Source organism: Balaenoptera acutorostrata, chromosome 4, assembly GCF_949987535.1.
Source record: "Balaenoptera acutorostrata chromosome 4, mBalAcu1.1, whole genome shotgun sequence".
NCBI lineage: Eukaryota > Metazoa > Chordata > Mammalia > Artiodactyla > Balaenopteridae > Balaenoptera > Balaenoptera acutorostrata.
This window is the reverse complement of record NC_080067.1, coordinates 83,212,267-83,334,162: the sequence shown is the minus strand read 5'-3', so window position 1 is coordinate 83,334,162 and position 121,896 is coordinate 83,212,267. Positions and strand designations below refer to the sequence as shown.

At 41.5% G+C, this 121,896-nt stretch overlaps 2 protein-coding genes across 4 annotated transcripts; both read left to right on the top strand.

The window, feature by feature from the left end:
* Positions 1 to 411: 411 nt before the first annotated feature.
* CASR (calcium sensing receptor) lies at positions 412 to 86,232 on the top strand. 3 transcript variants are annotated; one of them, XM_007175611.2, is made up of 7 exons: positions 412 to 515; positions 48,886 to 49,309; positions 51,633 to 51,939; positions 55,954 to 56,838; positions 75,842 to 76,072; positions 80,307 to 80,430; positions 83,277 to 86,232. In XM_007175611.2, the coding sequence occupies exons 2-7, from the start codon at positions 49,125 to 49,127 to the stop codon at positions 84,788 to 84,790; spliced, it is 3,246 nt and encodes a 1,081-aa protein (XP_007175673.1). In that variant the 5' UTR covers positions 412 to 515; positions 48,886 to 49,124; the 3' UTR covers positions 84,791 to 86,232. The 3 variants fall into 3 exon arrangements, with proteins under 3 accessions (XP_007175673.1, XP_007175671.1, XP_007175672.1); XM_007175609.2 differs by lacking the exon at positions 412 to 515 and adding an exon at positions 526 to 844; XM_007175610.2 differs by lacking the exon at positions 412 to 515 and adding an exon at positions 1,040 to 1,162.
* Positions 6,156 to 6,617, top strand: LOC102999616 (60S ribosomal protein L17-like). The gene has a single exon (XM_057544832.1). It carries the CDS (start codon positions 6,156 to 6,158, stop codon positions 6,615 to 6,617), a length of 462 nt encoding a protein of 153 aa, XP_057400815.1.
* Positions 86,233 to 121,896: the final 35,664 nt, after the last annotated feature.

The following is a 121,896-nucleotide window of genomic DNA, read 5'->3' as shown; positions in this document are numbered from 1 at the left end:
TTTTTGTGGTTTTTTAAATTATTGTTTTCTGTAATAAAAGATCCTGCTACGAACATCTGCACATAAGTATTATTTTGTTCCGGAAATTTCCCCAAGAATGGAATTAATGCATCAAAGAGGATAACAACTTTTGTGGCTCTTTATAGAGACTAGCAAATTGCTCACCCAAAGGAGTATGTGTTATTTGAGGATAAAAAGAAATAACTGGCTGTTTACAAAAGAAATCAATCTCCCACTTATTCATAAAGTATTCGATCCCCTGATAGGTGGCAGGTGCCGTGCCAGGGACTGGGTACAGGGATGAGCAGGGCAGGCCGAGTCGCGGTCTTCAAGGAGCGCACGGTCAGGTCGGGCAGAGGAAACGACAGGCAACAGGTGTCTGCCTCTGACCAGGGAGGACCGAAGCGCCCTTTCGCGCAAGAGAGTGGAAGGAGGGAGCTGTTTGCAAGCACCGAGGAGATCTCGCAACGTAGGCAGCACCTGACCTGAGTCTTGCAGAATGAGTAAGAATCTTGGTACGCGATTTGTATTTATTTTACCGTGACTTTCTGGCCTTTTATCGGAAAAAAAAAGTTTCCCACTCTTAGCACAGAGCACAGAGAACGCTGGAGGAGTCGTAGGCCCCCAACCTCTTAAGCCTCTTTCCATCTCCAAGGAGGAGGAGGAAAGTGGGGGTCTCTCCAACCTCGGGAGCAGGATCTGGGGTCCGGGACCTCCCAGCGCGGCGCCGGAAAGAACAGGAGAGGACGCGAGCGCGGGGCCCGCCGCCCCGAGAACCAGACCCGACGCGTGGCCCTCGGCGCCTGGCTCCAGCGGAGTCAGCTCAGCACGACCTGGGAAGCCGGTGAGGGAACCGGAGCTGCCCGGGGTGGAGGGTTGAAGAGCAGCCCGCGAGCGGCTCCGAGGGGAACTGGACTCGGCAGTCGGGGACCCCGAGGGGGCGGGAGCGGGAGAGGGGCGGAGCTCCGAGGCCGGGCAGCGGCTGCCGCCCAGAGGGTCTGCGGGGGCTGCTTTGGACATACCCGAGGACGAGCGCCTCTCCGAGACCGTAACCTTGGCTTCGGGAACCGACCCCGCGCGCCGTCTTGAGCGCGCCTTGTGGAAACCCACGGCCGACGGGCTGGCGCTGCTCGCGGTGAGGCAGCCCGGGCCGGGGCGCCAGGTAACCTGGACCAAGAGCCGCGAGGGCGGTCAGAAAGGGCCCCAGTGGGGGAGGGGCAGTGACGGGGCTGGGGGCCGCGGGCTGGGGGCTAAGCGAAGGGCGCACGCTGGCGCAGCTCAGGCCTCGGAACACTGGGCGTGGGGCGTGGGGGGAAGTCAGGGTCCACCTTACCGGACCAAGGGCTCACCGGTCCTCAGAAGGGGCAGTGGGTCGCCCTCGCGGATGAACGGGAATGCGCACCAAGACGCGGCTTCTGCGTAGCGTCTTGTGCCTCCGCCTTGTTTCTGCCTGTGACACAATCAGAAAGTATTCCCTTTCCGTGTGTTAACAAGGGAACGGGCAGTTTTCTAGCGTGTGTGCATAAGGAAAGCTACAGCGTCAGCACCCATCCTTCTGGGCCATGAGTCCCCTAGCAGGATCCTTGGCCCAAGCCTCCAGCTGCCTTGGGGACCTTGTCTCAGTGACACCAAACTAAGGTGTCAGTCCCGGGGCTTTATCACCAGCCGCTATATTCCTTGGGGAGAAAAAAGAAGTACCAGTTTGATGGAATCTTATATTATTTTTTAATCAATAAATTATAGTTTAAATAGATGATTTTTTAAAAAATCAAATAATGCAAGTTTAACTTCTAGAGATATTCCTATACTTGCATTTATGTCTATTTATACCTTCCTTGTTTTTTACCCATATCTTTTTCAACTCTACTTCTTCCGTCCCCTCCCTTTGATTCGTTATCTCACCTCCTGCCTAATGAAAGTACCAAAAGAAAATGACGTCACCGCCACTGGCCGCATCCCTTAATCTCCAGCGTTCCTCGCTGGTCCCACCCCTGCTCTCTTCAAAAGTCTTTCACCCGGGTGGCCCTTGGGGTAGGGAGCCCACTCCCGAGCGGACATTTCTTTTACTTGTCTTTACTGTCCCAGAGATTCAAAGAAAGGAGCTTTGGGGAAGAGCCCCTGACGAATTCTGTACTACCTGTTCTTTCCCTTAAACTGGACTTTGCAAATACAGTTTAAGTAGAGTCTGGTACTGAGGAAAATTAATGAAGGAAATTTCCTAAAGTGTTCTAGATTTCCAGAAATTAACACTTCACCAGTTCCTATTCCTGAAAGCAGAACTTTGCCAATCATACCTCCCATTATCTCTGCTGCCTTCACCTAGGACCAGCAAAGTAACAGGCATAGGATTTTTCATCAGTAGCAATCTCATAGGGTGGATGTTTTATACTTGTGAAGGGGCTCAGGGACATACCTTTGTGGTAGACAAGGGGGGAGAGGAAGATATAGAAGAAGGAGTTAGAGGGGATTAGAAAGAGAGGAGCAGGCCAAGACCCTTAAGAGGAGAAGAATCCTGGAAGCGGGGCCCTGTCATTTAGGAACAACCTCCAGATAATTTGGCCAGCAGACCACACATGCAGCTTACTTCTCGCCATCAACCAACACAATCAACTACTTTCCAAGACTTTTTCTATGCAAGGCCAAAACATACTGAGAAAAAAATCAGCAAATCAACCCACTTTTGTCTATGTGATAAAATAGAAGTGGTTTAAATTATTTTTCCTGAATTAATAGAGTTTTTTAGGAGTTGTGTAGACTGCTTAAAATAACCTAATAGCTACTCCAGTCACTACAGTTTCCTTTGCTGTGTTCAGTTTTTCATGTTGTATGACCTTGACCTGGATCCCACACAGTTCAGGAAGTTCAGGTTGGTTAGAAGCTGCCACTTCTAAGAACCCTTTTAAATGAAGGATTGGGAGAGGAGAGGATTGGAAAATAAGAACTGAGTCTTGTGGTAGGGTAGGGGAATAATGAAGAGGGATGGACTGAGTACCAGCTTGAGACTGGTAATGAATCGGGTGTAATTCTCAGAACAAGGCAATAATGAGTAAGTAAGACGTGAATGAATCATTCATCATTCATTCGTTCATTCAAAATGTTTGCAGAATGCCTGGCTATGTACCAATCACTGGGAGAAAAATGATGAATAAAACCTGGCAAGGTCTCTGATCTCCTGGAGTTTACAGATGCTTTGGGGAGGCCACCATTAGTAAAATAACTAAGTATTGAATATGTAATTACAAACTAAGATAAGCTTTCCTTTTTTTTAAGCTTTCCTTCTTTTTTTCATTGTTATTTTATTTATTTATTTTGATTGTGCCAGGTCTTAGTTGCGGCTCACAGCCTGCTTAGTGGCATGCAAACTCTTAGTTGCTGCATGCATGTGGGATCTAGTTCCCTAACCAGGTATCAGACCCTCGTCCCCTGAGTTGGAAGGCAGATTCTTAACCACTGCGCCACCAGGAAAGTCCCTAAGATAAGCTTTCTAAAGGAAAGAAATAAAGGTCTTTGAGGGTGTATACAGACTGTCCTCTGAGATCAGGGAAGGCTTTCTCAAGGAGGTTTCCCTTGAGCTGAGATTCAAGGGTAGGTGGGAATGTTGGGGATATATATGGCTTTGAGGTAGGACCAGAATGTATCAGTTAGGAATTCCATTTGGCTACCAGTAATCAAGAAGCCAGGTGTAGTGTTTGCAATACTGCATATGCACACACGTAGAGTTGGAATTTCTGGAATTTGGGGGAAGGATGCTTTGCTATCACAGCATTGTTTGTACTGCCCTGAGTTGGTCATGGTTTTCCATTACTGTTGTTCTTGCTTCTAAATTAAATGTTTAGATTAATTTTACTCTTGTCAGTTTAGTTTATTGTGCACAATAAAATTTGTGCATTGTGGTTCAAATGTGAATCATCCATATTTCCACTGCTAAGGTAGATAGGTACGTAACTCCCATACCAAATTTGGCTTGTATGGTGATAGCTCATTGTTGTCACTGAATACTTTCCCAGGTGAAAACAGGTGTGGCAGGTCAGCTACAGTGTCTTCTCTCCACCCCTATCCACTGCTCTAGTTTTAGTTACCCTAAAGCTGCATGTACCTCTTCAAAGTTTCATATACAGTCCTTAGGTAAAGAAAAAAATTACTAATTGCATTGACGCTGTAAGTAAAATTAACATAAATCTCACAGTATAGTGGCATGGTGAGTTTTGACCAAGCATCATATTTCATGTGCAAATATTTTTACTCATTCAACAATATTTACAGTGAACCTTTAATATGCCTAGCACTCTGTTAGATACTGTGGGTAAAATGGATTAGTAAGAGTCAGTCCCAGCATTTAAGGAATTCACAGAAGTGTAAGAGGAGAGAGTCATACTTATCTATGTAAGGGTAGGAAAGCATTGTGGTTGCTATAATGGAAGCATAACTAAGGTACAGTGATGCATAAGGAAGGGGAGTGGTCAATTCTACTAGAAAAGGAGAGGAGGGGTCCAGAAAAGGTTCATGGAGGAGTTAACACTTGAGCTGAATCTTGAAAGATGAGACATACCACAAGATAGACAGAGGGGAGAAGGCATTATAGAAGAGGGATCCATGTGCCAAAACAAACAAAGACACGCATGAAACAGTGTCAAGGTCCAGGACCTGCAAGTGTCTCAAAGAGCTGAAGCATAAAGAGCAAAGAGGGTCTCATGAAGAGATGAGGCTGGAGTGGCGGGCAGGCCAGGTCACAGAACCTGCATGCCATCACACCGATAGCACTGTGATTAAAGTATGTGCTCTAAGGTCAGACAGTCCCAGGTATGAGTCATGGTTCTGCCATTTTCTAGCTGTGGGGTCTTGGTCAAGTCACTTAGCCTCAATAAGTAATGGTAACGAAGGTTGTATCTCTCTCATAAAGTTGCTGCAAGAACTGAATTAAGTCATGGAGTACCTGGCACATTATGCACCCACTTGTTGTTGGCTGTTATTTTCATTTTTTATCCTGGGGCAAAGGGAGCCACTGGAGGGTTTTACGTAGAGAAGTGACTTAGTGAGCATTTTTGTTTAGAACGCTGTCATTCTGGCTGCATGTGGATACTGGGTTAAAGGGGGATAAGTTTGGAGGAGAGCAACCATTTAAAGAGATTATAACCATTCAGATGATGGTGATGATGGCCTGAACCATGGTGGCCATAGGCATGGAGAAAAGGAGACAAGTGCTTGAGATGTCTGCAAGGTAAATACCAAGAACTCAATTACTCATTAGCTGTGACAAGTGGGATTCTGGTCTGTCATCCTTTGGTACTGTCATCCAAGTGTTCTTAGGATAAACAAAAGGAAGCCAGGTGTCAAGCAGAACTGGGGATCAGATATTTAGGAAGTGCTTATATACTGAGGACTCAATGATTGGTACCAGAAAAAAGCTGTCTTTCTAATTTAGGAGACCCCTTGACAACTTCCATCTCATAACATTAAACAGGATCAGGAAGGTCTAGTTCATCCATAACAAATTTCATTCATTCATTCATCCTGTCTCTCTCTCTTTCTCTCTCTCTATCTCTCTCTCTCTCATTTCTGGGAAGCTTTTAGTTCAAGGTGGACGAACGTTAGACTTCATCCATTTGCCATTGTCATAATGTGGCACATATAACCCTCACTCATGCCTGGTACTTTTGGTTCAATTCTTGCCTGACACTAGCATGACTGAATTTTTCCTTCTTTTTTCTCAAGTGTCCTCCCACAATCCAATAACCTCTGGCCAAGGTGCCTTTATTAAAGTCAGTGAGAATTAGAGGATTTAGGTGGTCCCTACTTTATAATACAGTGTAGTCTTGGTAACCACATTTGTCCATTCATAAGACAGAAAATAATCCAGACATATGTGATAGTGTCTGCTGAAAAGTTGCTGGGAGCTTTATGCCTGTACCCCCCAAATGTGGATCCTGGGAAATGTTGATTGAATGTGGTTCTCTTGGATTCAGTTGCTTGAACAACTGTCTAATTACTTGAAGCCACAGAAATGAACAGACCTTAAATTAGGCAGGGCCAATGAGTGAGGTGGCAAAATGTGAAACGAGGGGAAAAAAAGGTCTGCTTCTGCCATGGACAGTCTAGAATTTGATTAAAAGTGGACTTTCCCTTTTCCGATAAGCAGCCTGAGGTGACCTCTAAAAATGGTTCGCTATTCACCTGACCCAGAAAACCCCACAAAACCATGCAAGTCAAGATGTTCAAATCTTCATGTTCACTTTAAGAACACTCGTGAAACTGCCCAGGCCATTAAGGGTATGCAGATCCGAAAAGCCACCAAGTATGTGAAGGATGTCACTTCAAAGAAGCAATGTGTGCCGTTCCGTCGTTACAATGGTGGAGTTGGTAGGTGTGCCCAGGCCAAACAGTGGGGCTGGACGCAGGGTCAGTGGCCCAAAAAGAGTGCTGTATTTTTACTGCACATGCTCAAAAATGCAGAGAGTAATGCTGAACTTAAGGGCTTAGATGTAGATTCTCTGGTCATTGAGCACATCCAGGTGAACAAAGCCCCCGAGATGCGGCACAGGACTTACAGAGATCATGGTTGGATCAACCCATACATGAACTCTCTCTGCCACATTGAGATGATCCTTACTGAAAAATAACAGTTTGTTCCTAAACCAGAAGAGGACGTTGCACAGACGAAAAAGATATGCCAGAAGAAACTGAAGAAACAAAAACTTTTGGCCCGGGAATAAATGCCACAAAAAATAAATGCAAATAAAAGTAAAAAAAAAAAAGTGGACATTCCATCTCTGTGACCTTGGGCAATATATCTAAGCTCTGTGAGCCTCAGTTTTTACTGGTGGATATCCCTTTGATATCTATAAATCTGAGGTAATGTTTCCTCCAAAGGGTAGTTGTGAGGTTTAAATGGACTATATATGGAAAGTGCTTAACACAGTGCTTGGCATATGGTAGCTGCTTTCCTGGCCCGTATCCTTTGCCCCTGCTCGTCTCTGAGGCTTATCCTTACATGGAAAAAGCAGGAAGGATGAAGGTTTCTTAGGTTAAGTAACCTGAATTAATTGGCTTTTATGTATTTCTCATCTATGATTGATCACCCCCCTCCCATCCCCCCACCCCCCGGGGAACCAGGTTGGAAACCTGTTTTCCTCCACCCTCAGGGAATGCTTATCAGTGATGAGGGCAAAGGTAATATGATACCTGCAGAGAGGAAGCTAATTTTAGATATTCTTCTTTCAACAAATCTTTCAATACACACAAGCAAAATTACTATCAAAGAAAAATGGAATTATTTGACTTCTTTCACCCATGTTTCCTTGTTGGTGGAGTTCCTAACATGCATGTTTCTTGTTTAAATTGTTGTTTTTCATGTAGAAAGAAAGAAGCAGGCTCAAAGAGATTGTAATTGTTCCCCCTAATGACTGTGAACTGTTTGCCCTTAGGGGAGAAAAAGTTTTGTTTTTCTCCTCATAATAGAGGTTGATGGTTGAAAGAATGATCATATCCTCAGAGTCTCTCTAAATGTTCTATAATTTGACATAGTTTAGTTCAACAAGCATCAGTTGAGTTCCAACTGCGTGTCAGGCATTATGTTGGCACCGTTCACTCAGAGATGCCAGCTGTGGTACCCAGATCTCCAGTCTGGTAGCCCTTGCGGAAGAGGGTGGCCAGGGAGAGGAGGGGGTGCCAGTTGATCTGAAAGAGCTGGCGAGAGGGGAACCCTCAGGCCGAGGTTCTCCACCACAGCTTCAGACCACAAGTCCATCAGATCATGAGCACCTTCAGGTCAGGATCCAGGTCTGCTCATCCTTACGTCCACAGGGCACCTTTTGTGCTAAGTGATCAGGAGAGGAAGATAGTGAGGAGGCCAAGTGACCTTTTCTTTCTGCACTCTTAAAAATGAAAATATTCCAAATAAAGTTTGGCTCTGTGCCACTGTCAGCCAATTTTCAGCCTTATCTTAGGAGAGGCAGTGCAGTACATTGGTTAAAAGTCTGGGCTCTGTAGTTAGATTACCTGGGCTTATGTCCCATCTCTACAGCTTACCAATTGTGTGACCTTGGGCAAGTTGTTCAATCACTCTATGCCCTACTTTCCTTATCTATAAACTGGGGTTATTCATATTATCTACCTCATTGATTGTTAAAGGACTCATTGAGCTAATACACATTGTTCGAGGTCATCAGGCACAGACAGCATGTCTTATTTAACACTGGAACCCCAGAATCCAGCATAGTGCCTGGTACATTGGAGGAGCATACTGAATGAACAAGTCTAATACACAGGCTGGTATGGCAGTAAGTGACTGACAAAGCACTCATAAGGGATATGGGCAGGCTAGGTGTCATCTTTTACAAATGAGGAAACCAGCCCACTGAAAGGTAGAGTGACTTGCCAGAGAAAGCACAGCTATAAATAATATAAATGACAGACCTGGTTAATGCTCCTGACTCTATCTCTAGCCCTCTGCTCTTCCCACTATCTGACTCTCGATCCTATACAGGTTTTGTGGAACTCAAGGAATATCCACCTGAAAAAAATGAACACACATAACTTGTTTAGCTCTCTGAAAAAATGAATCTTACTGTAAATATCCTCAAATAGTAACTTCGAGTTAAAACTTGAAGTTTGGAAAGTTTCTATTTTGGGGTGTGGGGAGGAAAGCAGAGGATATTTTTTGTGAGAATGAAGAAGTTCTTTCAAAGTGAGAAAGTAACAGAATCATAAAGGAAAATTTTGATAGATTGTATTACATAAGCATTTAAAACATTTAAAATACTTACATATAAAAAGTCATAATTAAATTAAAAGGAAAATAAACTAAAAAATATTGCAGCAAGTATGCCAGATGGTTAAAAGTTTCAGTATCTAAAGAGCTCATAGAATTTAAAACCATGGCTTCAGAAGAATGGGCAAAGGCTATAACACTTTTCAAATGAGGAAAAGCACATGGTTGGTGAACATATACAAATATTTTGACTCGACGAAAGAAGTAAGAATTTTTAGAACGATATACCAGTTTGTTGATCAAGAATACGAAGACTTTAGGGGCTTCCCTGGTGGCGCAGTGGTTGAGAATCTGCCTGCCAATGCAGGGGACACGGGTTCGAGCCCTGGTCTGGGAAGATCCCACATGCCGCGGAGCAACTGGGCCCGTGAGCCACAACTACTGAGCCTGCGCATCTGGAGCCTGTGCTCCGCAAGGATAGAGGCCGCGATAGTGAGAGGCCAGCGCACCGCGATGAAGAGTGGACCCCGCTCGCCACAACTAGAGAAAGCCCTCGCACAGAAATGAAGACCTAACACAGCCAAAAATAAAAATAAATAAATAATAATTAAGAATACGAAGACTTTAAAGATAATGAAGGTGGAGTAAGGAAATGGCTACCCTCTTAACATATTGTGTGGAAAACAATTGCCTTAAAATTGTTGATCACCCTTGACCAAGGATTTCAATTTCTGGAACTCTATCCTAAAGAAATCATCAGAAATATGGTTAAAAACTTATACCCAAATATGTTCTTCACAGTGTTTATTAATGAACCTGAAACACTAGAAACAACCACTGTGCCCAATAGTCAGGGAATGGGTAAGTCATTTATGGTGGGGGTGAAGCAGCACAGACTAGCAGCTAGAAGCATGGACCTGGAGTCTCGCCGCCTCGCTTCAAATCCTGGCTCTGCCACTTATTAGCCTTTAAGCTTAGACACCTCTCCACCTCTCACTTTCCTCATCTATACACTGGGGATGACCAGAGTACCTATCCCAACAGGGTAGTTTTGTGACTTAAATGAATTGATATAGGTTTACAATTCTAAAATCCTCAAAGCTCTAAAAACGTAAAGGTTTTTTAGAACTTTATGATCAGGAGAACATGATAGAATAACGTAAACTAACATAACTTTATCCCACTTACTGTGACTATTTTCTACTATTATAATTAAGATTGAATCTTAACTCTTTTTCATAGTTTCACTTTCCTTGTAGAATCTCTAAGGTTCTCTTTATAAATTAATAACCCTCTTGCACATGTGAAAAGATTAATTTTGAGGGCAAAGCTAACTGGAATCAGGTATATCTACTTTGAGCTAATCTCTTGGCCAAGAAACTTTTCCACATCCTCCAGTCCAGGGTTTTCATACTTTAAGATGGGGATATTATTAACCTGCAGATTTCTGAGCTCCACCCCCAGAAATTCTGGTTAAGTAGGTGTGGAGAGAAGTCCGCCGTTTTGCAGCTCCCAAGGTGATGCTGACCCATGGATCACACATTAGGTAGCCCTGCTGTAATCCACGCCTTAATTTTTTTTATATACTAAAAGAATAAAGATTTTTATTAAGCATTGTAAGTTGCATTCAGTAGCCTTCAGATACACCACACCACAACCCATCTACAATCAGTCAAACCCAACAGCAGTTCGTTCTTGCACAATCCATGAGTTAGGGCAAAACTCCCTTCAACTTACAGTAAGATCCTATTCAGGTCTTGTCACGCCTTAATCTTTTTTTTTATTAATTAATTAAATTTTTTTAGCATCTTGATTGAAGTATGATTGCTTTACAATGGTGTGTTAGTTTCTGCTTTATAACAAAGTGAATCAGCTATACGTATACATATATCCCCATATCTCCTCCCTCTTGCATCTCCCTTCCACCCTCCCTATCCCACCTCTCTAGGTGGTCACAAAGCACAGAGCTGATCTCCCTGTGCTATGTGGCTGCTTCCCACTAGCTATCTTACATTTATGCCTTAATTTTTAACACCCCTTACGTTGTCCCTTTTTAATGTGAACATTTTCATTTCTGGAAATCTTCAACTTGTTTTTTATATTCTCATTCTCCTGTCCTCTTATTTCTATGCTGTGCTTTTATGTCCAGGAGTAGTAACATAATAAACTTATCTATCACTTTCCAAAGCACTTGTCGTGTACCAGTAACTGTGTTAGTGCTCTGTTCATATCATTTTTTCACCCTTTCAACAACCCTGAAAAGAGGGCATTATTATCCTAGTTTTAGAGGTGAGAAAACTGAAGTACTAGGACTCCCAGTAAGTGGGAAGAACAATTTACTTTCCATTTTACTGTCCTACCTCTCACACAGTGGTACATGTCACCAAGTCTCCAGTGACATGCCTTCTCAGCCCTGTCCCAGCTGCTTAGCTCCCCAATATGGAACACCCCTCACCTCAGAATCTGTCCAGATCCCATCCAGGCTTTCTATGCCAGGAAGCTTTCCTAGCTATACCCTACCCATAGCCCACACCCCTCTGCATCTTTTGTTCTTATCTGGCCATTTATCATATGTGTTTGCATTTTCATACCAAGGGATTTTGTCTTCCTAACTGGACTTGGAACTCCTTGAAGGAAGGGCCCATCCCTTGCATCTCTCGGTCGCCCTTGGAATAGCCATGGTGGGGACTGATTGCCTCCCTTATTCCCCTTCCTGCTCTTCTCCTTTCCTACCCCCCCCCAGTCTCTACTTTGTCCTTTCCTAATTTGGTAAAATCAAGCCACATCAATGAGAAGGTGAAAAATAGGCCAGGATGAACCCTTCTTCATCCCCTTCCCTGCAGTGTAGTTGTGGGTGGTTTGCTGGTGTTTGCCCTGTTGTTCCACAGTATCATGAGAAGGAAGGTTTCCATGCGGCCGTGCACTGGGCAGCAAAGTACCTGCAGTGCCCTTTAACCCTTGGTTCTTCTTGAGGGTTTCCAGACACCCCTCCCCTCCTTTCATATTTCCTCAAATCCCATTTCCTTTGTTTTACTTCCCAGTACAACAAGAATTTCACTCTTCATCCTTGTCTTCATTCAAGTATATGTCAAGAAGTTCTCACTTGCCCACTCCTAACTTGTACATCTTTGGAGTTACTTCCCCCCTAATGAAACCTCCTAGGGCCAGTACAGTGGGACACATTCACCTGGTCTGTACACTTTGGTTCTTTTCTCCTTTCTCCTCCCCTCCCCTTTCCCCTCCTCTTCCTCCTCTTCTCCCTCCCTTCATTTCTCCCTTCCTCCTTCTGAGGTCATCATTCCTGATATTGCTTGGTTGGTATTATCAACCCACTCTGATAGCTTACACATCTCAGGCCTTGTAAGCTTCCTTTTGTAATTTTCCCAAAACTTGTAAGGGGTCTTCAGAGCAACTGGGCCTCGTAGCGAAAGGGTGAGATTTCCGTGTTGCTTTCATTTCCTCCCTGTCCATTAGATGAAAGTATTTGTTGTGTCCGCCTTGTGGAGCTACACTGCTAAACTGACACCTGCACTAGTACATGATTTTAGATTCAATTAGTTTTCCCATTCAGGTGGCTTTTTGTGACCCATGGTTATGAGCCAGCTCGATGGTGATCCTGATACTCTCCTTCAGTGTCTCCTGGGGCCTCAATTCCTTCCCCTTGGGGCCTCATTCCATTTTCTTGGACGCTTTCAGAGTGAAACCCTAGGAAAAAAAGTCTTTCTGAGGACTGCCCTTTACTGTTTCTTTAGTGTTTCCAATGTATTAGGCATGGTGCTAAGCATTTTTATACCTTGTTTTGTTTAATCCTGTCAAAAACTTTAGTTAGGTATTATCCCAATATGATGGGGAAACTGAGGTTTAGGAGGTTAACTGACTTGCCTGAGGTCTTATGGCCAGTAAGTGGAACAGGCTAGATACAAACCTATGTCACATAATTCCAAAGCTCATAGTCAAAATTTAGTTTCTGGGAGCTTTCTTCCATCCTTCAAAAAATACAATGATTTTGCCAAAAGCTCTCACATACATCACTGTGACAGTATAAATGGGTACACCCTTTCTGGAGGGCAATTTGGCAATACATATTAAAAGCTTTAAAAATGTTCTTATCCTTTAATCTAACAATTTCCATGCCTGAACTTATGCTAAGGAAATAATCATTAGTATGTGTAAAGACTTAACCCTAAGGAAGTTCAGGGCAGCAATATTCATAAAATGAAAAATTTGAAACAGGCTCCATGTCCAACAGAAAGGAATTGGCTAAATTAACTATGATACATAGAAACAGTGAAATACCAAGCAGTCATTATAAATTATTTGGAAAAAAGAATATTTGGTGGCATAGGAATGTGTTCATGATGTAATAAATAACATACTATAAGATTTCAGATATGTAGCATATATAAAAACTGTGAAGGGTCGTGAGATAAAGGAGATAGAATTAAGACTGATTTTTATTTTCTTCTTGTATCTTTTTTCATATGTAATAATTACTTTTTAAATTGACATTGAGGGTTTTTTTTAATTTTGTATTTATTTATTTACTTTTTAATTGGAAAAATGGCTGCATGTTGTTTGAACATGCAGTCTTTGTTCACATTTACTAGTGCTCCCATTTTATATTTATAATTTCCCCCACAAACAAGCATTTCTCCAGACACTGAGTTTATCTTTGCAGTTTCTTTTTTTGTGTGTGTGTAGGTTTTCATTCATTTTTTTCTCATTAGCCCAGTGTGCTTTGGTGTCCTGACCAGGTCGCCTCCCAATTGCCTGTGCCATTGACTCACACTGATCTCCTGCACTCATCACACTGCCTCTCCTTTCAGGCCTCAAGGCATCTTTCCAAAGCGCCCTCATTCTTGCCTCAGCTTTTCTTTCTGCTCTCACCACTCTCATCATCTCTCTGCTGCTTGTTTCATCAACCCCTTTGTATTCCCCTTTTCTGTTTCTATCGGGCCCACCTGTCTGTCTCTTATCTATTTACAGTAAGTCCCCTACATACAAACCTTCAAGTTGCGAACTTTCAAAGATGTGAACGTGCGTTCCATCAACGTCAGGAGTGAGTGAAATTGCATCTTGCCCTCGGTCCCCTATTGCTGATGATCCTTCAGCTCTACCATCTCCCACCTCCTCTCCCTCCTCCAGTCAGTAACTCTTCTTGCTTGTTCACTCCATGCCAGCTCCTGTATGCCAGCTGTTGTACTGTACTACTGTACTTTTCAAGATACTGTACTGTAAGATTAAAAATGTTTTCTTTGTGTTTTGTGTTTGCTTTTTATGTATTATTTGTGTGAAAAGTATTATAAACCTAGTACAGTACAGTATTATATAGGTGATTGTGTTAGTTGGGTACCTAGGCTAACTTTGTTGGACTTAACGAATACGCTCTCGGAACGGAACTCGTTCATGGATAGGGGACTTATTGTATATTCTCCATTTAGCTGGTAATCCTTGGTCTGATCATTTCAGCCTTTGATCTGGGCCTTCCCTGAAGCGTTGTTTCAGGTATTTTAAAACCAAGTTCCAAAAAAAAAAAAAAAAGAATAAATTCAATTCTTTAATGGAAAAAAAAAAAGTTCCACCACACACTGTCCTGAGAGGGGTGTGGAGTTTTCTGACTTGTGCCTTTTTCTTTAGGACCTAATCAGTTGTAGAAGGAACAGTTTAACCTCAGAAAATAAAATACTAAAACAAAACATTAATTAGCATTCCCTCTATAAGATATATAGATATATATATATATATTATCCCTGACTAACCAAAAAAAGAGTTCGTGACAGAGCATTAATTTCCACCTCCGGGAATGAATCCTAAGAAGATCTCTGGCAAGTGTTAAAGAAGTATTTGAAACTAGCTTAATTGAAATGTTGTTTGTAATAGTAAAAAAATAAGAAATATCTTAAATGCCCAGCAGTAGATGATTGGCTATGTACATTTTGACTCATATATACTACTATAAAGTCATTGAATATGATTATTCTGTATTTATAGCAATAAATAAACTAGGTTGCAGACCGGAATGTATAAGAGGATCCCATTTCTGTAAAATTATACATGTACGTCTGTATAGAGTCAGCAAAAGGAAGTCTCTTGATGATGAACTTTTTGGATGATTTTTCACTTTCTGTTTCTTTTGATTTCTTCTTTATACTTTTCTACATTGCTTGCATATTTTACAGTTAGCAAATTTTGTTTTTAAACAAAGAAAAATCTTAGTTTTTTTCTTAGTAAATTACATAAATAACTTCAATTTTTGATTGTTTATTTTATATTTTCCTACTGTTTACAATGAAAACATCAAACATCCTTTGCCTGGCTTCTTATTATGAAATCTGTCATTCATATCAGAGATCAGTTATATTACAGTTTAAAGAATAATAATAAAATGGATACCTGTGTACTTATAATTCAGCTTAAGAAAATTAATTCTTTGGAGCCCGTATGTGCCTCTAGTCAAGTCCTACTCCTTTTTCCAAAGAGGTAACCACTCCCAAATTTGTATTTCACATTCCCTTGCCTTATAGTTTTATGAGATACATATGTTCAGTTCATTATGCTACAACTTGGTGTTACTGTAATGCACATTGGTTCATATGCAATCAGTAAATAAGGGAATTGTGTCAATATACACAGGAGTCACATTGCTTATACAGTATTTTTACCCACATGTAAATGTGCATCACCAAGGAGCAGCAGCTGACACAGAATGCACTGACACAGCTGAATGCAGCAAGCTGTGAATCTCTGTTCCAAAGCTCATCCACTCCAAGTTGTTCTCTTGGCTCACTTTGGCCTCATACCCTGTGTGGGAAGTGCCTGTTACACATGCCTTGATCGTCAGACGTTTTGTCCTAAGGCAGCTTCCTCAACCTTTCTTAAACCTTCTCCTAAGAAGGTATCTTCCTCTTTTCTCGTATTTGCAGTATTATTTATTTATTAAGAGTGCAATGTATGTTGTGATTATACTAATGTGTTTATTAGGGGTTTTATTGGTTTTATTAATATTCTGTTTATTAGGGTTTTTATTGGTGTTATTAATATTCAGTTTACAAAGTGATATAGCATTTTTTTTCATTTTTTCCATAGGAAAACAGTCCATAATCTGTTACTTTTTTTTTTAACATCTTTATTGGAGTATAATTGCTTTACAATGGTGAGTTAGTTTCTGCTTTATAACAAAATGAATCAGCTATACATATACATATATCCCCATATCTCTTCCCTCTTGCATCTCCCTCCCTCCCACCCTCCCTATCCCAACCCTCTAGGTGGTCACAAAGCACCGAGCTGATCTCCCTGTGCTATGCGGCTGCTTCCCACTAGCTATCTATTTTACATTTGGGAGTGTCTATAAGTCCATGCCACTCTCTCACTTTGTCCCAGCTTACCCTTCCCCCTCTCCGTGTCCTCAAGTCCATTCTCTAGTAGGTCTGCATCTTTATTCCTGTCCTGCCCCTAGGTTCTTCATGACCTTTTTTTTTTTTAGATTCCATATATATGTGTTAGCATATGGTATTTGTTTTTCTCTTTCTGACTTACTTCACTCTGTATGACAGACTCTAGGTCCATCCACCTCACTACAAATAACTCAATTTCATTTCTTTTTATGGCTGAGTAATATTCCATTGTATGTGTGTGCCACATCTTCTTTATCCACTCATCTGTCGATGGACACTTAGGTTGCTTCCATGTCCTGGCTATTGTAAATAGAGCTGCAATGAACATTGTGGTATATGACTCTTTTTGAATTATGGTCTTCTCAGGGTATATGCCCAGTAGTGGGATTGCTGGGTCGTATGGTAGTTCTATTTTTAGTTTTTTAAGGAACCTCCATACTGTTCTCCATAGTGGCTGTATCAATTTACATTCCCATCAACAGTGCAAGAGGGTTCCCTTTTCTCCACACCCTCTCCAGCATTTATTTTTGTAGATTTTTTGATGATGGCCATTCTGACTGGTGTGAGGTGATATCTCACTGTAGTTTTGATTTACATTTCTCTAATGATTAATGATGTTGAGCATTCTTTCATGTATTTGTTGGCAATCTGTATATCTTCTTTGGAGAAATATTTATTTAGGTCTTCTACCCATTTTTGGATTGGTTTGGGTTTTTTTTTTTTGATATTGAACTGCATGAGCTGCTTGTAAATTTTGGAGAATAATCCTTTGTCAGTTGCTTCATTTGCAAATATTTTCTCCCATTCCGAGGGTTGTCTTTTTGTCTTGCTTATGGTTTCCTTTGCTGTGCAAAAGCTTTTAAGTCTGTTACTTTTAATGCATGGTTTTGTAGGATGAGAGAGGTTTTTTTTTTTAAATACATATATTACCTTATATGAGAAACACCTATGTATCCCTAAACAATGCATTGTTTAATTTGCATTGTTTTGAATTTTGTACAAATGGAGTCATGTTCTTTGCATTCTTCTTCAATGTACATTTTTAAAAATATTTTATTTGTGAGAGTAATCCATGTTAATGACTATAGCTGTGGCTCATTCATTTTCACTGCTGTATAGAATTTCATTGTACAAGCGTTCTAAAATTTATATATTCTCCTGTCGACCAGCAACTAGTATTTGCAGTTTCCTGCTGTTGTAAAAAAAAAAATGTTGTTATAAATATTTTTGTACATGACTCCTTGGCATATATGCAAAAATCTCTAGTGCATTCTACCTAGGGGAAGAAGGGCTGGGCTTAGAGTATGGATATCTTCATGTTTACTAGATAATGTGAAATGGATTTGCAAAGTGATTTTACGAATTCAAACTTCCATCATTAGCGTATTCAACTTCTCATTTATTCACATCATTTCCAAGAGTTGAGTTGTTGCCAAATTGTTGTGGTTTTAATTTGTTTACAAATGTGTATATGTTTCTTTCCTTGTCTACTCAGTTTTTTCCTCTGTGAAATGTCTGTTGATGTCTTTTGCCCATTGTTTTTCCATTGGGAAGTTTCTATTTTTCTTACATTAGGAATGCTATATATTCTGGATGCCAGTCCTTTTTCAGTTATATTGTTACAACTATCCTCTTCCTTTTTGCAACTTATCTTTTCACTTAATAGGGTCTTTTTATGAATGGTAGTTCTTAGTTTAATATAGTTGAATTTATCATTTGTTCTTTTGTTGTTTGTGCTTTTTTTACTTGTTTAAGAAATCTTTCCATATTCGGGGTTATAAAGACGTTCTATATTTTCTCCTAAATTTAAAAAAATTTTGTCTATCACATTTAAACCTTCAAGCCATTTGCAGTTGATTTTTGTGTATGATCTGAGTACAGGTCCAATTCATTTCTTTCCCACATGGCTAACCAGTTGTCCCAATACTGTTATTGCATAGTCTGCCCTTTCTCCTACCAGTACAGATGCCATCTGTCAACTATCACAGTTCCATGTATGCATGAATCTGCTTCTGGGCTCTCTGTTCTGTAATATCTGTCTTCTCTGCCATTATCAACTATTTTGATTATTCCAGCGTAGTATTGTTTTGGCAGCTGGTAAGGTGAGCCTTCCTTCCATGTTCTTCTTCAGGATTATTGACTATTCTCAGCCTGTTGCTCATCCATATAATTTTAGAAGAAGTTTGTCAAGTTGTGCACATGCAACACACACACCTGCTGTCAAGTACACACATGCACACACACACACACACCTGTTGAGATTTTTATTAGGATTGCAGTGAATTTATAAATCAGTTTGGGGAGAATGACATCATAACAATATTGAGTCTTACTATCCATGAACACAGTAGAGATCTCCATTTATTTCAGTTTTTTCAAAAAGTTTTTCAATAATGTTTGAAATTTTTCCATACAGTTCTTACACATCTTTAGTTCATTCTATTTTTGAGAAACTTACTTTTTTTCTATTATAAATAGTATCTGTTTACAAAGTATATATTTCTGTTATTGATGATTAATAGAAATGCAGTTGACTTATATAGTATATGTCTGGTAACTTTGCTAATTTCTCTTATTTATTCTAATTATTTGAATGTAGATTCTAAGGTTATCATGTTGTCTATAATTAATGATAATTTTATTTTTTTTCTAAACCTTACACTTATGATATCTTTTCATTATGCTCCCAAACTGGCTAAAACCTCTGGGAAAATGTTAAAGAGAAGTGGTGATGGGCATCCTTGTCTTCTTCCTGATTTTGAAGGGAAGACTTTTAACATTTTATCATTACATGTTGTTTTCAGCACCTGTAGCACCAAGTTTCTGTGTATTTTGGAGTACACTTTTCTCATACTTAATTGGAAAGAGTTCAATTCAAGATTAGCCTTGGAGAAAGGGGCACGATTGCTTGCCTTAGCCTAGATTATTTAGGCTAACATAGTGGAGAAAGAGGATCCTCCGTGTGGTTCACCCTCAGTTACTAGAGTTTGACATTGGGGTGGGGGGGAAAACCCAGATAATATTCTCTGTACTTGCATTTTCCTCTGAAACCTTGAGGGCAGGATTTGAGTAGTTCTGAGTCCCCAGCCAAAACCACCTTATAATGCTGTGGGTGGGTATCAGAATTACACATTGTTGGGTCCCACCCCAGAGTTTATGACTTGAAAGGTCTAAGTTGGGGCCTGAGAATTTGCATTTCTAAGAAGTTCCCGGGTGATGTGGATGCTGCTGGTTTTGGAATCACACTTTGAAAAACACTGTCCTAATACTGTCTCTTTAAAACATCCCAACACTGGGCAGAACAGAGACAAGGAAACAAAATTATTAAAGTGCCTGAGAAGGAAGGAGGAAAACTCAAGAGAGTGACAGCAGCTACCATGAGTAGCACCCCTGGAGGATGACAGACGGCTACTTCCAAACATGGGAGAATGGAAGGAGAGGGAAATGCAGGAGGAAATGGGAGATTTGGGGCAATGAACAATGGAAGGAACTCATGGGAAAGTATGAAGGGAGACCATGAATAAGCAAATACATCAGGTAGGGCTGATCATTCAGTTTGCATCCCACAAAGAACACTGAGGGGAACGATAAGAGACCTGTGTAACTTTGGGAAGGAGAAGTAACAGGATGACCATTTAAGCCATGGTTCCTTGTAAAGATCTGTTCCACATAGAGACAGGCCTCTGCCTAGTGAGACAATAAGTGCTGTATAAAACAGAAACCCAAGTCCCAGGAAATGACAGACTTAATGCAAATTTCCTGTTAAGCAGATAAACTGGATTTATTCTTTTTTTTTTTTGATTTTTAGAATTTTACTTATTTTTTTATACAGCAGGTTCTTCTTAGTTATCCATTTTATACATATTAGTGTATATATGTCAATCCCAATCTCCCAATTCATCACACAATGAATTGGATTTATTCTTAAAGTGGAAAAGAAAAGGGGAAGTACTATAAGCAAACAAGGCTTAAAGTCACGTTCATCACTTGAGGAGCTGCAATTCCTGCCAGAGACGCTTTGACTTGGGCTCAGGGCCTGCGAGGTGGCAGGAGTGGGACAGGGAGAGTCACTCAAAGAAGAGGAGGTTGGGGCTTTGCCCTGCTGGAGGGAAGGCAATACCAGAGGTGCCAGAGAGCCAAAGGCTAACTCTACACAGAGAACTAGAATCATATGGTGCTTTCGAATCTGGGTTTTTACTCATCAACAGTGTGAATAAGCAACTGATAAAAATAAGAAAGGCCTGAGTTCTCCACTCCCCTTGCATACCTGCTGCCAGCCACCTCCCTGTCAAGGACTAGCTGGCTCTCTGGGGCACCATGTCTTAAAGCTGCCTCTGGCTTTGATAGTGTACAACATGTCAGAGCTGGAAAGATCTGAAGAGGTGATCCTCACTGGTCCAGCAGGGCCCAGACAGCAGGAATGACTTGCCAAAAGTCAACCAGAGTAACTGCATTCATTCATTTACTTTATTTTACAAATTTGTCATTAGGACTGCTTGATTCAATTTATTGACATATTAAAACATAAAAATCAGTATCCCCATATTTACTGTATAAAATCTGAAAAGCTTGTCTTGGATTTATGTAGTATCTTGCCTCTAGGTAAACTCAAGTAGCTTCATAGGTATAAGTGCATAGAAACCACTGAGAATTATATTCCTAGGAAGGGTTTTGGTGTTTTTTGTTTTTAATGTTTTCAGCTTAATTTTAATGATAAAACTCAGCTTCTCAGACTGATACATCAGATCCCACCGGCTCACTGGGGCCCAGATTCTTCTTGCTATGATCACAGAGTGAATGGCAGTGAGGCCTTATGCCCAACTTCCAAAGAGAAACTGAAATAGTACCTATGTGTTAAAAGGGAACATTTCATACCTTTTATATTTTTAAGACATTAAGGAAAAAAATGCAAGAATTTTTAAAAAGCTATCAAAAAAGCCCTCTTAAACTAAATGTTTTTCAATTATTTAAAAGCTATGCCTTAAAAAATAATTTTAATCACTCTCCTTTTTAAAAAAAAAAAAGATTTATGTATTTATTTATATAGCTGCGCCAGGTCTTTGTTGAGGCGCACGGGATATTCGTTGCAGCATGCGGGATCTTTTAGTAGCGGCATGTGGAATATTTTTTTTTAGTTGTGGCATTCAGGATCTTTAGTTGCGGCATGCGGGACCTTTAGTTGTGGCATGTGAACTCTTAGTTGCGGCATGTGGGATCTAGTTCCCTGACCAGGGATCGAACCCGGGCTCCCTGCATTGGGAGCTGAGAGTCTTAGCCACTGGACCACCAGGGAAGTCCCTAAATCATTCTCCTCTAATGTTATTTGAACTGTCGAAATAAATATTATGATTTTTAAATTAAGAATATTAAATCTACTTTTGCAAAGCACCACTTCTGTCATCTCCACTAACAAACAACAACAAAACCCATTGCTTTAACCTGCAGCTCTCTGTGGCCCCTAGTGTTTCCTAGAGGCCCAGAGCCTGGTGGCCGCTGATTGACAGGCCCACAGAAGGGCTGTGCTGCCCCTGTGGGCAGCATCACTGCTGGGGCTCATACGCGGCCCGAACTGGGAGCTCCTAGGAAGGGTTTTGATCCCAAATTGGCTGCAAACAATTTTTAAGCAAGTTGCTTCATTGTTCTGTGATTCACTGAATCTTGTGAGACTAGAGGTAAAGGCACTTTAAGTTCCAAGAAAGAAAAGTGCAGGGACTTCCCTGGCTGTCCAGTGGTTAAGACCTCACCTTCCAATGCAGGGGGTGCAGGTTCTATCCCTGGTCAGGGAGCTAATATCCCACATGCCTCGGGGCCAAAAAACCAAAACATAAAACAGAAACAGTAACAAATTCAGTAAAGACTTTAAAAAATGGTCCCCATCAAAAAATCTTAAAAAAAAAAAAGTGCAATATAAATTCAAGGTTATTCTTAGAATTGCAGGTTCCTCTAGTTGGACCTACACTTCTTGTGTCCACACTTACCCTGGCGCAATGTCCTCTCTGCTTCCCTTACACCTGATCATCTAGCCTTTTTCTGAAAATGTTTTCACTTTCACTTTGGGAGACATTATTTCCATTGTTGACTAGCCCTACTTGTTGTAATGGGAAATTTTTCTTGTGCTGTGTTGGAAGCCTAGTGCATTGCTGTACAATTCTGAGGTTAGAAAATTCTTCCTTACATCACACCAAAATCTGTCGCCGTGGAATTTCTGCCTGTCTGTCCAGCCCTATTCTCCGTACCCACCTAGAAAAAAATCTGAGACTTCTTTTAGCATCTCAAGGATCCAAACCATGTCCCAACTAAGAGTTCTTTTCTCCAGGCAGACTCTCAGGATTAGTTCCCACAATTGTTTCCTCCCCATGGCTTCATTTCCAAGCTTACACTGTCCTGCTTGCCTTCTCTGTACATAGGCCAGCTTGTCTGGGTCCCCTTCTCTGAGACTGAAGTACACATACTTGGACACCATACTGCATATGAAGTCTAGGCCAAGGCTGAGATTGATAGGGCTCTTGGTCCCCCTGGTCCTTGCTAACAATACATTGCTTTTAGTAATCACCTGACCCTGGGGCTCATGTATTGTCTTTATGAGGCATCATAGACTCTTTTGTCTTTTTTTCTAACTATTTACAAATAGTTACTAAGCCAGTTTCATAAACACCTATCTGAATTACTGAAATCACTTACTCCCTATTTGCCATTTTGACGACCATAGCAAGGAAAGGTCAAGGATAATCTAGGATGACTTGCTCAGGGCGGCTCCTGACTATTTCACCTGTAGTTTCTAAGAGGTGCAAGACCTCCACTTGAAGTTGTCTTTCTCATTTCTCCCATGTGGTTGTTCCTCTTGACCAGATTCTGCCTGTTGTCCAGGACCTACATCAGTGCATTGTCTGCCCACATTTAGCTCCTCAACACTTGATCCTGTGTCATCCCCTCTTCTGGAAAACTCCACGGTGACTTTTAGAAGTGCCTGCATTTTTGCATTTTTGTTGTTTTGTATACTATTTCCTTATCCTTTTGTCCCTCTGGTCTCTGTGCCAGAGTCTGTCATTTGCTCTTTTAGGTTTGTTGATTCTACTTTATGACTCTGTTCTTTTTTTCTACCTACAATATCCGTTTGAAGATTCTTTAATGGAGAATATCCATTTTACCCATTAAAGTCTTTATTTTGTTCTGTCTTCTAAAAAAAAAGAGAAAAAAAGGAAACAAAGCTTCCTTCTGAACCTCTCTAAAATATGCCATCATAGCTTTATGGTATCTTAAATGGGAGGGGAGTGGTGAACAAGCAGTTTCACAGCTGGAGGAAAACCCAGTTCTCCAGTTTCTCATTTGTGTGTCTCAGACAAGAGCATGGAGACACAACCTTATTCTCTCTTAGTTCAGAATGTTTATAAACCTCCAGGAGACAGTGGGGTGGGTGGGAGGTGGGGGTGCTGGGCTGGGCACATCAGGAGCATCTAATGCCACATCTGAGTCCCAGCTCTAGCCCAACAGGGAGAGGTGTACCACTGTTCAAGTAAGCTCTGTTGTCGTTCACTTTGTACTTGGACTGTATAGGAATGCTTTACGGTCTAGACTCTAATGGCTAAAATTTAGCCAAATAAAATTTTTCTTGGCTGCTAAGGAGGCCTTGGAATGAAAATGACCAAAAAAAAAGACCATTTGCCCTAACGGGACACGTGGCAACGAGGCAATAAGGCCAATTCCTTATTTGAAAGTGCCCATAGCACAGTGTTTTTTCATTGACTGGACTGAGGGTCACACAAAAGCCCATGATAAATGACTTGCTTTTCTTGAGAGTCATTTATTAACCTCAGGGGTGTGGAATGCATCACCAAGAGACTAATCTGTGTCACTGAAAGGACATAAACCAGAGTTTTCTGGACCTGTAAGGGGGAGGGTAGAAGAAAGGAGGAAGTAGGTTTATCCTTGCCTTTGCTACTTTCTCAAATATGGATGCTGCACCATCTAACAAATGGATAAAGAGCCTTGCCTGCACATAGGAGTAAGGTGGGCCATATTATGATTACCTCAGCCTCCAGGTGGGAACAAAGGGCACAACTGGACGGTTGGACTACGAATGAAACATAAAATAACTTATTAATTTATTTTCCACCAACACACTGGTGTGTGCACAGCCAAATGAGTGTGGTCTTCTTTTAAGAAAAGCCTTTTGAAAGGCTTTCCACTTATTCCGTGGTGCTTCCGTTGCTCAAAAGATTGTTGGGGAACTGGGTAAAGGAAAACGTACACATGCACACAAATGACAGCCATCTACATCTACAACTCAGAATTAGACACTCTTAATATTTGGGCATATTTGCTTCCAACATTTTTGTTTATTTAAGAAATCTCTTTCTATTGTTTCTCATTAAAATGAAACATGGTTTATTATAGCATTTTCAAGTAATGTAGAAAAGAACAAATATTAGAAGATTTTTTATAAACACCTGAAAGTTCATCATTAATATTTGGTGAACATTCTTACAGGCATTTCTCTGTATTTCCCATTCTTTTGAATATCTTCAGTTTTGGCAAAGTTTCCACCTTTGAAGGAGGATTTGATTTTCAGAAATAGGTCCAAGTTGCCAGGAGCCAGCTAAGTCTGGTGAAGGTAATGATTAAGCTAAGTAACAAGATTTTGTTGCCAAGTCAGGTGTAATTGATTTTCTTGGACAGCTCAGAAATTGGCTCTAAGAGGGGCACTCATATCAGAAGTGTTCTGAGCATCAACAAGAGCTGCTCTCTGAGGGGCTGTCTCTGAAGGACATGTGCCTGGGGTGGCAGAAACCTAGGGAACCATAAACTCTGGAACCGAGCCAGGCTTGTGCCCTAACTTGAGGGCTGTGGCTTCGATCGGGTCTTTACCCTCGCAGAGCTTCTGTTTGCTCATATTTAATGGGATGTTCATAATGTCCACTTTTCATGAGCTGTTATGAGAATCAAATTAGGTCATGGACATGAAAGCTCTTTTGCAAACTGTCAAGCCCTATACAAATGTAAGGCACTATTATTTACGTATGTTTGTCAAATTAATCTTGTTTCTTCGTAGGTGAACCTCCTACAAACACAGTCACTCCATGGCTACATCATCAAAGCATAAGTGGGCAGGACCATTCTCTTCCCTTTTGCTCTCCTCGGGCTGCAGGTTTATTAGCCCTTCGAGGCTGCTTTGCCCTTGACCATATGATCATTTTACCTGATTTTTCCAATACCCAAGCATGGGCAAGGGAAATCAGAGAAGGCCAGTGGGACACAGTTTGACTCATCACCACTGGCATTTCTAGCTTTCAGCAGCCTGGGGTGGGGGGCAGGTGTGAATGATCTCAGTTTAGGGTGTCTATCTTGGAATTTTAAAAGGATCTAATCAATTTACTATTTACCTGAAAGTTCTTTTGACATTTGAAACTCATCAAATCATCTTTCACAGAACAAGGGAATCTGAGTTCCCATGATGCATTTAAAAAGGGAAGAAAGATTTAAAACTACAGTTATCTCATCTAGAAAAATGGGAGCAAAACTGTACCATCCTAATAGGTGGTTGGGTGGGCTAAATTTCAGGTACTAGTACAGTCTGGCACATAAAGAGTGCTCAATAAATGTTAGCTATTATCTTTGATGTTATTATTAACACGAAGATTGGAATCTATTGACTCTGTAAGTTAGAAAGATGTCAGTGTAAATGTTGTCAGTGACTTTTTTTTTTTTTAAATATTTGTCTCACAAATGACTTTTATTTATTTATTTATTGGCTGTGTTGGGTCTTCGTTTCTGTGCGAGGGCTTTCTCTAGTTGCAGCGAGCGGGGGCCACTCTTCATTGTGGTGCGCGGGCCTCTCACTGTCGCGGCCTCTCTTGTTGCTGAGCACAGGCTCTAGACGTGCAGGCTCAGTAGTTGTGGCTCACGGGCCTAGTTGCTCCGCGGCATGTGGGATCTTCCCAGACCAGGGCTTGAACCCATGTCCCCTGCATCGGCAGGCAGATTCTCAACCACTGTGCCACCAGGGAAGCCCCTGTCAGTGACTTTTGACGCATGAAAGAGTACCTCAGCAATAATGAGCTATTACTACTCATACATAATTTATAGATATAATTTCACCATTTGGAATGTCTGCTTTTTAATTTTTTTTTTTAAAGGATTTTCTTATTTATTTATTTATTTATTTATTTATTTATTTATTTATTTATTTATTTATTTTTGGCTGTGTTGGGTCTTCGGTTCGTGCGAGGGCTTTCTCCAGTTGCGGCAAGCGGGGGCCACTCTTCATCGCGGTGCGGGGACCGCTCTTCATCGCGGTGCGCGGGCCTCTCTCTACCGCGGCCCCTCCCGTCGCGGGGCACAGGCTCCAGACGCGCAGGCTCAGCAATTGTGGCTCACGGGCCCAGCCGCTCCGTGGCATGTGGGATCTTCCCAGACCAGGGCTCGAACCCGTGTCCCCTGCATTAGCAGGCAGACTCTCAACCACTGCGCCACCAGGGAAGCCCTGCTTTTTAATTTTTATTCATCATATATTTATTAAGTGTTTACTACATCTAAGTCATTGTGTGTCCACTGGAGATACAACAGAGAACCAAACAGCCCTCATCCCCGTGAAGCTTACTGTATAGTGAAGGAGACAAGCAGTAAACAATTATGGAAATGAAATTCTACTAGAACTTAAGTGCAATGATGGGAAAGTATAATTCTATGATGTCATGTAGCTGAGTAGACCCAATCTTGTGTGGATGAATGGGGAATGGGTAGGGAAGATTCAGGGGAATTTTCCTTAAGTACATGACAGGTGTGCTGAGATCCAAATAATGAGCAAGACAAATGTAGCAAAGAGTGAGGAGAAGCAGATTCCCAGTGGAAGGAATGACAGATGCAAAGGCCCAGAGGCTGGAAAGAACAGGACATAGTCACATCTTGGAGTAGTGAGAATGATGGGTGTGGAGCAGAAAATGAGTTTGGGGGCAGGCAGTGACCGAAAAAGGCAGGGCTTTGTAGACCATGATAACAATTGTGGTCTTGACCCTCACAGCAAAGGAAGCCATTGAAGTGACTTAAGCAAGAACATGAAATGACCAAATTCCTGTATTCAAAGATCACTCCCACTACAAAAAGAAGCATGGATTGGAGGGGAGGGGAGCCCAAGTGAATGCACGGAGACAGTGTGAGAGGCCATCACAGCATGCCACATGAGGGCTGATGGTAGCTTGACCTAGGTGATAGTGGTGAAGCGGGAAAGAAGTGGGAAGAATCAAGCGTTATTTAAGAAGCAAAAGTCTATAGGATCTCCTGATGAATTGGATGGTAGGAAAGGGGAGGATGAATAGTCTGTTCATTCAGCAAATATTTATTGCACCCATATTAAATTCCAACATATGCTAAGTACTGAAAAGTCAGCTATGAACAAGACAGGCAGGTCCCTGCCCTCAAGGGATTACAATCTAGGTTTGGAGCTTAGAGAGTTGATAATAAGTAAGTAAACAGATAAACAATTACATGCTTGCCTTTGCAAATTATAATTCCGTGTTACAGAGTGTGTGACTACAGATAAGTGCTACGAATTTAAAATATACAGGAATGTCAGAGACTAGGTGAGGGCAACTTTTGATATATTAGTCAGGAAAGGCATTTGAGGTCAGACCTGAAGGATGAGAAGGAGGCAGACAGAAGAAGAGCATTTCAGGTAGAGGTAACAGCAAGGCCAAAGAGCTTGGTGTGTTCCAGGAACAGGTAAGGGTCTAGGATGGCTGAATATAATGAGCAAAGGGCGAATTGTACAAAATGGAGCTGGAGAGGCAGATCATTTAGATTTAGATCATTTAGGAGAGGCAGATCAGTCGGTATTTAAAAGATTACTCTAATTGCTATGTGAAAAATGGGGATGGGGTGGGATGGGGAATGGATTATTTAGAAGGAAGCGTGAGAGGAAGGAGACCAGTTAGGAACCTGTCATTCAGGAGATAGAAGATGATGGCTTGGACTAGGTGGGGTGTCGGTGAATCAGGGAGAGGTAGACAGATATGAGGTGGATAGTTGTATTTCGTAGATAAATCTAACTGGCTTCACTTAAGATCCAAATGGCCCCTAAAGCAGTGGTGACATGATTCATTTGCAGATTTGCAGAGGTTGACAGCCTGGTGTAACCTACCTATAGAAACAATATAGGGCTCATTTCCTGAGTCCAGGCAAGGATGGGGCTGCAATAGTCCAAGCTCCAGAAGAACAGGTTGTTGGCATTAGGGAGACCCAGCCTGGATCAGGGATCAGAGACTCAAACCTGGCACCATGGTAACTGGGATCAGAGTTCACCAAGACTGGGGTCGCCAAAGTCACAGCAGCCCAGAGTGAAGGGGAAATCTGTTGAGCTAGGTCTCAACAGGAAGAGCTGCCTTCCTGGCACCAGAAGTGGGAACTGGTTCAAAACCTGGGTCAGGGCTGGGCCAACCATGGAGGTTAGAGTGGCAAAGCTGCCAGTTAAAGGTTAGAAGGATGGAGACATGCCGCCTATCACACCAGTTTGATGAGACATTTGGAGGATGAGTCAGACATTTGAGATCTATTGTAGAATAGCAAATAGTGTGATCTCAATGTTCTTTATTTCTTTGTGATTTAGACAGGAGGAGTCCCTGCCTCCCAGTCTTGGTTTGATCTAGAGCATAAGGCCTTTTGGAACCCTTGCTGGGAACATAATTGGCTTCATGATTCCATTCTGTTTCTCTGCCATTTCAACAGCATTTTGCACATAAGGTAAAATATTCAGAATTCTGTGACAAGTTTCATTCCAGTGCTCCCATGCTGGTATACCTGCACGCACATAGGTGTATACACACGTTGTGTCAACCATGATGAACACATGTGGCAGCTGGGGTGTGAGTAATGGCTACACTAAGGTGCATTAACCTGCAGGGTAACAAGCATCGCCATGCTCTGAGTTACATACGAAGTTAAAGATAAGCAAAACTAATCTCAAGTAATAGAAATCAGAACAGTAGTTGGGGGTGTAATTGACTAGGAGGGGGGATGAGGGAGTCTTCCGGGGTGCTGGGAATGCTCTATGTCTTGATCTGATTGGCGGTTACATGGATGTTATACATTTGTAAAAATTCATCAAGTTGTACTTTTATGATTTGTGAACTTTGTTGTATGTTAGTTTTACTTCAGTAAAAATGCTTTTATAAAAGAGAGAAAGAAAAGTGACACCTGATTCCAAGGCAGATGACAAATAAGGATGGTCCGTTCTGGTGTCAATCACAAGGAGCAGCAATTTACCTCCTCCCACAGCTTGCCTGCATCTGACCACTCCTTCCTGTTCTTCTCCCAATCTCAATCCCAGCCAATGCTAAATACCAAACAACACGCAGAAAGTTTGGCAACTTATGACAATAAGCCAGAAGCCAGTGACGTGTCAGATAGTACTGATTATTTCCAACTAATCCAGTGTGACATAGACTGAAAATTTCTAGAGAAACACAGAACAGCATCCCTGTTCATCATCATCAGGGAATCACAGTTAACCACAAACCAGTTAAATAAATCATAGAAATCAAGGACTTACAGCACTTTGAACTTGAGATCCAGGGAAGAGAAAAAATAAGAAGAAGAAAATTAACAAAATGACATTATTTTGTCTTAACTTTCAACTTTATTTACTATGTCCTTTTCTTGGAGATGATACGATGCACGTTAGACTCTGTATAAATCCTGCAGTAAAGAGACATGTTTACTTTTATTTGACACTGTGTTTCCATATATATTTGACCAAGAACACTTTGCCAAATTCCACCTTAAGGCTATCATTCATTTTCTTTTCCCTTACTGCCTTCCTTGGAGAATCATCACTCCTCACCATTTGGTGTTAAAGTCTTTCTTGTCCCAGCCCCCGCCCCAGCCCCAGCCTCTCCCTGCCCATAGCAGATCTTCACCTGGATGGTCCACAATGGGGTAGAGTAAGGATCTACAGAGGTTTGGAGGAAGCTCTGAATTTATTAATCTTTCATTCAACAGATATTAAGAATGAACCTAATTGGTATGGAAGAGGCTCTAATTCTGCAGTTTTTATTAAGCCATTCAAACTCAAATCTTTTATTAAAGATGTAGACTCTTTACTGATCTATTACAGCTAGAAAGACTATAACAATAAAAACAACAACAAAAATCTCCAGTACACCAGTGAAGTCTTCTGGGAACAATCCACCCTAGGTTTAAATTCTTTCTCCATCATTTATTACAGTGTGACTTGGCCACATTGCTTCACATCTCTGAGTGTCACAAAATTCATCCTGTGAGTGGAGAAAACATCTGTGGAGATCGTTGGGAGGGTTTAATGAACAGCTATGGCAGATACCTTTTACCTTTTACTCACCTCTCTCTTATTTGTCTATTAGCTCTCATCTTCTCCTACTTCCTTTGAGATCCCATTAAGCTAGCACATTCTCCACACAAGATACCTGCATCCACATCTATTAAGCCCCTTCCTCCTGACCCAGGCACATCAACTAAGAATTCTACCAGAAAAGGAGAACTGCCGGTCCCTTTCTTTCAGGTTTGAGGTGGGATTGGTCTTCTTCTGAGATAGCCTCTAAAAGACAACAGCATTATTTCAGAGTAGATTCTACAAAGTGAGATAATGGGGACTGGACGAGGCCCTTAGGAGTGTCCATTCCCAGCTGGGGGTAAAGACAATTCACTTTGTCTTGACCCTTCATTTTCTCATTCGCTAAGTATTTCCCAGGGTCCCCTCCAGCTCTGATAGCCTAGGTGCAGAGAGTGTGTGCATAAAGTGCCTGGCAGCTTGCCCACACGACTTGCCGATGAGAGATTCAGGAAGCAGGGAAGATGTCTTTCTAAAGGCATCTAAATGACCCTGTGGCCATGTCAGTATGGCTACGTTAAAGTAACATGTCCTTCCTGAAATGTTATACCTATGAGGGACACCAGCAATCTGGAGAAGGAGTGGCTTAGAATGGTCCAGTGGAAGAACATTGAATCAGGAATGTGAAATCTGGTTCCAGCTGAGGCTTTGTCAGTTACCAGTTATGTAACGTTGGGCAAGTAAGTTGCTTAATCCCTGTGAACCTCAAGTAATTTTGTTTTTGCTGTTGTTTGTTTTCAGCATCATGGGACTAACACTAGTAATCTCTTCCCTGTTTAGCTCACAGGGATGTTAATACTCCTCCATCTTTTCTTCCTTTGTCTATTCATATTTTCAGAACAGATTAGTTTCACTGTACATTCTGTTCTGTAAATTTGTTTTTTAAATTTATTTAACAGCATATCATAAGTATTGTCCCATGTCTTTAGGTAGTTTTACCGTGTGTTTTTTAGGACTGCACAGTCTTCTGTTGTGAGACGGTACCATCTTTGCATGCCAGTCCTCACTTGTTGGGCATGGAATTCCATTATTTGCTGTTATGAATAGTGTTGCCAGATGCAGAGAAAAGGAAGGAATCTGAGCTCCTCAGATTGAGGTCACACCTCTTGTGCTCTACTTACACAGACCCATCTGTCTCTGGCTGGAATCAAGACCCTGAAAACCCGAGGGACTGAAGGGCTGCTAACTTTGAAGAGGGGAAGGGTCTGAGTAGAACACAGCCAGAGCTGTGTCTGTTTATTGAGGAATAACACTTTTATGTATGCTAAAACAACACTGTGAGGTAAAGGTTATCCCCTAAGAACAGAACCACCACTGTGCCACCCCCTCCTATGCCTCCTGTCCCCACCTTCCATCCCCCAACATCCCACTCCTTTCAAATACATCCCTCAGATACTCGCTGATTTATCTTTTCCGCCATTCTCAACCGCATATTTAGCATTTAATTATGAATGACTTAACCCTCAGATCCTTAGGGTCACCACAATTGATTTACACAGCCCTGCCTGTGTGCAATCACGTCCCTACAAGATAGACAAACTCTATGAGCTTAAATTTTAGTGATCCCACAACACTATAAAGATACTCTATACTAAGTGTATATTTTATGGTTAACAGTCTTAAATTTTAAATGTACACTTTTAAGTCTGCTAAACACTTTTTACCAGCCTCCATACTTTTCCCTCCCACTCCACCCTTCCCTCAAAATCAGGACACACACTAGAAGCAAAATTTTTTACTTTCTTACTGGATTGTGTGTATGGATTTTATTTGCATTTCTATTAAGATGAGTTTCCTTATTTAATAACAGCTGGAGCAGTGGCAGGGTCTGTGGGAGTCTCTGCTCTTCTCTGCCACTAAGCAGTCCATGACTGAAGTGAGGGAGTGAGTCAGAAGACCTCTAATATCCTTTCCAAATTTAAAATTCTGTATCATTTGGACATAATATGTAAATGTTCCAGTGGGATGGATCTTTCTGTCGACAAAAACAAATTAGCCAATAGTCAATCTAAGAAAGAAATAGAAAATTTTATTCAAGCCAAACTGAGGATTATAACCTGGGAGTCAGTCTCTCAGATAGCTCTGAGAACTGTTCTGAAGAAGTAAGCGGGGAGGTCAGAATATATGTGATTTTGATGAAGAGGGTATGTGCAACCAAGCATATGTCTTGGTAGAAGGTTGCTGCTGGTCATGAGGACCAGACATCTTAGTTAACGGTTTTAGTGCTTTTCTAAGTATGGGAAGATGCAAGAATCCAGGTTCATAAAAAATTTCTCCCGAAAATATCTATCTGAGGGCCAGTTCTGTCAGTTTTCCCGGGGCAGAGTCCCTTTTCCTGATCTTTTTTTTTTTTTTTTTAAACATCTTTATTGGAGTATAATTGCTTTACAATGTTGTGTTAGTTTCTGCTGTATAACAAAGAGAATCAGCTATACGTATACATATATCCCCATATGCCCTCCCTCTTGCGTCTCCCTCCCACCCTCCCTATCCTACCCCTTTAGGTGGTCACAAAGCACTGAGCTGATCTCCCTGTGCTATTGCTCTGAGTTCCTTTTAGGATGTACTGTAGGTCAGTGACTGCAGTGGCAAATGACTTGATTCATATAGAACAAGAGGTCAGGCAACATTATTTTATAATCCCTTCCCTTTCAGTCTTAATTTTGACCAAGATTTGGGAGGCATTTCGCGACCAGTTTGTTCCAGGGCACTAGGAATGCTCATTCCCAGGTCAGGTGAGGATTTTGTTGATAGGCCACTCAATGTGCTGTCATTGGACTAGGCCCTGTTAACAGTGCCCAAAAGCCTCTGGATTGCCTGTCTTACTAGTCTCTTGTGGTCCAGGAAATGCTTCCCTCTTATTGCTTCTTCCCGTATCTGGAGTTACACTGTTAAAATCATTGATCTTATAGGACTATATATTTGGTCAATTGTTTCAAGTCACCTAGTTGTTAATTTTATCGGAGGCTCAGTCACACATTTGGTAATGCAAGAAACAGTAATCTTATAAAATAGGCAGAATACAAGTAATATAGCTAGTAACATTAATAAGGTCATAAATAAGTATTTAAGCTAAGAACTTCCATTAGGTGCGGCCCAGTATCTTCCCAGGTCAGCTGACCAGTCTGCACCAATTAATATCTTTAAGGAAATAATACGTTGGCATTTGTACATAACGTTCACCAAAGATGTCTGCACATGCAAGTCATTGTGACCTTACATTGTGACCTGTAAGGTCATCCTTACGGGATTGAGAAAGGAATGTTACCTTCTGGGGAGCTACAGCGCTGGCACCAGAAGAAGAAAACTTAACTTTTATAGCTGAGCAGGTATTTCTGCCATTGGGGAGGTCTAGTTAAGGCATAATGCACAATAGAGAGGAGGGGGGAGGCCAAAATGGGCAGAGAAAATTTTTATGTTTAAATTTTTCTTGTCATGCCTTAAAATATGAATTATTTCATCATTTCCATTGTTTTATTTTCTTTTGTAAAAAGTTTGTACACTAAAAAATTTTCGAAAATCTTCCATTCCTTACCTAAGTAAGCTCTATGGAGTGAGAGACATTCACATCCTACTCCTAGCACTGCTAGAGGCTGGCCATGTGACCTTGGCAAGCTGCTTCCCCTCTCTGAGCCTCAGTTTACCCTTTTGTAAATGGGAGATTTAAGCTAAAAGTATTCCGAGATGCCTTCTGGCCCAGGCATTACTGGATTCTAATTACGTATTCATTCTGCTTCGAGTATGTCGCTGGTCTTAAGTTACCAATAACCCCTGGAGGAGCTAGCACCCTGGGCCGGGATGCTCCGAGCCCAGCAGGGGCGCGCAGGGGCGGCCCTTCGGAGGAATGGCCGGCCTGGACCAGGAAGGCTCAAAGGCAGCATCCCCACGCCGTGGAGCCGGCGCCCGAGGCCAGAGGGCCCCTCCTCTAGCCCCATGCATCACAAGTCAAAACAATCTCTCTTCCCTGCTGACGCCACGGCCGGGTTGGGGCTGAAAATCGATCTTCAATCTTTCTGCTCCAGCACAGCCAGCCCCGCGGCGGATGTGGGCATGGACGCGCAGGCGGAAAGGCCGGCTGGCTGCTGACGGCGGAGAAAGGAGCCCGCGTCCGGGGAGAGCCCTTCTCTCCCTGCACGGCGCCCCTGGCCGCAGGACGGTGGCTGAGCCCCCAGGAGATGGGCGGTGGGTAGGAAGGAGGAAGGAGACCCTCTCACCCACGAGCCGAGGGGAGGGGACAGGAAGAGTGTCCACTTCTAAGCCCAGCCGTCACTGAGGCTCTGCCTGCATAGACAGGTCCTCGCAGGACCCACGAACCCCGCGCTGCTCAACTCCGGCCCACTTACAGATGAAAAGACCGACGCCCAGAAAAGGACAGCAGCTGGTCCCAAGGGGCAGTGGCAAAGCCGAGACTAGAACCACGGTCTCCAGACTGCTTCTAGGCCACGGTCTCCTCTGCCAGGTTTCTTAAGCCCGAGGGCTTTCTCTTGGTTTCTTCACTGGCAGGCTTCCAAGCTGTTGCATTGACCTGTCAAATTGTTGGGTTTGCACATTTGGAACCTGAAACCCATCCCTCCCTGTGGAATCTACAGCAGACTTTCCTTGCTTGTTCTGCTTGCCGTCACTTCAGACTTTCTGCAGCTTTCTGAATGTCGCCATCTGGCCTGTGTCACCTTAGAGATGTCAGCGAATGTTTTGATCATGATCCCATGTAAGAGTGTGTCACACAGCTAATCTCATCCACCCTGTGGACAGGATGCTAACTGCATCTGGGAGGGTTCCATTTCTCTAACCTAGCTGTCGGGTGGCTTGCCTGGCTTTCTGAAGCAGTCCTGTCTCGTCATCATACACTTGCTGTTTGAAGGTAGCCATGCTGCAGGTGAACTAAACCAGGTGTGTTCTAGGACCAGAGGGAAGTGGCAAACTGACAGTTCTGCTCAATTCAAGTGGGGCGTCACTATCCTCATCACATAAGAACTAAGTTTCTTGAGCATTTACTATGTGCTAGGCTCTATGCCAAGTTCTTACAAGTATTTTAATATAAGCAAACCTGCTATTGTTATTCCTGTATTGTTATACAGATGAGGAAACAAAGTCACAGAAATTAAACAACTTGCCCCAAGTCACCAACTAGTGGTTGTCGAAGCAGAGATTTGAACCCCAGGTTCATCCAGAGCCCGTACCTTCAAAGGTTCTGCCCTGTTGCCGCTCATGATGAAATAAACATTTTGTCATAAGGGAAAGGATACTACATGAGGAATGAGGAAACAAGCCTTCTATTCTAGCTCTACCTCTGTGGGCAAGTCACATAACCTTGTTTTTCAGGTACATGAAACCCCTGAGACATTTAGAATCTTGTGCAGATGTGCATTTTTCTGGGACGAGCAGCCATAGTTTTCATCAGCTGAATCTCAGCTAGATTCATATACCCTCTCTGCCTCCCACCCCCCCCCCCGAGAATACTATATATGTATAAGAACTCTCTGAACTATCTTAGCTTTATACACTTTTTCATGTCAGTCTTCTCTATATTCTCTTCTAACATTTTAGATAATGATGCAATAGCAGCTTCAGACTCCAGGACCTTTCTCTGGTTTAGGGGTGTGAAGGGCTCCTGGCTGCACGCTGTCCTTTCAAGCACACCCGCATGTCCAGATAGCGATCGCAGGAAAGACGACGTTGGAATAAGATCATCAAATTAATCCTCCACCTCCTTGCAACACCTCAGCATTTTTACTGTAGCCCGTTGTATTATTTACTTGCAATCAGACTGTACGTTTATATAGAGGCCCCAAGATTTCAGAATCCTTTTTTTACTCTACTATAAAAAAAATTATAGTGGTAGAGCCTCCAGCAGGCTTGGGGTAAAGCATCTGCCAGGGAAAGGTAGAAGAGAATGGTAACCAGATAGGTAAATCCCCTCCATTTCTCTGGGAGAAAAGGCAAGAAGTGGCTGGTCTATGGTAAATGGGCATTTTCTGTAGTTCACAGAATATGCATACTGATTATAGATTCAGAAAGTTACCCTAGCAATGGAGCAATGATTTCTGAACAGTGTTTCCTGGAAAACTAGTGTCATAAAATGTTAGCAATTATTGCATGAGAAAAATTTCAAGGAATCTGAAGAATGAATTGACATTGACAGGAAACTGTTGTGTTCCTGTGCATTTCTGTTTTGCTAGGTTATGCTCAGGGGTGGGGGGGGGGGGGAGAGTCATAGTATTAGGGAAAAAAAAAAAAAAACGTTCATTTTGAAGATCATTTTTAGGAAACAGATTTTTCAGGGCCAAGACCAGACTACTAACCCGAGCTAGTGCAGTGGTTCTCAAAATTGAGTGTACATTAGATTCATCCAGAGGGCTTGTTAAAACACAGGTTGCTTGGTCCCACCCCCAGAATTTCTAATTCAGTAGGTTGGGGTAGGACCAAGAACTCGCATTTCTAACAAGTTCCCAGGTACTGCTGCTGATGCAGGGACCTCACTTCGCCCTGTACCCAGCCTGACAGATATGAGGCTCTTTATACCGTCACATTTCTATCTGAGGGGTACCACATTACAGAAAATCAATTGGTTGGGTTTCCACCATGTGTGAGGGTGTGTTGGATAATCCAGCTTCAAAGTCAGGCTTATAGAAAACATACATGGGATTTATTTGGGGAAGGCTTATTACTTTGAGACAGGCTTCCTCCAGAACAGCTGCAGATGTCATTAGCAATGGAGCATCTTCTCATAGGGGCAATGGAAGGTGGCATATTGCAGGATTTATTTTTTAAATGATGGCTCACGATTCTCCTGCGCTATGCTGGAGAGGCCAGTTGATAAATCCTTAAATTTTTTGCTGACATTTTCTGACAGGGAGACATGGTCCTTCAAAAATGGGAACAAAATCCAAAATGAATTTAACAGGGGGCTATAGTTCTTCAGTAATAAAATGCAAATTCAACAATTGCACCGTGATATATTTGGGGATTTAAAAAATACAAATACAAGTTCAGATTGGACTGTTCAAGCAAATGTATATAAATGAAGAGGACCTAAATGACCAGAATGTGGATGTGAGTCAGCCAAATTATGGAGTTACGGGCAAAAGGCAACAAAACACAGTCATGGAAGGGCTGGGACATGATGCCTCCCAACCTTACGTCAGTCTCAAACATGGTACCAATTTTTGTTAGCATACTCTAAAAAAATGACATAAAGGAGTTAGAGAAAGTCCATGGGATATTAGCGTATATCTCTAGAAAATATGAAATAGCCCTAAGCAGAAACATTTGAAAGAAATTTGGGTTGTTAAGCCTGGAAAACAATGAAGACCACTCTATTCTACCTTTAAATGAATGAGAGTTTTCTGCCTCTGGTCTTTCATTGCAGTGGTAAAGTAAGCAAGAGGAAATGGCCCTGATTTTTAAAATATTAGGTTGGCCAAAAAGTTCATTCAGGTTTTTCTGTAAGATGTTATGGAAAAACCTGAAAGAACTTTTTGGCCAACCCAATGTATGTGATTTTCATTAACTTTGAGGAAAAAAATCTTCTTTAAAACAGCATGATTAAAACACTGGGGCATGTCATTTTGGCCTTGCAAATGTGCAAGAAGCTAATAGCAGTTATCCATTTTAAGTGCCTTTAGAAGTTCATAGAGCTCTTGCAAGATTCCCGAACAGTCCTGGAGCAAACTTGAAGGAAAGAATTGCCATGTCATTGAAACAGGCCAAATACCCATCAGTGGGAAAGTGCATGCATAAAGTGTGATATATTCACACAGTGGACTATTATACAGCAATCAAATGATGAACTATAGTAAAACAGAGTAACATAGGCAAATCTTATTAATATAATATTAAGTGAAAAATGTCTCGAAAGACTGCAGCATGATACACTTGTATAAAGTTTAAAACAACTAAAAATTTTTAAAATACTTTTTAGGAATACAGGTAGATACAATATATCTATATAAAAGGAAAGCAAGAGATGACTACAATCAAAAAGACTGGCAATACCAAGGGTGGGCAAAGATGGATTAATGGAAATTCTTATATTACTGCTGATGGGAAGATAAACTAGTTACAACCATGTAAAAAACTTTTTGGCAGTATCTACTGGAGCTAAACATACACAAACTCTATGACCCAGCATTTCCACTTCGAGGTATGTACTCAACATATTTCACCAAAAGACATGTTCAAGAATGTTCATAGAAGCACCATTCATTAAAACCCCAAACAGTTCATTAACAGGGAGGTGGAAAATGTTTGATATAATCATATAAAATTCTATATAACAGTGAGAAAAACAAACTATGGTTACACACAACAATACAGATGAATCTTGCAACATAATTTTGGACAAAAGAAGGCAGACACAAAAAAGTATATATTATGTAATTCCATTTATCCAAAGTTCGAAAACATGGGACACTGATTGGTAATGATAGAGGTCAGGCTGCTGGTTACCTTGGGTGAAGGGTAGTGACTGGGAAGAATCATGAGTGAGGCCTCAGGGATTTTGGTTCTTTTCTGGATCTGGATGCTGCCTACATGGATGTGTTTACATTGTGAAAATTCTCTTATGATTTGTGCACAGGTCTGATGTCTTATATGTCAATTAAAAGTTTATTTTAAGAGAGAGAGGGAAAAAAAGGTGAGGTAAAAGTAAGGGGAAAAAAAGGATGGAGGATATGAAGAAGTAAGAAGCATCCATAAGCATATTTTTCAATATATATTTCAGAGTATCTATAGTATGAGTAGACAGTAAAATCTCTTTTTTTACAATTTTTCCTTCTTGTTTAATGTTTATGTCTATTTATATTGCCATCATTTTAAATAACATTTTACAATAACATCTTCTGATTTTAAAATAATACTTTTTTTTCAAAGAACAAAACAAGGAAGAAATACATAATTCCATCACTGAGATCTAATCATTCTTATCATTTTGATGTGTATCCTCCGAGTCTTCATTACAATTAAAAAAAATTTTTAAGCAGGTGTTATGGGGGGTGGGGAGGAAAGCAAAGAAATGATGAACACATGGCTCAGGATGATGGCTTCTTTGGTGGGAGGGAGGCAGGAGAACAGAATGCAAGAGGGGAACATAGGGTACTACTGACGTTCTTTGTTTTGGACGGTAGAGTCACAGGTGCTTATTCGTTATTAAAAATAACTTAGAAATAGAGAAATAAAAGTGGGTGAAGTTGGTAAAAAGGTACAATCTTCCAGTTATAAAATAAATAAGTCATGGGGATGTAATGTACAGCATGGTGACTATAGTTAATAATACTGTACTGTATATTTGAAAGTTGATAAGAAAGTAGATCTTAAAATTTCATCACAAGAAAAAGAAGCTTTTGACTATGTACGGTGTTAACTAAACTTATTGTGTGACCATTTCACAATATATAAAAATGTCGAATCATTATGTTGTAAACCTGAAACTAATATAATGTTATATGTCAATTTTATCTCAATTAAAAAAGAAATAATATTTGTAGAAAATACTAGAGAATCAATGAACAATAAAGCTAGTTTAAATGATAAAAGAACTCAGTAAGGTATCAGGATATATAATTAACATACAAAACTCAATAGCTTTCATAGACACAAACAATGACCAGCTAGAGGAGATAATGGTAAGAAAGCCCCATTTATAATAATAACAAAGGTGATTAAATACCTAGGAATAAACTTGACAAAAATGTGCAAAACCTAAAAGATGAAACACTCTCGAAAGACACAAAATTAGACTTGAACAAAAGGAAAGGCATTTCTGTTCTTAGGAAGATTCCTCATCATAAAGATGTAACACAATTCCAATAAAAATATTTAGGGACCTAGACAAGTTCATGCTCAAGTTCATAAGGAAAAAGAAACCTGCAGGAATAGCCAGGAACACACTAAGAAATAAAAGCTAAAAAGCTGGACTAGTCCACCAGGTATTAAACCATACTATAAGTTCCCATAATGAAAACGGGGTACTACTGCCACAAGAATAGATGTACAGACCAGTAGAATAGAATAGAAGGACCTGAACTAGATCTGAGTAAATATGGAAATAATAAACGTGGCATCTTAAATCATGGAAGCAAAGATGGGCTTTTTAATAAACATTGCTGGCACAACGAGGCAGCCACTTGGAAAAAAGATAAAATTAGATCCATACCTCACACCATACACAAAAATAAACTCACACTGATTAGGAAACTAAATGTAAAAAAAAAAAGATAGAAAATAATTTAATAAACTAGAAAATATGGTGAATTCCTCTATAAACTCAGTGTAAGGAGAAGCTTTCTAACACTGACTCAAAATCCAGTGGCAATAAAAGAAATAATTCATAAATTTGACTACATAATAATGTTTTTAAAAATTGCATAGTAAGGTAAAGTCAAAGAAGAGCTGCCAAATTAGAAGAAAACATTTACAGCATGTATCACAGATAAAGGGCTAAACCATAATATATAAAGAACTCTTAAAATTTGAGGGGAAAAGGACCAAAACTCTGATGAAAAAATGGGAAAGATATAAGAACAGAAAAAAATTTAATAATAATAATAATAATAATAAAGAAATAAAAAAGGACCAGGCATGGGCCAATGATAAGGATATGTCACCAACCAAGGATTATGATTAATCCAATTTGTGCACCTGAGGTCCATTAAAACTACGAGAATTCCCATAATAGATTTTAGGCTATAATTGAAAGTAAGTTTAATCTTCTGAAGACCTAAAATAATACTAAAACACACTAGGGTGCTCTGACAAATCAGAAAAAAAAGAAAATGACTTCCTTTTCATTACTAAACCTCACACAGTTTTTTCAATGAGTTCTGAGTTCCAATTCCTACTATGATAAAATTGGCCACCACAATCCAAACATCAATGTGTCAGAAGCCTTCAGGGTGAACCAGATAAACTTTCCAGGTCCCTTTTACCTCTAAAATTCTGTATTTTAAACTAATGACCTGGTGTCCCAAATGGTCTGTTTAAATCTACCCACTCAGTTAATGAGGCAAAAGTGACTTTCCCAGGCCCCTTCCTCCTAATTACACAGGGAGTTTCACCTGTGGACACAATTGCCTGCAGCAAAACTCTAGATTTATGCATTTGTTTGTTTGTGTGTGTGTTTATATCCCTATCACTGTTTATAAAAATGAAAGATTTAACATGGTGAGGAAATTGGAGTGAAATAAGAGCAGTAAGAAATAAAAAGTAATACTATAAGTAATATGAGAACACAAAAATGCACACTTTTGGTTTCTATCTTAGCTAGAGCTGGGCCACAAATTTGGCTTGCAGCTTCCTAACAGTTGGAGCAGAGATGGAAACAGGAGGAGATAAAAGATTCACAATGCCCATAAAGTAATTTGGGCAGTTTTTCCAAAGACCAGGATTCCATTTACTTAGAGATGTGTCCCAGTGGTATGCTGCAATAGGTTCTAGCGGTTCTCAAGAGCCAATGGTTAAATATCAAGGATTTTTGCAAGTTGGCTGTTAAACCATTGGTAGCTTGAAATTAGCCGTGGTGGGAGTATTCAGCAAACACTACAAATCAGGGCATTTGGGGGTTTGTTTTTGTTTGTTTTTTCTTTTTGCCTTCAGAGAGCTGGTTTGCCAGCACTCCACTGCATGTTCCAATGTCCTTGTAGGGGGACACAATGCGAGGCCAGAAGAGCTACAAGTAGGAGAGAGAAGGGCTCAGTGTGCAAACTTATTGAGTATAGCAGAAACTCCCTCAGGAGAAGAGAGAGGGCATACATGCCTGAGACCAGAGAATGATGGCAGAATGCATCAGCATTCACCTAACCCACCTCAGTCCTTCCTTCTTTCTGGTACTACCCTTTGGAACTTCATAGCTGGGGTTACAAAAAATGTTAGGTCCAGTGAGAGGCAGACATACCTCTCCATTCAAAAATGCATGCAGAGAGACTGGGAGAGGCTCGGGTGAAGGGATTTATGCTTTCCACGAGGTGAGCACTTCCCAAGCCTGTATTTCACAGCACTGTAACAAGTGTCCTGCAGGGAGAAAAGTGTCCCAGGCCAAAATAACTTTGGGAATGAGTGGGTTAAAGTGAAGCAGTTTTCTTTACTGCAGGACTTATCAGAGCCTTTGGGAGATGAATGTGCCCTTTGGCACAGAGTACACATCAATCCCCAAACTTACCTTACATGAGAATACCTTGTGGTGGTACGTCTTGGGACACCAGGCTGAGAAACGCCAGCCTGGGTAGTCAGGGTTCCTTGCGATTTTGAAAGGAAATACTGAGGATGTTATTCCACAGAAACATTGCTTTCACGTAGGACTTGAAGCTCTGGCATTTTTCTTTATAAAAACATGACTTGCATGTCTTTGCTTTTCACCTGAACCGTTTCATTAAGTCTGTGGGTATCCACATATCCATCAGCAGAGCTTACTTAAGGGAAATGTTCCAGGCCAAGGAATTTCGTAACTCGTGTCCCATGTCCCAAAGAACTCACTCAGTCCTGGACCTCCCTGCATTAGTAATGTTAACGCCCAAAGCCAGTGTCCACTTACTTTCAACTCACAAGATCCTGGACCGGAGAAATGAGCATTTCTTGTCATTTTTTAACCTTAATTGTTCACCCCCCTCAACACCCATTCTATTTCTTTTTTCTTCTTCTGTCACTTTCTTTCTTCTTGCAATAGTTTCATAAACTTCTAAGACAGTATATCATGCCATGGGCACTCCACACATATTCAGTCCTTTACGGAGCCCCCCCAGGTCCCAGGCCACGAAAGGGACAGACCAGGCCCTGCGTCAAGGAGCTCATAGTACAACATTAATGAATGTTCGTTTCCTCTCCTATTTGTCTTCTTTATTTGCTTTGTCTCGGCTCTTTGCCCCACTTTGCTCGGCGCCCCCCGTGCTGCTCCTCCCCATTCTCGTTCATCCTTTCACCTCCCTTCCCTGATAGCTTTTTCCAATGACTAACGGGGACCCAACTCAGCTGGTTTTTATCACGCTCCTGTCCTTGCATTTTTCCGACTCAGTTAAGCCATTACCAGAGCTAAATGAGGCATGGACTCTCCAAAAGTCACACCTGTCGTCAGGGAGATGGAGGGTAAGACCCTGTGCAGCTGGCGGGCGGGCAGCAAGCAGGGCTGGAGGGAGGCAGCCGAGTGTGACCTGGCAGTTTGTGCTCCCCCAGTGCTGAAAGAGGGCCCTCATTGTAAAACAAGATGCCCCTTGCTTTAATAGAGAAAGAATGAAGTCTGACACAGAACTGAGGATGGTCACATTTGTGATGACAGTTGAGATGTCCCTAATTCTTTGGCAAATGTGTACCAGGTGCACAGAATAACCCACGTTGTGGATGTGTCCTCAGCAAGAGGTAAAGAAAGCTGTAACCAGAGCCAGCTACGTGGGGTTTTGTGATTATTGGTTGAACTTTCTCAGGTTTCTCCCTGTTCACCCTCATTAAAACATACACGTTTCACCTTTCTGCAGTGGTGGCTTCACGCCTTACTGTTAGTATTCTTTATGATCAGAGTGACGAAAGAGGGCAAAGATCACAGTACAGTAAACCGGAGACAAATCAGTGTACTCACCCTACGAAGATAAATGATAAATGATCTCTATTGGAAATCAATTTTGGTTTCCACCTTTTTTCTAGGCAACCTAGAATTTTTATTTCTGCAGCCTAGGAATTGAGAAATTGTAGCTTCTGAGCTTGCTGTGCTTCTAATTTACAAGAGTGGTTTTATGTTCAGAAGATCTATGCCTCTCTTTTCTCTAGTTGAAATGTGGGCAAAATCATTCTGCTCTAGAGTTACACAATTTCCAGAAATGTTAAAGCCAAGGGGCAAGAGCCAGGGTTTTTACTTTGATGAGCACTGAAGTATTACTGTGTTGACCCTAACCTTGCCTTGCTATCCTGTGTTAATTTGTCCTTAACTCTGGAACTTGGATGAGCCATCCAACTTTTTGGACAAATGCAAGGTCAACAGATTTTTTTGAGCATCCATTCAGTACCAGGTTCCTTGTTCCATGCTGGGGATGCAACTGTGAGCATGATGAGGCCCCTGCCCTTGGGAACCTTCAGTCTTGTGGGGTGACCCCTTCCCTGTTCTGTCCTAGAATTGCCCGACCAGCCCCTGGTTTTTACTGGTTATGCTTTATTCATTCATTCAGCAAATATCTGTGGAGAATCTACTAAGCTCTAGGCACTGTGCTTGGTGCCAGGCTACAATGAGAAAAAGAGACGGGCCCTACCCTCATGAAGCTTGCAGTCCCCACCTTGAGTTAATTCACTCTCCTGGCTGTCACCAGAAAGAATGTCACTCCTCCCTTTGTACTTTCTCAATGCTTAGTTCATGCCTCTTCCTAGCTTCTGTATCACTGTAATTATAATACATCTTCCTGTCTCCTTTTAAACCATGAGCACATTGAAGGCGACAGTCTCAACTTTCTTTCCTCAGTACCTTGCACTCCCTAGTGTCTAGCAAATAGAGGAGCTCAATCAATGTTTCTTGAATGAATAAATAGTTGCATGAATTCAGAAGTTCATGAACCTATGGAACCAGAGACCAGTCTGCTCTGACCTCCCATTCCAAGTCTCTTGGATGAGGAGCTCAATGATCAATCAATCACCTGTCAGTACTGAAACACTCCTCGTGATTTCAAGGACGTTCTAAATGTAAAACCAGCTGTTCCACGGGTCATTTCTTCTCCCTAACATATCTGCCATTGAGATAAAGAACAAATACTAGCTTCAGCTTGTATTTGCGATACTTTTTGCAGGAGGGTAAACATGATTATATATGATTTAAATGAAATGAACTTACAATAAAGAGAACAAATGAGTTTATTTGTGACTCTTGGATAGATACTCTTAATATAACTGCAGTGAGAAAAATACAACAGTGGCTTAAACAAGCTAGAAGCTTGTTTTCTCTGTCATGTAAAAGTCCAGGAACAGCCTGATATAGAGCTGCTGCTCCATGAAATCCTCAGCTCATGGTACCATCATTCCCTGGGATATGCTCATGGTTCAATACGGCCTCCAGCTGTCACACCCACCTCCATGCAGCAGAATGGAGGAAGGCAGATGAAAGAACAAACGCCAACTGTCTCTTAAGCAAAGTTTCCTAGAAGCTGCCTCGGGGCACTTCAGCTTACATCCCACTGGCCAAAACATAGTCATATAACCACATATAATTATAAAAAGAAGTTGGAGAAAGTAGTCTTTATTCTGGACAACGTTGTCCAGCTAAAAACTATTTTACTGTGCCATAAAAGGAGTGTGGTACAAGGGATACAATTTAAAACCTCTACCATAGATCCTAAAACTGAAATGTTAGTGATTATTCGAGAACTTTTGTATTCTAATTGTTGCAAGCTGAAGTCACAGTGATGAACCCAATAATTAATCCACTGTGCTAGGGTCATGCTTGGTACTGCTGTGATTGTCGATATCTAGTGGGTAGGAGGAGTGAGGTAGAAAGAAAAGAAAGCTTTTGCAATAAGGAAGTTGGTGGGGGCAATGGGAGTCTGGCAAAGGCAGTGGCAACAAGAATGGAAAAGGGAAGGCAGAGTAGAGAGAGATGGTAGAATTAACAAGACAGCGTAATTGGAGATGGGAGGAAAGGGGCAGGGAGGATCTAGAATGATTCTTAGCTTTGAAAGCAAATTAGACTCTGGTAATTGGACTAAAAAGGGTGGTTTGGGGACTACATTAGACTCGAGGAGTTAATTGCTACAAATTGACCCGAAATCTCCCCTTCATCTATTACTTCTTGCCATGAATGTTCTCTTGAATGGACTAATGAAGTTAATAAACTTCTCCAAGTAGTTAATCTTTCACAGGAAAAATCTAACAGGTCTCAGTGACTTCCCCTAGCCAGTTATAATGTTCCCTTTCCTAATTCAGTACACCACACAGGACTCCTTAATATTCTGAGTTCTTGAGGCCTTCTTAATTCAAGTGCCAGAATTTCTCACTTGAGTAATCCAGTCCCCCATCTCAAAAGTGGAATTTGTATTGCCCTCTTTACCATTGTGAAGTTTAAAATACATTGGATGTTTAAAGGACCTGACACTATGCTTGGTTCAATAAATGCTAGTTTCTGTCTCCTCCCAAAGTATTTTCTTTCCTTGTGCATGCATTCAACCAGCATTTATTCAACAGTTACTATTTCAGACATTGTGCTAAGTACTGGGGAGCAAAGTTGAATTTAGTCATTGCAAACAAAGTTACTATATATATTTTTTTCACTTCTGAATGTTGAGGTAAATTCTGCCCACTGGCTGGGGAGCTCCTGAGGGCAGGGAACATGATGTGTGTGGTACCTTTGTATTTCCAGTCCTTAGCATGTGTACTTATTAAATGTATGAATGAATATATGACCAAGGTCAAGAAATGAAGCCAAAAATCTAAGAGCAGGACTGGAGTCAGAGAACTAGGACGGTCATGGATGTTCAGATGTTATTTCAACAGTTCTGTGACTGTTGAGTGTCTGCTGGGGTGCTCCTTCCATCTGGGGCCCAGCACCCTCTGCTTGTAATGCTGTTGGAGAAAGAGCCCCCTTCCTAAGGGGCAGGGGCAGCATATGACAATGGTTAAGAGCTTGGGGTCTGGAATCAGACATTTATGTATCTAATTATAACAAAGTGTGATCAGTCTTCCAAGAGTGGAACTCCAAGATCCAAGATATAAAAGACTTTAACAGGTGGACCTACCTAATCTGAGAGTCCAGGGCAGGCCTCCTTAAGGAGTCCTCAAAGTTGCTCACTGCACAACTGAGGGGTTAGTGTGGGTAGAAATCCAACCTGTGCTCCACTCCCCAAGCTGGACATCTTGGTACAAGGTTGTATCTGGCCCATAGGAGTTCTTTTCTCCATTCACACAACGACCCCACAGCTGACCAAGCCATGCTCCCACAGTTATGGACGTCTGAAAGCTAAAAGACAAGTAGATGTTTTCCAGAGGGACCAAGGAGGTGGAACAGCATGTGTGAGGTCTGAGAATTTTTAAAAAGGCCTAACTTGAGGATCTAAAGGAAATTCAGTGTGCATGCAGTATGGAGTTCAAAGGGAAGACTAGCAAGAGTGAGGCTGGAAAGATATTCATTACAGCTGGCATTTCCTGTGAGTTTACTAGTTACACTGTGCTAATGGCTCTCCATGCATTATTTTATTGAGATCAGAGGTTAAGTGACTTTCCCAAAGTCATATGTTAGGAAATAGTGGAACTGTGATTCAAAGCCAGGTTTAACTCCAGAGTCTGTGCTTCAAACCACTTGTTCCATGGCATCCAAAGACTTGCAGAGGTGGATTGCAAAGGGACAAGACTGAAGGCAGGAAGACCAGTTAGGAAATAGTTGCATAAACCCAAATAAGAAATGCCAGGGTACTTAAGATGGCCTTGGAAATGGGAAGGTGTGGATGGATTCCAAAGAGATTTAAGAAGTAGAGTCTACAGGACTTGGTGGTTGTTTGAATATGAAGGATGATGATGAGAAGAGGGAGGAGGTAAGGAGGATTCCTTATTTTGTGTCTTTGTGGATGGCATGTCGTTTGCTGAGGAAGAAGACAGTGAAGGAGGAACAAGGTTGGGAGGAAGGTGAGTTTAGAGTCTGTCAAGTTGGAAGCACCTGTGGGACATCCAGGTGGAGATGTCCAGTCGACAGTTCAGTGCTTGGGCCTGAACCTCAGGAGAGGCTGTGTAGTTAGTCAACATTTGCATGTAACTGGTAATTAGTAATTGACCCACAGCGTGGGTGAGATAGAGTGTGGAGTGAGAAGAGCAGAGAGTTCCTACTAGGATAATCATGCTAAAGCAGAAGGACCATTCCCTAGATCCAGCTGTAGAGTTTGGTACAACATAATCCAACCCTTGATTTATCTGCATCCTTTATAAGAACTATTCTTCAAAGGTTTATAGAGTATCATATTATAAACGGAGCCAGAAATCTGGGATGAGGAGGCCCTGAAAGGGGGGGGGGGGAGTACAATAATAAATAAAAATAAGTGGCCTTCTCTGACATTTTTGTTTGATTTGGAGTCAGATTTAAACTTAAATATGACTCATTCTGTATTTTCCATACAAACATACATGCTGAATAAAATAGCATTAATAGTATTATAATACAAGGAACTGCTACCACTAGGCCAATTCTGTGCATTATTCACACGGAAGAATGAAGGGATTAAAATCCAGTGGCAACATCAGTGAAGGCCTTAGCTTATCAGTGGCCTCTTTAAAATGAACATTGTCCTTCTCTGATATGGACAATTGAAATTTTCTGTATCTTACATGAAATGCTATAAAAATGAGGCGCTAAGCCATGCCCTCCCCACCTGCTACCCCTCAGCCTCTCTAAATGGAAATTCTGAGCCACTTCTGTTTCAGTCATCATAACAACATGGGATTTAGGCTTAGTTGAATTCATTTTGTTTCTCTTTTGTTTTTAGAAAGTACTACAGGCAGTCTCTGCATGATGTGGTTTCTGAAGACTCAAGAACCACCTACCTCACTAGTCTGCAATGGAGAGGGCAGAAGTGGAAACTCAAACACCACAGTTCCATTCTGTTACTAATTCTGTAGACATGTGCCTCCACCGCAGGGAGTAAGTCGCACCAAGGGGGAAAGTTCTCAGGGGCCCCCAGACCACCAGCACCTTTGTCCCTCCCCCTGGAGAGAAAGCAGAACTATGGCATTTTATAGCTGCTGTTGGATCTTCTTGGCTTTTACCTGGTGCACTTCTGCCTATGGGCCTGACCAGCGAGCCCAGAAGAAAGGGGACATTATCCTCGGGGGGCTCTTTCCTATTCATTTTGGAGTAGCAGCCAAAGATCAAGATCTAAAGTCGAGGCCGGAGTCTGTGGAATGTATCAGGTAAGGTCAGGAGCCACCTTGGAGAGTCTTTTCTCCTCCTGGTGGTTGGAGAAAAGCTGTACCAAACCAAAAATAATTTTTTCAAAGTTGGTTCTCTGTTTTCAAAAATGGTGATTGGTAACCATGCTGAAGCTTATTATTCCCCCCTCATTCTTTTAAAAGAAATTTTTCCAAAAATAAAATGTCAAAAATACTGAATAGAAAAATCCATGGCCTGTTGGAGACGTGCTTGGTCACTTGGTAACTGAGTCATCATTGTTCACCTGGAGGCTGTGTTACTTAATGGAAGACCAAGTACCTAGAAAGAAATTTATTGTAGGTTTTGCAAACCTGAGTAGTAAAATCTCCTAATGACCTTAAGTGCCCCAGTGGTCATAATACCTGAGTGTTGGCTGCCTCACTCTTATTTTTTTTAAGGATTTTAAAGCTGAAAGAAACGTCAGTGGCTGGCATGACCTGGGCATCTTCAAAATGCAGTCCGTAGCATTTGGAATCACTCCCATTAGAAATTCTTATAGAAAGCTTAAATCCCCCTGCTAACACAGAATCCATCTACATAGATAGAGAAACACAGAATCCATCTTAACTCTCTCACTGGACTCTCTCTTCGGCCATTTGAAGACAGCTAACATGCCCCCTTGAATCATTTCTTTTCCAGACCGAATAGTTTTCTAAATAACTGTTTCATGACATGATTTTCAGACCCTCACCATTCTGGATGCCCTCTCTCTGATGTTCCCTAATTTATCATGACTCTTAGAATATGGCATCTAACACTAGGTACAATTCCTTCAAATAGTATCTGACTTCTGCAGAGTACAGAGGGCTGTATATCACCTCCCTTAATCTGGACATCAGAGACCATTAGTGCACCTCAAGGCTTGACCCATCTTCAGAGAGAGAAGAGCACTTTCTCTTGAGATTTGCAACTTCCAGAAGGGATCCAGCACTTTCCCTTGGTCTTCCTGATACCTAGAAAATGAAAATGAAAACTAGAATCATTCCAACAAAACTGGATTTCTGCTCGTGTTCTAATGAGGGCTCACAAATTAGATAACATTTTCACAGTTTTTTATGAGTGCAGAAAAACTAAGTGTAGAATTTCACTGATGCTGTTTATATCCTTCACATAACCATGTGGACAAATATCCTTTTTCTTGTTCCTTTGCTGGACAGAGTTGTGCAGGTGCCACTTACTTACCTGAGATCAAGCAAGAGCTTGTTCTGAAATAATATATATATATATTTTAATTGTATTAAAGCAAGATAGGAAAATCAGTTTAGCAGTATACATGTTTTAGGTAATGAAATATTCTGAAATAGATCTTCATAACTTTGCAGGTTTAAAAAAAATAAATAAATGAAGGAAACATGAAGAAAATGACTAAGAGAAAATGTCACATTAAAAGTTAGACCAGGACCTTTAGGAACCTGACTGATACAGTGAAGTATAACAGCTTGTATTTCTTTCCCCCTGCCTTTGAGTTCAAGTCTTGAAACCCAAGATACAAAGAGAGAACCTGCAGAGTTGTTAGGTTTTCTTCTCTGGGCGCTGATACACTGATTCAGAACATTTATCAAGCTCTCACTATGTGCTGTGTCCTGGAAGAGTGAAAACTATGTCACTGACCCTTTTCTCTTTGTTAATTTGCTTGATTTTTATTTAAAATAATGTTCTTTGAAAAGCAATGCATGCTTATTTTTTAAAATAGAAAGTATAAAGACAAAAGCACACAATTTTAAAACTCATCATTCTACCACCCAGAAGTGACCACTGTTTGTGAACAGCCTTCCTATGCATAATATTTGTTTGCTTGTTTGTTTATGAAGATGATATCACTCATTTCCCTTTCCTCTTCAACCTGCAGGAATGTCGGTTTAAATTTGTGACTCTGCAAATCTGAAGTTATTTTTAGCTTCTTATGTATTCAACTCCTAATCTATTTATATTTTCCCTGGTCCTTTTTTTTTTTTAATCTCTGTATTACTTTTACTAAAGTACCTCATATCAGTTATTTCAAATTCTTTGTTGGATGAGGCAGATACAAATGATTCATTCTATTACTAACCACAATCCTTGTTATTATTGGTCCCTAACTCTGTGTGAGGCACCATGCTGAGAATTTTGCATAATTATCTCATGTTCACAGCCACCCTCTGAAGTAGGTGTTATCCCCATTTTACAGAGAGGACTTTGAGTCTCAAAAAACACAACGTCATGAAACCAGAGTAATGAAACCAGGTTCAAACCAGCTTTGCCCAGTCTGTACTCTAAAGAAGTTGACCAGAAAGCCTCTTGCTTTCTTCCATTTCTTTCTTCCAGGTATAATTTCCGAGGATTTCGCTGGCTACAAGCTATGATATTTGCCATAGAGGAAATAAACAGCAGCCCGGCCCTTCTTCCCAACATGACCCTGGGATACAGGATATTCGACACTTGCAACACTGTTTCTAAAGCCCTGGAAGCCACCCTGAGTTTTGTGGCCCAGAACAAAATCGATTCTTTGAACCTTGATGAGTTCTGCAACTGCTCAGAGCACATCCCCTCTACTATTGCGGTGGTGGGAGCAACTGGCTCAGGCATCTCCACAGCGGTGGCAAACCTGCTGGGGCTCTTCTACATCCCCCAGGTACCCGTGCCATCTCAGACGGGGCGATGTGGGCAGGGGCCAGGAAAGCAGGCTGGGAGGATGCCACACCCAGTGTCCATACAGTTTGCTATTTCCCTTCTCTGGCTTTATTTTGGCACAAAAGATCTTTTAATTATCTGTATCATGACCACTGGGGATTTTTGAGACCCCAGAGTCAACAATGTCAACTGGGCCGTCACAATTCTTCCAAAATTCTTTTAAACATACCTTGTATAAAACTTTGTCTTTTTTTCCGGAGGGTTCAGTTATTTATTTTCCACTCCATTCCTTCAGTAAATGGCCATTCTTCTGCCTTTACTAAAAGGAATGAGACCAAATGATGTAAATCCCACCTTTCAAACCCAAAATATCTGCCCCAAATCCTAGTCCCTTAAAAGTCTCTGCCTCTCTCTCCCCTGGTTGAAAGTTTAGCTCAGAGGAAAGCAGGGCATATTTTCTCACAAAATCGGAACTTAATCATTATCTTGCACATTCTAGAAATGGAAAATATTCTATTTCATTCAACAAATACTTGTAGAGTGTATATGAATAAGCAGTTTCCACCCTGCAGGAACTCAGCCTAGACAGGGAAATAGACGTCTGCATTTTCAGATACTAACAATTCACTGAAATAAGTGCTTTAATAAACATCTGTTCAAAGTTGCATATGTTTTTCACCAAAAAAAGACAGCAGACTCTAAATGCCATTTTATAACCTGCTTTTTTTCCCATTAACACTATAGAGCAAACCTTTTTTTCATATTAATATTTATAGATCTGTGACATCATTTTATAGTAGTGAAAAATTGGAAACAACCTAAATGTCCATGGATGGGAGAATCAGCTCAATTGTGTTGCATCTCATATATCAATTTTTAAATTTAATTATATATCACGCTTTAAATTATTTTCTTCAGTGTCTAGTATTTAAAATTTGTTTGATTTGATAAATTCACACTTCTATGCTGGGAGGTCTCTGTTTCCTTGGTGATAACCATTATCCCTTTTTATACATGTGGCAACTGAAAAAGTCTCGTCATCATTTCCCGAATCCTTACTTCAGGGAATTAAAGGTGTTTCCCATGGGGAAACCCTGGCTCTGTAATCTTTGTGCCAAAATGATCTGACAAAGCCCACAAGAGTAAATGTGTTGGGCAAGATGCAAATATGCATCTTTATATTTGGCATATTGCACAGTAGTATTTTAAATACACAGTTAAAGCAGGTTGTCATAGCCAACAGACATAAGATGTAATTGCCATCAAGTAAATAAAGAACACAAAGAGGAGGGTTTTAATTCATTGTGGTTTGGATGAAATATAAGGTTAAGTTGAACTTGAATTATAAAAATGCTGAGAAGACTATAATGAGTATCAGTCAAACCAATGTAAGTGTATCTGCAGCAGTGGTTCTCTGTCATGGCTGCATGTTGGAATCACTTCAAGAGCTTTAAAAATACTGATGCCTGGGACTCACCCCCCAGAGATCCTGGTTTAACTGATATGAGATGCAGCCTGGGCGTCAGGAGTTCTGAAAGCTCCCTAGATGAGTCTAATGTGCAGCAGAGCTGGGAACCACTGCCCTGTTGGGTGAAGGCAGCGGCCCCAGTTGAACTTCTTATGCCACTCACGCCACCAAGTGGATGGAACAAGCAGACCAGCTAGAACAAGTTGTGGTTAGAAGTTTTCTGAATCATTCATGAAACTCTCCCCTCTTACAATAAAAAAATTTTGTGTGTTTTTAAGGGGTTTTTTGGGGGGGAGTGGGTAATGAATTGGTATTTATCCCCACTTTTGTAGTTTACCTTTTAAAAAGTGGAAAAATATTATAAATGCATTCTTTAAGAGAAACATATCCATGGAGGATATGTTTGTTTGTAATTTTTATATCTTTAAAACCCTTTTTGACCCATTTTTCAAAAGAGTATCAAGAAGTAAGCAATAATGAATGAATTTACAAAAGGCCTGAGTAGACTTTTCATTTGCAAAAACCTGATCGAGAAGCCTGTTGTTTGGGTCTGCAAATAGAGCGCTCTAAAAACAATGACATCTCAACAATTACTTGGGCTAACTACCTGCCTCATGAGGTGTCACAGTAGAGCAAGAAGGAGCTTATTTTAATAAAAGGAAAAAAAACACTTTCATATTATAACTCTCAAAATCAAAGCTCTTGTCAGAAAAATAATGCCTGCTCATTAGCAAAGTTGGACCAGGTCTTTCATGTATCAATGTCTTTTATGTTTTTGATGTAGAAACTATTCATTAATGAGGAGAAATATATAGAAAGAATTCATTTTAAAGCACTGAACATTGAAAACTAATTGTTTCAATCAGTGAAAAATATTAAAAAGGCATTCCCCCAACTTTCTTCAACATGGTTTTCTTAAGAAGTTTTCAATCTCTCTAGAAAACTGGAGAACAAGAGATATTAAACATTCCTTCATTACCGAGAAGAAATTCCATTCAGTGTAAAAATGCTTTGTCCTTCACAGAGAACAAACGTATGGACACCAAGGGGGAAAAGTGGCGGGGGGTGGTGGTGGTGGGATGAATTGGGAGATTGGGATTGACATATATACACTAATATGTATAAAATGGATAACTAATAAGAACCTGCTGTATAAAAAAATAAATAAAATTCAAAAAAAAAAGAGTTGAAAGACAAGACTGCTAATGGCAAAAAATGCTGAAAGAATGCAGGGATGAAATATGAATAAACCTCAAATTAAATTAAAATAAAAATACTTTGTCCTTCAGAAGAAATGGTTCAATAACTTGGAACTTCCTAACTGGTGAGCCAAAACACACAGGAGTGCTGCAGATAGGCTGAGATACTGACCCTCTCCAGGTCTGGGATGGTGGGTGGGGTCTAGGGTGGTCAGAACACACCCACCAGGGCTGGTCAGCCTCCTCCATTCACCCCACCTTCTATGTTTGCCACAACTTGAAAAGAAATTGGGAAGCTCTGCACTAACGAATGCTTTACATGATATTTGGATGCTTCTTCAGGCAAGGATCATTTATCACAAAAGGTAAGGCTTTCTACCCTTGGTGACCCACATCCATGCTCAAATATAGTACTGGCTATGTCCTAGAAAGTGGAAACACATCAAGACAGCTTCTCCAGGGTTCCTTTTCAGCCTCTCTAGGTTTTGGAGACCCACATCAAAAGCCTGTCAAGAGGCCTCGACCACCACCTGAAATTGCACAGAGGAAAGGGCTGCCGGTGGTGGTTGAACTCACTGAGAAGCCAGGAGAGGAAAGGATGTTTTTCTGACTATATTTAATGATGTACATCATCATTATTGTGATGAAGGGGAATTGAGCCTAATGAACCTAAATGGCTAATTGAGCCTAAATGATAAACAGTTCTTAGAAACGACTGCAATTGAGGGTACTTTTATCTAAAGTACTGCTGGCGTGGAGGAGGTGGGGAGATAGAGGAGGGGAGAGAGGGAATAGCTGGAGACTGGAAGAGAGAAACTAGGCAGAATAAGAAAGGGGAATCCCAGAGGCTTCTCTAAAGAGCCTTAGGTTCATAACCCAAAGGGAACCTGATTCCTTCCAGAAGTAAGTCATGGACAAAGTGTTCGTTATAGTAAAGGGGAAGCTAAAATGTTCAAATGAGAACCTGGACCCCGCAGGCAGAAGATATGTACATGGATATATTGTAGCCAATGAGGCAGCACAGAGGAAGTTAGGAGAAACTATGGAACAGTGCATAAAGGATAAGTAGATCCTATTGTTGTTGGGTTGACTTTATGATCAGACCCATTTTTGAAGGTAGCATTGTGAAGGATCACCTGCTGGGAATTAGAATGCCCTTGATAGACTGACAGATGCTTGAGTGCTCACACTGGAGAGGAATAGATTCTGGTCATCTTCACTCCTTCATCCTGTCTGCAGTGACCAGCGTTTGATATATTAGATCAGTGAATGCTCAAAAAGCCTCCTCCACACAGTCTGGAGGCTCACCTGGCACCTCAATCACTCACTCATTCTGTGTTCTTTCCAGGTCAGCTATGCCTCTTCCAGCAGACTCCTCAGCAACAAAAATCAGTTCAAGTCCTTCCTCCGTACCATCCCCAATGATGAACACCAGGCCACCGCCATGGCTGACATCATCGAGTACTTCCGCTGGAACTGGGTGGGCACAATTGCAGCTGATGATGACTATGGTCGGCCAGGGATCGAGAAGTTCCGAGAGGAAGCTGAGGAGAGGGACATCTGCATCGACTTCAGCGAACTCATCTCCCAGTACTCTGATGAGGAAGAGATCCAGCAAGTGGTGGAGGTGATCCAGAATTCCACAGCCAAAGTCATCGTCGTCTTCTCCAGTGGCCCAGACCTGGAACCCCTCATCAAGGAAATCGTCCGACGAAATATCACAGGTAGGATCTGGCTGGCCAGCGAGGCCTGGGCCAGCTCTTCCTTGATCGCCATGCCTGAATACTTCCATGTGGTCGGAGGCACCATTGGATTTGCTTTGAAGGCTGGGAAGATCCCAGGTTTCCGGGAATTCCTGCAGAAAGTCCATCCCAGGAAGTCTGTCCACAACGGTTTTGCCAAGGAGTTTTGGGAAGAAACATTTAACTGCCACCTCCAAGAAGGTGCTAAAGGACCATTACCCGTGGACACCTTCCTGAGAGGTCACGAAGAAGGCGGTGGCAGGATAAGCAACAGCTCTACTGCCTTCCGACCTCTCTGTACAGGGGATGAGAACATCAGTAGTGTCGAGACCCCTTACATGGATTATACACATTTACGGATATCCTACAATGTCTACTTAGCCGTCTACTCCATTGCTCATGCCCTGCAAGATATATACACCTGCATACCTGGGAGAGGGCTCTTCACCAACGGTTCCTGTGCAGATATCAAGAAGGTTGAAGCTTGGCAGGTACATCCTTCACTTTGATAGCAGTTCACTGTGTAATAAAGCAGAGTTAGACTGATCCAAGCAAGACAGATTAAAGTGGTAACCTCAAAAAGCCAATATCTAAATGAGGTCACTAGATGTAGCCTGGGATTCAACTTGCCTTTTCAAACATCTGAACAACTGACTTCTGCAAAATTGATAGTAATTTAATTTGATTCTCTGTTTGAACCCTTGAGCTCAACTATTCTTTAGTCTAGTGGTTCAAAATATCAGGAGTATGGTCCCTAAATGTTTTTAAATATCCTGGGACAGATTTAGTACTGAGTGGAGTGTTTCTATAGTGCTTAAATTAAATATATTGTTCCCTTGTACGTAACAAGTATTTCTTGAGTACCTATTATATTCCATATACCAAGGGGCATAAAACCATAAAACTAGTGTCACTATGTTTAGTCACCACTTTTGCCATTATATTACTCAAAATATAATGTGCTGGACCCCCCCCCCCCCCCGCCATAAGTCAACTAAGCTTAGGACACAAGCAAATCAAGGGCACAGAAAAAACTCTTCTTAAAAGGATATTGGATATTTCAAAAAGAAGCACTGAAGTAGTTGTCATAAAAAATAATCAAAACTTAAGTGGAATCCCTACGCTTTAGTTTAGACATTTTGTATTTTTCAATTATACGCAGGAGAGACATCATAATCTTTTTTATTTCATAGAGCTTCTGAAGATAAAAGTCTGGCCCAACTTATATCCCATGGAGCTGCTCATGTCTTGCATATGTACCTTGATTTTTCAATAAGACCGTGTTTTACGCTCCTTTTGTATTTTCCTTAGTCCCAGACTGAGTTATCAGAGAGTGCATGCTGGGGGGTGGGGCATGAGGGGAGGGTGTGAATCCCTGAATATGGGTTGAATGACTCAGCCTCCAGCTTCAGCTATGGCCCCCCCACTTAACTGGCTGCATCATCTCAGGAAAGACACTGCTCTGCTCAAGCCAGTCTCTTCATCTGTAAAATGACCCTAATACCCAGCCTACTTTCCAACCAAGTTTCTTTTGAAGAGGAAATAAGATGATATATGTAAAAGCAATTTGTAAATTGTCAAACTCTAAACAGGTGGTGATTATTTTAAGTAGGATTTCAATATGCCTTAAATTAATCAATCAACAGAGTAAAACATGATCATGAAACCAGCTTTGCATACAGAACCCAACCACCACAAACCCTTGGGAAAAGATGCTAAGAAAAAAAGAACGTACATCCTATGTCAGTCACTTTAGAGATTCTCACAGGATGAGGAGTGACTGTCTAGGCTGGTAGAATGAGCCAAAAGGACCTACAAGTTCTTAGCCCTTCTCGTGCGTGGGACGTCTCAGTCAGGCATCATTGTTGGCTAAAGTTTCTAATCTTTATGAGGGACTGAAAGTTTCCTTCCTCGCATTGCACCCCACACACTGCCTGGCAAAGAAAGGAAGCTCTAATGAAGGTCAAAGACCAGAAAGACTTCAGGAGCCATGATGTTATGGAGTGGAGTTTTAAGAAAGAGGAATAAAGGGACAGTCTTTTAGTAAATACTAGTGTCTTTCTCTCTTCCCTTCCATGTCTCCCTCTCCTTCTTCCTCTCCCTCTTGAAAAGCCTATGGGGGAAAAAAAGCCTAAAGAAAAATCCCAGGGTGGGATTGAAGGGAAAAGAGGCTTCCAGTAGGTAGTCTGACAGTTCTGCTCTTCAGGGACTCCTCTCCCAGACAAGGAAGTAAAATCCAGATGGCCAAGGTCAAAGCATGGGCATATGAGAAAAAAAGCCAAGAATTAGGCTATAGTCAAGGGTGGGACTTACAGCTGCATGCAATAGAAAATTCAAACCAAACTGGCTTAAACAAAAGAAGGAACATTATTAGCTCACCATACTGAAAAATCTCAGAAATACCCCAGGTACAACTAGATGCTCTCATCTTCATCTCTTTTTTCCTTTTCCTTGGGCTTAGCAGTTTTCAGCCTCTGCAGCAGCTCCAGGCTCATAAAATCCTTACTGCTAGGCTCTCCTTACTTCCCAGGATTTCTTGGAAAAGTCCCAGAAACCACGTTGATTAGACAGCCTGAGATCACAAGTCCATCCCTGAAGCTAGGAGTGGAGTTCTCCCGAACTACTTAGACTGAGAGTAAGCGGGGGGTTGGATCCCCAAAGGGCAATCAGAATGCTCTTACCAAAGGAGGAGGAAAGAGTAGCAAAGTGGCCCAAATAAAAAGTAGCCACTACACAGACACCTCAGCTGACCCTCGGACAGGTAAATTCGTGTCCTCCTGGCTCACACACGGTCTGGCACAATTCATCCAGGAGAGGAGACAGATAGGAAAACAGAGTCAGAGCTCTGGGGAGGAGCAACACGTGGGCATTGCCCAACGTGTCCTGTGTGCTTGCGATAAGTCTCCTTTAAGCCTCAGGAACCCAGGCGGTTAGGTGGGCATTCTGGAATTTAAGCCATGTCTCTGTCCATCAGGAGATGGACCAACAATTCTTCACTCTCATTACTAACACCTCCATGGAAACCTATCACTCATACAATCTATACAATCTAATCCAAGTACCTCAGCCTGGAATTCCAGCCCCACCTTCTTTCAGTTCTCTTATAAGCCAAACTGCCTGGCACCTCCCCACAAGCACTTACTAGTTTTTGGCACAGTACTTTTACCTGAAGAGCTATCAAGTTTTGTCTCCTCTATCATTGTCCACCACGAACCTTTAACTCTTTTTCAAAATTCACTTTCTCCTGGAAGTCTTTTCAGATCATACTCCCACACACACACTTGCTGACCGTGCTTGCTTCCTCACTTTTGCCATTTATGTGTACCCAGGTTAATCTTACCCAGCTCTTCCGTTAACCAGAATAGATTCTTATCAATTAAACTTCTGATTAAATAAGGTCATTCACAGTCTTCTTCTTTTGCTGATCTTTTCTCCCCCTAAAATTTATCAATCAAGTCATATGCCTTTAAAGTAACACCAACAGGTAATTTAAGAGCACACAACACCCAATTCCCTCCTGACCTCCACAGAGACCCCAAACCCTCCTCACACCGTTCCTCAGTTCCCTCTTCCCTCTGACTCCTCTGCAATAATCTCTGAGCTTCATACGAGCAGGAACTATGTCTGTATTGTTCAGCACTGTGTCCAGAACACCTGACACCTGAATATGCGTAGAATACGTGAATGAATGAATGAATGAATGAGTAGCAATCTAGTTGATTCGACCTGACAACACGACATAGAGTCCTTTGCAGAGAATTATTCTACCCAATAACCCAGTCTTGAATCAAATGACTCTGGCCAGGGTATTCTAGACTCTGATTAGATGAGCCTGGGTCACATGCCTAATAATCAAATTTGAATGGAACATCATGTAAATAAATAGGTAAGGAACCACTTGCTTCCTTGTCTCGGGACAATTGTGCACAAGGCATGCTTCCTACTTTCTCCCACCTTACACCAACCACTCACTAGTCAAAAAATAGGCATGCATGGGAATTCCCTGGTGGTCCACTGGTTAGGACTTGGTTAGGACTTGGCGCTTTCACTGCCGGGGCCCAAGTTCAATTCCTGGTTGGGGAACTACGATCCTGCAAGCTGTGCAGCGCGGCCTCCACCAAAAAAAAAAAGGCATGCATGATGAAAGAACGATGGTGATAACAGAAGTCAGATGGAATTGATCTGTCCAGGAAGTTTGGGGGAAGGGGATGACTTGAGGTGAGAGCCAGAGGAAATGGAGGGGAGATAAGAAAATATGACTGAGGTTAGAGAAAGCAATTGGTCCTGGACTTCCCTACACTTAGCACAGGAAGTGGCCAAGAAGCAATAGGCTCCTTACCTCTGTGAACTGTCCCTCATTATCTATGTGAATGGGGTGCTTCGTGCATTCCACCCCATTTTCCCTCTGTGCTAAAAAGTGATGCCATATGTAAGCTCTGGAAATTCTAATTTCTAGTCTTTGGCTTAATTCAATTGACCTTTAGAGTACATACCAAGAGGTGATTCCCATTTATGCTTATAATGAGAGATTAATTTGACTTTAAAACCCTTTAGAGGAAATACCCTAAAAGGCCACAAGATGGAAATATTACCACATAATAGATAATACATGACCATCTAAGTGACGCGTGTACGCGCATCTGTCCCTCTTTCTTTCTTGGTGTTTGGTTTTCTTTTTGAGCCTGTCAGTCTCTGTCTGTATGTTATATTCTATGTTTAAGTCTTTCTTTTAGCTTTTTTCCTTTCTCTTCCCCTTCATTTATTTTTTCTTTCTCCTCATATTTCTCCCCAAATAAAATAATTTAGAAGTATATTATACAGAATTATAATCTCAAGTATCGACAAAATTGTGTATTTTCTTTTTTAATGGAACTATTAGTTCCTTCTTTTAAAATTCACAAAAAAAAAAAAAAGGGAGTTCCTTGGCGGTCCAGTGGTTAGGACTCTGCACTTTCACTGCTGAGGGCACAGGTTCAATCCCTGGTCGGGGAACTAAGATCCCACAAGCCGCACAGTGCAGCCAAAAATAAAAAAAAATAAAAGTAAATAAAATTCTAAAAGAAGAGTGTTTTCTCTGGGGGAAATATCTAAATTATTTTTTAGCTTTTTGTGGTTACTTTTTTGTGGTTCAGTGGTTATCAATTTAAAGATTCCCTATCATTGCTTTTAAGGGTGAAATTGTTCCCATCTCCACCTTCCCTGTTATGCAAGGTATGATGCAGAAAATTAGGTGCTCGAGTGCAAAACATGCAAGTCAACATGCCAAAAGAAATATTAAAGATGCCTAAAGAGATGACTTAAAGACATGACTTAGTAAACAGATAATTGATTATTAATGGACAAGGTGCAAATTTTGACTAGAACAATGCAACACTCGTGTGATCTTACTTGCATACCTGCTGTGAGGCTGAAACACAACGGTACTATGCAGGTTAGGATTTGAAATAGGGAAGAAAGTAAAAGATATCATCTGACTAGGCCTTTAAGGATGAATAAGATGTGTGAAAAGGATCTATTCCTTGAAGGAAATGTCAAATGCAAAGGCAATTACACACAACAACACAGGTAAATCACAAAAACATCATGCTGAGTGAAAAAATCTGGACTGAAAAAAAGGTACAAACAGTATTGTGCAATTTATATGATATTCTATCTCTAATGGTAGAAAGAAAACAAGCAGTGGCCTAGGGCTGCAAATGGGGTGAGGATTGACTTGAAAGGGACATTAGGGATCCTTTTGGGGTGACAGTAGTGGTGGTTACACAGACAAATACATTTACCAAGACTCAGAACTACACTCTTAAAATGGGTGCATTTTATCCTATGTAAACTGTACCTCAATAAAACTGATTAAAAATGGAAAACAATGGAAAGCCCCCAGGGAAGGGGGCTTGCACGGGGATCTGAATGCCATTCAGTTTGGACCACTTTTCCTATTACTGCCTCTTGGGTTGCCACAAGCATTATATATGTCTCTACCATCCCATTTTTAAAATATGTCCATCTTCTCAACCTAAATTTTACGCTGGTCCACCTGTTGTAACTAGAGATAGACAACCTAGTAGATGGGCTGTATAATCTAAGTATATAGTGTAATGGTTGAGAGTTTGGACTCTAGAGCCAGACTAACTGGATTTAAATCCCAGTTGCTACCTAACATAACAGCTTTATGGCCTTGAGTAGTCACTTAATGTGCTTGTGCCTCACTTTCCTCTCCTGAAGAATAGATACCTCTATCTGAAACTCATGAGGTTTTTATGAGGATGACATTAGTTAATATGCATACCATGCTTAGGATACTGCCTATACATAATAAACTATTTTTTTAAATAGTATTTTGGCCTTTTTTATAAAAAAAAAAAAGGAAGCCTCATCCCTCATGCAATTAGTCTGAATTACGTTGTCATAGCTAATTGAATAATTCTGGTTCTCTCTATATTAAGAAACTTCCAGTCCTACATTTTAGGTGTTGGTTGCTCCCTTCCTCCTTCATCCGGCATCCTCCTGTCACATTCTTATATGGAACAGTTGTGTTTGGGACTTACCCTTCTCCTCAGGCAACTCCCAGCTCTTACTCCAACATTATTACACTATGGTGATTCCAACTCTCTTTTCCCTCAGGAAAGTGGTGGAGGTTTTATAATCACTTTATTCCATGTTTTGAATGGTTACTGAGAATTAAATTATACCTATAACCGAAAACATGACATGCAAAATATAATATTTAGCTCAAGCTTTCTAAAAAGACCACAAAGGAAATATTTCCTCAGAAAAACCCAAGATGCCTCTTTGTCCTTCGTGAAGAGAAAGTTATTTTATCCTATGAAAACTGTAATTTACTTAAGTGTGATAGGATATATCTATCCTATCACACTTAAGTAAAATCTTCTAGCACATTTTAAAACAAATTCTAGTATTTCCCTGTTTGCTTGTTTGCCTGCTTGTTTGTTTGAATCTAGAAGTTTGATTTCTCTTTTTAAATCAGAAACCAAGAACTTAGGTTACATTTATACCTCAAAAGGAGAAATTGTGTTGGCCCTTAATCCCATAGTATAATTGTAAGTATTCTGCTTTTCAATATATAGGTTTAAATTGCAACCAATTATATAAAAGCCTTAATTTTTATGGTCCTTCTGCCTATTTACTCTTTAACTAATACGGATCTCACGTTGACCTTGTTTTTCTCATCTATCCTCAGACTGGTGAAAACCTCATTCTGGGCACCATTTGACAAACCTAACAGTGTTGATTTAATGTTTACTCTATTAACCAAAACCTTTAACACACATAGTTTGAGTAGCCATTAAAATTCAGGTCCTCTACAAATCATTAGGAATACAGAAAGGAATAAGAAAGCATCTGCTTTAGAGGAGCTCGGTCTAATAAACTGTAGGTATAAATTTTCTAGCAACAAAGATTCCAGGGTGCTTTCTTTTCTGGATAAGATGTTTGCACTACTAACTCTTACCTTCTGCCTGTCTTTATCTCCTGTCCCATTTGTGGCTAGAGTTGCCAGGTCTCATTAGTAAACTCTCAGCACCAAGTATCCTAGAGGTCACCTTGGTATCAAGGTCTCTACCTGCAGCTGAACGTCAGCTCCACCAATGAAGTCATATTTGTATATTTTAAATCCCTTTCTATACTTTCTTTTTTGCAACAGCTTTACTGAGATATAATTCATATACTATATACAGTTCACCCACTAAAGTGTACGATTCAATGGTTTTTAGTATATTCACAGAGTTGTGCAGCCATAACCACAATCAATTTTAGAACATTTCACCATATCAAAGCTGTCACTCCCTACCACCTCATTCCCCCAATTCTTTTTTTTAATTTATTTTATTTTTTTAATTGAAGCATAGTTGCTATACAATATTATTTAAGTTACATGTGTACAATACAGTGATTCACAATTTTTAAAGGTTATATTCCCATTTATAGTTATTATAAAATATTGACTATATTCCCTGTGCTGTACAATATGTCTTTGTAGCTTATTTTATAGCTAATAGTTTGTACCTCTAACTCCCCTACCCCTATAGCGCCACTCCTCCCTTCCTCCTCCTCACTGGTAACCACTAGTTCTCTATATCTGTGAATCTGTTTCTTTTTGCTATATTCACTAGTTTGTTATATATTTTAGATTCCACATATAAGTGATATCATACAGTGTTTGTCTTTCTCTGTCTGACATATTTCACTTAGCATAATGCCCTCCAAGTCCATCCACGTTGCTGCAAATGGCAAAATTTTGTTCTTTTTTATGGCTGCGTAGTAGTCCATTGTGTGTGTATACTATATCTTCTTTATCCATTCATCTGGTTTTTTAATTAATTTTTGCTGGAGTGTAGTTGCTTTACAATGTTGTGTTAGTTTCTACTATACAGCAAAGTGAATCAGCTATATGTATACATCCCCTCTTTTTTGGATTTCCTTCCCATTTAGGTCACCACAGAGCACCAAGTAGAGTTCCCTGTGCTATACAGTAGGTTCTCATTAGTTACCTATTTTATACATAGTAGTGTATATATGTCAATCCCAATCTCCCAGTTCATCCCATCCCCCCTTTCCCCCTTGGTATCCATATGTTTGTTCTCTACATCTGTGTCTCTATTTCTGCTTTGCAAATAAGATCATCTATACCATTTGCCTAGATTTCACATATAATGTGTTAATATACGATGTTTGTTTTTCTCTTTCTGACTTACTTCACTCTGTATGACAGTCTCTAGGTCCATCCATGTCTCTACAAATGACCCAATTTCATTCCTTTTTATGGCTGAGTAATATTCCATTGTATATATGTACCACATCTTCTTTATCCATTCATCTGTCGATGGGCATTTAGGTTGCTTCCATATCCTGGCTATTGTAAATAGTGCTGCAATGAACATTGGGGTGCATGTGTCTTTTTGAATTATGGTTTTTTCTGGGTATATGCCCAATAGTGGGATTGCTGGGTCATATGGTAGTTCTATTTTTTTTTTTTTCAAACATCTTTATTGAAGTATAATTGCCTTACAATAGTGTGTTAGCTTCTGCTTTATAACAAAGTGAATCAGTTATACATATACAATATGTTCCCATTTCTCTTCCCTCTTGCATCTCCCTCCCTCCCACCCTCCCCATCCCACCCCTCTAGGTGGTCACAAAGCACCGAGCTGATCTCCCTGTGCTATGCGGCTGCTTCCCACTAGTTATCTATTTTACATTTGGTAGTGTATATATGTCCATGACACTCTCTTACCCTGTCACATCTCACCCCACCCCCTCCCCATATCCTCAAGTCCATTCTCTAGTAGGTCTGTGTCTTTATTCCCGTCTTGCCACTAGGTTCTTCATGGCCTTTTTTTTTTTTTCCCCTTAGATTCCGTATATATGTGTTAGCATACTGTATTTGTTTTTCTCTTTCTGACTTACTTCACTCTGTATGACAGACTCTAACTCCATCCACCTCATTACAAATACCTCCATTTCATTTCTTTTTATGGCTGAGTAATATTCCATTGTATATATGTGCCACATCTTCTTTATCCATTCATCTGTCGATGGACATTTAGGTTGCTTCCATGTCCTGGCTATTGTAAATAGAGCTGCAATGAACATTTTGGTACATGACTCTTTTTGACCTATGGTTTTCTCAGGGTATATGCCCAGTAGTGGGATTGCTGGGTCGTATGGTAGTTCTATTTGTAGTTTTTTAAGGAACCTCCATACTGTTCTCCATAGTGGCTGTATCAATTTACATTCCCACCAACAGTGCAAGAGTGTTCCCTTTCCTCCACACCCTCTCCAGCATTTATTGTTTCTAGATTTTTTGATGATGGCCATTCTGACCGGTGTGAGATGATATCTCATTGTAGTGTTGATTTGCATTTCTCTAATGATTAATGATGTTGAGCATTCTTTCATGTGTCTGTAGGCCATCTGTATATCTTCTTTGGAGAAATGTCTATTTAGATCTTCTGCCCATTTTTGGATTGGGTTGTTCGTTTTTTTGTTATTGAGCTGCATGAGCTGCTTGTAAATCTTGGAGATTAATCCTTTGTCAGTTGCTTCATTTGCAAATATTTTCTCCCATTCTGAGGGTTGTCTTTTGGTCTTGTTTATGGTTTCCTTTGCTGTGCAAAAGCTTTTCAGTTTCATTAGGTCCCATTTGTTTATTTGTGTTCTTATTTCCATTTCTCTGGGAGCTGGGTCAAAAAGAATCTTGCTGTGATGTATGTCATAGAGTGTTCTGCCTATGTTTTCCTCTAAGGGTTTGATAGTGTCTGCCCTTACACTTAGGTCTTTAATCCATTTTGAGTTTATTTTTGTGCATGGTGTCAGGGAGTGTTCTAATTTCATACTTTTACATGTTCCTGTCCAATTTTCCCAGCACCACTTATTGAAGAGGCTGTCTTTTCTCCACTGTATATGCTTGCCTCCTTTATCAAAGATAAGTTGACCATATGTGTGTGGGTTTATCTCTGGGCTTTCTATCCTGTTCCATTGATCTATATTTCTGTTTTTGTGCCAGTACCAAACTGTCTTGATTACTGAAGCTTTGTAATATAGTCTGAAGTCAGGGAGCCTGATTCCCCCAGCTCCATTTTTCGTTCTCAAGATTGCTTTGGCTATTCGGGGTCTTCTGTGTTTCCAAACAAATTGTGAAATTTTTTGTTCTAGTTCTGTGAAAAATGCCAGTGGTAGTTTGATAGGGATTGCATTGAATCTGTAGATTGCTTTGGGTAGTAGAGTCATTTTCACAATGTTGATTCTTCCAATCCAGGAACATGGTATATCTCTCCATCTATTTGTATCATCTTTAATTTCTTTCATCAGTGTCTTATAATTTTCTGCATACAGGTCTTTTGTCTCCTTAGGTAGGTTTATTCCTAGATATTTTATTCTTTTTGTTGCAATGGTAAATGGGAGTGTTTTCTTAATTTCACTTTCAGATTTTTCGTCATTAGTGTATAGAAATGCAAGAGATTTCTGTGCATTAATTTTGTATCCTGCTACTTTACCAAATTCATTGATTAGCTCTAGGAGTTTTCTGGTAGCATCTTTAGGATTCTCTATGTATAGTATCATGTCATCTGCAAATAGTGACAGCTTTACTTCTTCTTTTCCGATTTGGATTCCTTTTATTTCTTTGTCTTCTCTGATTGCTGTGGCTAACACTTCCAAAACTATGTTGAATAATAGTGGTGAGAGTGGGCAACCTTGTCTTGTTCCTGATCTTAGTGGAAATGGTTTCAGTTTTTCACCATTGAGGACAATGTTGGCTGTGGGTTTGTCATATATGGCCTTTATTATGTTGAGGAAAGTTCCCTCTATGCCTACTTTCTGCAGGGCTTTTATCATAAATGGGTGTTGAATTTTGTCGAAAGCTTTCTCTGCATCTATTAAGATGATCATATGGTTTTTCTCCTTCAGTTTGTTAATATGGTGTATCACGTTGATTGATTTGTGTATATTGAAGAATCCTTGCATTCCTGGGATAAACCCCACTTGATCATGGTGTATGATCCTTTTAATGTGCTGTTGGATTCTGTTTTCTAGTATTTTGTTGAGGATTTTTGCATCTATGTTCATCAGTGATATTGGCCTGTAGTTTTCTTTCTTTGTAACATCTTTGTCTGGTTTTGGTATCAGGGTGATGGTGGCCTCGTAGAATGAGTTTGGGAGTGTTCCTCCCTCTGCAATATTTTGGAAGAGTTTGAGAAGGATAGGTGTTAGCTCTTCTCTAAATGTTTGATAGAATTCACCTGTGAAACCATCTGGTCCTGGGCTTTTGTTTGTTGGAAGGTTTTTAATCACAGTTTCAATTTCAGTGCTTGTGATTGGTCTGTTCATATTTTCTATTTCTTCCTGGTTCAGTCTCGGCAGTTTGTGCATTTCTAAGAATCTGTCCATTTCTTCCAGGTTGTCCATTTTATTGGCATATAGTTGCTTGTAGTAATCTCTCATGATCTTTTGTATTTCTGCAGTGTCAGTGGTTACTTCTCCTTTTTCATTTCTAATTCTATTGATCTGAGTCTTCTCCCTTTTTCTCTTGATGAGTCTGGCTAATGGTTTATCAATTTTGTTTATCTTCTCAAAGAACCAGCTTTTAGTTTCATTGATTTTTGCTATTGTTTCCTTCATTTCTTTTTCATTTATTTCTGACCTGATCTTTATAATTTCTTTCCTTCTGCTGGCTTTGGGGTTTTTTTGTTCTTCTTTCTCTAATTGCTTTAGGTGCAAGGTTAGGTTGTTTATTCGAGATGTTTCCTGTTTCTTGAGGTAGGCTTGTATTGCTATAAACTTCCCTCTTAGCACTGCTTTTGCTGCGTCCCATAGGTTTTGGGTCGTCGTGTCTCCATTGTCATTGGTTTCTAGGTATTTTTTGATTTCCCCTTTGATTTCTTCAGTAATCACTTCGTTATTAAGTAATGTATTGTGTAGCCTCCACGTGTTTGTATTTTTTACAGATCTTTTCCTGTAATTGATATCTAGTCTCATAGCATTGTGGTCGGAAAAGATACTTGATACGATTTCAATTTTCTTAAATTTACCAAGGCTTGATTTGTGACCCAAGATATGATCTATCCTGGAGAATGTTCCATGAGCACTTGAGAAAAATGTGTATTCTGTTGTTTTTGGGTGGAATGTCCTATAAATATCAATTAAGTCCATATTGTTTAATGTATCATTTAAAGCTTGTGTTTCCTTATTTATTTTCATTTTGGATGATCTGTCCATTGGTGAAAGTGGGGTGTTAAAGTCCCCTACTATGATTGTGTTGCTGTCAATTTCCCCTTTTATGGCTGTTAGTATTTGCCTTATGTATTGAGGTGCTCCTATGTTGGGTGCATAAATATTTACAATTGTTATACCTTCCTCTTGGATCGATCCCTTGATCATTATATAGTGTCCTTCTTTGTCTCTTGTAATAGTCTTTATTTTAAAGTCTATTTTGTCTGATATGAGAATTGCTACTCCAGCTTTCTTTTGATTTCCATTTGCATGGAATATCTTTTTCCATCCCCTCACTTTCAGTCTGTATGTGTCCCTAGGTCTGAAGTGGGTCTCTTGTAGACAGCATATGTATGGGTCTTGTTTTTGTATCTATTCAGCCAGCCTGTGTCTTTTGGTGGGAGCATTTAATCCATTTACATTCAAGGTAATTATCGATATGTATGTTCCTATTCCCATTTTCTTAAATGTATTGGGTTTGTTATTATAGGTGTTTTCCTTCTCTTGTGTTTCTTGCCTAGAGAATTTCCTTTAGCATTTGTTGTAAAGCTGGTTTGGTGGTGCTGAACTCTCTCAGCTTTTGCTTGTCTGTAAAGGTTTTAATTTCTCCATCGAATCTGAATGAGATCCTTGCTGGGTAGAGTAATCTTGGTTGTAGGTTTTTCTCCTTCATGACTTTAAGTATATCCTGCCACTCCCTTCTGGCTTGCAGAGTTTCTGCTGAGAGATCAGATGTTAACCTTATGGGGATTCCCTTGTGTGTTATTTGTTTTTTTTCCCTTGTTGCCTTTAATATGTTTTCCTTATATTTAATTTTTGACAGTTTGATTAATATGTGTCTTGGCGTGTTCCTCCTTGGGTTTATCCTGTATGGGACTCTCTGTGCTTCCAGGACTTGATTAACTATTTCCTTTCCCATATTAGGGAAGTTTTCAACTATAATCTCTTCAAAAATTTTCTCAGTCCCTTTCTTTTTCTCTTCTTCTTCTGGTACCCCTATAATTCGAATGTTGGCACGTTTAATGTTGTCCCAGAGGTCCCTGAGACTGTCCTCAGTTCTTTTCATTCTTTTTTCTTTATCCTGCTCTGTAGTAGTTATTTCCACCATTTTATCTTCCAGGTCACTTATCCTTTCTTCTGCCTCAGTTATTCTACTATTGATCCCATCTAGAGTATTTTTAATTTCATTTATTGTGTTTTTCATCATTGCTTGGTTCCTCTTTAGTTCTTCTACATCCTTGTTAAATGTTTCTTGCATTTTGTCTATTCTATTTCCAAGATTTTGGATCATCCTTACTATCATTATTCTGAATTCTTTTTCAGGTAGACTACCTATTTCCTCTTCATTTGTTAAGTCCAGTGTGTTTTGAGCCTGCTCCTTCATCTGCTGTGTGTTTTTCTGTCATCTCATTTTGCCTATCTTACTGTGTTTGGGGTCTCCTTTTCACAGGCTGCAGGTTCGTAGTTCCCGTTGTTTTTGGTATCTGTCCCCAGTGGCTAAGGTTGGTTCAGTGGGTTGTGTAGGCTTCCTGGTGGAGGGAACTAGTGCCTGAGTTCTGGTGGATGAGGCTAGATCTTGTCTTTCTGGTGGGCACGTCCACGTGTGGTGGTGTATTTTGGGGTGTCTGTGGCCTTATTATGATTTTAGGCAGCCTCTCTGCTAATGGATGGGATTGTGTTCCTGTCTAGCTAGTTGTTTGGCATAGGGTGTCCAGCACTGTAGCTTGCTGGTCGTTGAGTGAAGCTGGGTCTTGATGTTGAGATGGAGATCTCTGGGAGATTTTTGCCGTTTGGTATTACGTGGAGCTGGGAGGTCTCTTGTGGACCAGTGTTCTGAAGTTGGCTCTCCCACCTCAGAGGCACGGCCCTGATGCCTGGCTGGAGCACCAAGAGCCTTTCATCCACACGGCTCATGGGGGGGATGGGGGAGAGGCTGGTTTGGGGGGGGGGGAAAAAAAAAGCTTGTCATGCTCAGGGAGAAAAGAAAATAAAAAATAAAAAATTAGGAAAAAAAGAGATATATCCCTGTGTCTCTAGGTTTTGGCTTCTTCGATATAATCCTGAAACTCGCCACCGCTGTGGCGAGTCTTTGCAGCAGCGGCAGCGACAACGACAGCAGCCGGTAGTTCTATTTTTAGTTTTTTAAGGAACCTCCATACTGTTCTCCATAGTGGCTGTATTGATTTACATTCCCACCAACAGTGCAGGAGGGTTCCCTTTTCTCCACACCCTCTCCAGCATTTATTGTTTGTACATTTTTTGATGATGGCCATTCTGACTGGTATGACCCAATTCTTAAATAACTACAAATCTTTCTGTATCTATATATTTGGACATTTCTGGACATTTCATATAAATGGAATCATAAAGTATGTGGTCTTTTGTGACTGGCTTCTGTCATTTAGCATGTTTTCAAGGCTCATCCGTGTTGTAGAATGTATCGGTACTTCATTTCTTTTTATGGCTGAATAGTGTCCCATTGTATGACACATTTTGTTTATCCATTCATCCAATTGATGGGCATTTAAGTTGTTTCCACTTTTTGGATATTATGAATGATGCTGCTATGAACATTCATGTACAGTTGTTGTATAGACTTATGTTTTCATTTTTCTTGGGTATATACATAAGAGTGGAATTGCTGGGTTGAGTGGAAACTCTATGTTTAACTTTTTGAGAAAGTGCCAGACTATTTTCAAAAGTGACTGCACCATTTTACATCTCCACCAGCAGTGTATGTAAGATTCCAATTTCTCTACATTCTTATCAACACTAGCTATTACCTGATCCTATGCCTTTTGATATGAAATCTAGCCTCTTTGCCTTGACTGCTCTTTGCTTCTCAACTTTATTTTCCCTTGTTCTCTAGCACTTACATAAATTTTGAGAAGTTGGTCTCTTCGCTGCCTCCATAATATTGATACTTGTTTTCCCATGTTGTGCCCACTGTCTTTAACACCTTTCTTCCCCTTGTTCTTTGCCACTACAAAATCCTACCATGCCTCAAGCCTGTGTTGACCATTTCAGCCCTTTTTAATGTCTATCTCCCCTGAGTTTCTCTGTACTTAGAGTTGATACCCCATAAGTTAGGCATTAACTGTATTTTATCTCGCACTGTTGGCTCTATCATCCAATGTCTTATATCTTATCACCCTAATCCACAGGTAAACTCCATGAGAACTTTATTACTATTACATCCTATACTACTGCAGCCCAGTTCAGAACACACAGTGGATAACCTATAAATATTTGTTTGTTGATTGATTCTAACAGTATACAAATCTAACCTTGTATTTACAATGAGTTTTTTTTTAATTAATTTATTTATTTATTTTTATTTATTTTTGGCTGTGTTGGGTCTTCGTTTCTGTGCGAGGGCTTTCTCTAGTTGCGGTGAGCGGGGGCCACTCCTCATCGCGGTGCGCGGGCCTCTCACTGTCGCGGCCTCTCTTGTTGCGGAGCACAGGCTCCAGACGCGCAGGCTCAGTAGTTGTGGCTCACGGGCCCAGTTGCTCCGTGGCATGTGGGATCCTCCCAGACCAGGGCTCGAACCCGTGTCCCCCGCATTGGCAGGCGGATTCTCAACCACTGCGCCACCAGGGAAGCCCTATAATGAGTTTTTTAATAGAAAGCTTTTAAATGATTTTGATTGGTTCCCTTTTCTTTCAAGGTAGGTTATGGTAGAAATCGCTAGCCTGTGCCAATAGCAATGCAGAAGAATTATAGCCAGTGATGATCTTTGAGTCACTTTTCTGTCCAATCTAATGTGGAAGATGACCATTTAATTATGAAATGATCTTATTCCAGTTCCCCTTCCAATTCACCCACTGTTGTCTGGAGAGTTTCACTGCAGAGAAGCTGTAGACTGAGAAAAGGAGAGAGGGAGCTTGTTGCCTGGAGAATAAGAACCTAGGAATTGAAACCTGGATAGGAGGAAGAAAATTTATGCTAACTACTCTAGCTTTACTGCTGCATATGCTTTTTAAAGTATTCTTCAAACAAGAATGATGCTTTTTAAAAAAAAAAAAAAAAAAGAATGATGCTTTTTAAAAACATATTTAATGAGGAACTATTACTAACAAATACCTGCCATGAACACTCTCAACAATTTATATTGGAGGCAGGAGGGTGTAGCAAAAAGCACATGTTTGAATCACAGCTGGAGAACTTTCTAGCTTATGACTTTGGCAAGTTTCTTGATCTCTCCATGCCTCAGTTTCCTCATCTATAAAATGAAGATATTAATAGTTCCTATCCATAGATTTGTTATGAGGATTAGATGAAATAGTGTGTGCAAAGCATTAGTACAATGTCTGGCACATAGGAAGTGTAAATAAGAGGTAGTCCCCTACCTCTCCACTCTTCTCATCTTTTATACACATCAGGGCAAAGGCAGGGTTAGCATGACATGTGGAAAGGATATGATGAGGATAAAACATTTGCATTAACAAGTAGTGGTAGTTACATGGGACCAAAGTATAGAAGGCTTAGGAAGCTACCTAGAGAAGGTTGAAGCATATTTCATCTGAACCATGGTAGGTCCCCAGTAGGAAGTAGGAGGGGCATGGTTATGGAATGGAGAAGGGTGGATTGTTCATGTCAGAAAAGTTGCAGAGTAGGTGGGAAGAATGAGGTTCTGAGTACTACAAGAGGGGTCAGCCTTATAGAGCAGAAGGAACGTGTGTTCCTCTAAGAGAAGGAGATGTATCAGGACAGGGGTGTGTTAGGGTAGAGACAAAAGGATGTGCCCCACTGCATAGGAGGAGATCATCCCAAGAGCAAGGGGACAAAGGGAGGAGAGTTGGAGGTATACGAAAGGAGTATGTCAGTGGCACCACCTCTCTGAGGAATGTTTTAAGGGCTCAGTAAAAATGAAGGGAAAAAAGTAAGATTGATGACCCCTGAGGAAGGCTTGGGAGAACATGGGTGGCGTGAATCCTTGGTAGGATTCATTCTCCATCTTTTTTGAGGATGACTCAGCAGCTCTGGTTGCAGAACAGAAGAGCCAGGCAGCAGGGAGTAAGGGGTTCCCTTCCCCCCACAGGCCTGGGACAAAAATCAGGGCAGCCAGCGTCTGCCAGGGCAGCAGTGAGAGCACTAAAGGAGTAACCACACACAGCAGTAATCACACAGGCGCCCAGGGTGCTGTGCCCGTGCACACATGTGGCCGGCCACAGACTCTATCCCCAAACTCATCCCAGGGCTGTTTATGAGCAAATTCAGGTGGCTCCTTTTCTTCATTTGATTTTCCTTACAATAAATGCTTACTTTAAAATAAAGTCAATAAGGATATAAACTGTTTAAAAGCTGTGTCATCTCTGGAGTGGAGTGGAACATGAAAGGTGCCTCCCTTTGTCACACATGTGGATAATAGGTGCTGGGCCCAAAGTTTTCCCAGTGTCAGATCAGATACTGGTTTTTTAGGTACCTTAAAAGTTATGCTAGGGAATTCCCTGGGGGTCCAGTGGTTAGGACTCTGCACTTCCACTGCAGGGGCACAGGTTCGATCCGTGGTTGGGGAAGTAAGATCCCGCGTAGCGCGGCCAAAAAAAAAAAAAGGCTGTGCTAAAAGGGAGAGGGACCTCTAAATGTACTTCTGGGGTACGCCAAACCATAGAACAGAGAGAAGTTCATACTAGAACCTGGAGATTCCTGCAGCCTCTCTGGCCCAGCCCTCTCATCCTGCAGGTGAGGAAACGCACTCAGAGCCAGAGAGTGAGAAAGCCCCGTGAGTCGTGAGGTACAGTGGAAGTGAGCACCCCTACTCTCACAGTCTGGACTGCGTGTGTTTCACTCTCTCTTGGTGCCTCAATGACCCCCTGGCCCTGGGCGGGTCCCGCATGAAAGATAAGCTGCAAAGTGCCCACTGCTCCCTCTTGACCAAAGTCAGGGGCACACAGGAAGCAGAGGCAGGAGCCTAATGACACTGCAGTGGAGCAGAGACACTACAGACGCAGGCTTGGCACCACTTGCTGGTTGTGTGACCCTGGACTAGATACTTCTATTTTCTGTGCCTCGGTTTCTCCATCAATAAAGTGGGGGTAATAGTACTATTCGTTATGAAGATTAGATAAGGAATATAAAGTATTTGGCATTGTGCCTCAAAGGTAATAAAATGACTAGTAAGGTTTAGTAATTATTATCATTACTTTTTTTGTACAAGGGCTTTGTGACCCATGAAACCCTGTAAAAAGTAAAGGACTGGCCATGATTATTACAACAATGATGGCCAAGACTCCACTCACAGCCTTGTTTCTTTCTTCCTTCCACCCTCCCTCTGTGATCTTTGGCAACAAGACACTTCTACAGAAGCAGTAGCATAGGGAAAGATGGTGCAGAGCGTAAGAGTACTTACTCTTTCTGAAGCCCATCTCAGAAGACACCAGGGATGGCTCTGGCTTACAAACCCTGACCCCCTCCTGGACACCGCCAGGTGATGGTGCACCTGCAAAAGTCTTGATTTGGCCAGTGGCCATGGTGAGATGTATTCCTTTTCCTTTCCTGACTTCAAGAAAGTGTTTCCTACCCCAGTTACAATTTGAGTATCAAATAAAGTTGAGTATCAAATAAAGTTCATGGGTTACCAGGGCTGCCATTAACACATATAAGCACCTTAGTGTGAATTGCAAAAAGGCCTCTCTTCTTCAAGTCATGTTCCTTCCACTTTGTTTGAACAAGATAGTTTACTGTCCTGTATAGCGCTCAACCTACATAACCATACATGGCAGCCTGTGGCTTATATTCAGAATATTCATCTCTGTTCTTTAGGTCCTGAAGCACCTACGGCACCTAAACTTTACTAACAATATGGGGGAGCAGGTAACTTTCGATGAATGTGGAGACCTGGCAGGGAACTATTCCATCATCAATTGGCACCTCTCCCCAGAGGATGGCTCCATTGTGTTTAAGGAAGTTGGATATTACAATGTCTATGCCAAGAAAGGAGAAAGGCTCTTCATCAATGAGGAGAAAATCCTGTGGAGTGGATTCTCAAGGGAGGTACGTGTTGTCCATCAGGATACCAGATGCCTCCACCACAGGCAGAAACTGTGCTGGGCTTTGGGAGGGCCTTGGACTTCACCACTGGACTTCCAGAATCATGAGTCCACTTCCCTCAACTCACTAACTGCATTGCCAGGGCTCCCTGTGAAATCCATGAGTGTTTAGTGTACAGAAGAGAATCTTCAGAACCTGAGCCCCATACTTATTATATTGAAACAAGTTTATTCTTTACAAATCTGACTCCTTGGCTAATAATAGTTTCCTTGGCTAAAACTTTCCCCAACCAGAGCAAAACATCACTCAAGGCAGGGCATGGACAATTCACGCAGAGGTAGTTCCCTGTCATCCAGATAGCTCAGGACTGATGTATAAGTCAAAAGGACAATTTATACTCCTGCTATGGGAGACCTGTAACAAATAGGAGGATGCTTGTGACCATGATCAGGACCCCCTTCCATGAGTATCACTGCATCTAGAAGCTTGATTAACAACCAGAAGCACATTACCCAATGAATATGCACTTAAGGAAAAGACACATGATATGCTGAAATAATAACCATTCTATGATGGTTGTGTCCTAGAATATAGTAGGCTGCTGAGGACCCGGATCCTCTGTAGGAACAGACCCTGGACTGGGCATCCTCTTTAACTCTCCCAAGAAGCCTGGATGAGACCCACTACATTTCTCTTTGCATTTGCCTTTCTATTATCACCTTTGAGTGCCTTGAACCACTTTTTATAACATGACCAAAAATTCAACTTCATCTTTTTACCAAATGCTTCTTAGGTTGATGGGTTTCTAATGAAATACTACAATTTCACTGTTTCCCAATATATAGGATATATTTTGAGAAGGTCTCCTATAGATAGCGAATATCATCCACAGTGTGCACGTATTTTTTAGCTTCTACCTCAGAGGGTGGATTCTCAATTATAAACATGTCATAACCTTTTCCAGACAGAGCTTTTGGGGTTCCAGAGGTTATATCCCTCTGTCCACTAGTTATACTCTTGTCTAAATTATCACAAGTTTCAACTGACTGGAGTCTAAATTGATCAGCTATATTATCAAGTCTTCCCTGCTGTTGACTCATCCAGGTTATATTTTACCTCCATTGATGCACATAATTGATTGTCTCTAATTGGTGTAGATTGAACCATTTTTATTTTGTTATTTTGAGGTTTTTGCCACTCACAGCCTAACAGAAGCCAAGAGGAAAAGCTACTAAACTCATTTTATGAGGCTGATATAATCCTAACACCAGAAACAGACAATAACAGTACAAGAAAAGACAATTACAGGCCAATTTATAAACATAGATGTGCTCACATCCTAAATAAAATATCAACAAACTTGGACCACCAATGTATAAAGTATATAATATATCGTGATCCAGTAGAGTTTGCAGTGAATTTACAGGAACATGATGATAGCCAAACATTACAACGTTGTAATGTTTGTAGATGTAGTTTATCCTTTCCTTTCCTTCGAACCAGGGTCCTGAGAGTCTTAGCAATCATCAGGTCTGATACGGCCATTTCTATTCCTCTTTCATTAGAAAACAGTGCCAATCATCTTCTGTTCAAGTGTTTTGAAATTCCTTGTTAAGCCAGTTATTTCTTTTTTGCTGGAAGCAATGATAATTATTTTATTGCTTTCCATGTGTTTAACTTTGTAAGATGTCTCCAGTTCAAGCAGTCGTGGGGACGGGGACAGTCTTATTAAAGAGATATTTTGGAAATAGTATGAGCCCTACCACATATCAAGCATTATGCAAGGCTTTGTAACTGGGGCTACAAAAATGAGGAAGACTTGCTCCCTACCTTCAAGAAACATATGCTTTTGCAAAGTATACTTCATTCTTATGATACATCTATTATCTCTGATACACATAGACTGTTAGGTAGTAAATACCCAATAAGTTTCTAGAGTAAGTACTCAGTTACCTGGCATGATCAGAGAATGAGATAGAAGCGGGACTTCTGAAACGGTGAAGCAATGGTAAATTGGGCCAAACTGTCAAAAACAACCATTTAAGAACATAGAAATCAACCAATAGCATACATCAAAAGGTGAAGGTTTTTTTTTTTAAGAAAAACTAATGAAACTCAGGTAAGAACAGTGGCAGTCTGGGCATTTTAGCCTGGGGCTGCTCTCCAATTGTTTCTAATGTGGACAATCATATCATCTGCAGTTTTATTAAAAATAAGTTTTATTTAGCCTTTTCCAATATGTTTGCCCTGATTTTTCTTGTTTTATTCCACCAGCTAGGAACTCCAGTGCAATATATAATAATAGTGGTGATACTGAGCACCCTTGTTTTAAAGTAAATGCTTTTAATATTGTGTATTAGAATAGAATGATTTTTAAGAATTTTGGGGGTTTTTTTCAAGGTAAAGGTATTTCTTCCTACTCTCTTTCATTGTTTTTATCACTAGTTTGTGTTAAATTTCATCAAATACTTTTCATCCATTGATGATCATATTTTTCTGTGTTAATTTATTATTGCAGTGAATGACACAGATTTTCTAATATTAAACTTGTTTGCATTCCTGGCATAAACTCAGCATGATCATGGTATATTTTCTTTTTCATATCCTTTGAGTTTTAGTTTTTTTCATCTATTTTTGAGTAGTAGAAAGTAGTTGTACTCTTTCCAGATCCTTTCAGATTCCTTACACTTTGCATGTATCTCCAGGACTTCTGTACAATTTTACTTCCAATAACCAGGACTTGATGCTCTTTTTCAGAAGACTGCCTGCAGGCTAATGGAACCCATTTTCCTCACAGGCTCAGAGAGGCAAAGGAGAACCTCAGAAGAGCCTAGGAATTTACATTTCCCTTAACCTGTGAGTGGTGTGGAAGTGTGAAAGCTCTAGCCCTTTTTCTTCAGATCAGGACAGCTCTGGGGTATAACCTACAGTCCAGAGCTCCCCTGGGGGATCAGGCAGAAGTCTGAGGGACTTTGCTCGGGATCACACCCTTGCTTGTTCTCCTCCCTTCTATGTCCTACTTCCTCTAGTCTCTTCCTGGTTCCCTTGGGAGAACTTTCTTTATAAATCACTTCACAAATCCTCAACTCATCTCTGCTTCTGAAGACAACTTAATAAGTGAGACGGGCCTGTAATTTTTTTTTTTTTCTTTTTCATGCTGTCCTTGTCTTGTTTTGGAATCAGGGTTATTATACTGGCCTTACACGACTGAGTTGGAAGGTACTCCTTTTAAAAAAAAAAAATTATTTTCCTGATCTCTGATAGAGTTTGTACAAAATTAGGTTGCTCTATTCCTTGAGAGTTTAGTACTACTTGCCTGTGGTGAACACAGGATGATGGTCATCTCAGGTATGACTATGTGGTGAGGAGGAAGTAAGTGGAGAGGGGAGTGTATAGTTAGATGTAGGTTACTGTCCGAGTCCTAGTTTTTGTCTTGGATGGTAGTCATTAAAAATGACTCACCAAAGTTGGTTCCAACATGAACAAGTAATGATGGAAAGAAACAAGGATTATGATTAATCAAGTTCTGTGCACCTGAAGTCCACTACGGAAATAAATAAATAAAATAAAATCTATGTTATCTGAAGTTAATGTAGTTACTGAAGCTTTCTTTTGGTTAGTAATTACCTGATATGATTTTCTGATCCATTTACTTCCGACTCCTCCCTGCCTGTCCTGCCTGCCTCACTGAGCTGTTGCAAGGATCTCAGAAATCACCCTATAAAGCCTAAAAGAAAATTACAGGAATTGCAATTCACTGCAAAGTTCAAAGTCTCATTTTCAAATAAATTTCCCTTCATCTCAGCATCTCCCCTCGTGACTCTCCCTCTGTGTGTAGGTCCATGTCCCTGTGTCTTTTAGTTTGTTTCAAACTTTTACTTCTATGGAAAGTAAACAGATGTCTCATTATGGGACTTGGAGACGATGGAAGGGAAGACTGTTTAAGGAGGATTTTGTCACTGCGTAGACTCCCAACAATTAATCTTTCTAGAATCCCACTGAGGGGTGTGTGTGTGTGTGTGTGTGTGTGTGCGCGCACGCCTGCACTTGCCCATACGCATCCCTCCCTTTCACAGATAACAGGAGCAAAGACCTCTGGACCTTCCTATGCCTGGATTGGGCCTGAGTCTGCCGCACTGGTCCTAGTGCCCAGCCCCTCCGTCTTACACGTGTCAGTGGAGCTGGAAGACTGATCCTGCAGCTGCAGCCCCTCACTGTTGTGATCTCTGTCCTCCAGGTGCCTTTCTCCAACTGCAGCCGAGACTGCCTGGCAGGGACCAGGAAAGGAATCATTGAGGGGGAACCCACCTGCTGCTTTGAGTGCGTGGAGTGTCCCGATGGGGAGTACAGTGATGAGACAGGTAAAGGAGCAGCCCCTTGTGGACACCATGCAGAGCTCAGTTCACTCTGGGGCCCTGGGATCAGCGAAGTCCCTGGAAGGGCTGGGCTGAGATGGTGCTCAGCACGGTTTCTCATTTAACAAGGTGTGTCTGAGCATCACGCTGGGCTGGGTACTGAGGGGGTAAGAAGAGGAATGTTAGTCTCTGTAATACCATAAAAGCTTACAAACACACCTGTTACACATCTTTCTCTTACTTCGATACTGCTCTCCAATATTGTTTTCTTTTTCTTATAGCTCAATGAATAGACAATGAATATAGCTATTGAATAGACAAAGTTCTGTCTGTTCCAGTCTCCAAAGTTAATAGGCCATGATAGATTGCCTGCTGAGTGACTGGCACTGTACCTTCCTGTGCCTCAGTTTCTTCATCTATAAAGTAGAAATAATAATAAACCTATCTTTTTTTTTTTTTTATGTAATGTAAATTTAAAATATTTTATTTCCTGTGATTCTAAGACTCTTAAAAAAAAGTTTCTCTGGGTTGAGTGATTTATACAATTAATCAACTCCTCAAACCAACAAAAATATATTAAAATTGTGGTATATATTTATGATATACATATAAAAGTTAAATTTTTGTTGGACTGCATCTCTTTTTTTTTTTTTTTTTAACATCTTTATTGAAGTTTAATTGCCTTACAATAGTGTGTTAGCTTCTGCTTTATAACAAAGTGAATCAGTTATACATATACAATATGTTCCCATTTCTCTCCCCTCTTGCATCTCCCTCCCTCCCACCCTCCCCATCCCACCCCTCTAGGTGGTCACAAAGCACCGAGCTGATCTCCCTGTGCTGTGCGGCTGCTTCCCACTAGTTATCTATTTTACATTTGGTAGTGTATATATGTCCATGACACTCTCTTACCCTGTCATATCTCACCCCACCCCCTCCCCATATCCTCAAGTCCATTCTCTAGTAGGTCTGTGTCTTTATTCCCATCTTGCCACTAGGTTCTTCATGGCCTTTTTTTTTTTTTTTTTTTTTTCCCCTTAGATTCCGTATATATGTGTTAGCATACTGTATTTGTTTTTCTCTTTCTGACTTACTTCACTCTGTATGACAGACTCTAACTCCATCCACCTCATTACAAATACCTCCATTTCATTTCTTTTTATGGCTGAGTAATATTCCATTGTATATATGTGCCACATCTTCTTCATCCATTCATCTGTCGATGGACATTTAGGTTGCTTCCATGTCCTGGCTATTGTAAATAGAGCTGCAATGAACATTTTGGTACATGACTCTTTTTGACCTATGGTTTTCTCAGGGTATATGCCCAGTAGTGGGATTGCTGGGTCATATGGTAGTTCTATTTGTAGTTTTTTAAGGAACCTCCATACTGTTCTCCATAGTGGCTGTATCAATTTACATTCCCACCAACAGTGCAAGAGTGTTCCCTTTCCTCCACACCCTCTCCAGCATTTATTGTTTCTAGATTTTTTGATGATGGCCATTCTGACCGGTGTGAGATGATATCTCATTGTAGTGTTGATTTGCATTTCTCTAATGATTAATGATGTTGAGCATTCTTTCATGTGTCTGTAGGCCATCTGTATATCTTCTTTGGAGAAATGTCTATTTAGATCTTCTGCCCATTTTTGGATTGGGTTGTTCGTTTTTTTGTTATTGAGCTGCATGAGCTGCTTGTAAATCTTGGAGATTAATCCTTTGTCAGTTGCTTCATTTGCAAATATTTTCTCCCATTCTGAGGGTTGTCTTTTGGTCTTGTTTATGGTTTCCTTTGCTGTGCAAAAGCTTTTCAGTTTCATTAGGTCCCATTTGTTTATTTGTGTTCTTATTTCCATTTCTCTGGGAGCTGGGTCAAAAAGAATCTTGCTGTGATGTATGTCATAGAGTGTTCTGCCTATGTTTTCCTCTAAGAGTTTGATAGTGTCTGCCCTTACACTTAGGTCTTTAATCCAATAAACCTATCTTATAGAGTTTGGGGAATTAATTGAGTTAGTATTGGTAAAGCACATGGTAAATTATAGATAAATATTTGTTAAATAAAAACCTTGATTAGCATATTGGAAGCACTCTATAAATATGAACTATTATTATTTTATCATTGTTTTTAACTCATTTCATCCTCACCACAATAATGGGGTTATTATTGCCTCCATTTCACAGATGATGAAACTGAGGCTCAGAATGTTTAAGTAGCCTGATGAAAGTCACACAGCTAATAAACGGCAGGGCCAGGATTCCCATCCAGATCTCTGACTGCAAAGCCCATGCTCCTTTCACTCCCCAAAACTGCACACTGCGTGAGACATAGCAGAGACTTAATAAACATTTGTTGGTCAAATGAGTCTGTAGACTCCCTCACTAGAAAGCCATGGATGAGGAAGGCACAGGTCACATGCGTGGAATACTTTGCCTTGATCTAAGAAGAAGTCTGCTCTGGCATGTCTACAAAGCCCATCCTTATGTCCAAAATGAGTCAGGCTGAGCGTGAAGCACTGTAAAATTTGGTGGACAGTGCCAGACCCTTAGCGTGCAGGGCAACCACCTACCCAGCAAGACTAATCATTCTCTGCCACAAACCATCAGCAAGGAGTGTTAAAGGAAACAAGTAGCTCCGTTATGTACAAAGGAAAAAAATAATAGAACCATCAAAGACACATGAAATTAAGTATATTATTAAGCATAAGTCAGGGTTCAATACATTATTTGATAACGTAAAAATCACAATTATTTCATCAATAAAGAAAATTTAAAGTGCCCTCACCACCACATTCACACTCACAAATTTCAGTCTTTGCCACACAGTACTAACCCTTTACTGGGACATTTTACAGACGCGAGTGCCTGTGACAAGTGCCCTGATGACTTCTGGTCCAATGAGAACCACACTTCCTGCATTGCCAAGGAGATTGAGTTTCTGTCCTGGACTGAGCCCTTTGGGATCGCGCTCACCCTCTTTGCTGTGCTGGGCATTTTCCTCACTGCCTTTGTGCTGGGCGTCTTCATCAAGTTCCGCAACACGCCCATTGTCAAGGCCACCAACCGAGAGCTCTCCTACCTCCTCCTCTTCTCCCTGCTCTGCTGTTTCTCCAGCTCCCTGTTCTTCATTGGGGAGCCCCAGGACTGGACCTGTCGCCTGCGCCAGCCGGCCTTTGGTATCAGCTTCGTGCTCTGCATCTCGTGCATCCTGGTGAAAACCAACCGCGTCCTCCTGGTGTTTGAGGCCAAGATTCCCACCAGCTTCCACCGCAAGTGGTGGGGGCTCAATCTGCAGTTCCTGCTGGTCTTCCTCTGCACCTTCATGCAGATCGTCATCTGTGCCATCTGGCTCAACACCGCGCCCCCCTCGAGCTACCGCAACCACGAGCTGGAGGATGAGATCATCTTCATCACCTGCCACGAGGGCTCGCTCATGGCACTGGGCTTCCTGATCGGCTACACCTGCCTGCTGGCTGCCATCTGCTTCTTCTTCGCCTTCAAGTCCAGGAAGCTGCCGGAGAACTTCAACGAAGCCAAGTTCATCACCTTCAGCATGCTCATCTTCTTCATCGTCTGGATCTCGTTCATTCCCGCCTACGCCAGCACCTACGGCAAGTTTGTCTCTGCCGTGGAGGTGATCGCTATCCTGGCGGCCAGCTTTGGCTTGCTGGCCTGCATCTTCTTCAACAAGGTCTACATCATCCTCTTCAAGCCGTCCCGTAACACCATCGAGGAGGTGCGCTGCAGCACCGCGGCTCACGCCTTCAAGGTGGCGGCCCGCGCCACGCTGCGCCGCAGCAATGTCTCCCGCCAGCGGTCCAGCAGCCTTGGGGGCTCCACGGGATCCACCCCCCCCTCCTCCATCAGCAGCAAGAGCAACAGCGAGGACCCCTTCCCGCAGCCCGAGAGGCAGAAGCAGCAGCAGCCGCTGGCCCTGACCCAGTGCGCGCAGCAGCCGCAGCCGCGGCCGCCCTCGACCCTGCAGCCGCAGCAGCAATCGCAGCAGCAGCCCAGATGCAAGCAGAAGGTCATTTTCGGCAGTGGCACAGTCACCTTCTCGCTGAGCTTTGACGAGCCTCAGAAGAGCGCCATGGCTCACAGGAATTCCACGCACCAGAACTCCCTGGAGGCCCAGAAGAACAACGACGCCCTGACCAGGCACCAGGCGTTACTCCCGCTGCAGTGCGGGGAGACAGACTCGGAACTGACCGCCCAGGAGACAGACCTGCAGGGGCCTGTGGGTGGGGACCACCAGCCAGAGACGGAGGGCCCGGAAGAGATGTCCCCAGCACTTGTAGTGTCTAATTCACGGAGCTTTGTCATCAGCGGGGGAGGCAGCACCGTCACAGAAAACATGCTGCGTTCCTAAAACGGAAGGAGAAGGCCAGTCCAGGGGGAATTCCGGAGAGGTTTCCTGGGATCACGGTCTCCGACAGGGATGAGGAATCGCCCCAGACTCCTTTCCTCCAGGAAGGAGGAATGAGACACCCCAAATGCCTGGAACTTAGTTGCACTGCCACAAACGACAGTGAATTGACTAATGTTCCCTTTAAAATTAAAAAGAGGAGAGCTGTGTGCTTCTGTGGTTGGATTTGTCAGAGCGCTGAGATCCCCGTAGTCAGGTTCGCTGTTCATGTCCCTGCCGCTGTTCTCCTCCTCTGTTCTATCCCGCTCAACAGCCCAGAGATGAAACCAAGGCTTTAAACTACCCACCTACTCCCCTCTGTTTATTGGGTTTTGGTTTTTGGTTTTAATATTGAAATGTCTGCCCTGAACTTTGCAGACAGCCTGGTCCAGAGACAAAAGTGTGCAGAGTGACAGAACATCAGATTGACCACCACTAGAGTTGAGTCTGAAAGACAGAATGTCACCAGCACTGCCCAACACCTTGACGATGGAAAGAACTTGAAATGTCCAAAACTGTAAGGTGAATGTGTCCCCTCCTATTTATGAAAACCATAAAATATTTAGACTCTTACTTGCTGCTGCTATCATGTGACATCGAGAAGGTTAGCACCCCTCCTGTACCAGGACATCCGGTTTTGTCCAGTATGGGTTAGTGATGTCATGTTTAGATTCCATGATCACAAGAATCACCTCAGATTGTTGGGAAGGGACTGCATGAATCCAATGAGCTGTAGCTGTAATTAATATTGCCATATGTAGCTTTATCCTTAAGAAAATGCTTCTGTTGTTAATAGTCCGTGGACAATATAAACTGGGAAAAAATGCCCCAGTCTGGTTTATATAAGGCAGTATTATTGAGCTCCATTTTCCTTGCCCATCCCACCACCCACACCCCCATGAGCTAAGCCCTATGTGAGTCCTTTCAGGGCCCCAGGGATCCAGAAGCTCCCCGCTTCCCTGCCCCAAAGGCTTCCTGAAGCCAAATCCATGCCTTCCCCTGTGAAGAATAAGCTCCCAGGTCACTGGCCTCCTACCAGTTGCTGGGGTAAGAAAAAGTGATTCTGAGAGAGCTCTCATGGGGTATTACCCTGGCACTCTACCCCCCAAATGCTGTACCTACGTTCCCTCCAGCAGTGGGAGTCTGCCCATGGGGAGTTACAGGATTGAATGTTGAACAGCATGCTGCTGAACAGTCAGGCTCCGGAGCTAGAGAGACCTGGGTTCAAGCACTGGGTTGGTCACTGACAAGTTGCGTGACCATAGGCAGGGAACCTTGACCTCACTCAGCCCCAGCTTCTTTGTGTCTAAAATGGGGGTAATAATCATTCTTTTCCCTCAGAGCTCTTATGTGGATTAAATGAGATAAATGTATGTAAAGTACTTTAGCATGGTGCCTAGCCCATAATAAGCAGTCAATAAATATTAGTTAATATTATTCCTGTTATTGTCATTTTTTTCACGTGTTTAAAATACAAAACAACACATTTATTTACCATTCAGATTTTAACAACAAGCTCACTGAGCCCAATAACTTTCTCCATACTAAGCCCTAGAACTCTAGGGCCCAGTTCAAGGGGTCCTGAGCAACACTGCTCATGGTGAAGCCAGAAGGTCACTCCCCCAAGCGCCCCATGCTACCTCCACCTCTGTGGTGCGAGACCCAGATCTCTAGCGCCAAGGGGAGACCATTCCATTCCGGCATTAGTTTCCCAGGTCACTCTAAATGCTGCCCTTAAGCCAAGGTCAGGTAGAGCAATCAAATCTGTGTGAGGCCACAAAGCGTACAGGTCCTGATGACTTCTTCCTCTGACCATTTTTCTCCAAAGGGCCGCCTTTCCACGATTTTTAAAGTGACTTGTGGAAATGATGGTTGTCAGTCTGGATGAAAAGGCATTAGAGGGCGCCTCGTGGGAGCACCGCTGTGAGACACGGAGAAGGTGTCACACAGGAAGACCTGGTGAGGCACCTTCTCCCTCAAGCCAGGCCCAGCCTGCCTCTCCCACCCTGGTTACGCCTCTGAGCAAGGCCCAGAGCTGAGTGAAGATTTATATTTAACATTTTACTTGGACTTTTTAAGAAATGGCTGAAAATTTGATGGCTGGGTTTTTGTTTTATTGGTCAGAACAACTATGCGGAAACAGCTACTTTGCTCTGCAGAGTGCCGCACACTCAAGCTCACACTTCCCAGCTTTGACGAACAGCTAACCCTCGTGGCTGAGCTGGAGGAAGAGGCTCGTCGGGGGAAACACACACCATTTACAGTGACCTTCACTTCACCAAGTGCTTGCAGATAAAGTCATCTCTCCCCACGTCCTTGTCGGGAAGGGAGACGGCATCACTGTCCTCAGTCATACGTAGCAGCCGCAACTCTCAGCACACAACCAGGGGTGTCAAATATGAACCTTCATTATTTTTCTGTAACAGCCTAGCTTCTTTCTCAAATTCCCATTCAGGCTAATGACAGAAACTTCATCTTAGTCAAGCTGGATTTTTCTCAGTAACTTCAGAGCTTTCTGAACCGATTTAGATTTCTGGGGATCTGTTCAGAGGTTTCTTCCTTCCCGCTTACAGGAAGGATTTTGTAGCGTAAGGAGGCGGTGTTCCCCAAACATCTGCAGCTCCTGTTGACATCTCTGAGAACATTCTTATCTGACCCTCAGTAGTTGTTATGCCTCCACGCTGGCGTCCTCTGAGGCATCGCATCCCCATGTATCCCGAGTCATGGGATCCACAGTGATTTTCACTGCTGCATCCCTTTGTCCCAACTACGAGGCCCCTCCCGGGCCTGCCAGATCTCTCATGAGACAGCCCTGGGGCCCGGGAATGACCAGACAGCGCTCAGGCCCCTCCCTCCTGGCCCCTCCACTGCCATGTCTGCTTGACGGCGGCCTCCCCATGACGGTATGGAGAAGTCACAGAGGCTAACAAGCTTCCAAAACGCCAGAGGAGGAACAGCGTGCTTATCGCCAAACCTGTACAAGCCTTTGTGGAAGGGTGAATAATGGCCCCCCAAAGATGCCCACGCCCTAATCCCTAGAACCTATCTATGGTTGTGTTAAGTTACATGGCAAGGTGAATTAAGGTTGCAGATTGAATTAAGGTTGCTAATCAGCTGACATTGAGATAGGGAGATTATTTTGAATTATCCAGGCGGGCCCAATGTAACTACATCTCCGTAAAAGAGGGAAGCAGAAGCAGCAGCGTCAGAGTGATACCATGTAAGAAAGACTCCGCTGACTATTGCTGCCTTTGAATATGGAAGGGAGCCATAAGCCAAGGAATGCAGGTGGCTTCTAGAAGCTGGAAAAGGCCAGAAAACCGGCTCTCCCCCACAGCTTCCAGAAGGGACCAGCCCTGCCAACACCTTGATTTTAGCCCAGTGAGACCTTTTATGGACTTCTGATCTCCAGAACTGTAATAAACCTAGATACATAAACAAAACCTAAGAAATAGATGTTGTTTTGAGCCACTAAGTTTGTGGTAACTTTTTACAGGAGCAACAGGAAACTAATATATACAGCGTTTTCACTGTCATCTCCTTTCCTGAGCTTCAGCAGCTCAGGGCAACAGGCCACGGCCTTTCTCAGAGAGCTACACCTGCTCCTGCTATAGCGCTCTCCCCTCCAGCTAGCTCCCTCTCTCTCCTCCACAGTTTCCTTCCTCCTATCTGCTTGGGGAAGTATAAACCTTGTGTTCCGAGTCTTTCTGGGCTTTGGTTTTAGACAACTAATGACCGTGTTCTCCCAGTCTATTTTCTGTTAGTAGCAGAAACCTGAAAAATAATAGCTTCAAAAAAGCAGTTTGTTTTTCTCTTGTATAAAAGAAGTCAGAAGTTTTTGGAGGGACTTCCCTGGTGGTCCAGTAGTTAGGAATCCGCCTTCCAATGCAGGGGATGAGGGTTGGATCCCTCTTCAGGGAACTAAGAGCCCACATGCCGCGGGGCAACTAAGCCCGTGTGCCACAACTACTAAGCTCGTGCGCCTCAACTAGAGAGCCTGCCTGCCACAAACTACAGAGCCCACACACTCTGGAATCCGTGCACAACAACTAGAGAAGAGGAAAAAGACCCGCACGCCACAACTAGAGAGAAGTCCACACTGCAACGAAAGATCCCACATGCCACAAGGAAGATCCTGTGTGCCGCAATGAAGACTCAACGCAGCCAAATAAATAAATTAAGTAAATATTAAAAAAAAAAGTTTTTGGAAAGATTCTTTAGAGTCCGTTGCCAATGGGAGACAATCTTTCTTTTGAAAATAAAAATGAATTATATAGTTTTGAAGGATTTTCACTCAAATGAGTTTCTTAGCAGATTCTACGAATTTACATTGGAACTTAGCGGTAATGATCAGTATATAACATTTCACCCTGAAAGTCCCTATGATCATCAAAACTTGTTGAATTGCGTTAGTTTCAACTTGGGGGAAATTAGGCCTGTCCTACCTCTGTCTCCAGAAGTTGCATTTCAGGACAACATTATTTCTCCTCTTGGCCTGGCTCAATCCATATAAGCTGTGGGCTGGCTCTGCATGGAGCCAGAACTTCCCTCTGCTCGTCTCCTGCATTTGAACTCGTTAGTGCTGGAAGAGCAAGGGAACATCGGTAAGGGGCGCTGGTTAATCACTGGAGGAGGCGGCCTGCATTGCTCTGAGCCTGGCTAGTCATTTCAGGAGTCCGCTGGAGACAAAGGCATCTCCCAAAGCTGGGTGGAATTGGGGTAAGTGGAAAGAAGTTGTTATAGTGAGATCACTCGTCTCCAGGAGACCCTGTATTTCCTGTCACTAATCATGGAAAAATACTAGGGATTGGTCAAGAACTTTTTTTTTATATATATATCTTTATTGGGCTATAATTGCTTTACAATATTGTGTTAGTTTCTGCTGTACAGCAGAGTGAATCAGCTACATGTGTACATATATCCCCATGTCCCCTCCCTCTTGATCCTCCCTCCCACCCTCCCTATCCCACCCCTCTAGGTGGACACAAAGCACCGAGCTGACCTCCCTGTGCTATGCAGCAGCTTCCACTAGCCTTCCATTTTACATTTGGTAGTGTGTATATATCAGTGCTACTCTCTCACTTCGTCCCAGCTTCTCCTTCCCCCCACACCCATGTCCTCAAGTCCATTCTCTACGTCTGTGTCTTTATTCCTGCCCTGCAGCTAGGTTCATCAGTACCGCTTTTTCAGATTCCATATATATGCGTTAGCATAAGGTCTTTGTTTTTCTCTGACTTTTACTTCACTCTGTATGACCGACTCTAGGTCCATCCACTTCATTACACATAACTCAATTTTGTTCCTTTTTATGGCTGAGTAATATTGCATTGTATATATGTGTCACATCTTCTTTATCCATTCATCTGTCGATGGACATTTAGGTGTCCCTGGATGAGAACTTTGAATGAATTTTGCTGTTATGCAAGAAGTGAGGTAGCAGCTTCCCTGGTGGTGCAGTGATTAAGAATCTGCCTGCCAATGCAGGGGACATGGGTTCGAGCCCTGGGCCAGGAAGATCCCACATGCCATGGAGCAACTAAGCCTGTGCACCACAACTACTGAGCCTGTGCTCTAGAGACCACGAGCCACAACTACTGAGCCTGCGCTCTGGAGCCCGCGAGCCACAACTACTGAAGCCTGCATGCCACAACTACTGAAGCCCATGCACCTAGAGCCCGTGCTCCACAATAAGAGAAGCCACCATAATGAGAAGCCTGCACACCGCAATAAAGTGTAGGCCCCGCTCACCACAACTAGAGAGAGCCCACGCGCAGCAACGAAGACCCAACACAGACAAAATAAATTAAACAAAGAAAGGAAGGAAGGAAGAAAGAAAGGAAGAAAGAAAGAGAGGTAGGGATCAGAGATATACATACAGGGTAGGACCAGCCATGGAAATAATAAAGGTGCATTCCGAGGATACGGAGAATTTTAGCCTTGATGGGAACTGCTCAGCCAGTGGTAAGAGAAGTGAACTACTCAAAGAAGGCCAAGCAGGGGCAGGAAACTGGGAAGAACCATCATGAAAGTGCATCTAGGAACTGGAGGGACAACTGTGACCCAAGCATCAAGCGGGGCTAAGAGCACCTTCTTTTCTGTTGGAATGACCACCATATCCCTCCCTCCCCCAAGTCCCGCACTGGAGTGGAGGGAGTTTGGAGTGGAGATAGGGGTACCTGTTTATATAGTAAGAGCTGGATTGGAGGAAGGGAGTAGAAATAGAAATATATCACAAGCTGCCTCCCTCTGAAATTTGGATACTGGCTGTCTGAGTAACTAGCTAGGGTAGGAGGCTAGAACTAATATGAGCAATTAACTCTAGGACTGAGTTCCCAGGGCATGGAGGGCAAATGCCTGAGAGTATAGTGAAAATAGGTAAGAGATCAAAGCCAGAGATAATTCTCAGGGTTGGTACAGGATTTGATTCCTGACAAAAGCATCAGGAAATGTTTTTTGAAGAATGTGGCTGTTCTCCTTGACATCAGCCCAAAGATGTGGTTATTGCTCAAAACTTCCCGATTTTCTCTAAATGATTTTGTTTCTATCTCTGAAAATATTCAAATTATAAGCAGAGATTTCATGGAAAAAGGTATTCCATGCAAGTGGAAATCGAAAGAAAGCTGTAGTAACAATACTTATACCATGTAATGAAGTTTTAAACAGATGAGCATACCATATTAAATAAGAATCACCCTATTAGGTCAGTGGCCACGCCTATAAAGTTTTGCTAGAGCTCTAATTGGTCCCAGGACGTCTACGGAAATATTTTTTGTTTTATTTACTCATGTTTTATTTATTCCACTATATGGAATAGTGTAAAACCAGGAGTGGGCTTCTAAGCAGCATAGCAGATAGACTATATGTCCTTGGATGAGTTGCTTAATCTTTCTTTTCTCTCTTTCTTATATAAAGTGGATATAATGTTACCTGTCATAATTACCAATTATTGTTACTTTCCAAATAAAATAATTGATGTAAAGTCACTTTCAGGAACGTGGGAAAGCTATGGAAAATCATTAACACTACAAGTGACTGAAGTTAAGAGGGTTTGCTTTTGAATACTCAAAAAAAAAAAAAAAAAAAAGAAGTACCATGGAATTCAATGGTTTCATCTATCAAGTTTCTTAGTTAGAGACAATGGAATCCACCCTAGCAACTTTAAGCAGAAGGGGATTTGTTATAGGGTATAAGAAAGCTTATAAACATTTTTTTTTTTTTGGCCCTGCCATGCGGCTTGCAGGATCTTAGCTCCCCAACGAGGGATCGAACCTGGGCCCCTGCAGTAGAAGCACAGAGTCCTAACCACTGGACTGCTAGGGAATTCCCAGGAAGCTTATAAACTTCCAATGATCCAAGTTTGAATGCTACACAATCAGGAACAATACAACCAGAAGAAATGCTTAATTCCTCCATGGGGTCGTTTTGGCAAAAACCTTACTACCTCCTATGCCTTGCACTCAGCACCTGTGACCCACAGAACCAGACACTAGAACTTTCATTGCAGCTGGAGGAACCAAAGTCCTCTGCCATTGTGCTTGGCCCCATTAATATCAAATTTCCAAGACTCCCATCAGTCACATGCAGAACTCTATGTGCAAGAGAGTCTGGAAAAGTGGCCTTTGCTGTCCAGCCTCTGGAGTACAGGAAAACGTGCTGGAAGAAGATGGATGATGAATGAGCCAGTCTGCAGTATCCACTGTCCACAAACAAAGCATGTTTAAGATCAAACACAGGGACTTCCCTGGTGGCGCAGTGGATAAGAATCCGCCTGCCAATGCAAGGGACACAGGTTCCATCCCTGGTCTGGGAAGATCCCACATGCCACGGAGCAACTAAGCCCGTGTGCCACAACTACTGAAGCCCTCATGCCTAGAGCCCATGCTCCACAACAAGAGAAGCCACCACCATGAGAAGCCCACGCACTGCAACAAAGAGTAGCCCCTGCTCACCGCAGCTAGAGAAAGCCCACGTGCAGCAACAAAGACCCAACACAGCCAAAAATAAATAAAATTAAATCTTTAAAAAATAAATAAAGGTTAAACACAAAATGAAAAACACACTCTGCTGAGAAAAAAATAAGCAAAATTTGATTCCCTTTCATCTTAACAGCTGTGGTAGATAGAACAGAAAGATACTGTGCTGAAGACAGAACTGCAGCCGGCATTTTGCCATGAAAGAGAGGCTGCTGGCAGGTAAGAGAGAGCAAGCAGGGGCCAGCACTGCAGGGGGTGGGACTGGAGGGGTGGGAGGATGGGAATTTGATTATAAGCTCATTAGCACTATTGGACTTCTTAAATGATATGCAAAAGTTTGTGTGTCTGTCTGTCTGTGTTTGTTGAATAGCCTGGAGAAAGATACATAATCGTTTAATAGTGATTATGTCTGGGTTAGAATTATGAGTGATTCTTATTTCCTTTTTAATATTTTTTCTGTTTTTTTTCCAGGAGTGTGACTTATAGTAAAACAAGAAAAATCTGTTTCTTGGATTATCAAATGTGATGATATTATGGTCATGTTTTTTGTTTGCTCTTTTTTTTTTTACTTTTTATTTAGAAATCATTTCAAACTTACTTCTACCTAGACTTACTTATTATTAACATTTTACCACATTTGCTTTGTTGCCAACACTGTGATCATTTAACAAAATATGATGCACACTGAAGTATTTATGGTTGCGATCATACGATGCCTGGAATTTGTTTTAAATACCACAATGGGGGAGGAAATAAGGACGTAGGGAGAAAGATAAGAAAGAACAGCAGAAAGTTAGTTAATGGTTGTTGAAACTGGGTGATAGGTACATAGAGCTTCATTTTTCTACTCCTATTTTTTAAATTTTTTTTAAAGTTTCCATTAAAAAATTAATGTTAAAAACCAGCCAAAGGATAAAAAAGGATTCACCAGTCAAAAAATCACACAAAAGATTTCAGTGATTTGAATGGCCCTATTCATCACAAGAGAAGTTAGTCCATCAAACACACAAACAAAAAGAACCTGAAAGTCTGCCAAGCAGCTAAAATTTTAGTTGAAAAGCAAAAAAATTTTAATGTAAGACCTTTACAACAAGGTTCAAAAAGCAATTCTCTGGAGTATATCAGAAAGGCCTTGTTGGAGCTTGATGAAAGACAAGTCTTCCTGGATCTTCACATGATCTATTATGATCCTATCCTTAAATGAACCAGCTGTGGGCTGGTTCAAGTTTTCTGGATTGTCCTCGGGCAATAGGTTTAACAGATCCCTCTTAGCTTTAGTGCCAGTAATTTTTCTTTTATGAGTATACTCCCAGGGAAATAAGCCAACAGGCAGCAAAATCAATTAGTACATGTGTTACAACTACATGAGCCCCCACTGGGGCCACATGCGGGGAGGCCTGAACCCAGGGGAGCACAGACACACTGCTGAGGTCCTGAGATGCAGATAAGAAAGAGTCCAGACACCCAACACCCAGGGGATGGCTGAGGAAATTATGCTATGATCCCATTGCAGGAGAGCCCACCCACAAACATCAGATGTGACAGGCAAGTGCACTAAGTCAAAGCAGGTAATCAAGCTTAGAAATAATAGTAAGGGGGAGGGCAGGACACAGAATAGTATGTCCACACAGAATAACATGAATAAAGTTTCATTGAAAAGAAGAGGAGGGAATACAGGGGAGGAAAATAGTTTATTGTTTGCTTCTTTCATTTGTAAAGTTACATAACTTCATTGAAATGAAGGAGGCAGGAAGAGAAGAGGAACAAACACAGCCTAACCTGAGGTACTTTAGCTATGATTTAAGGACTAATAAAGCCAAGATACAATAGACAGTAGATTAGAAGAAATCACTTGCAGGCTAAATCCACCAGAATTCTTGATTGGATAGGCTATGGAGAGCATTAACCCATTTCCCAACACCCTGGCCAATATTAAGTGACCTTAGATAAGGTAGAAGATAAAACATTCAAAGAAAAATTTTAAAAATCACTTCGTTATACAGATGGGGTAAGTAAACTTTAAACCAAATATGAAACAAAGAAAAAGTTATTGGCATTCTTCAGCGTCTCCTCTTTTTTCAGTCTCTTGACCCTCCTCCCCTCCCCCATGCTAATGAAGGCACCTGACATCTCTGTCCTGGACTTTCTCAACTGTAACCATCATATTGAACAAGCAAGGCTCCAGAACCTCAACTCTTAGTAAAGTGTTACGCCGTGACACTATACGAGTCTGGGTGTCGACAGCATGACCCACCTCAGATCTGACTTTAACAGATAACCCAGGAGGAGGTGCGTGTGACCCACCCCCGCCCCAAACCTACGGTTTTGGACTCTTACTGTACCTTGAAGTGACAGAAGAAGATAACTAGAATTTAAGATGTTGAGTTGAAGCAAATTATAGGATTTACGCCACTTGGATTCTCTTACTTATAGTCAAAGAAAACACAACTTCCTTATCAAAATCAAACAAAACTAGCAAGTGAAACTATCTCACTTCAGATAAATCAGATACACAAACCGGCACTATCCTCCAGAACCAAATTATGGCTCCACCTGGTTATGAGAATGTAATTTTGTGATAAGAACCTTCTAATGCCTCTTATATTAAATTCTCTTGCATAGGGTTCAACATAGGATCATCTTTTACTAAATTCCAATGCAAAACAAACAAACATATAAGGTTGCAGTGGGACTCCTGTGAGTAAGTAATGAATCTTTGTCAAGCCACTTTCTGTCATAGGCAGAATAATGGCCCCCAATGATGTCTATGACCTAATCCACAGAACCTGTGAATATGTTATGTTACATGGCGAGGGAGAATTAGGTTGTATATGCAATTAAAATTGCTAATCAGCTGATCTTGATATAGGGAGAGTATTCTGGATTGTTCAGGTGGGCCCAATGTAATCACGAGTCCTTATAAATGGAAGAGAGAAGCAGGAAAGTCAGGGTCAGAGTCAGAGATTTGAAGATACTACTATGTATAACATAGATAAGCTACAAGGACATAATGTACAGCACAGGGAATAAAGATATTATTTTATAATAACTTTAAATGGAGTATAATCTGTAAAGGTATTGAATCACTATGTTGTATACCTAAAACTAATATAATATTGTAAATCAACTATATGCTTCAATTTTTTAAAACTATATATTTTTTTTTAAAGAGAGATTTGAAGATGTTATGCTGCTGGCTATGAAGATATAGGAAGAGACCATAAGCCAAGGAATGTAGGTGGCCTCTAGTAAGCTGGGAAAAGCAAGAACAGAGTTTCCCCTAGGGTCTCCAGAAAGGAATGCAACACCTTGATTTTAGCCCTTTTTGGACTTCTGACCTCCAGAATTGGAAGATAACAAATTTGTGTTGTTTGAAGCCACTATACTTGGAGTAACTTGTTACAGCAGCAATAGGAAACTATTACACTTACCTTTTCTACCGCATCAGTGGCGGGTGGGCTTTCTGGCTTCAACATTCTATGCCTGCAAACCTTCAGGAGCCATGAAAGAATGAGTCAGACCAAAAGATTTTTGTGGCTTCAAACCACTGCAGCTTCTGAAAACTTTCACATGGTAATAGGAATTGGTTGTCATAAAATTAATTTGACAATCTACTCTTAGAGTTAAATGACACTGCGAGGAAAAGTCAGACAAATGTCCTGGTCTCTTCGAAAAGTCAGTATCATTTTTAAAGGCCTTTGTAGATTATAAAAGTCTAAATAGCAACCAAAAGTAATGTGTGAAATTTGAATTTGAGTGAAATTTGGGAAATGAGAATATGGGCTGGTTATTAGATGAAATTAAGGAAGTATTGTTAATTTTTTTAGGGGTGATGATATAGTTATGTAGGAGAATGTCCTTATTTTTAGGGGGCGCTGGCTGAACTGTTTAGGGGTAAATGATCACAGTATTTGCAACTTACTTTTAAATGTTTCTTAAAAAATATAGATACATATTGAAATATATGGCAAAATATTAATAATTGTTTAATCTGAGTGGTGCTGTGGGGTGTTTATTGCACTATTTTTCTGAATGTGTAGAAATTTTACAATAAAAGTTAGGAATTTATTTTTTAAAACTTTATAAATGTTTGTCAAGCTACTGCTCAGAAACTTTACATTTTAGCTTAAAGTGCCCTCTATGCATAGAACTTTCTTTCTAAAATTATTTGTAGCAATTCAGATTTGTGGTTAGAATGTGGCAAGATAAGTACCATCATATGTAAAATAGTTTAAATGAGTTTCCAGTTAGAAAGCTGATGGGAAAAAAGTAATGTCATCCTATGAATCAGTGGAAAGTTACTGCTCTCTAATTGAAGAAAGTCACCTGGTGGAATGGGGATTTTGGTCTCAGCAGGTCAGAGATTTTCATTTCTTGATTTTGTCAATAGAAGGAATAAAAGTGAAACCCTGAAAATAAGAAGTGGAAGCTATGGACAAGTAAAAGAAGGCAGGCACAAAAAAATTATTCCCTGAGCCTCCACAGCCTGGAACCAGAAGCAGAAGGAAATTGCAAGAAATACGTTACCCGGTTTCCTATGGACATATTACTACAAGAGAACATCAGAAGGATTTAAAGAATAGCATTCTTGTCAGTCCATAGATAAGAATAGAATTAGTTAGACTTCCAGAACTTATGCTGCCAGTGTCCTTGTCCCCGTGGTGAGCCACAGCCACCCCTCCCGCCTCTGCAGGAGACCCTCTAACACTAGCAGTTTCAGACGCTGGACCAGCTTCTCCAGTGAAAGAAGGCATTGCTTCAGGCTGATCTGGCACCCCGTCTATAACCAGAAAGGAAAAAGTTTTGCCTCTTCCAAAATGTCATTTAAATGGAATCATACAAGGCTTCCCGGGTGGCACAGTGGTTTAGAATCTGCCTGCCAATGCAGGGGACACGAGTTCGAGCCCTGATCCGGGGAGATCCCACATGCCGCGGAGCAACTAAGCCCGTGCACCACAACTACTGAGCCCGCGTGCCACAACTACTGAAGCCCACGTGCCTACAGCCCATGCTCCACAACAAGAGAAGCCACCGCAGTGAGACACCCGCACACCACAACGAAGAGTAGCCCCCGCTCGCCGCAGCTAGAGAAAGCCTGAGCACAGCAACGAAGACCCAACGCAGCCAAAAATAAATAAAATTTAAAATAATAAAAAATAAAAATTTCTGGGGCAAATAAATATATGATGGGAGGACAACCAGATAACCATTCCAAAAAAAATCAAATTGGATTATACCTCAAACCATACACAGGACTAACCTCCAAATGCATCAGAAGTTCTAAATGTAAAAAATAAAATTATAAAAATACTAGAAGAAATATATGGTGAATTCTTTTTTTAACCTGAATGTGGGGAAAGGCTTTCTATCTATGACTTGAAATCTAGATTCAGTAAAATACTGATAAAGTTGACTACATAAAAATAAAAAATTGTCACATCACAAAAAAGAATACCAAAAGTAAAGTCATATTGATAAATCACTAACTGAGGGGAAAATATTTGCAACATATATCACAGATAATGGGCAGTATCTCTAATATATAAATTATTTTTAGAAATCATAGAAAACAAAGACCAAAAACCCAATATAAAAATAGGCAAAAGATATGAACACACAATTCACCCTAATGTGAGAGAAGGAAAAGGCTGTAAAAATGAGCAGGCTCTTCTCCTGATGGTTTATAAGCAGAGTTAGAGGCCACCAACTTCTCTTTTAATAAAACAATAGGGCTTCCCTGGTGGTGCAGTGGTTGAGAATCTGCCTGCCAATGCAGGGGACACGGGTTCGAGCCCTGGTCTGGGAGGATCCCACATGCCGCGGAGCAACTAGGCCCGTGAGCCACAACTACTGAGCCCGCGCGTCTGGAGCCTGTGCTCAGCAACAAGAGAGGCCGCGATAGTGAGAGGCCCGCGCACCACGATGAAGAGTGGTCCCCACTTTCCACAACTAGAGAAAGCCCTCGCACAGAAATGAAGACCCAACACAGCCAAAAATAAAACAAATAAATAAATTAATTAAAATACTTATTAAAAAAAATATATATATATATATTAACTTTAAAAAAAAAACAATAAATACCAGCTAGCTGCAATGGCTTTTAAAAAATATCAGGTGTTTCAAACACCTCTGAGTGGTACTTAATTGAAAACAACCTAATGAGTTAGAAAGCTGTGGTACAGTCTAACAACAGAGTCAGTTTTATCAATGATTAATGACAAAATAGCACCAAATTGTATTTGTGATTTTGCATTTCTTTACATCTGGCTTTAAAAGTGAGTAAGGAAGGACTAAGGACTATGCTTTTCTAAAACACAAAACAAAACAGAAAAAATAAACCCTCTATTTTTATTTCTAACACTTGACTAGACAGCATTATGAACTCTTTAATCAATGTTCACTATTAAGGGGCTGGAATTTAAGGCTGGCTCCAACGATGAAACCCTGTGATACTATGATAATTCTCTGATAGCTCAGCTGGCAAGCATAACCAAGGTGCCACTGGCCACTTGGTGGCAACAGATCCTAATTGTCTTAAAGTCCTTAATGGGTGGATTTGGAAACTAATTTATAAAGACATTTCATGCAGGTCACAAGGTGCTTTAGTTGGAAAGGTTAGCACAATCCCAAATATTCTTTTTTTATTTTTTTTTATTTTTTATTTATTTATTTATTTATTTATGGCTGTGTTGGGTCTTCGTTTCTGTGCGAGGGCTTTCTCCAGTTGCGGCAAGAGGGGGCCACTCTTCATCGCGGTGCGCGGGCCTCTCATTATCGCGGCCTCTCCTGTTGCGGAGCACAGGCTCCAGACGCTCAGGCTCAGTACTTGTGGCTCACAGGCCCAGCCGCTCCGCGGCATGTGGGATCTTCCCAGACCAGGGCTCGAACCCGTGTCCCCCTCATTGGCAGGCAGATTCTCAACCACTGCGCCACCAGGGAAGCCCCCCAAATATTCTTTAAAAGGGCATTAGAAGGAAAGAAAACATATCCTGTCTTTGTTAAAAACAGTTATGGATACATTCTAGAACATTCCATTAGGAAAGATCTTTGGAGCTAGAACAGGTTCAAAGGGAGGAGAGAACTGCTGACATAGTAATGATAACTAAAAAGATATAGACTGAAAAGAGATGTCATGAATAATATTAAGAGCCCACTTACTGTTTAGCCATCTGAGCTAGCTAGTTACCCTATCAGGGCCTCATTTTCTTCGCCTGAACCCTGAGCTAGATCAGCGGTCACCAAATTTCCTGTAAAGTGTCAGTTAATAAATGTTTTAGGCTTTGTGGGCCACACATTGTCACAACCACTCAACCATGTCATGGTAGCACAAAAGCAGCAATAGACATTACATTAAAAAATAAGCAGGGCTGTGTCCCCATAAAACTTTAGTTATGGACAGCGGCAAATCTGAATTTTACATAGTTTTCACATGTCATGAAATATTATTCTTCTTTTGATTTTTTCTTTTTTTACAACTGTAATTTGCTGACCCCGGGCTGGATGGCCTCTGAGCTCCCTTCCAGCCTCCTGTCTCTGTTGATTGAACTGCTGTTGATTCCCTACTTAACTAGCACTGGGGTTATACTTCTTTTACACCTTCTTTTACAACCTAAAGCAGTTTCTCAAGCTTTATTTACTCACATCCCATTAGAGAAGATTTAGAAAGATGTCACATCATATGTAGCTCACAATTTTTTTTTGGCTGCGCGGCATGTGGAATCTTAGCTCCGGGATCAGGGATCAAACCAGCACCCCCTGCATTGGAAGTGCGGAGTCTTAACAACTGGACGATCAGGGAAGTCCCTGTAGTTCACGATATTTTAGAGGTAGCTAACTTTGGTCTCCCAAACATGTACAAATATGGGTTTTCAACTTTACATGTCCTTCCTCTCAAATCACCACAAGGAGATTCCAAGGCTTGTGCTCGTGCATTTGAAAATCAATGCCTTAGAGTTGCTTAGACTTGAAAACTCCCAGTGTGAAAGCGCCCCCCAGAAGCCTCACTTCTCCTTTCTGCTGGAAAAGAACACCAGTTTTCCACAAACTCCTGTGTAAGGGAGGATGGCTAACTTAAGCTTTCTCCGTGGACCAGCAGGTTCCAGGTAAGACCTGGACTTCACTTCCTCTCAGTCCTTCCTTTCTTCCACGTTGTCAGAATCCACAGTATGAGAGGGAGCAAGGGTTCCTGCACTTGCCCTTCTCCCCTGTTTGCCTAAGACCATGAGACAAGATCTGATCAGCTTGATGACCACGTAACTGGTTACAATTGCTACAAGAATAAAACGTAGGAGATCTACAGTTACGGTCCATCTGCATAAAATGTCTTTAAACTGTAGAGGAGAGAAAGAAGCTAGCTGCTTTTAAACCCCTACCTGGTGACGAGCAGCCTTAAAACTTCTCCTGGAAGGATGGGACATTATAAAATGGCCCATCTTCGTAAATAAGTCTTTCCCTGTTAAGGGGCCTCATCAGAAAGATGCCCTGGGGGCGTGAATACTGAGTGTCCAAGGTGAGCCAGCAGAGCAGCTTTGGGTCACATCATCTCTCGTGTGAACCTGTTTACCGTGTGAAGTCCATGCAGACCATTAGCTCCCTGGGGCACATGAGGCCTTGAGGTTTAACCCACTTACCCCAGCTCACCTGTACCAAGGAGGAGCTAGGACTCAATTCAGACCTGCCTAGAAAAGCTGTTATCCATTCATTCTATTTGTCTGTCTATCATATCCATCTGTCCAGTCTAGCCATCTATGTACCTATCTCATCTCAACATCTCCTCCCTGGAAAGCATTAGGTCACTTATGTTTGAATAATTAAATTCCCCTAGGAGTTATTTGGCCAATCAAACCAGGTTAAAAGACTCCAAAGAGAAGTTGTCCACTGGGAATTTACCAGATAATCTTACCTGCAATGTTCTCTATCCAATCCTTATCACAAACCTGGTTGTGAGAAATGTTATTTTTGCAGGATAGCCAGAGAGAGTGGAGCTCAGGCTCTTAATACTCCAAGTTTGACTATTAGATCAAGTCAGAACATTAGAGACCCTGATAAGCCACTCTTTGACTTTACTGAATTATAAAACGTGACATCGTTAACATGACTGAAAGTTAATAAAAACTAAAGTATACTTTAAAGTTCTAAAGCTTTTTATTTTTTAATATTTATTTATTTGGCTGCGCCAGGTGTTAGTTGCGGCACACGGGATCTTCGTTGCGGCATGCGGGATCTATTTCCCAGACCAGGGATCGAACCCGGGCCCCCTGCACTGGGAGCACAGAGTCGTAACCACTGGACCACAAGGGAAGTCCCTAAAGTTTCTGATTACTCTAAATTAATTCTTAAAATATCCAAATCACTGCTTTATTCCTTTGAAATAGTGTGAAGGAATGTCAGATATTGTTTAACTCCATGATATTATCAGATGTTGTATGGATTATATCTTACCATTCTGCCCCATAAAGCTTTATGCCCCATAAAAATATGTGCCTGGATTTGAAGCAGTGTAGCTGAGAATGACCCTGTTTCTCATTAGTACTTTTGTTAGGATTTTGGAAATTTTTATTAATTTCTACAGAAAGTAGAAAAACAAACGAGTGGATATAAATTTCAAACCATAGTCTAAATATCAAAGAAATATAACTTGATTTTCTGTATTTCTATTCCTATTTTGAGCTCTCATCTCACAGAGAAACAGCTTTAACTCTTTGGGGGTTTCCCTTACTTCCTCTGGGTTGTGCTGTTGTTCCAGAACCTTACATGATGCCGAAGATGGGGGAATACGGGTCACAATCTGGTTCCAAGTCTCAACAGAGATGTCCACCATTCCAATCAGCCTGCCCCTCTGCTCCCACCCCTCACTTGGGCACAGGGATCTTTGCAAGGCTGCCTAGCATCCCACATGCCTGGCTGCACCTTGAAGCTGCTTCCTCTTTAGGGTTTTGCTACCACCCTCCTTTGCTCCAGGGGCCCACGATCTCTGTTCATTCATCACTTCCCTTCCCCTTAGCCAGGACAATATTTTCAAGTCTCACTTTGGTTTCAAACACCTTGTTTACCTCTCCCTATTCTAGAACGTAACCTCTTAGAAACAGAAGCCAGAAAGTCTAGCAGACTTCTGCTTTCTGACATGCAACATCCCTTCCTTAAGACAATGAGGACAGGGTGACCACTAGCTTGAATGGGCAGGGGAGATGTATAAGACGAGCAAAAATATAGATAAATATCTGAAATACTATCTGGCCATTCTTTTATTTTTCAGTATTTACATAGGCTCTTAGATGCCTTGCTTGCACAATTTTGTATGTGTCATCAACCCACTTACTTAACTAAGTTGGCAAATTTAATTTCTACTTTTAACTCCATTTTTCTCAATTGAGTATTCTCTCTACTTTGTCCCTGTATTTCTGTAATACCAAGGATCCTGGGACTTGAAAATATAAACTAAACCTAACCCCCAAAATCAGGGCATCTGATCATCTTCACTAAGGAAATTGATATACTAACATCCTCTAATCAATAAACATATGTGGAGTTTATATTGAACAATGTTTATGCAGCATTATTTATATTGGCAAAAAATTGAAACAACCTAAATGCTCAGTAATGGAGAATTGTTTAAATAGAGTAAGATCACATGATAAAATTCTATGCAGCAGTTAAATGTCAAGTTGTAGAAGAATATGTGATAATATAGGGAACTAGTCACAATAAAAATAATAAAGGCAATATGAACTGTATAGTCACAATTTTATGAAGGACATACTTGAATAGAGTCTATAGCAAAAGGCTGGAAAGTTAAAAGGGATCTCTGTGTGATGGGATTATTAATGATAATTTCCTAGCTCCTGACTCCATCCTCAGAGCTCTGCTCTGGCTGTTTGACATCCCCACCCTCTTGCACAGGCTTGCAGAGCAGATGAGGCCAAGCAGGGATATTCAGAAGGAGGAATGGCGCTTGGCTGAGGCATGTCTAGTGCAGAATGATGGATATGAAGGATAAGAACCTGCTTGCCATTGCTGAATCTGGGCCTGACTTCACCTATAAGCACTTTATTTTTTTTTCTTCTATCTGAATCAGTTAGCTCCATTTGGAGATATTAGGTGGTTTGTTTCAATCAACAATGTCATCCTCTAGTGTCTTCTGCTTGGTTTCAGGGTTATTGTGTAACCAGAATGGTAGAAGAGGGTTGATTGCTATGACTTGTGCTGGTTAATGTTCTTTTAACTGATCTCTGACACTGAATATTCAGAGGAAGCCTCAAAATTACATCCTGAGCCTCTAGGTCTAGGTGCCTTTTAATTAACATTAGTTTAACTTGTAGGACTTTAACCATCCTCAATTCATTCTTTCATTCAACTATTTATTGAATGCCTGGAATGTGTAAGACACTATGCTAGGCACTGGGGATGATGTAGGGAACAAAAGAGACATGGTCCCTGCCTGTGAAGCTATGGTTTAGATAGAAGTGCAGACCAAAAAACAAAAGCAAAATAAACAATCCAAAAAAAAAAAAACTAATAAGAAGAAAAATAAACAATCTAAAAAAAGCAAAACAGGCAATTCCAGTACACTGTGGTAAAAGCTCTGATAGAGAAATTACAATCATAAAGTGCCATAGGAGTACCTAACAGAGGCATACAGTTGGCAGTGAGGGGAGGGGAAGTTGAGGGAGGGGGAGTTGGGGGAGATCGTGTCCCCAGGGCTTAGGTCTTATGTTAGTTTGCTAGGACTGCCATACAAAGTACTACAGACCAGATGGCTTAAACAATAGAAATTTGTTTTCTCTCCTTGGCATCTAGATGTCCATCTTCTCCCTTTTCTTCACATGGTTTTCCCTCTATATATTTGTGTCCTAATTTCCTCTTCTTATAAGGACACCAGCCATATTGGATTAAGGCCCACCCTAATGACCTCATTTTAACTTAATTACCTCTTTAAAGACCCTGTCTCCAAATACAGTTGCATTCTGAGATACTGGGGACTAGGACTTCACCACATGAATTTAGGGGGGACACACTTCAGCCCATAACAGGCCTGAAGGATAAAGAAGAATCAGCCAGCCAAATGGAAGCACTGGGAGAGGTTTCCAGCATGAGTAGAGGCAGCAAGAAAGGCACTCTAGGAGAATTTATCAGGAACCAAATCAGAAAGTGCTTGTGAGCTATGTTAAAGAGGGAGAACTGTATCCTAAGGACAATGGAACGCTATTGAAGGGTTTTAATTAAGGAAACAATATGATCAGATTTGCTGTTTCATATTTGGCTGTTGTGTGAAGGATGGATTAAAGAGGAGCATGGTTGGGACTTCCCTGGTGGTCCAGTGGTTAAGACTCCATGTTTCCAATGTAGGGGGCATGGGTTCAATCCCTGGTCAGGGAACTAAGATCCCCCATGCTGAGCATGGCACGGCCGAAAAAAAAAAGAGGAGCATGGTTGAAGGGGGAGACCAGGGGGCAGCTATTGCTGTTATTTCAGGGGAGATCCAATGGATCTATTTTTCTAGATTCTTTGATTTTATCTTTGGATTAAACTAACTCAAGGGATTTTTACACTGATTATTTTGCTTCTCAAAATTGCTTTTTCGGGGCTTCCCTGGTGGCGCAGTTGTTGAGAATCTGCCTGCCGATGCAGGGGACACGAGTTCGAGCCCTGGTCTGGGAGGATCCCACATGCCGCGGAGCAACTGGGCCCGTGAGCCACAACTACTGAGCCTGCACGTCTGGAGTCTGTGCTCCACAACAAGAGAGGCCACGATAGTGAGAGGCCCATGCACCGTGATGAAGGGTGGCCCCCGCTCGCCACAACTAGAGAAAGCCCTCTCACAGAAACGAAGACCCAACACAGCCAAAAATAAATAAATAATTTTTTTTTAATTGCTTTTTCTTTTTTCTGGCCGCGCCATGCAGCATGCAGGATTTTCCCCAACCAGGAATCGAACTCATGCCCTCTGCATTGGGAGCACATAGTCTTAACCACTGGACCACCAGGGAAGTCCAAAATATCTTTTTTCTGCATTGCCCTTCCACCCGTATATAAGAAACAGAATTCGTAAGCCTTGTAGAACTTGCAATTACTGTAAGGATGTGTTGAAGACAGCCCTCATTGCTTTACATAACTTCTCTTTCTAGGCCCATGGGAGAAAAGTCTATCAGGCCTTGCTATCAGGAAACAGATATGCTTATCATTAGAAACTCATTTTTTTTTTTATTATTGGAGTATAACTGCTTTACAATGTTGTGTTAGTTTCTGCTGTACAATGAAGTGAATCAGCTATGTGTATACATATATCCCCTCCCTCTTGGACCTCCCTCTCCACCCCACCCCACCCATCTAGGTCATCACAGAGCACTGAGCTGAGCTCCCTGTGCTATACAGCAGGTTCCCACTAGCTAGCTATTTTACACATGGTAGTGTATTAATGTCAAACCTAATCTCCCAGTTCATCCCACCCTCCCCTTCCCCCACTGTGTCCACACATCTGTTCTCTACATCTGTGTTTCTATTCCTGCCCTGCAAATAGATTCATCTGTACCATTTTTCTAGATTCCAAATATATGCATTAATATACGACATTGGTTTTTCTCTTTCTGACTTACTTCATTCTGTATGACAAACTCTAGGTCCATCCACATCTCTACAAATGACCCAATTTCATTTCTTTTTATGGCTGAGTAATATTCCATTATATATATGTACCACATCTCCTTTATCCATTCATCTGTCAATGGGCATTTAAGTTGTTTCCATGTCCTGGCTATTGTAAATAGTGCTGCAATGAACATTGGGGTACATGTGTCTTTTTGAGTTATGGTTTTCTCAGCTTATTTTCTCATGTCCATGAATCGTGTAAGTAATCCTGTTTCCTTCTTCGCTTTGGCTCCAAGGACCTTAAAAGCCAAATTTGTAGTTTGTCTCCAGCAACTAACCCTACCTTAGAGATGCCAGCATTTAGTGTAATAACCTCACCTTGGCTTCATTTTTTTTTTCTTCTTACCCTTATTTTTCTTCCCTCCTCCATTCCCTATTTATTTAATTACATATGGTACATGTTTATCTTGTTGATGTGTTTTAAGCACCTGGGCAGGCTGATTGGAATCCTTTTTAGAATATTGCAGGGTGGAATAGATAATCAGTTCAAGATGGAAAATTGAAGACTGTTGTATGAATGTTGATGAATGTTGTTTAAACCCAGATGTGTAAGGAATGATAACCAGGGCCAAACAAGGGTTCCCTTGGCAGTTTTGAAACCTGCTTCAGTTGTTCCACAGATTTATCAGTTCTGACCTGCTTCCTGGCTAGCCCTCAGTTGCTGCCCAAGACAGAGATCGCCAAGGCTCTGGCTACCCACAGTTGCTAGGGGTGTCCTGCTTTTCTTGCCATTAAGTTATCAGTCTCTCTAGAGCCCAACCATTTTCTGTATGAAAATACAGAAAACATTTTTCAGCTTATCTGGAAAATGTAAGCCCAGCTTCTCTGTATGAAGAGAAGAAAGAAAGGGAAACAAGAAAAGAAGAAGAATGTGACCCTTATCATTCTTACATATGTGAAACTATGTTTTATCATGAGAGAGACACAAATAAGCAGACAGACACCAGAAGGTGTTACAGCCTGCCGGCAAAGTGATTGACTGGATTTCTCTTTCTTTGTGGTTTTTAAGATCATTTAAACTGGTAGTTAAGTCCAGTCCCAGTCCTATGATTAACAAGCACCGTGAACCCAAACTGATCTTCAGTTTCCTCAACTGAAAAATGAGAACTTGACCAAAACGTGTTCAGCAAATGACCGTCAAGGACTCCAGAGGTCTATGGTGGATGGTTGACCCCTTCTCCCGAAATGAAAGTGGCGAGACATGAATTTTCTCACACATTTGCTAGGCAGATGCTGTGTTTGATAACCTCGGAAATACAACGGGTAGCAGCCAAGACAACAGGGTCTGCCATGGAAGAGATTACAATCAGATTGTGGAGAAAATAAACAAAATATAAGTGTAATACCTGCGAGAACAGGAATATATATAGTGCAAACCAAAAGCTAAGGGGAAGCAGGAAGCTCTGGGTGGTGTGGTTTTTGAAAGCAGTACTGAACATAAACTGATGGAGAAGAGGAAGAATAACATCCATGTGAAGGGGCATTGTATGAGCAAGAACGTGGAGGCAAAAATGAGAATGAAGAAGGGGTATGAGAGACACTAGGACTCACCTGGAGGGGAGTTCTGAGGGAGGAGGCTGGCTCAAGAAGGATCTTGAGTACGTGAGTGCGATTCTTAAGAATTTAGGGTGGATTTGATAGATGACGGGAAATTCCCAAGTTATGGAGCAACATTTTTTATGGTGAATGAGAAAGAGTTTGATTTTCAGGAGGAACTAGAAGGGCGAGACCCACCTAGGAAGCGTCAGCAACAATCCAGTAAGGGGATGAGGACAGTTTTGATGGAGTAATACCTGAGAAATCAAGGAAGGGTGAATTTGAGAGAACTTGTAAAGTCATAAACTGCCAGTGTATTTCAGTAATTCCTAGCAATATTGCCCCTGGGTTTCTGTGCAATTGAGCCTTTAAGTTAGCTTCCCAGGATCTCAATAATATTATGCCAAGACCTCATTTATTCAGTTTAATGCTAGGTTTGGGTTGCTAACGCTCCATTTCAGTCTTTAGAAAGCCCTCTATAAGAATACAGTATTTCTAAATATCAGTGGATGTAAAATAAGAGAAGGTTTAATGTTTAACTCTGTCTTACCTTCTTTCCCAGGGTGGCTAAGTCAGTGCAGGGGAAAGGGAACACTAGAAAGGTTAAAGTGGAAATGACACAGTAGGCAAAGGGATTCCATAGATTGTAGAGAAATACTGATCAGTTTGACTTTTGATTAACAATGTGGTGGGGCTATGATCATCTTCTGTCCTCTGCTGATTAAATAGCTCCACCTGGGACTTCCCTGGTGGCTCAGTGGTTAAGAATCCGCTTGCCAGTGCAAGGGACACGGGTTCGAGCCGTGGTCCTGGAAGATCCCACATGCCGCGGAGCAACTAAGCCCGTGAGCCATAGCTACTGAGCCTTCACTCTAGAGCCCGTGAGCCACAACTACTGAGCCCATGTGCCACAACTACTGAAGCCTGGGCACCTAGAGCCCGTGCTCCGCAACAAGAGAAGCCACTACAATGAGAAGCCCGCGCACCTCAACGAAGAGTAGCCCCTGCTCACCGCAACTAGAGAAAGCCCGCATGCAGCAATGAAGACCCAATACAGCCAAAAATAAATTAACCTGCCTGGTCACAGAATCCTCAGCTAGGACTGGGGCCATGGCCATTGGACTAGGACAAGCACTTTTAAGGACTGGCTCATTACATGCCCCCAGCTGAATGTGCTACAATATGAAACCCAGAATTGACTTGTCTTTAACTTGATATGAACAACACATTACCAACATCTGCTTTAGCTCTTTCCTTGAGCTGTGTTCATTTGTTTTCTCTTTGTAAAAATGGCTTCCAAGTAGCAATGGACTGGTCTTCCAGATTTCCTCCTTTTCACTGCCCTACTACATCTGTAAGCTTAGGACACCAACATTGTTATTTGCTAGGTCTCTAAATTTAATGCACACAAGACTTGCCTGGGGAGCTTTTCTAAAATGCAGATTCGAAGCCTCACCCTAGAGACTGTAATTTAATAAGTGTGGGATGGGGCTCAGAATCTGCATTGAACAAGCATCCCAGGGGATTCTGGTGTAGGTGGCCCCCAGATCATATGTTGGAAAGCACTACTAAGTTGAACCGGCAGCACAATTAGCCCATGCCAAGCCAAACTCATAAATTAACATATAACAAGAAACCTTTGAGAGCACAGCCTTAAGTTTATGTATGAGTCCATTTTTCCCAGGGTGTAAGCTGACATGAAGCCATGCTGGGAGACGCCTATGATCCTAGAGTATACAGCAGGACAGAGTTTTCCCCCTAGGGAGAGGTGCAGTAACATTGATTGCATAATACTACTCCACCCTGGCATTCATCGTTTGTCATAAAAATTGACTGAGCCAACTCCAATTCTGCCAGGTCACTTGATGAGTATACAGGGTGTGTGAACCCCTGTAATTCCCTTCGCTGTCCCCTCAAAGGGCAATAACACAATGTAACTCAGAAACCAAGCTACTGAGCAAAGGTCATACAAGCTTTTCTACATTGTTCTGAGAGTTCCCAAAAGCCATTGGGTTTGCTGAGATCACAGTTCCTTTGTCCTGCAGAGAAGAAGTTGATCGATGCTACACTCCCTTTTGAAGTGAGAAAAGCTGCAGGTTGCTGAAAGATTTATTCTTCAATTCTAATTCATATGATCCAGCAGTTCCACTTCTGGGTTTTTCTGAAGAAAACAAAATCACTATCTTGAAAAGATATCTGCACCCCCCATGTTTATTACAGCATTATGTATGTATAAAACATATATATATATATATATATATGCATGTATGCGTGTGTGTTTGTGTGTGTGTGTGTGTGTTTGTATGTTATTCAGCCATTTGAAAAAGAATGAAAACCTGCTATTTGAGACAACGTGGATGGGCCTCAAGGGCATTATGCTAGGTAAAATAAGTCAAAGAAAAACAAGCACTTTATGGCCTCACTTATATATGCTAGCTAAAAAAACAAAAAAAAAGAACAAAATTTTTAAAAACCCAAACTCATAGAAACAGAGAGTCAATGAGTAAATCAGCCATTGCCAGGGGCAAGCGTGGGTGAAATGGAGGAAGGTGGTCAAAGGATACAAACTTCCAATCATAAGATGACTAAGTTCTGGGGATGCAATGTACAGCACGGTGATTATAGTTAACAATACTGTAATTGTATACTTGAAAGTTGTTAAGAGAATACATTTTAAATGTTCTCAACACACACACACAAAGGCAGCTATGTCAAGTGATGGTTGTGTTAACAAACATTGTGTGGTAATCATTTCACAATAGGTACATACATCAAATCATCACTTTGTATACCTTAAATTTACACAGTGTTATATGTCAATAATTTCTCAATAAAGCTGGGAGAAAAAGACAAGAGATAACAAATACTGGGGAGAATGTGGAGAAAAGGGAGCCCTTGTACACTGCTGGTGGGAATGTAAACTGGTATAACCACTATGGAAAGCAGTATGGAGGTTCCTCAAAAAATTAAAAATAGAGTGACCATATGATCCAGCGACCCCACTTCTGGGTATATAGCCAAAGGAAATGAAATCACTATCTCGAAGAATACTGCCATATTTATTGCAGTATTATTCACAGCATTCAAGGTATGGAAACAACCTAAGTGTTCATCAACAAATGAACAGATAAAGAAAATGTGAGATAGATGATATATTGATAGATAAAGATATATGGAACATTATTCAGTCTTTAAAAAGAAGGAAATTCTGCCATTTGTAACAACATGGATGAACGTAGAAGGCATTTTACTAAATGAAATAAGCCAGACAGAGAAAGACAAATACCACATGGTATCACTTATATGTGGAATCTAAGGGAAAAAAGCAATTGAACTCATAGTAACAGAGAGTGGAATGGTGGTTGCTAGAGGCTGGGGATGGGGGAAATAAGGAGAGGAGGGTAAAAGGGTACAGACTGTCAGTTATGAGATGACTAGGTATGAAGATCTAATGAGAAATATGGTGACTATTGCTGATAACTCTGTATTGAATAATTGAATTTTTTTAAGAGAGTAGACTGAAGTTTTTCACTACCCCCACCCAAAAAAGGTAAATATTTGAGGTGATGGAGGTGTTAATTAACTCAATGCTGAAATCCTCTCACAATGTACATATATATCAAATCATCACAATGTACACTTTAAATACCTTACAATTTTTTTTTTAATATGTAAGACTGATCGTTTTTTTTTTTGAAATTCACGTTCTTTAATTAATTAATTTATTTACTTATGACTGTGTTGAGTCTTCGTTTCTGTACGAGGGCTTTCTCTAGTTGCGGCAAGTGGGGACCACTCTTCATCGCGGTGCGCGGGCCTCTCACCATCGCGGCCTCTCTTGTTGCGGAGCACAGGCTCCAGACGCGCAGGCTCAGTAATTGTGGCTCACGGGCCCAGTTGCTCCGTGGCATGTGGGATCTTCCCAGACCAGAGCTCGAACCCGTGTCCCCTGCATTGGCAGGCAGATTCTCAACCACTGCACCACCAGGGAAGCCCTACAATTTTTTTTTAATTAATTAATTTATTTATTATTTTTGACTGTGTTGGGTCTTCGTTTCTGTGCGAGGGCTTTCTCTAGTTGCGGCGAGCGGGGGCCACTCTTCATCGTGGTGTGCAGGCCTCTCATTATCACGGCCTCTCTTGTTGCGGAGCACAGGCTCCAGACGCACAGGCTCAGTAGTTGTGGCTCACGGGCCCAGTTGCTCCGCGGCATGTGGGATCTTCCCAGACCAGGGCTCGAACCCGTGTCTCCTGCATTGGCAGGCGGATTCTCAACCACTGCACCACCAGGGAAGCCCAATACCTTACAATTTTATTCACTAGTTATACCTCAAGAAAGAGACAAAAAAAATATTAAAGAAGATTTAATGCAGACACCAATCACTAAATTGTATATTTAAATAGAGTTTAAAATCTAGTGAAAATTTAAGAAAATGTAAACACATGGGGACAATTAGATACTTTTTTGCAAAGTTTTCAGCTCTTCTCTAGAATTGTTCAATCCAACATGTTTTTCCCATATTATAAAACTACCTCCTCTCTTGTGAGCAACTTCGGCCAACTTTAGGTTGTTGGAATGGATAAAGGTGGGTCCCTGGACAAGGATGGAGGTAGAAGAGGCATTTGTGGTTTAGCAAAGTCAGACAAGTTTTTGAATCAAGGAAACACTGCTTTATCTGTAAAAAGGGGAGGTGATGACCTAACTGGTGTGATTAATAGATTAAATAGACTATAACTATTTCCCAAAATGTATTTGCTCATCTCATATATAAAATTTCACCATCGTATTTCTTCATCTCAAAGCACTTACTCCAGCCAGAATGTCAACATCCATGAAAGATTTTTGTTAGTCGTTTGTACCTTTCTGTGACAGATTTTGCGGATTCTTTCCTAAGAGTAAATTTTAATAGATGAGACAGGGAAAGTAGGTGAGTATAGTAACAGCAAAGGGGATTGGGGAAAGGATGAAAATCTGAAAGCTTCAGTCACAGGCTAGGTCACTCCCTAAATTCACATAACCTGGTCACAAACCTGGCATTTAATGCCTTTACCAACAGAAGAACTATATGCATTATAGGAATATTGTTCTTAGGGATGAGGGAAGGACAAACTTAACAAACATGTACCATTTCCTTCCATGTGCCTTACTCTATAGATCTAGATTTCCTTGGAAAGATACCTGAAATTTGCTGCCTTTTCCCCTTTCTCTCTCTTTTTTTTTTAAATTTTATTTATGTATCTATTATTTTTGGCTGCGTTGGGTCTTCATTGCTGCGCGCGGGCTTTCTCTAGCTGCAGCGAGCAGGAGCCACTCTTCGTTGCGGTGCGCGGGCTTCTCATTGCGGTGGCTTCTCTTGATGCGGAGCACAGGCTCTAGGCGCCTGGGCTTCAGTAGTTGTGGCATACGGGCCCTAGAGCGCATGGGCTTCAGTAGTTGCGGTGCACGGGCTGAGTAGTTCTGGCACATGAGCTTAGTTGCTCCGCAGCATGTGGGATCTTCCCGAACCAGGGATCGAACCAGTGTCCCCTGCATTGGCAGGCAGATTCTTAACCACTGCACCACCAGGGAAGTCCCTTTTCCCCTTTCTCTTGACTTATCAGGACCTGATGGGAAAGAGACACTTAATAGTAAGTGTATAGATCTACACTTATATAGTAAGTGTATAGATCTACACTTATATAGTTGTATATATTGACTATATATAGAGTCAATCAACAACTGCATTGATTAAATTCAGTGGTGAAAGAAGGTTTTTTGTTTTGTTTTGCTTTTTCCAGTAAGTAGTATGGAGCAACTAGCAGTCTGTAAAGAAAAACAAAAGAAACTTGAACTCCCTCCCTCACAGATGGATCATACATTTAAATGTAAAAGCTAAAACCATAAAGCATCTAAAAGAAAATACAGGAAGATGTATTCCTGAACCTAAGGGTAGATAAATATTTTTAAAACATGTCATAGGCAATAACTATGAAAGAAAAAATGGACTTCATCAAAATGAAAAACTTCTGCTCATCAAAAAATGCCCATTGTGGGCAGCTAATGTTCAAAAGACCTGAACTCCCCTATGGTTTTCAAGGAAGGGTTTTTAAAGGCAACATTTGGTTTGAGTGTTGCAGCTCGTGGACTTTCTTCTGATCTCTTAGTATTAAGGTAACAGGGTGATGTTTTAGTTATCTTGATCATCAACCTGCTAGTTCCAACCAGTCTGGGGTTCCTGTGCTTGTGGACAGCATTTAGTCATCATCTTCCACCTGGGTGGGGTCTTGGTTTCTGTCGAACAGCACAAAGATATGTGTCAGATTGTTGTTATATATATCACTTGAGGAGGAACAAGGACTCTGATTTATTGCTGAACTGCTGTTTAAGCTGTCATTACTTTTCTTCCTTGACTGCTTTTTCTTTGTTTCTGTATTCCCTCACTTCCCTAATTAGGAACTGCTTGAGTCTGCTCTTTGGAACTCAGGGAAGACCTTGGAGACTAAAACCTCTTTCTGCTAACAAACAAGGGACACATGGAGGGGCTTTTGTACCCAGGAGGGCCCGCAGGGTCCTGCTTTTATTTGATACTTCTCAATCCTGAGGGGAACAGGGTCAGGACAAGAAAAGGAATACAGTTTTGTGTAGAGATGTTAATCATAAATTTACCAGGGGGACTTGGTTTTCGGGGGGGGTTGGTTTTGTTGGTGCAGAAACACTGGATTAATAGGGAGTTGAGGAGACTGCAGTAAATTAGATGGAATGTACCTCTTCCAAAAGTTCGTCCACAAATGCTCCAGTGACTATGTCCTGTGTGATCAGTGTGTACAGAAATTCTCAGGATCTCCATAACTGTATTTCCTGTAGCTGAGGTTTGTGGATTCCTATAGCCTTTCTGGGCTGTTCCCTCAAGGGCATTGCTCTACCGGTGGGAAAACAAGGATAGAGAGAAGGGCAGTCCTGTAATCCCAGGATGTGTCTTTTGTGACCCAGCGAGCAGTTCTGTTGATTCAAGTGGCAGCAGCCTTCATTGCTCGCCAATATGGGCTGCCACCGAGGCAAGGTTGCACTTCCCAGGGCATAAGGAGAGAGATGGTAGAGACCATACAGGGTTGCCAACCTAATTTTCCAAGAGAAGTGGGACATCTACACTTTTATTTGGAACCACTTTTTAAGGCTTTCCTAAGATTTAGCAAAGGTTAAGGTAACCCTTGAACAACATAGGTTTGTATAGTTGATGTGCAACAAAGTGCACTTACCTAATGGGTACAATTTGATAAGCTTCGACATACATGTAAAGCTGTGAAACCATCATCACAATCATGAAAGTAAATTTATCTATCACATATTTACCTCATGCTCTTTTGGAACCTCATTCCCTACTCTCCTCAGCCCTACAGACAATCATTGATTCATTGATTCACTTTCCTTTACAATAGGTTAGTTTGTATTTTCTATAATTTTAAATAGGCATCATAAGATGTATACTCTTTTTTTAAAACTGATTTACTTCATGTCGCACAATTATTTTTATTTTTTTATTTTTTTTTTAGAATTTCACTTTTATTTATTTATTTTTGGCTGTGCTGGGTCTTCGTTTCTGTGCGAGGGCTTTCTCTAGTTGCAGCAAGCGGGGGCCACTCTTCATCGCAGTGCGCGGACCTCTCACTATCGCGGCCTCTGTTGTTGCAGAGCACAGGCTCCAGACGCGCAGGCTCAGTAGTTGTGGCACACGGGCTTAGTTGCTCCACAGCATGTGGGATCTTCCCAGACCAGGGCTCGAACCCGTGTCCCCTGCATTGGCAGGCAGATTCTCAACCACTGCGCCACCAGGGAAGCCTCACAATTATTTTTAAATTCAACAATGATGCTTATATTAGTAGTTAATTCTTTTTATTGCTGGGTAGTCTTCTGTTCTATGGAAAACGTCTTTGTTTATCCATTCATCTGCTTATGGACATTGGATTATTTCCAGGTTTGGGATATTATAAATAAAGCTGCTTTAAATATTTGCAAAAAAAAAAAATGCCCATTGTGAAAGTAAAAAGACAAGCTATAGATTGGGAGAAAATATGATAGATAGACTAGAGAGATAGATAAAGAGATAGATAGATGATAGATAGATAGATAGATAGATAGATGATAGATAGATAGATAAGTAAGTAGACAGATGAAACTCATATCCAGAATATATAAAGAAATTTCCAGAACAGGAGAAAAAAATAAAAGTAGGGAGCAGGGGGCAAGACTTAAATAGGCACTTCATGAAAGAAAACATCCAAATAATCAATAGCACATGCAAAGTTCCTCAAAATTGTTATTCATTAGGGAAATGCAAATTAAACCACAGTGAGATACACTATATAACCACAAGAATGGTTAAAATTTAAAAGACTGACAAAACCAAGTGTGAAAGTGGATGGAGCATTTAGAACTCTCATGGACTGTCAACGGAGTTTAAATGGTACAACCACATTGAAAATGATTTGGCAGTTTTTAATAAAGTTAAACATACACCTTCCCTATATCCCAGGATTTCCACTCCTAGGTATATACCCAAGAGAAATGACTTGTTCATAGCAGATTTATTCAAAATAGGCAAAAACTAGAAACAACCCAAATGCCCATCAGCAGGAGACTGGATAAACAAATGTGGTACGTTCTTACAATGTAATAGTGCACCACAATAAAAAAAGAAAACACAAAAAGAACAAACTATTGATAAAAGCAACAACATGGGTGAATCTCAAAAACATCAGCAAAAGAAGCCAAACACAAAAGAACACCTATGATATGATTCCACTTATATGAAGTTTAAAATGGGCAAAACTGGTGGTTGAGCGAACGGTAGCGACTGGGAAAAGGCATGAGGAAAATTGGGGGGATGATGGAAATAGGATATAACTTACTATATGGGTGTATACAAGTGTAAACACATAGGCATGTATTACTGGGCTGTGCACTTGAAATGTGTGCATTTTGCCACACATAAATTATGCTTCAATTTTTAAAATGGGGGAAAAAAATCCCACCTGGAACCTCAAAGTACATGTAGCCTAGATGGGAATTGGGAGCCCCCATGAAAAGAGATCTAGGTAGGGTTACCACACCCTTACTCTGGAGCTGGGGGAAACCCTATGACTCCCCAAGAGTTTACTGAGCCCTAAGTTCTCCCGATTCTCTTCTGTTCACTCTGCTTTCCTCCACAGCAATATAGGCATGAAACTCAGACAGTGCACTCCCCCTCAAAAAAAATCCCCTCGTGCCAAGCATTTTGCAAGTTTAGTCACGTTTCTGCCAGTTTGAAGTCACAGGGAGGGGTCTCATCATGGAGCACAGGCTGGCCCCCTGCCACCTGGTGGACCGAACTGTTCCCCCTCCTTCTGAAGGCAGAACAAAAACTGCTTTTCTCCAGCCAGGAAGCCAGCCAACACCCAGGCCACAGGGTCTCAGCTTCCTCCCTAAATGGGGCTGAAGAAGAAAATTCTTTTGTTAGAATAGAGCACTCCTTCTAAAAGGAATTCTGGAAAATACAGAATTCTCTTCTCTCCTCTGTGTGTAGCCATGCCACTCTGGTTGAAGCAAAGAGCAGAGGCAAAGGCTCTAGGGGAAGCTAACTGCTATTCCTCCTTCCATGCTTCCCCTTCCCCTTCACCTCCAGGCACTGGGAGAGCTCTGAGAAAACTTTAGAGACCCTTGAGGACAATTTGAAAACCACTGCACTAAACTTTAGGAAAGAACTGTGACAAAAAATGAAGTTTACAAAAGAGGGCATTAGTCATGTGTCTAAAGAGTGGGAGTAGGGAGTGGCTGGAGGGGAGATTCCAGTTACATGAGTGTTGGCACCAGGTGCTTTGGGATCTGCTGTGGTCACAGGCAGCCATCCTCTAACTGCCTCAACAGTCCATGTGCATTTCTAACATGCAAACATCCACTGGAAGGGGCTACTGGCCCGTGAACTCCCCTTTCCCTCCACTGAGGCCTCCTCACCTTCTTCCTTCCTCTTCCTCTCACTGTCACAGCCCCTCCTGCAGGCCTGGCCCTGCTTAGATGTTAGTGACAGGACTGATGTGGGCTCCCTCAGTCCCAGCATCTTCCAACCCCTCCTCAGAGGCTGGCTCTGCAGTTTATTCAGATTTTCTATTTCTTCATGATTTACTCTTAGAAGATTGTATGATTCTAAGAATTTGTCCATTTCTTCTAGGTTGTCCAATTTGTTGCCATATGGCTGTTCATAATATGTTCTTATAATCCTTTGTATTTCTGTGGTAGCCATTGTAATTTATCCGCTTTCATTTCTGATATTATTTACCTGAGCCTTTTCTCCTTTTTTTTTTTTTAGTGAGTCTAGCTAAAGGTTTGTCAATCTTGTTTATCTTTTCAGAGAACGAGCTCTTAGTTTCATTGATCTTCTCTGTTGTCTTTTTAGTCTCTACTTCATTTATTTCCACTCTGATCTTTATTATTTCCTTCTCCTGACTTTGGGCTTCATTTGTTCTTTTTCTAGTTACTTTAGGTGTAAGGTTAGATTGTTCAGTGAGATTTTTCTTGTTTCTTGAGATAGGCCTTTATTGCTATAAACTTCCCTCTTAGTACTGCTTTTGCTACATCCCATAGATTTTGGTTTTCATTTGTCTTCAGGTATTTTTTTATTTCTCCTTTGATTTCTTCATTGACCCAATAGTTATGGTTTTTTCCAGCTTTCTTCTTGTAGTTGATTTCTAGTTTCATACTGTTGTGGTCAAAAAGATGCTTGATATGATTTTAATCTTCTTAAATATGTTGAGATTTGTTTTGTGTCCCAATATACAGTCTATCCTTCAGAATGTTCCATATGCCCTTGAGAAGAATGTGTATTCTGCTGCATTTGAATGGAATGTTATGTAAAAATCTATTAAGTCCTTCTGGTCTAATGTTTCATTTCAAGTCACTATTTCTTTGTTGACTTTCTGTCTGGATGACTTATCCATTGACGTAAGTGATGTGTTAAAGTCCCTACTATTATTGTTCTGCTGTCAATTTCTCCCATTAAGTCTGTTAATTCTGCTTTATATATTTTGTGCTCCTATGTTCAGTGTATGTATATTAATAACTGTTATGTCTTCTTGATGAATTGTCCCCTTTATCATTATATAAGGTCCATCTTTGTCTCCTGTTACATTGTTTAGCTTGAAGTCTATTTTATCTGATGAGATATGGCTACAACTGCTTTCTTTTGGTTTCCAGTTGCTTGGAGTATCATCTTCTACCCCTTCGTTTTGAACCTATGTTTGTTTTTAGAGCTGAGATGATTCTCCTGGAGGCAACATATAGTTGGGTCTTGTTTTTTAATCCACACAGCCACTCTGTCTCTTTTGGTTGTTGAATTCAATCCATTTATATTTAGGATGTGTATTGATAAATGAGGGCTTAGTACTGCCATTTTATCTTTTGTTGTCTGGTTGTTCTATATCTCCATTATTTCTTTTTCCTTATGTTTCTGTCTGCCATTTGGTTGGTGGTTTTCTATGATTTTTTTTCTCTGTTTCTTCTTTTTTTATGTTTTGCATCTCTACTCTAGATTTATGTTGTGTGGTTACCATGAGGTTTGTATAAAACATCTCATAGGTAAAGTAGTCCTTTTTCTGTGATAAATTCTTATCTTCATTTGCCTATATGAGTTCTGTCCTTTTCCTTTTCCCTTTTTATTATTATTATTTGTTATTGTTGTCTCTCTCCCTTTTAAGGTTGTGATTTTGTTACCAAGTTGAAGTAGCTATAGTTATTTTTATTGATTTTTCCTCTTTAACCTGTGTGCTCTAATTAATTGTTTAACAACCTATTCTGGATTGATGTGGTGATGTCACGCTCTCCTGGGCCAGGCCAAAGCCATGCCAGACAAAGGACAGACGTTCATGGCAAATGGGCCACTCTTCTCATTCTGTCCATGGGGCCCCTTGTCTCTCCTCCATGCCTGTCGGTGGCGTGTGGAAGGCAGGGGTGCAGCATCCAGCTGGCGGTGCTGGGGTCGTCTGATGCAGCAGACACTGTTGCTTCACCTCCTCCCCGCAGGGGGGAGGGCCATCCTGCCTCTGCACTGCACTCCCATCAGTCAGCACGTGAACATGTCTCACCTGGCCCCCTGTGGTGCCCATGGAGCACTCCAGGTCTCCCCTCAGGTGCCCGAGGCTGAGCAATGAGTCGTTTCCCTTTCCCAGCTAGCCCCTCGGGTCTCCACTGCAGTGGTGTGTCCTGTGAGCAGCTCTCTTGGGGGGTGGAGACAGAAAGGGAGGCACACCTGTCCCCCTTGCAGGGCCAGGTGCTGCCTCCTCATGGTCATCCCCATTCCATGGGGGTGGTGGGGGGGACTGGTAAGTGATCACCAGAGAGGTCGCCAAAGAATATGGGGCTGGGTGTGGTGGGAGAAACTCCTAGAGATCTGAGTCCATGCTGCTGTGTCCCATGATCTCTGCATAGTGTGGCAAACACTGGTTTACCAAACCTTTGTTTTTCCATCTCTGGGTGAGTGACCTTCCTCCCCTTTGAAGTCCCAAACCACTACCCTCCACACCCTCTTTGGTCTTTAGGAGCCAAAGGTGTTTTTCAGAGGAGGGCTTTGGCCATTTGGGCAAGTGACTTGGTTTTTCCAGCAGAGTTTCCCCCGTGGACGCATGTGTAGGGGAGCAGAATTTGCCACCCTCACCTATGTCTCTTTGGCATATTGTTTGAAGTTGGTTATTTCCTGAGTTGTGGAAAGGGTTCTGGAAACCAAGTAGGAGTTGCCCTTTCATAAGGAAATTTTCCATTTGTAAGGGTGACTCCCTCTCAGGACCTGGAAGAGGAGGATCACCCTTTCTCTAAAAAATCTTACTGAGGACAAGGACGGCCAGAGAGGGGACGGCACGGACTTAAATGTGCATCACAATCACCCTTGTCCACCGTGTTTTCCCTGGTCACCTCCCCAAATTGACTCTCTCCACCCTTGACATCCTCGTTTGTCTTTAGCTGAGAATGGTATTGAAGATGAGGGCTTCAGCCACTTTGACAAGTGAGTCAGCTTTCCTGGGACTCTCTCACCAGTTATTCAACTTTGACTTTCTCCTGTTCATCTCATGTCAATTTAATTCTTAGATCAGCCAGAAGAACCTAGAAAAGCAGAGGAAAAGCTCTTCCTCCCCAACACACTATCGATACACTTGTCACTATGAGATACACCTGTCAAAACCTATAGAATGGGGAGTTCCCTGGTGGTACAGTGTTAAGAATCCGCCTGCCAATGCAGGGGACACGGGTTCGAGCCCTGGTCTGGGAAGATCCCACATGCCACGGAGCAACTAAGCCCATGTGCCACAACTACTGAGCCTGTGCTCTAGAGCCCACGAGCCACAACTACTGAAGCCTGTGTGCCTAGAGCCCGTGCTCTGCAACAAGAGAAGCTACTGCAATGAGAAGCCAGTGCAGAGCAACGAAGAGTAGCCCCCGCTCGCCACAACTAGAGAAAAGCCCGCATGCAGCAACGAAGACCGAACGCAGCCAAAAATAAATCAATTAATTTTTAAAAAAATTCTTTAAAAATAAAAACAAACCTATAGAATGTACAACACAGGAATGAACCCTAGGGTAAACTCTGGACTCTGGGTGATCATGAGGTGTCCACTTAGGTTCATCCATTGTGACCAAACGTTGCTCTGGTGCAGGATGTTCATAGGAGAGTTGAAGAGTGCCAGGCTCTGAGTGCCTGGAGGGCGTGGGGCAGGCAGGGAGGAGCAGGGGACATAAGGGAACTCTCTGTCCTCTCTGCTCAATTCTCTGCTCTGAACCCTAATCTGCTCTAAAATATAATTCAGCCTATTTGAATACAAACAAACAAGAAAAAAAAAACCTATTCTGATATAGAGTTGTGATTTTCTGATTCTGTCTATTTACTACTTTACTCACAGTTTTGTGTACTTTTGCCTTTT

Coding starts and splice junctions, on each gene's coding strand:
- LOC102999616 (XM_057544832.1), top strand. CDS start 6,156: ATGGTTCGCTATTCACCTGACCCAGAAAACCCCACAAAACCATGCAAG.
- CASR (XM_007175611.2), top strand. CDS start 49,125: ATGGCATTTTATAGCTGCTGTTGGATCTTCTTGGCTTTTACCTGGTGC. Junction 76,073..80,306: donor GGAGTGGATTCTCAAGGGAG/GTACGTGTTGTC, acceptor TCTGTCCTCCAG/GTGCCTTTCTCCAACTGCAG. Junction 80,431..83,276: donor GGAGTACAGTGATGAGACAG/GTAAAGGAGCAG, acceptor GACATTTTACAG/ACGCGAGTGCCTGTGACAAG.